The 144,179-nt window shown below is 39.3% G+C and overlaps 3 protein-coding genes, 1 long non-coding RNA gene, 3 other non-coding genes and 1 pseudogene across 14 annotated transcripts; 2 read left to right on the forward strand and 6 right to left on the reverse strand.

Moving 5' to 3' along the window:
* Positions 1 to 2,451: 2,451 nt before the first annotated feature.
* Positions 2,452 to 25,935, reverse strand: PABIR2 (PABIR family member 2). 8 transcript variants are annotated; one of them, XM_040266200.1, is made up of 11 exons: positions 25,566 to 25,935; positions 24,889 to 25,026; positions 22,666 to 22,744; positions 17,434 to 17,490; positions 17,089 to 17,132; positions 16,950 to 17,004; positions 16,598 to 16,699; positions 16,210 to 16,271; positions 15,609 to 15,670; positions 13,032 to 13,128; positions 2,452 to 4,193 (listed from the first exon to the last, which is right to left on the reverse strand). In XM_040266200.1, exons 1-11 carry the CDS (start codon positions 25,676 to 25,678, stop codon positions 4,127 to 4,129), a joined length of 876 nt encoding a protein of 291 aa, XP_040122134.1. In that variant the 5' UTR covers positions 25,679 to 25,935; the 3' UTR covers positions 2,452 to 4,126. The 8 variants fall into 8 exon arrangements, with proteins under 8 accessions (XP_040122134.1, XP_040122130.1, XP_040122133.1 ...); XM_040266196.1 differs by having other exon boundaries at positions 2,452 to 5,146; XM_040266199.1 differs by having other exon boundaries at positions 15,609 to 15,673.
* LOC120882713 lies at positions 9,407 to 9,546 on the reverse strand. Its single transcript, XR_005725572.1, has one exon. It is a non-coding gene; the product is annotated as a small nucleolar RNA U109 (small nucleolar RNA).
* Positions 13,265 to 13,354, reverse strand: LOC120882715. Its single transcript, XR_005725574.1, has one exon. It is a non-coding gene; the product is annotated as a small nucleolar RNA U109 (small nucleolar RNA).
* A 7,243-nt stretch (positions 25,936 to 33,178) lies between the features above and the next one.
* On the reverse strand, positions 33,179 to 33,288 carry LOC120882756. Its single transcript, XR_005725606.1, has one exon. It is a non-coding gene; the product is annotated as a U6 spliceosomal RNA (small nuclear RNA).
* A 2,815-nt stretch (positions 33,289 to 36,103) lies between these two features.
* LOC120881547 (P2R1A-PPP2R2A-interacting phosphatase regulator 1-like) lies at positions 36,104 to 68,774 on the forward strand. The gene is made up of 5 exons (XM_040265277.1): positions 36,104 to 36,156; positions 36,463 to 36,637; positions 43,537 to 43,615; positions 67,495 to 67,587; positions 68,745 to 68,774. Exons 1-5 carry the CDS (start codon positions 36,141 to 36,143, stop codon positions 68,772 to 68,774), a joined length of 393 nt encoding a protein of 130 aa, XP_040121211.1. The 5' UTR covers positions 36,104 to 36,140.
* On the reverse strand, positions 53,985 to 55,039 carry LOC120882475 (annotated as a pseudogene).
* Positions 68,775 to 70,521: 1,747 nt separating the features above from the next.
* On the forward strand, positions 70,522 to 95,708 carry LOC120882274. The gene is made up of 3 exons (XR_005725464.1): positions 70,522 to 70,612; positions 85,220 to 85,340; positions 95,603 to 95,708. It is a non-coding gene; the product is annotated as an uncharacterized LOC120882274 (long non-coding RNA).
* Positions 95,709 to 105,730: 10,022 nt separating this feature from the next.
* On the reverse strand, positions 105,731 to 129,676 carry MOSPD1 (motile sperm domain containing 1). The gene is made up of 6 exons (XM_040266201.1): positions 129,517 to 129,676; positions 116,563 to 116,818; positions 116,377 to 116,452; positions 114,711 to 114,928; positions 109,951 to 110,112; positions 105,731 to 107,514 (listed from the first exon to the last, which is right to left on the reverse strand). Exons 2-6 carry the CDS (start codon positions 116,714 to 116,716, stop codon positions 107,483 to 107,485), a joined length of 642 nt encoding a protein of 213 aa, XP_040122135.1. The 5' UTR covers positions 116,717 to 116,818; positions 129,517 to 129,676; the 3' UTR covers positions 105,731 to 107,482.
* Between the last annotated feature and the right edge of the window lie 14,503 nt (positions 129,677 to 144,179).

Here is a 144,179-nt window from a genome sequence, read left to right on the forward strand (position 1 = left end):
TGTGAACAGGTAAACGCAGAGGAAGGGGAGCTAGGGAACAATGCTTGGCGTGGGTGTGAGAAAGGGATATTTAAAACTTGAGTATTTAGAATTCTCTTCCCTTTCTCCCATAGAGGCAGCCAGGGCTGGCAGGGCTGAGGGGGCATTAGGGTGGCAGGATCAGAAATTGGTTACATACAAAGAAGTGAGCAATTAAATTGAGGATAAGAGGAAACAGGCTTGTCACTATTTGAGAACAGTTACAAATATGGATAGGACAGACACTGGAATGAACCCGGTAGTGCTGAACTGGAATCCGAGATGCTAGTTTGAACTTGTGACCTTTAGTAGATGATCAATTACCCATATGTGTGTATATATAAATACACATGCATTATTTTCTCTGTATCGCATGTGTGAGTGCTCAGTGCTCTCAGACCCCATGGACTTTAGTCTGCTGGGCTCCTCTGTCCATGGGATTCTCAAGGAAAAAACACTGGAGTGGGTTGCTCTTTTGTCCTCCAGGGGATCTTCCCGACCCAGGGATTGAACCTGTGTCTCCTGTATCTCCCGCATTGGCAGAAATATTCTTTACCACTAGCACCACCTGGGATTCCCTCTGTATTAAGAGGACCTTTATTTATTTATATTACTTTTTGGCCATGTTGCACAGCTTGCAGATTTCAGTTCCCCCGTTAAGAATTGAATCCAGGCCATGGCAGTGAAAGCATGGAATCCTAACCACTAAGCCACAGGGAACTCCAGAGAGGGTCTTTAAACCATAACATCCAAGAAGTAGTGATTATACCTAGTGCCTATACTTTGGTAATTGTACCAAATACCATCCTCTATTAAAAGGAATCAAGGCTCCTTAGAGAAATGGCTAATCTCAAGGCAGGGACAAGGAAAGTATAAATTTGGGACATCTTATGCTGGAAAGTGAAACGCTGCCCCTCAAATGATAGGGATTGCCAAAAGGACATAGTAGCCAGCTTAGGACTCTCACTGTCCAAATCTGATATGTGAATATCAAAATAATCATGGTTATGAATAAAAACCCACTGACTAAAATGTAAGTCCACAAAGATCAAATAAATGGTGGAGAAGGGAAAGTTCTCCTTTACACTAGAAATGCCAACTAAGTGTAGAAGGAATAATGGAATTAGAGTCACCATTGGGTAGTGATCATAACACTAGCACACAAGAAAGATCAATGGATACTGAAACTAGTGGGGGGAAAGTCTGATGAAAAAATTGCATATGGATATAGTCTCAAAGTACCTCCACACAAAATAGTTTACAAATTTCAAAAGGAAAATGCTAACTGTACAGTGGAGAAATACAGCAGATATCTCCTTCGCCAAAGGATTGACGGTCACCAGTAACAGGACAAAGAGACACCATGGGCCTCCTGCAATGATCTATTGAGAACACACCACCACTTCTGTGGTTATTTCTGCCCCAAATGCATAAACCTGAATTTAATAATGAGGGAATATCAAACCTAAATTGAAGGACATTTTTCAAAATAACTGGCCAGTACTTCTCAAAACTGTAAGGATCACAAAAGACAAGGAAAGACTGGGGGACTTACAGATTGAGGGATACTAAAGACACATAATGACTAAGTGTATCACATAACCCTCGGTTGAATCCTAGGCCAGAACAAAACTTTTTTCCTCACTAAAAGAGCCTTACTGGGCCCAAAGGCAAAATATGAACAGGGTCTGTACACTAAGTGGGATAGTTTTGTATCAAGGTTAATGTCATGATTTTGAAAGTACAATGTGATTACATAGAATGTCCTCATCTTCAGGAAATTTACACTGAAGCACTTAAGAGTAATGGGGTATCACGTCTATAACATTCTCAAATGGTTCAGAAAAAAATGTATGACACACACACACATACATAAAGTGTGAGGAATAAAAACTAATGTGGTTAAATATCAACAACCAAGCAATCTGGATGAAAAATATATGGGAGTTCTTTGGGATACTCTTGCAGCTTTTCTCTAAATGTGAAATAAAATACTTTATATATTAATATTTTTTAAATACTGAAAAGAAAATTGAGTGTTTAAAACCCGAGTCATGCATGAAAGGCTTTTATTTTTTTCCTGTCTTCCCACCCCCCATCTTGTTCCAAAAACAATGCAGAGTCTTATGAATATGTAAAAAAAACATAAGATAAAATAAATCCAAAACAAGTAACAAGTATGTGTGGCCTTGGCAAGAGCCTTCTAAATTGTCAAATTCTACAAAATGCTCTTGAAAATTTGACAGATTATGTGGAGAGGTTTCTCTTTGTTTTGGGAAACAGCCCCAATTTCAAAACAGCTATTAGTTCTTTTGTATTCTTGATATCCTTTTATTAAAAATTTCTATGCAATCACACACAGAGAACGCAATATTGGGATATGGAGGCAGAGAATAGCAAGAATAAAAGAAATAAGCTAAAAATTTTACAGAATTTTATGCATGTGTACACAATTTATTAATTTTGCATTCTAAGATATACACAAGGTCAGCATTTCACAAAACTTATTATTATTCCAAAAGCAGTTATCATGAAACACAGTGATTATATAAGTCAATCAAGCAAAAAGAGCATCTATTAAATTTTCTTATCATGTCATCTCTTATACTTGTTTTCAAATAGAAGCTTGAAACATGATATAGTATTAGAATAGGAAGAGAGAATTTTACTTTATAACAATGACCACTTTCCAAATATTAGACTATATATAAAAATAAAGTACTGTCACCAAAGCTCATCTGAAGGCTAGCATCTCTATCTTTTATTTATTCCAAAACAACCCCTGCAGAAACTTAACTTTCTAGTCACTTTAAATGATAAAAATGAACCTTGGCTTAAATAGTAAAGTGAATCATCTTGCTTCCTAGTTCTCAAACCAGTGGAACAATTAATTTCATTTTCCTATCCCAAGTCTACCCCACCACAGAATTTCAGAAACAAATTTAAATATCATTTCATTCTAAAGGTTATGTCTCAAGAGTCCTAAATTAGAGCCAAAAAATGATGGCTAAAAGTGTCCCTTAAGGCAAAGAAAACAGTAGAGAGAAGGTGGATAAATATCCTATAGGAGAAAACCATCTCTCAGTATTATATAGGCAGAAACTCTTAACATGGTTCTTTCATAAACAGAATAAACAAACTATTGAAGTAATTTTTCTTTAAAATGGCATCCTAGAGAACAATCTTCATAATATATATATTCATGTTAAGTTTGAAGGATTATGGATTTTGCACAGGTGAAAGCCAATATGAGATAAAGCCATTCATGGCCATGATGGTGGTTATCACAATTTAAAATAAACAACACAGCTGATGCTGTAACAGAATTACTGCAAGCTAAGTGATGGTTTCTTATAATTCAGAGAGAACAGGCTTCCCTTAGAGCCCTACGGTATTATTAGTCTGTGAGCACCCTCAAAGTACATCATCTTTAAAATTCAAGGATCTTTGCCTTCAAAAGACACAAATGCAGTAGTTTTCATTTCTTACATTCATTTAAAAATGGAATATTATGGTCCTAGCAGGCAAATTTGCATGTCAAATACTGACAACCCAACCACGATGTCTGAACACTGTAAGAAATCTACAGACATTTTGCACAGTTTTAAATAATAAATAACACAGCAGTAGATTACACTCAGGTTTTTAAAACGGCTCTATCCCGATTTTCCTCTTTTAAATGTTAAATAACTTATGGTACTGCACATTTACTACCATGTACGCTGTTGACAGCTCAAACATCTTCTTAAAAGCAGAATGCACAATGACACTGACTTTGGTAGCTCCTAAAAGCTTCCCTGACCTTTTATTAAACTGGATTCGGATTCTGGTGGCAACACAACAATCAAAATATAGTCAACAGGACCACTCACCACACAACAAAAACAAACAACTCTAATGACAAAAAAGTAGTCAGAAAGAAGCAGCAATAGAAACAATATGTAGCAATCAGACACATAAAGCCCCTTTTCTAGCCTACCTTATGATAAATAGCTTATAACAGCACAACATTGAAGGCCAAGGCCCTTCAGGCCTCCTTACACCACCAGAGACAAGCTGTCAAGCTCCATGTATGCTTTTCTACATAGTGGTTTGTATGTAAATAACATTATTCATTCATTTGTAGGTGCTCCACACATCTGGTCAAGGCAGGAATTTCTTCTTGAAAACACCACCTAGAAACATTAACAATATTTTATATATTCCTTAGGGCAACAGGTTTGAGGAGAACAATATCAACTGGGATAGATAAGTCATAAGAAGCTGTGGTGACTAAATCCAGCATCCTGTAAGTCTGTTTACATTCTCAGCACTATAATCAATCCTCACATCCTATACTCCAATAGCAAAGAAGCGATATGGATAGTAATGAAAGCAACGACATGTTTTTTCCCTTCTGTGAGAAATGGTAAGGAAGCAGGTCAAACAGGAAAGGGAAACAAAATAATGTACTTTAAGCTGATGCAGAAAAATAAAAATTTAATATCATCAAAAGCAATTCATCTAATATTGTGAGGTAAAGAGATTTGAGACTTATGTAGTCAAAGAGAACAACAACAACAAAAATCTCTCAAGCAAGAGAATTTCTGATCAACTCCAGCTGTCATGTCACTGCTGGGGAAAAGAACCATTATCGAAAATACATATTATGCTTTCCTTAAACTATAGACTCTAAAATAGGTGCTCTTTGAAGCACTGAGAAATTTTATATATATATATATGTATATATTCTAAGCAATCAAAAATGAGTATTTGAGATTTCATTACTAGCTCAAAATGAGATCAGCGTAAAGAAACATAAGTAAGGTTACTACAGTTGTAAAATCAAACTTTAGAGAAAAGTGGTGCCAAAACATAACGGCATCAAAATGGTTTAGATCAGTAACACTTTAATCCTCATTATGGATCAAAGTTCTCTGCGTTCCTCCCTGAATATATTATGCAGGAAACAGCAGTTAGAACACTGAATCAGAAATGGGTAAGTCACTTGGGTGAGAGATCATCCATCAAGATGAACGGAGAGCATGAATTGGAGCATGCTACTGGAGCGTCTGCGGTTGTGCTGCCTTTAGCCAGCGATTCTGAGGACAAGCCACTGCCGCTATTACTGCCATCCAAAATATCTGAACTGAGGACAAAGCAAAAAGAATTATAAGCAGATGCATCTATCAGGGTCAAGGCAAACATAACATGCAACGACATGGTTTCAAGAACTCATGGATCAGTACAGCATTGGTAAATCATAAAAAGCATAAAAGCAACAGCAAAACTACAGAATGTCCTATGTTCAGATGCCTGAGAGAGGACAATGTCACAGCCCGAGTCAGACACTCAAGGCTCTTTATTGTTTGGGTGCTCTCCTGGAGGCACTGGAAGGTCCAACGTACCAGTAAGTGTTCCTCTGGATGTGTCATGGTTTCTGTGAGGGAGTTCCCCTACCTTGTATTTCTATCCTTGTGTTTCTTTTTAAAATTATTTTTATCTTTATATTAATATTCTTACCTTCCTATCAGCCTTCGAGTAAGAGGAATGGTTACTCTTGGAGGTACCCTGGACTGTTGAAGTATTCTAGCAAGTATACTGCTTCACTGTCCCTCCATTCCCGAACCATCTTTCAACTGCTCTGGATTTTGTCACTTCCCCACTCCCAAGAGGTCCTAGATTCAAAGACACATTTTTTTTTCCTACTCTCCTCCATCATTTGCCTTTTATGTTCATCTGATTTTATGAATTTCTTAGACTATTTCCTTTCCTCTCGCTTTCAAAATGCAAATGTCTCCCTCCTATTCCTAAAAGGCTCCTTCCTTTAATTCCTTCAGTTACCATCCAGTCAAGCATTTACATGGAATGCTCTAGATTCGTGGTCTCAGTACCCTCACAGACTATTTGCCCCTTTAATCCTGATAACTGGCTTCTGCTCCTCTCCTTCCACTAAGACTCCTGATCTGGGCATCAAGAGCCTCCAGAACCCAGTCTGGGGATACCTGACCCATCCGGTCCAGGTGACCATGTGTCCCAACAATCAAGCTCACCTGCGTCATGAATCCAGCTTCAGACTTTAGCAGCCACAATTCACAGCCCTCACAATCTGACCTCAGGGGGCCCTCCTAGCTGTGACTCCTATCAATCCAACATGTAATCTCTGTGCTCCACATTTGGCCTGAATTCACTCATTTCACTTCTTCTAATATTTACTGAGTACCTGCCAAGTGCAGAATGTATGCTAGATATCAGAAATACAAAGGGATATAAGACACACATGATCCCTGCCTGCACTAATTTACAGTATAGTACAGGAGACACACACTTAAATAACCATACTAATAAATATACAATTTGAATTTGTGATCAAAGCAGGAAAAGATGCAAGGGGTTCTTAGAGTATATAACATGGGTGACCAGATCTAATTTGGAGGAATACGGAGAAATGGGGCTCCCTCAAAGTGATATTTGAGCAGTCATCTGAAAGATGAATAGGCATTAACTGGGTAAAGTTGGGGAAGAAGCATGGGTATGCCTAGGAGCCAAAAGCAGGATACTGTTGCTACAGCACAAAGAGCAAGAACATGATGAGAGAAAGCTGGCAAGGGAGTCAGGCAGTTTTAGGATCTACAAAGACACACTTTTTATTTGTTTAACTTTTGTCCCTGCCACGAGGCTTGTGGGATCTTAGTTCCCTGACCAGGAATTGAACCCAGGCCCTTGGCAGTGAGAGCACAGTCCTAACCACTTGACCACCAGAGAATTCCCATACTTTTTTATTTTTGAAAAGGAAACAAAGCAAAGGATTGGAGAAGGAATTGTGAATCAGCAAGTATGGGTTCTAGTTTTAAGTTTGATCACTAGCTCCTTTGCAAAAGCCCATCCTGATCTATTACTCTGAGACTAAGCATTATGACTTTAATAGTAATGTTTCTATAAATTTCCAAATTAATATATTTCCACTGTTAAATAACCTATGGTTCATTTGGAAGTTTCTGGGCTCTGTACCACTCTTAATAAAATGTAACTTTTCCTAACCCAGTTTCTCTACTCTTCTAGTTTCCTTCAAAATGTCCTTTTTTTCTATTGCTTGTGGATTGTTTTCAGGTGGAAACAGAATACAAATAGCCTTTGGAAAAGTAAAAATAAAAATGGAAACAGTATATTCCACAGTCCTCCTACTCTATGCTTACTGCTGTCAAATGCATCATTAATAATACCACTTTTAAGTAAGAAGTTTGGAAAATTTAGCTGGCTCTAGTATTTTTTTCAACCAAACGGCAAAACGGGTCTAAAATATGAAATTATTCAAAGTACTGAAAAAAGTTCAACAGATAATCTAAGACATTGGAAAATCAAAAGACCTTTATATTTGCCTTTGGAACATATGTGATTTTTCCTCCTGCAGCATTTTGCCTAGACTAATATTAAAATAAATTTACTTTCCTAAAGCACATATTGGCTGGGAAGCCGAAGGACACGCTCTCTGCTAGTTGGCAGGAAGAAACAGGCTTGGATTAACATTTGGCCACCAAGCAGATAATCTGAATATAAATACTTTCTTATTCTAACCAGACTGATGGTGTGCCCTGGGTTAAAAGATTCCATTTGCAATAAAACCTGCTTGCTTGGTGAATCTGTATTCATTCAAAAACACAGAACATGACTCATGCTGTGAAATCTGGTCTTCTGACACTGTTGATTACCTTAAGAAATAAGGTAACGGGGAAGTTTACAAAAAAAAAAAAAGAGTCTGAACATTTCACTTCATATATATTTTTTAGGAATTTTTTCTCTGGTATTAAGTATAAACATATATAATTTTGTTTCATTGACAAAGAATAGCATACTTGCATTTTGTCTACAGTGCAACTTAGATTCAGAGCCTGGTAAACCTTTAACCAGATATTTTCACTAAACTAAAATCCAGTTTCTCTTCTAAGTAACCTGGCACTACTATACATGGTCCTAGAAGCAGTGACTACAAGTCACAGATTACACATTATTAATATATTCACAAGCAAGGCTTATGTGATTTTGCAATCCACAGAGAGATCACTGTACAAAAGTGATTTTCAGTGTCTGCTGTTAAACCTTCTACTAGGGCTTCAGAAGCAAAATGTATGGTCCAATTTAAATTTCTCTTTTTATTCCCCAGTTTAAGCTCTGGTGGAGGTGCTAATGAGCCTTAGACTAATGGCCCAAAGCCAAACAACGGCAGGAAAGCAAAGGACCTAAATAATTCAAATTGGATATAAGAATACATGAAACAAAAGTAAACTAATTCATTCCAGCCACTGACTATACAAATTGAGGCATTATTTGAACCATACCACCAAGAATATTTATGACTGTTAAAGTAGTGCTGTCTAAAAAAGCTAAGGGAGAAAGGGGAAAAGCTAAGGAAGAAAGTGAAAAAGCTAAGGGAATCATTAAAGCATTCAATGATAAAGTAACAACAAAACTGGGTTGTCCAGTGTGACTCATGCTACTATCCATCTGGCTGAACCACTCTGAACCTTGACCAGTCAGTAAACTGGGTTCTATGAGACCAATGGCAGGTAGGTAAATGTGTTAGAAATCAGCCATAGCCCATCAAGCCCAGCACAGATTTTAGCATAAGGTAAGACTACATCCCCTGACCCCTTGGTGGGGGTTAACCTGGTCCATAGTATATGTTCTCTGGTCTCTACTAGTTTACCTTATGAAGACCCAGCATTATCTTGCTATATAACCTCTATATTTTTAAGATCATTTAAATATGATCATTTCCACTGTCACTTTGGGGACAGGAGTTTGAAAGTATCAGCACATAGGGATGTAATGTACAACATGATAAAGATGACTAACACTGCTGTATGTTACAAATAAAAGTTGTTATGAGTCAAATCCTAAGAGCTCTCGTCAAAAGGAAAAACTTCTTTTTCTATTTCTTTAATTTTGTATCTATAGGAGATGATGGATGTTCACTAAACCTACCGTGGTCATGATTTCAGGATGTATGTAAGCCACATCATTATACTCTATACCTTAAACATATGTATACAGTGCTGTATATGAATAATACTCAGTAAAACGGGAAGAAAACATTTTTAATTAAAAATACTCTTTAAACACCCCAAACAAAAAGTATCAGCACAGAAGTCTAAGCTACTCACATAAACAATCTTCAAGTATAATGTAAACATTTCTATCATCAAATTACAATTAAAACTTATTCTTTGCACGTGTCATATTTTCACGATAAAATTTTCTTGCCATGACACATGGAACATTAAAAATACTGTCAAAAATTACTAAGATAAATCTAATGAAAAATATTTTTTTAAAAAATCATAGAGGTAAGTCAGCAGTCATGTTAACACTAAAGCACTGGGCAAGAAATTTCATGGGAGAAGTTTTCCTCTTTGGTAGGAGAAACAGAGTATCACATAATCTTCACTACATGGTTAGCAGCTCTGAAAATGCCTTTATTTTACACAGCATGCCACAGACAGTTTTATTCTCAAAAGAATGAGGAGCAGAACAAGAGTCCCCAGCATGCAAAAAGAATCAAAGCACCATGCAAAGGTGTACTTCTGAGGTACAGTCAAACTCTGATGTTCATAAGGACTAAATGCAGAATGACATAATCCTTGCCTTGTGGTGGGCAAAGTTCCCCAGATTTGGTCGGCAAAGACTGCAGAATCTTTAGTAAAAAGTACATATGGGGAGGGTGGTGGGAGAGGGGTTCAGGATTGGGAACTCATGTACACCCGTGGCAGATTCATGTCAATGTATGGCAAAACCCATACAGTGTTGTAAAGTAAAAAAAAAAAAAAAAAAAATTAAAAATAAATAAATAAATATACCATATAGGTCCATACTCAAACTTCTCATTTAATTTATACTTCAAAAATGTAAAATTTTACAGATCATTACTAGTATATAAACTTAAAAATTTTTAAACCTATCTTTTCTTTGTGGAATGGGGCAGGGAACAAACTATAATGACTGAAATGTTGAGATAATACCTACTAATAATCTGATACCATTTCTTCCCTAAAATGTATAAGAATGGTTTCCTTTAGTTATCAAGTAGATTGTTATCCTTGGCAGCAGAAACAAGAACAGTTAGTTCCTGTCTCTGTCCTCATTTGTAAGAATATGTCTGATCAATGAAACTCCTTTTAAGAGACAGGAATAAAAAATTTTCTGCAAAAGCAGAATCTGATTTTTACATATCATGAATAACTCATTTTTAAATTCTCTTAACTATAGACATAAATGTCAGCAATCTCAGTATACAAGGTGTTCCAGAAGTCTTAGTGCAATTGTCAGCTTTAATATCCTCAGAAGTCCAGATGCTACAAACTTACTAAAAACACCATTTGAAAAGTTTTATCACCTAAATATCTTTGACACTGAGTTTTGTGAATTTTGAGTATTAAATTTCTTTTAAAAAATTACGTGAGCTGTATGTTGGCTTATTAGCACTTTATGAGTAGCCATGAATAAAGCAAACCTCTCCAATGTGAGGCAACACTTTTTTTTTTACTGTTTTAGATGATTTGATTATTCCAAATTTATCAGTCTATTAACTAGAAATTTTCTACTACTATTCCCTGTAGCAAAATTGTATTGGGTCTGTTTTCATTAATATTCTTATTAGTCCCAAATATGCTCATTTACTTTGCAGTTAAATTTTTTTACTATCATTATCACTTATTTATGTTTGTGTTATAAAGGTACGCATTAATAAAATATAGCATTGTGCATTGTTCTTTAAAAATCTTAGTTCTATAGGAGATGGATATTCTAGGAACAGTCAATTCTTGGCTGTTCCACTCCTTGTTCTTTAGCTGTGAATGATCTGCTATGTTATCTCTTTTTTATCTTCTCCCTTTTGCCTGTACATTATTCTTTGACATTCTAACAAAATCAGTTAATAATGGAAAAGAGGCATCCAGAGGCAGTACTTTTTGTGTTTACAGAGCAAGAGTGCTGATGTTCCCAAGACTCCCACAGCCAGTCACACGTCCAGAGGACAGAGGTGGTAGCAATAGAAACAGAAGCCTCACAGGAGTTCCATGGTGGGCTAGTGGTTAGAATTCTGGGCCTTCACTGATGCAGCCTGGGTTCAATCCCGGGTCAGGGAACTAAGATCATTCAAGCTATGTGGTACAGCCAAACAAACACAGAAGCCTCACAACAGTCACCATCACAGACAGCTTAGATTGTGCTACTCAGAGGAATAAACATCTGAACAAAAGGAGAAGACCCTGGGTAAATAACATACATTCTCTTTTCCTTCCTTCCTTGTGTGAACCTATTTCATGGCATTGAGCACAGTCACTCTATGACAATATTGAAAAAAAAAATCACCTCACCCTGTATGTTTTTAACTTGGTGAATGCTTTCTTATCTTTTAACATGAACTTGGTTACTTGGTTAGTAACTGGGTAAGCAAATCTATTTATAATGTCATGTGCCTATATTAAAACCTACTTTACCATAAAAGTGATATGCAGTTTCCACTCAGTATAGAATTTCACCTGCTAGTCCTCTCAACAAGCTTTTGAAGTTTTCTCTTTGCAATCATCTACATACCTGGAAAGGCACTCTATACCAAAATTAGCACACTAAGCTACCAAGGACAGACAGGGATGAGAGAGAAGAGAGAGTGTGGGGCTGAAAATAGATAGAACAATCTAAAAGGCACGTGTTCCAAGGTTAGAACAGTACTGATCAATGAGTCGAATCAGCCAGAATAATCTGACTTCTTGGTGAACAAGAAGCAGGGGTTATCTTAGACAAAACAATGAATAAGTGATTGAAAAGCAATAATTGTCAGTCTGTATAACTTATAAGTGGCTTACATACATCTTCCATCTAGAGGACATCATTCTTTTTAAAGTGAATGCCCTCTGGGGCTCTTTTAAAAAAATCCTTAGCCATAAAACTCAAATCAAAAAGTTCTGAAAGGCTCTACACAATTGCATCTACAACATAGGTACTCAGCAAGTTGATGGAAAGGAGCTTCCCTGATGGCTCAGACAGTAAAGAATCTGCCTGCAATGCAAGAGACCTGGGTTTGATCCCTGGGTTGGGAAGATCCCCTGGAGGAGTGCACAGCAACCCACTCCAGTATTCTTACCTAGAGAATTCCATGGACAGAGGAGCCTGGTGGGCTACCGTAGTCCGTGGGGTCACAAAGAATCAGACATGACTGAGCAACTAACACACATACACACAAGTTGATGGAAATGTACTGAAAGATTTCCAAATATCACCTGGCCACTGCTATAATACCTTCCCCTTCCTCCCAATACAGGTTGGAATCCAAGTACTCAACTTTGGGTATAGGAAAAGAAGTTAACTTTGCACAAAAACACTAAAGAGCCTTAAGCTAAACTTCTAAACTCAGATGAGTCAAACTAAAAAAGAAGTTATGTGAACAGACCATAGGGATCTGGAAATGTTACTATTTAAGTGAAACCTTAGGATTGTGACAGAATACCCCAAAATATTCAAAAAAGATTTTATATCAACAGATAATGCTATTTAGAAAATGACCTGCTTAAGAAATGTTGGTGTTCTCTGCTAAGTTAAAAGGATAGAATATTGGCTTGGCCAAAAACTTTGTTTCAATTTGTGGGAAAACCCAAATGAACTTTTTGGCCAATCCAATACAAAATGCAGGCAGAGCAGTTATAATCAAGGCACACTACCCAGGACAACCCAGAAACTCTTTCTCATGCCATCTAGCTACCGACACATTCCCATACCAACAGCAACTATTGAGAGGCTGACCTAACAGGAGCTAGGCAGGAAAGTGAAGATGTCAAAAAGGTACACACACTTCCAAAGGTAGTACTGACTTTCAAACAATCTAGTTTCTTACCCTGCCTATACCTCCATGGAGATTTCACCTCTAGGGAGCATGGATAAAAAGTTGAATATATTTTACATCACTCCAATATACTTTTGCTGTGGTTCTTTTCAAATACATCATCCCTTCATATCTTTGGGGTTTTATTTCATTTTTTTACCATGAACTGAGATCAGACAATTGTGCAGCCTCCGGAGACAGCATATTGGTGGTGCCTTGGAAGAGTCTCTTGGGCTGGCTTTCGGTCTCCATTTCACCTAAAACAGAAAGAGGTGATGCTACCATAATGTGATTTTACAGATACAGGCTTGCTGCTAAAATGGGGTGATCTTTGTGTGACCACAGATCAGAATACTTCAGGCTGTTATTTGAAAGCTATTTTTCTATGTGCTTTAATGTAGAAAAAATACACTGCCACATAAGCTCAACTAAAAAGTCAGCAGCCCTAAAAATACCTTCTCATTTATTGTACATAGCATGCTGTCCACACAGTCAATTTCTTTAATAGGAGAGTGAAACACTGACTTCATTAGGCAAAATGAATCAAGACTAACCACAACAGAAAAAAAGTATCCCCTAATAGCTGAAGCTCCCAGTGAATAACAATTTATGCTAGATGATTAGTAAAGACTCTTGATTTTATGTATTTTAATATCAAAACATTTCCTGAGATGAAGTCAAATGGACTCTAAAGTATGCAGGCTGATAAAGAACATACAAAGCAAAGATTGCTTTAGGCTACTTAGTGAAAATGAAGATTAGAAAATATACAAGTTTAAAAGCACATCTGTAATTAAAAGCAATTATTAATTAGTTCACAAAATTAATGCTGTACTGGCTACTTCAATCCTGTAGATTGTCTCAGAACTGCGAATAGAAACACTTTACACTGGAAGAAAAAACACTAAACATTTTGCCGTGGGAGACCAAAGACTAACAACTCTAAATTAGACAGAAAAAGCTCCTTTCCAAATAAGCTATGATTTAAAACACATACACACCTTGGTTTCAAAGCTCTTTATCTGAGCTTTAAAATCAAACATTAAAGACAATTTAATTCATGGGCTTATCTATACTCCATTAGGAAATTAGCAACCATGAACTTAAACCTCTACAAGAGTCTTATGATGGAAAAAGATCAAGGAAGAACAAACACAACATTCATTTTCCCCCCATATTATTAATTAATTCATATTATCTTTCCTTTGGAGCTATCCTGAAAATTACTGAAATTCAAGAAAGGTTATATTTTCATTTGCTTTTTTCCATGCTTTAATATGCAGCTTTTCAAAGCTGCTGCCAGGCTTTTAACACTTCATTAGCAAAAGACTTTAGCCCTTTTGAGCAAAGAATCCCTCCATCTGCTGGTATATTTTGGAATAGCTTTGAAATGGAACAACCATATTAAGCTCCACCAACTTCCTATAATATATTTAAAATTAATACTAATAACAATACTAGCTTTAATTTCTAAGCTTTACTTTCACATCATACCTCCTGAGAAGGTTCTTAGGACTGTAAATAATTCCTTGCAGCATTAAGGAAAAAGACTATTTATTTATAAAGTAAAATCTATTTACTAAATACAAATCCTGTCACTGTATCAGCATCTGTTCCCCAGAGCACACCATCTTTAACTTTAAGTTGTCTGAAATATAGCACTTTTGAATCTGTGTATGATACTACTACTGGAAGGGTTTCACCAAAGCCGCAAGTATCAGTTTACCTAACATTAGAAAAGTTGATTTGTTTACTAGCCCTGGAGGTGATCTGCACATACACACAAAAACTTACTAAATTGCTTTTCTAGAATTATCATTAAAACTCTCATTTAAAATGACATCCAACACTTGCAATCATGTTGTTATATCCCCAGGAATAATGACTAAACTCGTGTTAAGTTTCTTTGCCTTTCTTTAAATAGACTCCATTGGGTGCCCTCTATAAGCATCTAAAACTAGCACTGAGTGAGATCATTTTCATTTAGTGCTTTGTGGTTTAAAATAATGTAATTAAAAGAGCACCCCTTGGGAGTTTGGGGTTGGTAGATGCAAACCATTACATATAGAATGGATAAACAACAAGGTCTACTGTATAGCACAGAGAACTACATTCAATATCCTGGAATAAACCATAATGGAAAAGAATATAAAAAAGAATATATATATGTGTATAACTGAATCACTTTGCTGTATAGCAGAAATTAACACATTGTAAACCAACTAGACTTCAATTAAAGCATAAATTAAAAGAAGAAAAAAAGAAAGTGTATTTCTTATAAACCACACACACACACACACACAGAGCACTCTATTATCAAAAACCCTACAGAGACTTGAATGGGAGGCTGTTCTGTTTGGCAAGCTATCATTTGGTGGTGGCTTATATTTGAGCATACAGCATGTGTATGGATTTATTTGCTATGACATTAACACATACTTCTGCAACATATCAACATATCTCTTTTATATTCAGATTACTGAGAGGCGAAATTTCTCAAACATATATTGATTATATGAATACACGAATAAGACTCAGTTATGAAGTGTAAAAAAAAATACAGACGGTATCAAACAACTAATTCCCAGAATTTAGAATCAGTAAAGCATATATTGGAAAAGAACATTGCACTATTTCTTTAGAAAAAAGGAGTTAAGCTTTGAACTAATTTCAGACAGAAATTGTTAATTTGTAATTCAAGCTGGACTATGTTTAACAGCAGAAGGGTGATGCATACCTTTTCTTTTAAGAGGAGCAAGAACACTGGGCCTAATGCACTTGATTGGACTCTGGCTTCTCCTGCTTTAAAGAACAAACAGGATAACAGTAAGTACTTTGGGCAAATCAATACAATTTATAGCCATATAGGGAGAAATGGACAATATCTGTGTTGTAGGTTGAGTAATTGAAATGCCAATACATGATCTGACCTGGCATATGACAATCTGGAATAACATGGCATTTTAAGCCATTTTTAAAAACTCATTTCCTAAGACAAAATATCCACAACAGTTGTTGTTTTTTAAAGATAAATCTTATAAATAAGTTATTTGGGATTTTGACTGGCCTAACTTTTTTTTCCTTACTTTTATAAAGAATACACTTCCATATGCGTGAAATGTAAACTAAACATAAACTGGCACTATGTCTCAAAAATTAAATATGGTAAAATGTTAACAGTTGAATATATAGGTGGTAGGTATATAGACGCTCACTGTGAAATTCTTTCAGCTTTGCTGTTTGAAATTTCCATAATAAAATGCTGAAGAAAAAGTTCACCAGAGAGACAAATTTAATGAACAGCCTCTCATCCACATTGAAAAAGCAGGTTTACTTACGTGGAAAAGCGTCTTGGGCTAGGAACAGGACTTGGTGGTAGCCCACTGCTGCTCACAAACATCTGCAAGGATGGTGAAAAACATTGCTAGGAAAAAACATATATTAAAATAGTTCTAGTATTCCAGTTTTCAAAAGATTCTTCTCAAAATGACAAAAACATTTTTAGAACTACTTACCTGTCTCTCATATATATTTATGAGAGAACAGATGGATGGATAGATAGAGTGACAGATTTTTTCTCAAATTACTATGATAGACTTCAATTAATTTTCCTTCCAGTCATTGAATTCATCAAAAATTAGGTGATTTGTGTTTGTGTACTGTGCATTTTAGAAAGTAATCAGCTCAGTGTGTGAAAGAGAGTTAATATCTCATCAGTGAACCTACCTTTCCAAATCCTCTGGTGGGTGATGGTGCTGGAGAAACAGGAGTGAAGTCAATCCTTTTAGGAGAATATAATTTCTCCTGCTTGTCAAAATCACTATCACTCTGTAAAAAGAAAGTGTTATTTCCTCATAATTCACAAGTCAACACATCACTGTTCTTTACTACACAAACACACCTATGCTTTTACAGATGTACACTCCTAAAAGTTGTAATTTCATATTCTGGTGGGAAAGCAGAGAACAAATGCTGAATTCAAATTTGGAAACAGGAGGGCCAAAAGTGAATGAAGCCAATAAATAATACAGTGGGCTCCAGAAAATTAAAAAACCAAGCAGATATGTGAAAACTTTACCAGGCTCAAGCTCTCATCCCATGACTGGCTTATCTGCATTGCAGTTTGCACTTCTCTAAAACAGACAAAAATGAACAGCCATCAGAGTTTGTAAACAAGACATACCTTAGGCCACACCCTGTTCTTGTAAAGCACTAACCTTTCGTGCGCAGTTTCTCTGTTCATTATGTCCATGCCTTCCTCCTACAAAGACAAACATGTGCTGAAAACAGAATATTTATCCACACAGTTCTCTATTTCCAAGGAAACGAAAAGGACCTTTCTACTTCATTTGACATCATCAGAGTACAGCAGGACTGACATTCTAAGATTGTCACCCATGCCACATCTGTATTTTATCTGCCCACTCAGAATTTTAACCTGTCTATAAACTAACCAGAGTGGCAGCCTGACTCACTTTTAATACCTAATTCTGCAAGGTGAAGATAAAATCAAAATGCAAAATGCAGAAAATTACAGATCTGAGCCAGTAAGTAAAATTTACCCTTTTGATTTGATGCAGTCTGCTGCTAGGAATCCGATTAGGTGAGGTTGACAGCAACTGGAAAGAAAAAGTCAACATTTACTATTTTTTGAACCACAAAGCTGTGGTCTGCTGTCAGTGCCAGTGTACAACCTCTTCCTAGATAATTTCTCATATTCTTCTGAGAAATCGAGCTCTTTAAATCACTGAACATTAATGCACTAGAGAAGCAGTACATTCAGTCTTTAGAAAGTACACCAGGTGTCCAACCTCAAAGCACCATCTGTCGCTAGACAGGCACTGACTTTAACATTTTTCCCAAATGAATGCAGAGCTGTGTACATTTATGTAAAAAAAGACTCCAGGTCTTAGAAATAGCCATTACCCCACTTAACTAAAATAAGGAACTCTGTATGAGGGGAAAGCAAAAACCCTGATTCTATTCATTTTTATTACCAATGCACCAATGGAGGAAGACGAGCAAACAAGCCCAATAAAATATTTTGTCTAATTTGAACAAACTCTGAGAGATAGTGGAGGACAGAGGAGCCTGGTGTGCTACTGTCCATGGGGTTGCAAAGAGTGGAACAGAGCAACTGAACAACAACAATAATATTTTATTTACAGTTAATGTTTACTGAAACACTTTAAAAATTGCAATAAGGAGATTTTACTTGCATGATTTAAATCAATTCTAAAATTTGATCATTAATGCTATCACCACAAAGCTTACTAGTTCAGAAAAAAAAATCAATGTAGAGGCAAGGTGCATTTTAAAGATAACTGTTGCTTTCCATTAGATCATTTTCTAATAACACAAAGACAAAATGATTTGGGTACCAAAATATGTTCCTTCAAAAATCATCATGATCTGATCATGAAATGTAAGGTAAAATTCATACTAACATCTTAACAGCAGGGGGATGATGAAAGGTGAATGAATCTGTAATACTATAAAGCGAAATACGACAATTATTCTGCTACAAGAGCCCCTATCCTATCCAAACTTTAAACAATACTAGTGAACTCCAGGAGTTGGTGATGGACAGGGAGGCCTGGCATGCTGCGATTCATGGGGTTGCAAAGAGTCGGACATGACTGAGTGATTGAACTGAACTGAACTGAACTGTGGCAAGTATTATAAAGGAGTGATAAACTAAAAAACTAAGTGTTTTAGGCAGAAGCTAATTCAGGTAAAATTTTTTAGTTATCCACTGAAATAAGATTTTACCTCAAAAGAGATCCCTTCATTTCCCACCCCTTTCTTTTATTTCTTCCTCTCCTAGGCTTTGAAAAGAGAAAAATTTTACCAGTAAAATTCTTTTCAAAAGTATTTCTTTTCCATTACGAAAGTAATACATGTTTGTTGGTGAACTCTTGATAAGGCCATTTGAAAAAAATGCTAAGCTACTGGGCCAGTAAATAAGGCAGGCAAGACTCTATCAGGACAGCAGGGCAGAGAGCATGAACGGGTCCATCAGGGAACAAAACAAACCCCAAAGGCAGCAAAATAATAAGGAAAGCCAAAGGACTGCCAGAAGCTGACTGCAGAGAAAGTCACCAGTTTAGAGGGTAGGTCTACATCCTACACAACTGGTCAATTTGAGACAGGACTAGAAAGTCAACCCAGAAGAGGGACAGAGAACAGCAGAGCTGTGTCTGGTACCAGCAATGAGAGCAATGGATGGGCTGAGGAAAAAGCCAAGAACCTCAAGGAAGTGGCAGTTAATGGTGTGAAATAGAGCAAAGAACTCAAGTGGGACCAGAAAAGAGGTCCCTGACACTGGTGGTCAAGTGGGACGGTTTTTGAATGGAGTTGTGATAAGTGTCTTGAGATTATAAACTGGATGAATTGTTGGCAAGGAATTAGAGGTAGTTGAGTGTCTTACTCCTTGGAAGGAAAGTTGTGACCAACCTAGACAGCATGTTAAAAGGCAGAGACATTACTTTGCCAACAAAGGTCCATCTAGTCAAGGCTATGGTTTTTCCAGTGGTCATGCATGGATGTGAGAGTTGGACTGTGAAGAAAGCTGAGCACTGAAGAATTGATGCTTTTGAACTGTGGTGTTGGAAAAGACTCTTCAGAGTCCCTTGGACTGCAAGGAGATCCAACCAGTCCATTCCAAAGGAGATCAGTCCTGAGTGTCCATTGGAAGGACTGATGCTAAAGCTGAAACTCCAATACTTTGGCCACATCATGAGAAGAGTTGACTCATTGGAAAAGACTGATGCTGGGAGGGATTGGGGGCAGGAGGAGAAGGGACGACAGAGGATGAGATGGCTGGATGGCATCACTGACTCGGTGGTCATGAGTTTGAGTGAACTCCGGGAGTTGGTGATGGACAGGGAGGCCTGGCGTGCTGCGATTCATAGGGTCGCAAAGAGTCGGACATGACTGAGTGACTGAACTGAACTGAACTGAGTGTGGATTAAGCTTTGAAAAAACTCGGAGAGAGGAAGGGAAAAAGGCAAAGACAGACCTATGAAGAAGAGGCTTTTTTCCAGATATGGGATGTGTGAGTTGGGAGAAGGCAGGAGGGAAAGAGCCAGCAAGGAAGGGACAGAGGACACAAGATAGAGCAGAGACAACAGACTGAGCAAAGGTCCAGGGGAGTCCAACAACTTCCCAACCATTAGCAGAAAGTTCCCCATGTAAAGGGAAAGACTTCCAGGAGAAGAAGGTCACTGGTTATCTAAGAGAAGTGTCTGCCATCTCTGCAAAGTGAAAAGGCTCAGGTCGTCTGCTGAAAGTGCAAGGAGGTGAGACAGGAGGACTGCCATTTTTTAGAAGATTTTGAATATTGCTTTGGACCCAACACTCCTTGAACCCAACACTCCAGGAAAGAATGTACTGCATGCCCTTCAAATGTCTAATTCCTCTCAATTCCTATCTGGAATAAAGGCAACACTTTTCCCCTGGTCACCAAGAAATAAAATATCAGTCACTCTGAGTACACCTTCCCTCTGCCTTTCTATCTAATCAGCAAATCAGATCCTACTTCTGCATGTCTTTTTCATCAGCCCCCCAACCACACCTCTTTCCATTTCAGTCTGCAACACCTCACTTTGTGCAGGTTAAGATGGGACATGAAAAGTGAAAGTGAAGTCACTCAGTGGTGTCCGACTCTTTGTGACCCCATAGGCTGTAGCCTACGAGGCTCCTCTGTCCATGGGATTTTCCAGGCAAATAGTACTGGAGTGGATGGCCATTTCCTTCGCCAGGGGATCTTCCCAACCCAGGGCTCAAATCCAGGTCTCCCACATTGTAGACAGATGCTTTACCGTCTGAGCCAAGATGGGACATAGGTAAGTATATTAAGATCTGTAGAGCTTGTGGTGACATAATAGATACGGTGTAATCAATATTATGAAAAAAGTAGCCAAAGGGTGCTGGGGAAGGTGTCCTAAACCAGAAAACCAGAGAGGAGAAGGGGAAAGAGTGAAGAGAGCATAGGGATCAATAAAGAAGAGTGCGTCCACACATCCCTTCAGCAAACTCACGCATTTTAGTGCAGCCAGAAGGAAGGCTATTAGTGAGATGAGCCCCGAATCATCTAAGAATCTTAGATGCTAAGAATCTTCACATCTTAGAAAATAGCCAAGTGAAGTGCAGAGGGGCAAAATCATTTTCCCTTCTTTGCTCTGCTATTGATATCAGGAACACAGCTGTAGAACATGTAGAAAGATTTTTCACATACACAGCAAAAACGAGTAGTTCTATTTTCTAGTATCCTCAGGGAAGAAGGTGCAGGAAACCAAACCTCCAGGGAGCTATCATTTCCCCCTTGAAGTATCTGTAGCCACTTTAGCTGGAAATCTTAAAAGTGTTCTATCCCCCTGTCCCTTTCTTAAACAGATTTTACCAAACAGAATAGCACTGGAAGATGTCTAGTCTAACCCCAGCTCTGCCACTTATTTGGAGCAAGTCACTTTGATCGGCTGAGTCTTAGCTGCCGCCTCTTTTAATTGGGAAAAACATCTTTTGCCCTGCCTACTTCATAGGGGTTGCTATGAGAATTAAATGTGTGAAAGTACTCTGTAACATGTAAAATACTATATAAGTGTAAGTATTACTACAATTTAAGAAAAGGTTAATGACCCAGATATTGTAGGAACATCAATTATTTTACAGTTCAATGCCAGTGACACCCTCAGGGTCTATTAACAGGCTCTCAGCTCTAATACTAAGCCACAGACTAATTTTGTAAAAACCTCTGCTTTTCAGTCTTCCCCTCTCCTCCCTTGCTAGCAGCTGCTAATACACCTTTAACCCAAATGTACTTCTTCTGATTTGCTGTTTCTCACACACTACTGAGTTCGAAGCTTATTATAATTGTGCATAAATTTTAGATGATTCAGAGGTCAGAGAGCCTCTCCTATAAATAAAATGATGAACCTTTGTGCACAGACTATGGAAATCTGGTTCAGCCATTTAGAGGCCTATTTGCTTACACTTCATACCTTCTGGGGCACTGCAATTACTGGATAAGTGGACTCCACACGTGAAAGGCTACTATATAAAAACCTCTTCATAATTTCTCCCACCACGACCAACTAAAAAGGTGATCCGTGATGGCTCTGGCTATATAGACCAGTCACCATCAGCACCTCTACTGGGAATGCAAATACAAGCATTTTCAAGAAGACTTTACTTTAAATAGATAGCTCTGTCCAACAAAAATAAATACTCTGCTACCATATACATGATTTTTGCATCCTAGGACAAATAAAGACCTATTCTCAGATATAATTAGAAGTTAATCCTGACTTACCTCTGAGCTTCCCTGGTGGCTCAGATGGTAAAGAATCCGCCTGCAATGCAGGGGACCAGGGTTTGATCCCTGGGTTGGGAAGACTGCCTAGAGAAAGAAATGGCAACCCACTCCAGTATTCTTCCTGGAAAATTCCATGGACAGAGGAGCCTGGTGGGCTACGGTCCGTGGGGTCGCAAAGAGTTGGACACGACTGAGCGACTAACACTTTCTTACCTCACAACCATGATGCAAGTAGTGACAAAAAACAATGAACAGTGTTTAAAAATACCAAGTCCCACAGTCAAGAAAAATTTTTAACCAGATTTCCTTTTTGCACCCAAAATTGAAAATGGCCACAGCATAAGCGGTAAACAAGACAGGTAAAATAATCTGTTTCTTTCATAAGCAGTGGCGCCTAGCACATCACCTCAAAAAAGAACAACATTTGAAAGTGTCGCCTCCAATCCCAACCACTAAGGATACTTACTCCTATACTTACCAAGTTGTGACGGCTCATGACAGTTGTACTATTCCTCCGAGCTCTAAACGTGTAAGGTTGAAAAACCTGTGAAAGGTCACTGGAAAGTAAAAAATAAAATGATTTATGTCTTCTCATACAAGATATCCTTCGGCTGTATGAATGAATACCAGTTCTCTGGTTAACACTGAAGTCTTCGATGGCCCCTCAACTCCTCACTGTCCTCTGCAGAACGTCCCCAGGGGTGTGCTGTGGAAGAGAGGCTGGCTGAGATACTGGTCTCCTCTGGGCTGGGGGACAGCTAGAAGAGGTATGGGGCGGGGCTCCAGGCTGGTTGCCTCCAGTTCCTTCTGGTCAGAATTCACACCCCCAAACCAGTTACCACCAGACACCAGTAGCCTCATCTGTTTACCCCAGAGGACCTACCTGTAAACGTTACTGCCTACGTGTGCTGTCACGTGAGTAGAGCTGGGGAGCCCTCATGCCCAGTAGGAACCCTATCAGCACATCTCCCCCTGTTGCCCTAAACACCTGTGCTACTCTGGAACCCTGCTGTTCAACTACATCAACAGACCTAGAGATTTGCTCACATTGCCTCTTCTGCCTCAAATGCCCTCCCTCCCACCACTCTCTGTCAAAACCCTTCCTATCCTTCAATAGCCATCTCAGATGCCAGACCCTCCACAAGCCTCTCTTCATTCCACAAACCTAATGCTATCATTCCCTTCTTTGCACCCAAAGAGTACAATGGGAAACCAGATGCTTCTTGAGACACCAACTTCACCTTTTATTAAAGGCAAGTGTGCATGTGTTTTAAACCCCTTGGGAGAGGTGTTTTGGTCACCCTTGCAGTCCTGAGCAGAGTGCCATGCCCAGGACAAGAGGTGAAGAAGGATTTTCAAGGCCGAACTGGATTGGGCTTGGTGGATGGTGGAGATAACCTGGATGGTGGAGATCACCTAATCCAGCTCTCTGAAATTTTAAATTAGAAAACAGAGACTCAGAAAGGCTAAGTGACTCATTCCTAATCATAGCCAGTTAGGGAGAAAATTGGGACTAGGCCTGGTCACCTCACTCTTTCTCCTGTCACATCATGCTACTTTCAAATAATTACTTAAATCATGAAGCAAAAAAGCAGCAACAGTCTAAATGCAGGTCAACAGGATCACCCCAGTCCCCAACAACTGCCGGCTTACAAGATTCAAAAAAATACCAATTTATTTCTATAGTATCAAAAATTAATGTAGAGCTGAGGACACAATTAGGAAAGCGAAGAGTCACTTCACCATTCCCTCAATGTTGAAATATAATAAAAGACAAAAGATAAGTCTGCTTTTTCCCCAAAATAAGGATATCATAATCAGTTTTAGACAAGGATTACCTTTCTCTTTGCCTTCACTGTGCTTGATTAGTGTTTTGGCTAATTCTACTCCCTTCCCCCCTTTTTTGGAGTCATTCCATTTCTACAGGGACTCACAAATTGGCTTTAAAATGAATTGTCTAATTACAAAAGTGAAATGTAATAGGCTCAAGAGGTCTGCCAACCTAACCTTCACTATCACAAGAGTCTGCCTTAAAATAGACCCTCTGGTGACTTACTGGCAAGAAAACACAAGACCCTACCACTAAAATTCAAGAGTCGATTCTTTCTATTGTTTTTGAAAACCTGCACTTTCACTTACCTAAGCTACATGCCACCCTTCATTTTATTGACTGGAATGTGTTTCAGGCATTTTTAGGATTTGAAAACATTATGACAAATCTGAATCACTTAATAGGACATGAATGTGGCATTTAATTACAAGTTATTAGATAAACTGTGATTTATCGAAGTAAACCTCTGTTAACGCCAGGGTTCCTAAACTAAGCTTAGAAATAGCAGCTCTTAGAGACAGGTGTCAAGTTGCAATCCTAGTTCCAGGGGCTTCAGTCTGACATTCAGTGGTGTAAATTAGGCAGGGCAAGCAACCTGTTAGAAGAGCCAGAAGCCTGTTGTAGCTCCTTTGAGAGGGGCCAACAGAGCCAAAGGTAGAGAGAGCCCCTTTTTCCCCACATTGCCCAGAGTTTAGGGTCAAACTTTCACTCCACCTTGGGACCCAAGTCATGGTCAAGCAGACAAGTCCCCACCCTCTCAGTGTGGTGAACTCATATGAGCTCCAACTCTCACTGGAGGAAAGGAAGACTGCTTGCAGCGGGTCGAGGAGCTCCTGAACCCTGCACTCCATCCTCCCCAACGGTCCTCACCTGAGCCCATGGATCAAGGGAGCGCTGTTGGATCTCCTGAGGGTGCCCCCATCAGATGTGTCAGGCTCAAAGTCCAGCTCCATTTTTTCCTGAGCCATGTCGGAGACTTGCATGCAGCACGCGGACAGTGCTCTGCTCCTGGTGCTTAGCTATGGACTCCCAAGACTCTCACTGCAGGACTGAGCTGCTGGGGACTGGCAGCTGGGGGCGGGGGCTAAGGGGCGGAGGCTTGGGGGCGGGGGCGGGGGCGGAGAAAAGCTGGAAAGAAGGAGGAGGGAAAGAGGATGAGGAAGATGAAGGGAGGCTGAGAGTGAGGGAGGGGAGGAGGATGGAGAGGTGGTGGTGGTAGGTGACAGAATAAAGGAAGAGAGAGGAGGAAAGAGGGATGGAAGGAAGAGGGAAAAGAGCAAGAGGGAGGGGAAAAGGATAGAAGGAAAAGCAGGAAGACAAAGAGGGTAAAGGAGGGGGACAGAAAGGGGAGAGGAGGTAGAGGGAAAGGAGGAGGGCAGGGCGGAGGGAAAAGAGGAGCACGGGAGCGAGGGAGAGAAGGACGGGGTTTGGGAAAGAGGAGACAGGACGGAGGGAGAAGACAAGGGAGGGGTGTGGAAACTAGGCAGCAGCGGAACTCATGCTGCTCTTTCGGCCAACGACCTCAAGCGGGGCCGCGCTACAGATACCCGAGCTGCCCGGGCAGCACTAGCACCGAGGAGCTGACAGTCGGGCAGGGCCCGGCCGGGCGGCCTCGGCGGCTCCAGCTCCCCATGCTTGGGGAGCCGGTCCAGCCCTTCATGGTCCGTGACCCGGTTCCGGAGGCTCCTCAGCCCTGCTATCCGAGCTGCTCCCCCTCCTCGCCACCCCCTCCCTGCCTGGAAGACAGGTCGGGGGTTTGGCCAGCCGCCGCCGCTGTGCCTGCTTTTCCTTTCTTGGGTTCTAATGGCCTGGGGGAAGCCCTCGGGGCCAAGACCAATATCTACAACCTGCAGCCTTTCACTCCTCCCACGCTGCCGAAGCGGGAACCTCAGCAAAGCCAGGTCTTCCGCGTCCGGGCACCCACTGGGTCCTGCGCACGCGCCCACAAGCGGCGCCAATGGGCCTGCGGGCACGGAGCATGCGTGGGAGCCCCGCCCCGCAAACTTCCTTCAAAGGGGAGGAGCGTTTCCAGGGAGCTGGGCGCTTTCTTCCTCTGCATTGGTCCCGGGAACCTGGCGCCGGATTTTGAAAAGAACCAATCCTTTGGAGACACTGGAGCATCATCTTTCTGGAGGAGTTTGGGCCGGTATTCAAGAGAAAAAAGAAACACGTGATTTCCACGTTTTTTCGTTCCCAATTTGTATGCCCAAATCCCTCAACCTTGTTGTTATTTGTCTGGAGCACATTTGTTAGATAATCCATTTGGGTGCACTAGACCAAAGAAAGTGAATGGACAAAAGCAATGGGATAAAAATAAAGAGAATCCAATGAGAGTTCCTATCGTTAATGAGAAGCACTCGCCGCCATTATGCAAGCACCATTAGTTTCAGTGATATCAGGGAAAGTCCTGAAGAACCGTAAGAGAACCAGAATTTCTTTTTTTCTTTCCAGGCTTTATAGAGACTTAACAGTCAAGTCATGATTCAGCTTATGTGAGACCTGGAATTAAACTTATTTTATTAAACACCTACATAGCAGTTACTGTGTACTAGGCAATATTCTAAGAGCTTTAGAAATATTAACTCATTTAATCCTCACCTTGAAGGACCCTGAGAGAGAGATGGCCACTGTACTGTGTTAATCATACATACCTAGAAAGTACAGGAAATTTAAAAAAGGAAATTATCTTTTGCAGAAATAATTTTACCAACTTCTTCAACTTAGTTGTACCATATTAAACTTGCCAAGCCAAATTGTCATTTTATTCCTCAATGTTTATATGTTCTGTTTATAAAATGGGAGTTTTTAAACCACTTTTAGATAGTTTCCTTTATTTCTAAAATTTTATTAGTACAATTGCTTTACAATGTGTTAGTTTCTGCTGTACAACAAAGTGAATCAGCTATAGTTATACATATATTTCCTCCCTCTTAGGACTTCCCTGGTGGCACAGTGCATAGGAATCTGCCTGCCAATGCAAGGGACACGGGTTTGATCCTTGGTCCGGGAAGATCCCACATGCCACAGGGCAAGTAAATCCATGCACCACAACTACTGAGCCCATGCTCCACCACAAGAGAAGCCACTGCAATGAGAATTCCCTGCACCACAACCAGAGAGCAGCTCCTGCTCACCACAACTATAGAAAGCCCTCGTGAAGCAACAAAGTCCCAGCACAACCAAAAATAAATAAATAAATAAATAAATAAAAATAAGTAATAAGAAAAAGATTGCCTCCCTCTTGAGTCCCCCTCTAGGTCATCATAGAGCACCAACCTGAGCTCCCTGTGCTATACAGCAGCTTCCCACTAGCTATTTTACACATGGTAGTGTCCAATATGCTACCGGGGAAGAGTGGAGGAGCGCTACTAATAGCTCCAGAAAGAATGAAGCGGCTGAGCCAAAGAGGAAACGACACTCAGTTGTGGATGTGTCTGGTGATAAAAGTAAAATCCAATGCTGCAAAGAACAGTATTGCATAGGAACCTGGAGTGTTAGGTCCATGAATTAAGGTAAATTGGATGTGGTCAAGCAGGAGATGGTAAGAATAAACATCGACTTTTTAGTAGGAATTAGTGAGCTAAAATGGATGGGAGTGGGCAAATTTAATTCAGATGATCATTATATCTAGTACTCTGGGCAAGAATCCCATGGAAGAAATGGAGTAGCCCTCATAATCAACAAGAGTCCAAAATGCAGTTCAGTTCAGTTCATTTGCTCAGTCATGTCTGACTCTTTGTGACTCCATGAATCGCAGCACGCCAGGCCTCCCTGTCCATCACCAACTCCCGGAGTTCACTCAGACTCACGTCCATCGAGTCAGTGATGCCATCCAGCCATCTCATCCTCTGTTGTCCCCTTCTCCTCCTGTCCCCAATCCCTCTCAGCATCAGAGTCTTTTCTAATGAGTCAACTCTTTGCATGATGTGGCCAAAGTACTGGAGTTTCAGCTTTAGCATCATTCCTTCCAAAGAAATCCCAGGGCTGATCTCCTTCAGAACGGATTGGTTGGATCTCCTTGCAGTCTAAGGGACTCTCAAGAGTCTTCTCCAATGCCACAGTTCAAAAGCATCAATTCTTTGGTGCTCAGCTTTCTTCACAGTCCAACTCTCACATCCATACATGACCACAGGAAAAACCATAGCCTTGACTAGACGGACCTTAGTCAGCAAAGTAATGTCTCTGCTTTTGAATATGCTGTCTAGGTTGGTCATAACTTTTCTTCCAAGGAGTAAGAGTCTTTTAATTTCATGCAGTACTTGGGTGCAACCTCAAAAATGACAGAATGATTTCAATTTGTTTCCAAGGCAAGCCATTCAACATCACAGTAATTCAAGTCTATGCCCCTACCACCAGAAGCTGAAATTAATCAGTTCTATGAAGACCTAGAAGACTGCCTAGAACTAACACCAATCAGCATTGGGGATTGTAATGCAAAAGTAGGAAGTCAAGAGATACCTGTAGTAACAGGCAAGTTTGGCCTTGAAGAACCAAATGAATCAGGGCAATAGCAAATATTGCTACTGGTCATAGCAAATATTCTTTTTCAACAACACAAGAGATGACTTTACACATAGACATCACCAAATGGTCAATACTAAAATCAAATTGATTACATTCTTTGTAGCTGAAGATGGAGAAGCTGTATACAGTCAGCAAAAACTGACTGTGGCTCAGATAATCAGCTTTTCATAGCAAAATTCAGGCTTAAACTAAAGCAGGGAAAACCATGAGGCCGGCCACGTATGACTTAAATCATATCCCCTATGAATATGCAGTGGAGGTAATGAATAGATTCAAGGGATTAAATCTGGTTAACAGTGTGCCTGAAGAACTATGAACAGAGGTCCATAATATTGTACAGGAGACAGCGAACAAAACCATCCCAAAGAAAAAGAAAAGCAGGAGGGCAAAGTGGTCATATGAAGAGGCTTTACAAATACGTGAAGAAAGAAGAGAAGTGAAATGCAAGGGAGAAAGGGAAAGGTACATCCAACTAAAGACAGAGTTCCAAAGAACAGCATGGAGAACGCTTTCTTCCATGAACAGTGCATAAAAGTAGAATAAAACAACAGAAGGGGAAAGACTAGAGATCTCTTCAGGAAAACTGGAAATATCAAGGGAACATTTCACCCAAAGATGGGCACAATAAAGGACAGAAATGGTAGAGACCTAATAGACGCCGAAGAGATCAAGAAGAGATGGAAAGAATATACAGGGCTGTCCAAAAAAGATTTTAATGTACTAGATTACTACAATGGTGTAGTCAGTTACCCAGAGCCAGACATTCTGGAGTCAAGTGGGCCTTAGGAAATAAAGCTAGTGGATGCGATGGAATTCCTGTAGAGCTATTCAAAACCCTAAAGGATGATGCTATCAAGGTGTTGCATTCAATATGTGAGCAAATCTGGAAGACCTAGCAGTGGCCACAGGATTGGAAAAGGTCAGTCCTCATCCCAGTTCCCAAGAAGGGTAATACTAAAGAATGTGCTAACCATTGAACAATTGCACTCATCTCCAATGCTAGTAAGGTCATGCTTAAATCTTGCATGCTGAGCTTCAGCATTATATGAACCAAGAACTTCCAGATGTCCAAGGTGGGCTTAGGAAAGGCAGAGGAACCAGAGATCAGATTGCCAACATTCACTGAGTCGCAGAGAAAGCCAGGTAATTCCAGAAAAACATATACCTTTGTTTCATTGACTACGCTAAAGCCTTTAACTGTGTGGATCATAACAAACTGTGGAAATCTCTTAAAGAGATGGGAATACCAGGCTATCTTACCTATCTCCTGAGAAACCTGTATGTGGGTCAAGAAGCAACAGTTAGAACCCTGTATGGAACAACTGATTGGTTCAAGATTGAAAAAGGAGGATGACAGGACTGTCTGCTGTCACACTGTCTGTTTAACCTATACACTGAGCACATCATGAGAAATGCTGGAGTGGATGAGTTACAAGCTGGAATCAAGATAGGTGGGAGAAACATCAACAACCTCAGATATGTGTGTGTGTGTGTGTGTGTGTGTGTGTGCGTGTGTTAGTCGTTCAGTCATGTCTGATTCTCTGCAACCCGATAGACTGTAGCCTGCCAGGCTCCTCTGTCCATGGAATTCTCCAGAATATTGGTTTGGGTTGTCATTCCCTCTCTAGGGGATCTTCTCAACCCAGGAATAGAACCCTGGTTTCCTAACTTGCAGGCAGGTATGCAGATGATACCACTCTAATGGCAGAAAGCAGAGAGGAACTAAAGAGCCTCTTGATGAGAGTGAAGGAGGAGAGTGAAAGAACTGGCTTAAAACTAAATATTAAAAAAACTAAGAAAAAAAAAACTAAGATCATGGCATCCACCCCCATTACTTCATGGCAAATAGAAGGGGGAAAGGTGGAAGTAGTGACAGACTTCCTCTTCTTGGGCTCCAAAATCACTGCGGACAGTGACTACAGCCATGAAATCAGAAGACAATTGCTTCATGGAAGGAAAGCTATGACAAACCTAGACAGTGTGTTTAAAAGCAGAGACGTTACTCAGCTGACAAAGGTCAAGGCGAATATTCGTTGGAAGGACTGATGCTCAAGCTAAAGCTCCAAAACTTTGGCTACCTGATGCGAAGACCTGACTCATTGGAAAACACCCTGATGCTGGGAAAGATTGAAGGCAGGAGGAGAAGGGGATGACAAAGGATGAGATGGTTGGATGGCATCACTGAGGCAATGGACATGAGTTTGAGCAAACTCCAGGAGATGGTGAAGTACAGGGAAGCCAGGCATTCTATAGTCCATGGGGTCGCAAATAGTTGGAACACCACTGAGTAACTGAACAATAGTGGTCTTCCCAGTGGTCATGTACAGTTGTGAGAGCTGGACAGTAAAGAAGACAGAATGCCAAAGAATAGACGCTTTCAAACTTTGGTGCTGGAGAAGACTCCTGAAAGTCCCTTGGACAGCAAGGAGATCAAACCAGTCAATCTTAAGGGAAATCAACCCTGAATACTCATTGGAAAGACTGATACTGAAGCTGAAGCTCCAGTGTTTTGGTCATCTGATGCAAACAGCTAACTCATTTCCCAGATGCTGGGAAAGATTGAGGGCACAAGGAGAAGAGGGCGTCAGAGGATGCGATGGCTGGATGTATCACCAATCAATGGACATGAACTTGGTCAAACTTTAGGAGATAGTGAGGGACTCGGAGACCTGGTATGCCGCAGTCCATGGGGTCTCAAAGAGTCAGACAGGACTGGGTGACTGAACAACAACAGGGTACATATATCAGTGCTACTCTTCCAGTTCATCTCACCCTCCCCTTCCCCATTCCACCACATCCACATGTCTGGTACATCTGCATCTCTATTACTGCCCCACAAATAGGTTAATCTGTACTATTTTTCTAGATTCCGTGTGTATGTTAAGTCACTTCAGTCATGTCTGACTCTGAGACTCTATGGACTGTAGCCTGCCAGGCTCCTCCATCCATGGGATTTTCCAGGCAAGAATACTAAAGTGGGTTGTCATGCCCTCCTCCAGGGGATCTTCCCATCCCAGGGATAGAACCGGGTCTCTTATGTCTCCTGCATTGGCAGGTAGCTTCTTTACCACTAGCACCACCTGGGAAGCCCCTTAGATTCCATATATATGCATTAATATATGATATTTGTTTTTCTCTTTCTGACTTCACCTGTATGACAGACTCTAGGTCTATCCACATCACTACAAATGACCTAATTTCATTCCTTTTTATGGCTGAGTAATATTCCATTGTACATATGTACCACATCTTTATCCATTCATCTGTTGATGGACATTTAGGTTGCTTCAATGTCCTGGCTATTGTAAATAGTGCTGTGGTGAACATTGGGATGCATGTATCTTTTTGAATTATGGTTTTCTCAGGGTATATGCCCAGTAGTGGGATTGTTGGAACATAGGGTAGTTCTATTTTTAGTTTTTTAAGGAAGCTCCACACTGTTCTCCATAGTGGCTATATCAATTTACATTCCCACCAACAGAGTAGGAGGGTTCCCTTTTCTCCACACTCTCTTAAGCATTTATTGTTTGTAGATTGTTTTTTGATGATGGACATTTGACTGTGTGGATCACAATAAACTGTGGAAAATTCTGAAAGAAATGGGAATACCAGACCACCTGACCTGCCTCTTGAGAAACCTATATGCAGGTCAGGAAGCAACAGTTAGAACTGGACATGGAACAACAGACTAGTTCCAAATAGGATAAGGAGTACGTCAAGGCTGTATATTGTCACCCCGCTTATTTAACTTCTATGCAGAAACGCTGGGCTGGAAGAAGCACAAGCTGGAATCAAGATTGCCAGGAGAAATCTCAATGACCTCAGATATGCAGATGACATCACCCTTATGGCAGAAAGTGAAGAGGAACTAAAAAGCCTCTTGATGAAAGTGAAAGAGGAGAGTGAAAAGTTGGCTTAAAGCTCAACATTCAGAAAACGAAGATCATGGCATCTGGTCCCATCACTTCATGGGAAATAGATGCGGAAACAGTGGAAACAGTGTCAGACTTTATTTTTGGGAGCTCCAAAATCACTGCAGATGGTGATTGCAGCCATGAAATTAAAAGACGCTTACTCCTTGGAAGGAAAGTTATGACCAACCTAGATAGCATATTCAAAAGCAGAGACATTGCTTTGCCAACAAAAGTCCGTCTAGTCAAGACTATGGTTTTTCCAGTGGTCATGTAAGGATGTGAGAGTTGGACTGTGAAGAAAGCTGAGCGCCGAAGAATTGATGCTTTTGAACTGTGGTGTTGGAGAAGACTCTTGAGAGTCCCTTGGACTGCAAGGAGATCCAACCAATCCATTCTGAAGGAGATCAGTCCTGGGTGTTCATTGGAAGGACTGATGCTGAAGCTGAAACTCCAATAGTTTGGCTACCTCATGCAAAGAGTTGACTCATTGGAAAAGACCCTGATGCTGGGAGGGATTGGGGGCAGGAGGAGAAGGGGACAACAGAGGACGAGATGGCTGGATGGCATCACCGACTCGATGGACGTCACTCTGAGTGAACTCCCGGAGTTGGTGATGGACAGGGAGGCCTGGCGTGCTGTAATTCATGGGGTCACAAAGAGTCGGAATCGACTGAGTTACTGAATTGAACTGAACTGAATTGATTCTGACCAGTGTGAGATGAAAAAATATCAGACACTTCACAAAGTTTTGCATGTCTTCCTTGTCCAGAGGCCATGCTAATCTTCTCTTTATCATTCCAATTTGCGATATTTGTGCTGCTGAAGCAAGCACAAGATAGTTTCCTTTAAACTCCCTATATTTTCCTGCCAGCTGGATTAGAAAAGCAAGCTCTGTTTTTTTTAATCAATTTATGTTTCTCTTTTTATCTCAATGTTCAGCCATACCCCGACTCCCCATCAATCTGCTCAAAAAAAATTATAGTACATTTTATTGTTCACAATAGCTACCAAATAATCATTTGTTGACCAAGTGCACAGTCCCTAACTCTGAAGAACCAAACAATTTAAAAGAATCCTTAACTTTCTGGGGCTGAACAATTAGGAGAAATTCAAGGATATGTGAGAAGACAGATGCTGTCTGGACCATCATTTTCAGGTTTTATTCATTATTCATATCATTCTTTCTAGTTCCTTTTACTCTTTATGTAAATCTTTTGAAAGGTTTGGGGTGTTTGTGGTTTGTGGGCTTGGGATCAACTTGTATCTGTATTGGCCTTGTGATAACTAAAGGCTAACATGTTGCTTTAAAGTTGCTGTGACAACGGACAAAATAAAGAACTGATTATGACATGTTTGTGGGAAACCTTTCACAGGAAAGAGGCGAGGGGCAGATGGCAGCAGACTGAGACACAGAGAAGAGCACCATAAGGGTCAAGGTATACATCTAAGCAAAACAACAACCCAAGATCATGGCACATGACTACAGAACAGCAAATATTGATCAGGGAACACAGCCAGGTTGGTATAATAATGTGTGGGTAAAAATGGGAAGTAAAAATAATTTCTTTAAATATTGTGTTTGCCACTCTAGTATGTAGAAATGTTTGTTTTTGTAGTACTTGTTCCTTTTGACTTTCCAACTTGAGCATGTCCTGTTTCTATTTTTACAGGTTTTAGGTTCCTGTCATATAGCTGAACTTAAGTTAAAGAGAATCCCTCCTTTTTGGTAGTAGCTGGAAACTTATTGTTATCTCATGTATTTAATCATTTCATATTCTTAATCCCTTTTCTCAAAACTCTCTTAGTTGCTCTTTCCTTGTTTTATTATACCTATTTTCTTAGTGTTATGTACTTTGTTGTAGCTTGGTCACTAAGTCGTGTCCAACTCTTTTGCGACCATTTAAAAAAACTAGATATCAGTAATGTTTAGACATGATGAGATTTGATTTGTCTATTCATTCACAGTATATCCATTAAACCTTATTGCCTGCCAAGAATATTAACAAACTCTTTGAAAAGTAAAATAAGCAGTAGATTGAAAGTAAGAGCTCTTTGTTCTCTGATGTACTCCATATTTTTATCTTATTCAGATGGTTTCGTTTTGACCCTCTGTTCTGTATTTAACCACTGCCTCTGCAGTCACCCTGAGTAAAGACTCAGTCTTAGCTGCCATCTTTCATAAACTCTCCAGCTTACCCTGGGAAATTCCACAGTGGCTTTCAGGAATTTTGGTACCAGCCCAGATTCTATTGCTACCTAGTTATGTGCCATTAATCTCTCCAGAATTTTATCAACTGTAAAATAGAAAATATTTACCTAATTTACAAGATAGCTGTAAAGGGTAAGTTACTTAAACCTGTTTTATTTATAAAATAATTTAATAACTATTTATTGAGTGCTTGCTTGTTCAGAAATAGTGTCCAGAGAAATATCCAGAGGCCCCTGGTCTGTCTTTCCACTTAAATAGAACAGCAGAGGAATCTTGGCTTTGCCACTTAGTAGTTGTAATTTGAGTAATCCCTCTGAGCTTCAGTTTCCTCCTTTGAAAAATGGGCATTGTGATGGTGCCTATCTCACAGAGTTACTGTAAGCATTAAATGTGATCCCATATTTCAAGTGCTTAGGACAGTACCTGGCACATAATAAATGTCCCCCAAATGGTAGCTATCGTTAACCTGTCTTATATCAGGAATGGAGACTCCAAATCGTCCTCATGTCAGGGATTTAAGTAACCTAATTCTGTCTAATATAATTACACTTTTCTTATTCTATTCTCAGAATGAGGAATGATTATGATTTCATGTTTATGACATAAACTTGTCATGAACTGTTTCAAGATAATCCTATTTATTTTAAATTCACCACTGATTAGCTGAACAGGGTTAATGATAGAACCAATTGAGATAAATATGTGAAAACATCTTTTTAAACTGTAAAGTGCTATACCGTGTTATGATTCTTTTAATTAATAACTCCCATTTCAATTGTTTCACTTGCCTTCTCTGCCGTTTCTCTATATGGTTCCTAAGATGGGTGGTTTTTCAAAATTAGAATAGAGTTAAGAGGTGGTAAAAAAAAATTCTAAAAGAGCAGTTCTTACAATGTTTCAATCCATGACAACATTGTTAAATGGCAACAGTGATTTGAATGGATACTAAATTCAACACACACACACACACAATTAGTGCAATTGGTTTCAATTGTGTTAGGACTTTAACATGACCCTTTGAGAGCGGGTGGTCCTCTCCCCCACCGCCACCCCCAGGCTTTAGTGTTTTTTACATTGCAAAGGTTTAGGTTGTCTTTTGTAACAGGATGGAAAAATTCACGAGAGGTAACAAGCTTGTTAGCCTCAGTCATGAGACAATGAGCCAACCCAAACTGAGTATTAGATTTAGGGCAGAAAGGATGGCGCTCCCATACACCTTATTTCCATCCTTTCTTTCCTAAATAATGCTTAAGGAAACCATGCTAGGGTTAACACGGGAGGAGAAGAGGAACAACCGAGGTGAATCCGCACTAGGCAGAGAAGAGAGTGCCCGGCTTGCGGAAAAAGACTCCTTCACTGCGCGTGCGCCCGCTTCACGGCGGACACAGGCGCCTGTAATAATGCTCATCGCTTACGTAGTAAACGTGCGTCAGCGGGCCGGACCCAGGACGCATGCGCAGAAGCGCAGTGCCCAAATGATTCTGCAAGGCAGTGGGTTGTGGTTTTTGTTTTGACGGGAAAGGCTTACCCGGGTTTCCTTGGCTGAGGGAAATAAAGGAGGATTCACGGATTACGATAAATTCCTCATGTTCATTACAGGCTTGGAGGTGGAAGATCTCAGTGTTAGGTGCCCCGAGCTTGGAGTTAGGAGGGTCGGAGCCAGTCCTGTCCCATTTTGTGCCCACTGGTGTTAGGGATGGTAGGGCTGCAAAAGTGAGCACGCACTTATCTAAGAACTTCCTTCTCTCTTTTCTTTTTCCTCTTTTTCCTCTCTCCCTACATCATCTCCTCACTTAGCTGACTTCTTATGTGAACGGGAGCCAGAAAAACCAGAGAGCTCCAAACTAAGCTTCTGCACGGACAGAGCACGGGAGAAAATGGAACTACATTTGGAGGTGCTGCCGAGTTCAACCACTACAGAAGATAACACTTTGAGGCGATCCAGCAGCGCCCCTTTGATCAGTGGCCTTGGGTGAGCAGGATTGAGATATTGGAGGAGGCCTGAGGGGGCGGGAAAGGGTGGCAAGAGTTGCAAGAAAGTGACTTACAACAGCATTCCCACTTCTTGACTCATCGAGGTTCTGCAGGTTATCTCCCTTGCTCCTGGTGACCGGAAGAACCCACTCTCAGCCTGGGGGCGGGGGGACGGGGAGGAAGGGGGACAGGCTGGCTGGAGGGCAAGGGCACTAATGAAACGTGATGTCCTCTTCTGACAGTTCATCAGGATCCAGGACCCGAAAGCAGCAACTATTTGGTGTGGAGCACGACTTTCTCTAACTTCACCCCATCTCTTACCCACACCACTGAAGAAATTGTGTACTCCCCGCCCTCGCCTCCAGATCTGTAATGACTGTAATTTTTGTCATTCTCTCATCTACTTTGTCACCTCTGACCTTCACCTTAGCACACTCAGAGTGGGAATGGTTGGCAAGTAAATAAGCTTGGGCCTTTTTTACATCTAGTTTTTATTTGAACAAAAAGTTTAGCTATCACAGAAAATTGATCTCCTAATTTTGTATTCTCAGTGACCTACGTTGGCCCTACTTAGTTCTTGGCGGGTGAAAGGTTTTTTTTTCTCATATGCATAAAACAGATATGTATATATGGCACATAGACAGATATGCAGTATATTTGTGCTATTAAAATTGTGTGGGAATTCTCAAAGAGGAGCTAATGAGGGAGGAAATGTCTAAAAAGATTCTAGAGATCTGATGATGAAAAAAGGTTTAAAAGATTAACTGATGGTTAACTGTATTTCTTGCATATATCCAAAGATCTGGCCTGACTCAACCTTATTTCTTGAAATAGAATTTTAAAGTGAGATCTTGAATTTCACATCCCAGTATCATAAGTTTTTCTCAATATTGTAAAAATGTCTGAAAAATCCCTTCACTGCATACATTTTATTAAGTTTGCACCTCACCTTTTGCTGGCATCATCCTACTTGATAGCTGTAATTCACAACTGTTAGATGAGAACTCAGGAGACCAAATCTACCTTCCTTGTTTAATGTATGGGCTAATAGGTCCATCAGTCTCCAAGATGTCATAGTAATCGATCAGTACTAGGAAGCTGTGGCTCTAGACTCCTAAGCTAGTGCTTTGTCCACTAGCTCAGGGTAAATCATCTGCCTGCAGTGTGGGAGACCCGGGTTCGATCCCTGGGTTGGGAAGATCCCCTGGAGAAGGAAATGGTAGCCCACTCCAGTATTCTTGCCTGGAGAATCCCATGGATAGAGCAACCTGATAGGCTACAGTCCACGGGGTCGCAAAGAGTCGGACACGACTGAGTGACTTCACTTCAGTCAATATCTAAGCTGATTAATTAAATAAATGCAGCTTTCTGGTCTTTTGAGTTAAGGGAGAGTATGTTCTAACAAAATGAAACACAAACTAAGAGTGACCTGAAAATAATACATTACCTTTTAAAATAGGCAGATAGAAAAATAAGGGGTGGAGACAGCTCTGCATGTTGTACCAAGAAAAAGAACATGCTATAAATTCAGGATTCTACTCTAGATCCTGTTGTGTGAATAAATGAATTGTTATGGGTGCACTCTGCTAGTAGAAGAAAATACTTGAGAATGTTCATTTTATTGAAAAGCTCTATGAAATGAAGAAACAAGTCACAAATATGTAGATGATGGAGGATATATATTTGCAGGAACATGTGGATTCTATTTAATATATTAAGTGCTGGGGTGGGGGGTGAGGGGCAGCTGACCAGGTAAAGTCCTGGAAATAAAGAGAGTGATCACAGTTATCCCTTCATACTTTACTTTGTTCTGCAAAAGATTGGAAATGTTTATTATATTAGAGCATGGTTACAGTGTAGAACTCCATAGCTTAAGATCCTGATGCTGGACATGAATTTTTGTACAGAAAGGTGAAGGGCAGTTGCATATTTCTCTAGTAGGGATTAAACTAAAAGATAGACCAAGTCCAGGGACTCTTGTCTATCAAGAAGAAGTAGCATAGGAATGATAGATGACATGCCTGAGGTCAAGGAACTGGTCCAAGTGATCTGAGGGCATATTTTGTGCTGTTGTGACAAGCTTAGCATGTAACCAACAAGAAAAATTTAGAGCAGAATTACAGGGAGCCTTAGTTGCATTCCCTGGTGGCTCAGACGGTAAAGCGTCTACCTGCAGTGCAGGAGACCCAGGTTCGATCCCTGGGTTGGGAAGATCCCCTGGAGAAGGAAATGGCAACCCACTCCAGTACTCTTGCCTGGAAAATTCCATGGACTGAGGAGCCTGGTGGGTTACAGTCCATGGGGTCGCACAGAGTCGGACTCGACTGAGCGACTTCACTTCACTGTAGTTGCATTCATTTTCTTGCAGATTCTTTTCAGTGGAGTATGTCCACTGCTCACTGCACTTTCTTTTACTTGGCCTCTCATACTCATTGCCTTGCCTCTTTCACAGCTCACTAAATATTGTTGCACTTCTTTGAAGCAGTTTTCCAATTTTGCGTGATGTTTCCTATGTATAAAGACTCTCAGTCTCCCTTGCACCAGCATTTGCAGAATTTGTTGTGTAAATGTCAACTCTTTAATACAAACATCACTGTTTCTTAATTTCCTGTACAGTTTTGTATGCATCTTGTATTAATAAAAATATCAATGTCAAAAGTTTTGAAGCTCTTGATTCTATCTTTAGCCCCTCGAGGTGGCTGACTTCACTACTGGTTGTCAGTTATTTTATTTAAAGGTATTTTTTTCTTCTACTTCTCTGGCCCTTATTAGAGACTAAGTTCTTGGATTTCTGCCAGTGCCTTCCCTCTTTAAATACCACTAGTCTGACCCTGCATTTAAACTGTTAGTGCCTCAATTCTGTTTGAAAGACAAGCTATTGCCTGGGGGCCAAACTGATTGGTTTTGCAAATAAAATTGTACTGTAACATAGCCACACCCCCTTGTTTACTTACTATCTTTGGGCCACTTTCATACTACAGTGGCAGAGTTGAGTAATTGCTGCAAAGATTGTATGGATCACAAAGCCCAAAATATTTACTGTCTGGCCCTTTACAAACTTTATCAACCATCTAGATCCCCTGGAGGAGGGCATGGCAACCCACTCCAGTGTTCTTGCCTGGAGAATCCCATGGACAGAGAAGCCTGGTGGGCTATAGTCCACGGAGTCGAAAAGAGATGGACATGGCTAAAGCGACTGAGTGCAAGCACACTGGTTTAATAAGCTTGTATTAATACAAACCTGGAAGAAGAATAATGGTCATGAGTTATAGCTTTAGGGATGTAACTGGCATAAATATAGTGCAGTTTAGACAGAGCTGCTTGCTGATCCTTCTCAGCATCGGGGTCTTTTCAAATGAGTTGTCTCTTTGCATCAGGTGGCCAAAGTATTGGAGTTCAGCTTCAGCATCAGTCCTTCCAATGAGTATTCAGGGTTGATTTCTCTTAGGATTGACTGGTTTGATCTTTCTGTCCAAGGAATTCTCAAGAGTCTTCTCCAACACCACAGTTAGAAAGCATCAATTCTTCAACACTTGGCCTTCTTTATGGTCCAGGTCTCACATCCATACATGACTATTGGAAAGAGCATAGCTTTGACTAGATGGACCTTTGTTGGTAAAGTGATGTCTTTGCTTTTTATTGTACTGTCTAGGTTTGTCATGGCCTTCCTTTCAAGAAGCAAGCATCTTCTAATTTCATGGCTGTAGTCACCATCCATAGTGATTTTGGAGCCCAAGAAGAGAAAATCTGTCAGTGCTTCCACTTTTTCTCCTTCTCTTTGCCATGAAGTAATGGGACCAGATGCCATCATCTTACTTTTTTGAATGTTGAGTTTTAAGTCAGCGTTTTCACTTTTCAGTTATTGTCTTATTAAATAAAATTGGCAGACAAAAATTTAGGAGAGAATGTAATTGTTAGCCTTAAAAATTATCCCAGCAGAGGGAAGAGATGAGTTGGAAGTTTGGGGTTGACATACACACTGCTGCTGCTGTTGCTGCTAAGTCACTTCAGTCGTGTCCAACTCTGTGCAACCCCACAGACGGCAGCCCACCAGGCTCCCCCGTCCCTGGGATTCTCCAGGCAAGAACACTGGAGTGGGTTGCCATTTCCTTCTCTAGTGCATGAAAGTGAAAAGTGAAAGTGAAGTCCCTCAGTCGTGTCTGACTCTTAGCGACCCCATGGACTGCAGCCCACCAAGCTCCTCCGCCCATGGGATTTTCCAGGCAAGAGTACTGGAGTGGGTTGCCATTGCCTTCTCCATTGTACACACTACTATATATAAAATAGATAACCAATAATGACAATGTATAGCACAGAGAACTCTACTCAATACCTGTAATGTTTGTATGGGAAAAGAATCTACAATAGAGTGTATACATGTATATGCATAACTGATTCACCTTGCTGTACACCTTGAAACTAACACATTATAAATCAACTATATTCCAATAAAAATTTTTTTTAAAAGAATTACCTCCCACATGCAAAAGACAGTGGAAATATGCAACCCATTAGTGACCCTCCTAGTAGTAACTGCTAAAATATATTCCTGTTCTCGTAGGGGAAAATGACTGGGAAAGGAAGTGAAAATACACATATACACATATCCTCTCATAAACATTGTTACTGCCTATTATATGCAAATTACTGCACTGCAAAGATGCATCTCAAGGCTCAATAAGCTTTTAATAGGGAAAATGAATACTGAGAAGACTTCAATGTATGGTCGAATAAGATCTGTGCTTAGAAGGGAAAGAAAGTCCTAGGGTAATTAAAAGAAGGGAGTTAGAAATGACAGGATTGGTGAGGAATACAGGAAAGTTTCTTGGATTAGATGGCACTTAAGATGGGTCCTAACAAATAAGTTGATTGGAAGCAGACTGGAAGAAAAGAGGCCAGGTAACTGAACAGCATTTCAAGAACATGGAATAGGCTTGGAAGTAGGAAAGTATAGGTGTATTCCAGAATGCTGGTCAACTCTGCCCAGATCACTGGCTCCCAAATGTTTACCTACTGACCAGTGTTGATCCCAGGTGACATTCTACCTAATCCATGGCTTTAAAAAGTTAAATACAGCATACTTTCCTGGGCATTACTGTATTTTACTCAGTCCTGTATTGTCAGTCCTGCTTTTTTTAAAAAAGAAAATAACAAATGCCCTTTTATAAATGAAATGATGGTAGTTGATGAGATCTTTTTTTTAATGACCTTACTGGGCAAGAGAAAATGCAACTGCATGTTTGTGCCAAGATTTTGTTTTGAAATTTTCCTGGTCTGTGAAATCCAAAAGTCTGTGGAGCTAAATTGTGGAGGGCTTTGAAAATTATAGTGTACGTGCCTAGTTGCTCAGTTGTGTCTGACTCTTTGCAACCTTATAGGCTGCAGCCCGCCAGGCTCCATCTATCAATGGGGATTCTCCAGGCAAGAATACTGGAGTGGGTTGCCATGCCCTCCTCCAGGGGATCTTCCCAACCCAGGGATTGAACCCAGGTCTCCCACATTGCAGGCAGATTCTTAACCATCTGAGCCACCAGGGAAGCCCAAAAGTTATAGTAAAGAATGTAACTGAATTCAGAAGCCAATGAAGAGAATCACTGAAAGTTGTGAGCAGGAGAGCAAGTTGATTGCAGTAGGAAAAGAACAGAGGTGAGCTGACCAATTAGACTATTACAGAGTTGGTGGAAAAGTAAGAATGCTTTGAATTGGTTTTTAGCAAGGAACCTGGAAAGCATGATGGACATGAAAAATCATGGGTAAAACCTAAAAGAACTGGCACTTAATTGGATATAGGGAGTGGAAAAGAACATGTTAAAGATAGTTTATTACCGTTAGGGAAACCTGGATGAAAGGTACACAAAGACACTCTATATTCTTTTTGCAATTTCTTGTGAGTCAGTTTCAAAACAAGAAAAGTTATAACAACATACTTTACTATATTTACTAGGCAACCAACAAGGACTTACTGTATAGCACAAGGAACTCTCATCAATATTCTGTAATAACCTAAATGAGAAAAGAATTTGAAAAAAAGATATATATGTATGTATAACTGAATCACTTTGCTGTATATCTGAAACGAACACATTGTAAATCAACTAGAGTCCAATATAAAATAAAAATGCTTCTAAAGTTCTAACAAAATGAAAACATAAATAGGGAAAGATTTCTTCAGGGTCCCAAGCTCAAATCAGGTCAAGGCTGGCTAAGCAGGCACTTTCAAAGCTGAGGAAACTAGGAACATCTTCAGCAGGCAGTGGTTGCTCAGCTCAGTTCATTGTTGCCGTGGGGGAATGTGATTCAGTGTGGCAAAATCTTGCAAAATTTCAATAGAAGCCAGAAACTTGGAATCCGAATTCTTTATGTGAAATCTCCATAGTTGTTCCAAGTGTGCACAGCTAATTAAAAAACATTTTTAACACTGGGTAGGCCAAATGAGACATATCTGAAAAGCTCAGTTCTATTGACCCTGCTAGTGGCTATCCCTCTCATCCATGTGAATGTTTGGGAGTCCAGAGGAAATTGCTGCTAGCACATAATAGCTTCAATCACAAATTTAAATTGGTTACAGCTTTACACAGAAAATGATGTGTCTCTAAGGCCACAATAATTTATACTTATTCTTGGTAGCATGATTAGAGGTAAAAGGGCATGCTTGAGAATTCCTTACCTTACATGGACACTTGTTTAGGTTCAGTCAACTAAGGATTTGTGTGTGTGTGTGTGTGTGTGTGTGTGTGTGTGTGCATGCATGTTTTATTTTCTACAGCTGCACAGCTGTCTCCACAAAGAAGATACTTACATCAATGGCAATGTTGTTTAAGGATTTGAAATCTTATTTCTTTAAAAAAAATTTTTGTAATGAATTTTAAATGACAAATGTTTTCCTTTTCTTCTTAGTGATAGTTCACAAGTGTTACGATCTGATTCCATAACAACTCGAAGAAACAGTGCAACATGTATGACACAACACAATCTGGTAAGAAAATGCTTATAGATGTGTGCTATTGTTGTTGACCAGTGGTTCTCAAACTTGAGTGTGAATCTGGAAGGCTTGTTAGAACAGATGACTGGCCCTCAACCCCAGAGTTTATGATTCAGGAGTTTTGGGGTGGGGCCTGAGAACTTGCATTTCTAAACAAGTTTCCACTTTGAGAAACATTGTTCTAAACATTAGTGAAGGAAAAATAATCACACTGACTGCAGTTATGATTGGTGCAGCTGCTGCAGCTGCAGGAGAATGAACTTTTAAATCCCACGTGGATTTAACATTGAGGTTTGTTTTTATGTATAAAACCATCTGGCTTCCAGTTTTTAAAAGAACAATCTGATTTTGAGGGGGAAATTTGCAAGTTCTCCTAAGGGTAATTTTCAGGCTTATAGCTTGACTTTATCTCATATTTATCTTGAATTGAAAATATAGTTTGTTTTTCATGGTGTTATAATGCCATCTCTAAATGATAACTCATCTACTAATTAACCTGTAAACAGGAAATATGCTTGTACGTCAGTAAGCCAAAGTGAATAAATGGAATCATTTTGTTGAGGTGAAATTCATATAGCACATAGTTATTTTAAAGTTACAATTCAGGGGCATTTGGTGAATTCACAATGTTATTCAACCACCACCTCTCTCTTGTCTCAAAAAGCACACATCCTTGCCTTATTCCTGATCATAAATGGAAAGCTTTCAGTCTTTCATCATTGAGTATGATATTAGCTAAAGGTTTGGGTAAATGCCCTTTTTCATGTTAGGGAAATTCCTTTCTACTCCTGCTTACTGAGTCTTTTTTTTTTTTTTATCATCAAAGGATGTTGAATTGTTTCAGAGGCTTTTTCTGCATCTATTCAGATGATTATGTTTTTTCCTCTCCATTCTGTTAATATGATTTACTACTTTGGTTTTCTTTTATTGAACCACCTTTGAATTCCTAGGATAGATCCCACTTAGTCTTGGTGTATAATCCTTTTAATGTACTATGGGATTTGGTTTGCTACTATTTTGTTGAGAATTTTTCCACTTAGTCATAAGGGATATTGGTCCATAGTTTTCTTGTAGTATCTTTGCTGACTTTGGTGTTGGGGTGATGCTGATATTATAGAATGTGTTAGGGAATGTTCCTTCTCTTATATTTTTGGCAGAGTTTTATTAAGATTGGTGTTGATTCTTTAAATGTTTGATAGAAATCACCAGTGAAGCCATCTGGCTGTAGACTTTTTTTGTTGGGAGGTTTTGGAAACAGAGTCTGTCTCTTTACTTGTTAACAGGTCTGTTGAGATTTTATATTTCCTCTTGAGTTAGTTTGGTAATTTGTGTGTTTTTAGAAATTTGTCCATTTCATTTAGATTATCTGCTTTGTTGATATACAATTATTCATGTATTTCTCTTATATGATTTAATATGATGAAAGCTATAGAACATTTTAATGAAATGCTATAGCTTGGATTCTATTTTAAAATATTGCTTTCTAATCTTAAAACTGAGCACTTTCCTCTTTATAAAATGATATTCAACATTATTACCACAAATGCAATAATAGTATATTGGGGGAAAATTAGAACTGTTCATTAAACAAATCTTTCTTTCTCTATCCATTCTAGCTAGAGTGAAAGTAAAGATGAAATGGTGAGAAATGACGTTGGAGATGTAAACTTGTGAAAAATCTGGTAGGGCTTTAAAAGTCATTTTAAAGATTTTGCACTTTGGGAATTGCCTAGCAGTCCAGTGGTTAGGATTTCACTGCCAGGGCCTGAAATCAAACTCTGGTTAGGGAAACTAAGGTCCCATAAGCCATGCAGTACAGCCAAAAAAAGGAAAGACTTTCCACTTTATCCTATTTTCAATGGAAACTCATTGAAGAATTCTAAGTCTGCGATTGACCAAATCACAGACCAATCTAAGTCTGTGATCAAATTTGCACTTCTAAAAAGTTTAGCCTGGCTTCAGAGTAGCAAGTAGATTGGAAGAGGACAAAAGTAGATGTAAGAAGATCAGATGGGCAACTGTAGTAACTCTGGCAAACAGCTGATAGTAACTTGGACAAATGCGGTGGTAGTGGGAAGATCCGTGAGATATTTGAAAAGTAAGGATCAGTTGGTGATAGATTCGATGGAGAGCAGGACACAATGAAGGCAAAGATGATTACTAGCTCTCTGACTTGGGCAATTGATGGGATAGTGGTACCACTAGAAAGGGAACATTGGCAGAAGAGTAGATTTAGAAGGGAAGATGAGTTTAGTTTTGGACTTGTTAAGTTTGAGGTTCTCTGATATCTTCAAGTGGAGATGTTATATATACAAGTTTGAAGCTTGGGATAGAGATCTGGGCTGGAGATACATTTAGGATCATTAATAGATCATTATTTGAAGCTATGGGAATGAATGAAATGACTTACAGAGAGAGTATAAGAGAAGAAGAGAAATAGGAAAAAGCTTTAAAAATCAATCGCAGAAAGTTCAGTTCAGTTCAGTTCAGTCGCTCAGTCTGACTCTTTGCGACCCCATGGACTGCAGCATGCCAGGCCTCCCTGTCCATCACCAACTCCCGGAGTTCTCTCAAACTAATGTCCATTGAGTTGGTGATACCATCCAACTACTTCATCTTCTGTCATCCCCTTCTCCTCCCACCTTCAATCTTTCCCAGCATCAGGGGCTTTTCAAATGAGTCAGTTCTTTGCATCAGAAGGCCAAAGTATTGGAGTTTCAGCTTTAGTCCTTCCAATGAATATTCAGGACTGATTTCCTTTAGGATGGACTGGTTAGATCTCTTTGCAGTCCAAGGGACTCTCAAGAGTCTTCTCCTCCACCACAGTTCAAAAGCATCAATTCTTCGGCGCTCAGCTTTCTTCACAGTCCAACTCTCACATCCATACATGACTACTGGAAAAACCATAGCCTTGACTAGACAGACCTTTGTTGGTAAATGAATGTCTCTACTTTTTAATATGGTCATAACTTTCCTTCCAAGGAGTAAGCATCTTTTAATTTCATGGCTGCAATCACCATCTGCAGTGATTTTGGAACACCCCCCCCAAATAAAGTCTGTCCCTGTTTCCATTGTTTCCCCATCTATTTGCCATGCAGTGATAGCTCCAGATGTCATGATCTTAGTTTCTGAATGTTGAGCTTTAAGCCAACTGTTTCACTCTCTTCTTTCACTTTCATCAAGAGGCTCTTTAGTTCTTTGCTTTCTGCCATAAGGGTGGTGTCATCTGCATATCTGAATTTATTGATATTTCTCCTGGCAATCTTGATTCCAGCTTGTTTTTCTTTCAGTCCAGCTTTTCTCATGATGTACTCTGCATATAAGTTAAATAAGCAGGGTGACAATATACAGCCTTGACGTACTCCTTTTGCTATTTGGAACCAGTCTGTTGTTCCATGTCCAGTTCTAACTGTTGCTTCCTGACCTGCATATAGGTTTCTTAAGAGGCAGGTCAGGTGGTCTGGGATTCCCATCTCTTCAAGAATTTTCCAGTTTGTTTTCATCCACAGTCAAAGGTTTTGGCATAGTCAATAAAGCAGAAATAGATGTTTTTTTTTTTTTCTGGAACTCTCTTGCTTTTTTGACAATCTCAGAAGAGGCTCCACCAAGTAAGACTATGATGGAATGGTCAGAGAGACGGGAGGAGACTCAGAGGAGAGTAGTACCATGAAAAACCACAGAAAACAAAAGTGGTTAAACATGATAAAGACTGAAACGTGTCCTTTGAGTTACCAAAATGGAGCTTATTATGAACTTTAATTTGAAAGGAAGTTCAGTGGAGAAAAGGGTAGAAGAAGCCAGAATGGATTGGGTTAAAATATGACTGAGAGGCAAGGACCCATAAATGACACTCTACATATGAACTTGATTATCTGGGGACAGATTATCCTTTCTGCACCTTAATTTCCTCATCTGTAAAATGGGAATGTAATAGCTTCTGCCTCATAAGTTTGTTGTGATTATATCAATCAGTGTAAAACACTTGGCACAGCAATGATACCTACTAAAAGTGAAAGTTGTCCAACTCTTTGCCACCCCATGGACTATAGCCCACCAGGCTCCTCTATCCATGGAATTCTAAAGGCAAGAATACTGCTAAATGCTCATTAAATATGTCTTTTACTAGTAATAGAACCTATGTAGAGAAACTAGGTACCTGGCATTTTTTAAATGCATAATTTTCCTTAGGATTTCTAGGCTCTAAGTTCCCATAAGGTTCAGCTTAATATCATGTATATTTAAAATAAACCATCTTGTACAATGGATTGGGTTTGGCAGAACTGAAGTCATTTTACCTTATTTGATGATGAGAATTTCAAGGCTTATTTGTTTAGCTTGCTGTAACAGCATTATGCATATGCTTTTATTTTGTTCCAAGTATTACCTCATTATAAAATTCATGGAGATATATATGTGCCTTCATTATAGACAGGCTGAATTATCTAGGAGAATGAAATGATAATTAGAATGTTCTGGGCAAAAGCAACAAAATTCAACTAGAAGTGACTTAAACAATAAGGGACCTTTATTATACCAAATAACAATAAGTTTGTGAAAGGAGGTTCCAGGGTTGGTTACTTCAGTGGCTCAGTGATGTCATCAGAGGCCCAGGTTTCTTCCATCTATCCACTCTACCATCCTGAGCAGCCTCACTAACCTTTGTATCTAGTAATTAAACCCAGGGTTCAGAATCACATGTATCAGTTCAGTTCAGTTCAGTTGCTCAGTCGTGTCCGACTCTCTGCGACCCATGAATCACAGCACGCCAGGCCTCCCTGTCCATCACCAACTCCCAGAGTTCACTCAGAGTGACGTCCATGGAGTCAGTGATGCCATCCAGCCATCTCATCCTCTGTCGTCCCCTTCTCCTCCTGCCCCCTATCCCTCCCAGCATCAGGGTCTTTTCCAATGTTCCCTTGGTATCTCTAATTTTCTGGAGGTGACCTCTAGTCTTTCCCATTCTGTTGTTTTCCTCTATTTCTTTGCATTGATCACTGAAGAAGGCTTTCTTATCTTTCCTTGCTATTCTTTGGAACTCTGCATTCAGATGCTTATATCTTTCCTTTTCTCCTTTGCTTTTCACTCCTCTTCTTTTCACAGCTATTTGTAAGGCCTCCTCAGACAGCCATTTTGCTTTTTTTGCATTTCTTTTCCATGGGGATGGTCTTGATCCCTGTCTCCTGTACAATGTCACGAAAAGGACTGGATGTGACTTCTGATAGAAGCAAGGTCCGATGCTGTAAAGAGCAATATTGCATAGGAACCTGGAATGTCAGGTCCATGAATCAAGGCAAATTGGAAGTGGTCAAACAGGAGATGGCAAGAGTGAACGTTGACATTCTAGGAACCAGTGAAGTAAAATGGACTGGAATGGGTGAATTTAACTCAGATGACCATTATATCTACTACTGTGGGCAGGAATCCCTTAGAAGAAATGGAGTAGCCATCATGGTCAACAAAAGAGTCTGAAATGCAGTATTTGGATGCAATCTCAAAAACGACAGAATGATTTCTGTTCATTTCCAAGGCAAACCATTCAATATCATGGTAATCCAAGCCTATGCCCCAACCAGTAATGCTGAAGAAGCTGAAGTTGAACGGTTCTATGAAGACCTACAAGACCTTTTAGAACTAACACGCAATTTTATGTATATTTTACCACAATTAAAAAATTTAACTGGCACTGATTTTAATGTATTAAAATGTAGGCAGAACAGTGTTTTAGAAAAAAATGTGGTGATTGAGGACATTTATAATCATCTCTCTCTCTCTCTCTAGTCGTTAAGTCGTGTCCGACTCTTGTGACCCCATGTACTGTAGCCTGCCAGTCTCCTCTGTCCATGGGATTCTCCAGGCAAGAATATTGGACTGGGTTGCCATTTCCTTCTCCAGGGGATCTTCCCAACCCAGGAATCAAACCCAGGTCTCCTGCATTGCAGGCAGATTCTTTTCTGACTGAGCTATAAGGGAAGCCCTGAGCTATAAAGAATTATGGGTGCCATTTAACACACAAATAGAGATGTGTATGTACAAACCTTGTAAAAATCTGCTAGCTCACAATTATTTTCTTAATTAACCTCAAATTTTTCTTCACTGCTGTCAGGAAATCACTCCACCCCACCCCACTTTTTCTTTTCTTGGCCACACTGCATAGCATGCCAGATCTTAGTTGCCTGATCAGGGATCAGACCTGTGCCCCCTGCGTTGGGAGCATGGAGTCTTAAACGTTGGACCACCAGGTAAGCCCCACTCCACCCCACTTCTGATGAGCAGTAGTGGAGATCCTCTTCTGCTTATGGAGGCTATGTCTTCCCCCGAATTACCCCTTTGCTGTATCCCGTGAAACCTCTGAGGTTGGCATGCCTGTTTCCAACTCTTCCACTAGGAATTCTCTTCCTGGAAACTCTGTTAAACTTGATGCAGCTCTGTCTTCTCCATCTCCACCTCCCCCTACTCCAGCAGAAGCAGGAAAAGTTTTTCATCTTCCTGTCGGGAACAGTTGGACTTTACTTGAGCAATTTGTCTGTTTTAATTTTATGGCTAGCAATGTTTGTTTACCTGATTTGATTTTGCTTTACACATTGGCAACTACGAACTCTAAATCTAATTTATGGGCCACATGGTAGTGAGTGTGTAATACATTCCTTATCCTGCTTTATGCTCTGTCCTTCTAGCATACATTCAGTTCATGTTCAATATCTCCATAACCCATTTTAAATTGTTTGGGGAACTAGGAAGAGGCATTCATAAACATAGCATATAACCCTTGTTCAGAATTTTCTAAGTGCTTTATCTCTAGTAACTACAGTAAGAAATAGGTTAACATTAGCAAACCTAGGAATGTTAAGCATTTTTAAAATTTAGTGTCTTTACAATATTAGTTTTCTGTGGTTTCTCTTAAATGAAACTAAGCATGATGTTTCCTCCTATCTTAATTCCTTCACTAGAGATAACACTTGGGAATCAGCTTCACCCAGCACCCTCCCAGGCCCCTGCTCCCACTCCTACCCTCCCTGGCCTGTGACACCATTCCTGGTGCTGGTACTCTTGCTTCCTCCCAAGGACTTTTTCCCCCTAAAGTGTGAGAGAATGACACAATGGGAAATTTATTAATACATGAAAGATACCAGTGACATTTATTGACATCTCAGGAAACTATTTTAAAACTTAGTTTCATATAGAAAAATTACCTGAAGCAACTCCCTTGCATATACCACCTATAGTACTTAACCTTTGGGAGAACTCTCTTCTAAATGCCTTTTCTACAATTAATTTTCCAAGTTATTACTAAAAGACCAACCGAGTCCAATATTTGATCCATATTTTGTTCAATTTAAAAGTTTTATTGTGGCTTATAATTATCTAGCTCAGCTCAGTTTCAAACCCTACCTTCCACAGACATTTCACACTGTATCCTTATTGATGGCATCAATTTCAGTCAGGCAGTCTTCTCAGGATTTCCTGGATAAAATTTTTCCCATTAGGAAATTCTGAGCCTTTGTCTGAAGCTAAACCAATTCCTTCCTGTCTTTTCAGTTCAGTTCAGTCACTCAGTCATGTCCATCTCTTTGCAACCCCATGGACTGCAGTATGCCAGGCTTTCCTGTCCATCACCAACCCCCAGAGCTTGCTCAAACTTATGTCCATCGAGTCAGTGATGCCATCCAGCCATCTCATCCTCTGTCGTCCCCTTCTCCTCCTGCCTTCAATCTTTCCCAGCATCAGGGTCTTTTCCAACGAGTCAGTTCTTCACACCAGGGGGCCAAAGTGTTGGAGCTTCAGCTTCAGCATCAGTCCTTCCAATGCATATTTAGGACTGATTTCCTTTAGGATTGACTGGTTGGATCTCCTTGCACTCCAAGGAACTCTCAAGAATCTTCTCCAACACCACAGTTCAAAAGCATCAATTCTTCAGCACTCAGCTTTCTTTATAGTCCAGCTCTCACATCCATACATGACTACTGGAAAAACCATAGCTTTAACTAGGTGGACCTTTGTCAGCAAAGTAATGTCTCTGCTTTTTAATATTCTGTCTAGGTTTGTCATGGGCTTCCCTGATAGCTCAGTTGGTAAAGAATTCACCTGCAATGTGGGAAACCTGGGTTCAGTCCCTGGGTTGGGAAGATCCCCTGGAGAAGGGAAAGGCTACCCACTTCAGTATTTTGCCTAGAGAATTCCATGTACTGTATACCTCATGGGGTCACAAAGAGTTGGACACAACTGACTGACTTTCACTTCACAGGTTTGTCATAACTTTTCTTCCAAGGAGCAAGCATCTTTTAATTTTATGGCTGCAGTCACCATCTGCAGTGATTTTGGAGCCCAAGAAAGTAGTCTGTCACAGTTTCTTTTGCTTCCTCATCTATTTGTCATGAAGTGATGGGACCAGATGCCATGATCTTAGTTTTCTGAATGTTGAGTTTTAAGCCAGCTTTTTTACTCTCCTCTTTCACTTTCATCAGGAGGCTCTTTAGTTCCTCTTTGCTTTTTGCCATAAGGATGGTGTCATCTGCATATCTGAGGTTATTGATATTTCTCCCGGCAATCTTGATTCTAGCTTGTGTTTCATCCAGCCTGGCATTTCACATGATATACCCTGCATGTAAGTTAAATAAACAGGGTGACAATATATAGCTTTGATGTGTACTCCTTTAGATATCAGTTAAAAATAATCACTTCCAGGAAGTCTTTCATAATTAGAAGAGTTTGCCACACCATGCAATTCTCTTCTTTTGTTTTATTTTCAATAGCAATCATTTATCATTTAGATAAAGCCCCATCTTGTACATAGAATGTATTATATATTTAAGTTCAAGTAATCATGTCTTTTCAATTAGATTATAAATCTTATAAACCTAGTGTTGCACCTTCTATATTGTGAACTTTCTGGGCATCTGAATGATGATGATATGAGCATCAGTAGCATGAATTAAACTTGTTAAAATTCTGCTTGTTTAAAGATATGTATGTGTATGGAAATAAATATGAGAAGTTTTTAAAGGTAAAACTGATTTTTTAAGATTTGGTGCATGTTACTGCACAATTTCTCAGTGATTAATGCTAATATTGGGGCACATTGGGAGAGAATATCCAAAACTCTTTATTGGATAAATCACAGTGTTTTCTACTTGCTTTGGAAAATAGATTACTTTTATAATATCACTTAAGAGTTGGCATACAGTTAAAAAAAACCATTTATTTGGTTGCATCAGGTTGTGACACATGATCTCTCATCACAGTCCATGGAAATATGCACAGACTCTCTAATTGTGGCATGCAGGCTCCAAAGTGACATGTGGGATCTTAGTTCTCCAACCAGGGATTGAACCCATGTCCCCCTGCATTGCAAGGAAGATTCTCAACCACTGAACCACCAAGGAAATCCCGGGCATACAATTTTTAAAAAACTGTCAGTAATATCTAATGTTGGAGAAGTACAAAGAAATCAAGATTTTCATAACACTGCTGGAAAGTGAATTTGTATGAGCTTTCTGGAGGGTAGTTCAGCAATGGGTATCAACAGCCTTGTGATCCAGAAATTCCAACTCTATGAATTTATCCTAAAGAATTCATTAAGGATACATGTAAAGATTGTTATCATAGCATTATTTATATGTGGCAACAGTATGAATGTCCTGCAACAGGGAACAGATTAAATAAATGACCTTCCTTATCTGTGTTTGAGTCCCAGTTAGAGCAATTATTAGCTGTATTACTAGGCAAGTTGCTTAATTTCTCTGGCCTTCAGTTTTCTAAATTTAAAATGGTGACAATAGGGAATTCCCTGACAGTCCAGTGGATAGAACTCTGTACTTCCTCTGCAGGGGGCATAGGTTTAATCCCTAGTTAGGGAACTAAGATCCTACAAGCCACAGACTACGGCCAATAAAAAAAATCGGGACAGTGGAACAATAATAATATCTATATCATGGAGTTGTGAGAATTGAGTGGTCTACAACATGTCTGGCACATAAATAGGTGCTTCTTATTATGGTACTTCTATAATAATGGTGTTGCAGGTGAATTTTAACACAGAAAGCCTTTTAAAATGATGTTGCAGATAAATTTTAACATGGAAAGGTACTTGGAATATATTTGGGTTTTGTTTTGCTTCTGTGTACCATACAGTACAAAAGAGGCAAACAAAATGTTTTATATCATAGATTTTACTTCTGACTCCTTTGAATGTTCATTTCTTTGACTAAAACGAGAGACTTGCCTGGAAAACCAGGAGTGCTTAGGCAGGGTGGGGGAAAAGGCAGTGCTAACGTCATCATCACAGGGGGATTGTTAATAGCAAACTGGTTTTGTAGAACTGTCAGCTGGAAGCACAGACAGCCCACTTCTGGACACTTGTTCCATGTCAGGTGTCACCCCTACAACTCAGGCAAAGCAACACTTCCTGGTAGTCACTCTTACTATCCTCCTGAATGTTGTAGTACAGGGCCCAATCACACTTTCCCTTAAATTCAGACCCAATTTTTAATGTGTCCCCTTCCTTCACTGCAGGATACCATGATTCTAATTAGGACCTTATCGTGAGTTCCCTTGCCCTTCATGGAGTTGTACAGTCAGTCAGCAAAACACAAAGGCTTCTTGTTTATATATACTGGACCAGATTCAGGAAAGCATTTTCCTTTGACCTCCTTCTTGATCATAAGGGCTATAGCTCTTGTACCTTTCAAATACTTTCTGGAGGTGACACTTGATGCTGATCTACTTGGGGACATCAGTTCCTTTCCTGCTCATTCCTGCATTATAGAGATTTCAGTTATCTTTGGCCAGTCAGTTCATAGTCAATGACAGAGCCATCCTCTGCTCTTCTACCCTTTTCAAGGGCAACAGTCAGCTTGCAGAAGTTGCCAGATGTATCAGAAATAATGTCATTCTCCAGATCAGTCTTATACATTTCCTTGTAGACTGTTTATTTGCTGCAGCTCTTCTACATTTCCTTGTAGACTTTTGTTTTGCTCCAGCTCCTGGTTGGTCCTTGAGAAGGTGATTTCAATGAGAGTTTTCATCAGTCACCAGCCCCTTCACAGAGGAGCCATTGAGCTTGGAGTCCTTGTACTGAGCAGGTGTTTTCAGAAGGCCCCAAATCACCTTCTCCAGGTGGCTGGACAAGTCTGACTTCACTGCTGATGCAAGTCCCTTTTCAGTCCTTCTCTGACAGGCAAAAGTAATATGCCTCTGTTCCTTGCTGTAGATGGTCAAATTGTTGATGAGGTTGACTTCAACCACACCTTTAGTCCTAATGGCCATTTCAGTGTTCAAAACATCCCACTCAGCATCAAAGTTGGTATATGCCTTGACTAACATGTATGCATTTGAGGGTGTATAGTGGTCACCTTCTAAACTGCACTTGCACAGAATTTAATGAACAGTAGACATTTTGATAGAACCCGGACCAGGAGCTAAGAGCTCAGGTGCTCCAGATGCAGAGCTGGCATGTGTTATTAGAAAAAATAAAAAACTCAAACTGGAAAATAGTATCTGGAAAAATAATCACTGAAATATTTACTATGGCCATTTCTGGATAGTGGGTGATGCTTTTTTCCCTCATTAATTTTGTTTTATACTGAGCATGTATTGATTGTTTCATAATGAGAAAAAAGTGAGTTAATTAATTTCTGTTGAAAAAAATTAAAGATCAGGATTAATAGGCTGTGAATCTGCTTAGTATGATGTAATTATGGATTTGTGTCACTATACACTTACCTGAACTCACCATGTATAACACCAAGAGTGAACTCTAACATAAGTTATGACCTTTGGTTGATGATGTGTCAATGTCATTGAACCTTGGCTGTTTCCTCCACCTTCTAGAAAATAATAAGAAAAAAAAACTGATTTCAGAACTATCTTAAGCAAAATATAATTGGTGAGGTAGGGCAGGAGGAGAAGGGGGTAACAGAAGATGAGATGGGTGGATGGCATCCTTGAGTCAATGGATATGAGTTTGAGCAAGCTCTGGAAGTTGGCGATGGACAGGGAAGCCTGTCATGCTGTCCCATGAGGTCCCAAAGAGTCAGACACAACTGAGTGACTGAACAATATCTCCTTTAAAGTCATAAGATAAATTTTAAAACCTGATAAAAATTCAGACTATCTGCTTCATAAGAATACTTGTTTATCCAACACACATTTTCTGAGCACTCATTCTTTTCCCCCACCCCAGCAGCAACCTGATCCTCTTATTGCCTTTCTTGGCCACTATCTATCTATAGTTTCAGCTGGAACTCTCAGGCCAGTCTTTAGTTCCTTTTACTTTCTTATCATTTCTCCAATCTGCCTCCTTATCTTTATCCCTCTGTTTCGGTCAAACCCTTGTTATCTTCTGCCTGGTCCATGACCCTGCTTCTAGTCCCTTTTCCCTCCACCGTCAATTTGTTCTGCATTCACTGCTAGGGTTGACTTTCTAAAACAGATATGATCTTCTTGTCTAAAATACCCTTGAGGTTTAAGAACTCAGAGAGACCTATTCTTTAGGTTTCCTATTGGGCTCAAAGGCTAAAGTCCAAAAACAACAACCTGGATTCAACCAAATTTCTCCCTCAAGTTTGCTTCCTGTCATGCTCTACCATATGCCAAGTTTCAGCTACCCTGAGCCTCTGTTTCCCAAACATGCCTCTCTGCCTGAGCATTTCTTTCCACTCCCAGAAATAGCCTCCTTTCTCTTCTCTATCTAATGAATTCCTGCGCTCTTCTGTGAAGCCAGCCCCAACACCCTAGGCAGAATTATTTTCTTTGTCCTTTGAACTCCTACGAATCCTAACTTGTCCTGGCACTTACCTGTGGCCTAGTTCTCCCAACATGGACTTTGAATTTTTCAAAGACAGGAAAATGTCTTATTAATCTTTGGATCCTCAGGGCCTAGTACAGGGCTTTCGCATATGGTAGATGCTCATTAAACATGTTTAAATGCACAATTCAATGTGATCTTAAGATATAATGTGAATGTATGATATGTTATATTCATTATCTAGCATCATCTAGCATTTCAAGAGCCAATCAGGCTACAGATGGAATGGATAAGTGAATTCTAAACATAGTTCTCAAGCCTTATTTTCACAGTTTACATCTCTATTCTTTCATCTCCTTCTTGTATGGTTCTTCATAAGCTTTGAGAAAAGACCAAAAGGGAGAAAATAGGCCTGCAAAAGACAAAGGGCCAAGACCAGCAGTCTCCAAACTTTTTGGCACCAAGGACAGATTTCGTGGAAGACAATTTTTCTATAGACATGGGTGGGGGTGATGGAGTGGGGTGTGACTGGTTCAGGCTGTAATGCAAGAGATGGGGAGTAGAAGATGAAGCTTCACTCACACACCTCCTGCTGTGCAGCCCACTTCCTAAAAGGCTACTGACCACTATAGGTTGGGGACCCCTGGCCTAGACAAGTATCCGAACAAGCAAGAGTAAAATGTGCTGAATTCCTTGAACGTGATTGCCCTTCAGTTCAGTTCAGTTCAGTCGCTCAGTCATGCCCGACTGTTTGCGACCCCATGAATCACAGTACACCAGGCCTCCCTGTCCATCACCAACTCCCGGAGTTCACTCAGACTCATGTCCATCGAGTTGGTGATGCCATCCAGCCATCTCATCCTCGGTCGTCCCCTTTTCCTCCTGCCCCCAATCCCTCCCAGCATCAGAGTCTTTTCCAATGAGTCAACTCTTCGCATGAGGTGGCCAAAGTATTGGAGTTTCAGCTTCAACATCAGTCCTTCCAATGAACACCCAGGACTGATCTCCTTTAGGATGGACTGGTTGGATTTCCTTGAAGTCCAAGGGACACTCAAGAGTCTTCTCCAACACCACAGTTCAAAAGCATCAATTCTTTGGCACTCAGCTTTCTTCACAGTCCAACTCTCACATCCATACATGACCACTGGAAAAACCGTTGCCTTGACTAGACGGACCTTTGTTGGCAAAATAATGTCTCTGCTTTTGAATATGCTATCTAGGTTGGTCATAACTTTCCTTCCAAGGAGTAAGCATCTTTTAATTTCATGGCGGCAATCACCATCTGCAGTGATTTTGGAGCCTAAAAAAATAAAGTCTGACACTGTTTCCACTGTTTCCCCATCTATTTCCCATGAAGTAATGGGACCAGATGCCATGATCTTCGTTTTCTGAATGTTGAGCTTTAAGCCAACTTTTTCACTCTCCTCTTTCATTTTCATCAAGAGGCTTTTTAGTTCCTCTTCACTTTCTGCCATAAGGGTGGTGTCATCTGCATATCTGAGGTTATTGATATTTCTCCTGGCAATCTTGATTCCAGCTTGTGCTTCTTCCAGTCCAGCGTTTCTCATGATGTACTCTGCATATAAGTTAAATAAGCAGGGTGACAATATACAGCCTTGACGTACTCCTTTTCCTATTTGGAACCAATCTGTTGTTCCATGTCCAGTTCTAACTGTTACTTTCTGACCTGCATATAGGGTTCTCAGGAGGCAGGTCAGGTGGTCTGGTATTCCCATCTCTCAGAATTTTCCACAGTTTATTGTGGTCCACACAGTCAAAGGCTTTGGCATAGTCAATAAAGCAGAAATAGATGTTTTTCTGGAACTCTCTTGCTTTTTCCATGATCCAGTGGATGTTGGCAATTTGATCTCTGGTTCCTCTGCCTTTTCTAAAACCAGCTTGAACATCTGGAAGTTCATGGTTCACGTATTGCTGAAGCCTGGCTTGGAGAATTTTGAGCATTACTTTCCTAGCATGTGAGATGAGTGCAATTGTGCGGTAGTTTGAGCATTCTTTGGCATTGCCTTTCTTTGGGTTTGGAATGAAAACTGACCTTTTCCAGTCCTGTGGCTACTGCTGAGTTTTCCAAACTTGCTGGCATATTGAGTGCAGCACTTTTCACAGCATCATCTTTCAGGATTTGAAACAGCTCAACTGGAATTCCATCACCTCCACTAGCTTTGTTCATAGCGATGCTTTCTAAGGCCCACTTGACTTCACATTCCAGGATATCTGGCTCTAGGTGAGTGATTGCCCTTAATCATTCTTTATTATGAAAGTTCAGTTTGCCCAGCTAGATTCCAAGATGTTTGGAGTTATTTTGTTTGTTTCTTTATTATGCTTATTAAGTCATTGTTGTTGTTTAGTTGCTAAGTCATGTCTGACTCTTGGGCTTCCCTGGTGGCTCAGCAGGTAAAGAATGGTCTGCAAAGCAGGAAACACAGCAGATGTGGGTTCAATCCCTGGCTTAGGAAGATCCCCTGGAGGAGGGCATGGAAACTCATTCCAGTATTCTTGCCTGGAAAATCCCATGGACAGAGGAGCCTGGCAGGCTTTAAGAATACTGGAGTGGGTTGCCATTTCCTTCTCCAGGGGATCTTCCTTACTCAGGGATCAAACCTGTGTCTCCTGCATTGCAGGCGGATTCTTCACCACTGAGCCACCAGGGAAGCTCATGCTTATTAAATTAGCTACTGATTTAATGACCATTTCAATATTTTCTGGGTAATGCCTATCACTAAGTTTTGATAATGAGCTAAAACTGGCAAGGAAAAATGAAGTGATTTTAAGATCTTCGAGCCTTGAGAAGGGAAAGCTAGAGATAAATGTTCTATTGATGTTCTCCTGCCCTGTATTTATGTTAATTGTTATTTTGTTCTGTTATGATATATAGAGATTTTCAATTAGTATAATTTTCAGACAAGATTCAATTGGACTTTTCATTTTTTAAATCTTTAAATTTAATTAGTGCTATTGATAGCATGCATCAGGCACTCAAGAAATACTTCAGGCCATTCAACATTGACTTAATGTTTAGAAATAATCAGAAACATTAAAGAAAACTTGACTTTTATCTTTTAAATTTCAGTTTGTGCCATCTTCTCCCAGTCATGCTTCCATCAGTCACTTCCATCAAATCAAACAGGTAGGAAGTTTTGAAAAGCTGACAGCTGTTCATTAAAAAAAGTAAATTTTGTTTTTCTTTTAAAAATACCTATGGTCAAATAATTCTAAGTGAGGTCACAAGTGATTAAATTTTTAATTCCATGAATGGTTTCTTTAAAGCAAAAACATCAAAATCCAAAACAACTAAGGAGACCTCTATTTGTTTGGGTTATTAACTATTTTAACAAATTGATAGTTTCCTAAAATACTGCATACTCTTTTACCTTGAATCTAGCTTCTTCAAGGGATCTCAAAGATGATGAACGCTATATATGGAAATTAATTTTCAAGTTCATAATAGTCATAGTTTATCATAGTTTTCTTAATCCCAGATGCAGAAATTTTTTGACACATTTAATGATCTTTATGCTATCATTTTGTGTTCACTTCTCAGTGATCTGAGTTCAGGGACACATTCTATCTGTCTTATGTTATATGTGTGTGTGTCTAATAGTAAAAGTGTAATACAGAATTAAATCTTTGATTTTTCCAAGGCTTAGCCACAGAATTAAAAAGATTAAATCACCATTCCTCCAGGAGTGGTGGGATTTTTTTTTTTCACCCAACTACAAGCAAACTTTTGTTCAAGTAGGGGAGCTTAACTGTTATTAAGCACTTATTATTCACTTAGCACTATAATAGGTCCCATCTGTGGGCTCATTTCATCCTACAAGAAACTTACAAGGTCAGAAACCAAAGATGTTCAGCATTAACAAATATCAAGCCAAGACTTAGCCCCAAATTACTGAATTCTTTTACAGCTACTCTCACCAAGTTCCAGTGGCACAAAACCCAGACTGTCCTGTAACCCTAGGTCTTATTTCTCCAGCTCCTGCTTCCTCTCCCTCTCTCCTGCACCATGGCTTCCCTAGGCCCCACTTATCATCCAGTAGCAAGAAAGTATGGTTTAAAGGATTCTTTTACTTTTTAATGAGTAAGATATTCGTTTGCTGTTTGTCTTTATGAGTATGTAGCCATTTAAGACATTCTTAATGAAAGAACCTAAAGCTAGTAGTTAAAGTGACCTCTGGTTTGTTTGTGCAGTTTTCTTTTCTTCCCCTAAATTAGACCAGATATTTTAAAATTGATTATATATTTCTATCTGATTATGAAGTTTGAAAATCAAGACTAATTTAACTGGTTATTAATATAAACTATAAAGCAACTTACTTCTATAGTGGCAGAATACATATGATAAACATTTAAAATGAAACACCAGTGGTGATCATTTTTGTAATATACAGAAATATTGAATTGCTCTGTTGTACACCTGGAACTAACATAGCATTGTAGGTCAATTATACTTCAGTAAAAAATAAATTAAAATTTCTAAAATTTAAATCAAATTATAAAACAAAAATTAAAACTAAAATAAAATGGAGCACAAGTAGAAAATGAATGAAATGGGAAAATAGAAACAACATTAACTTTCAATCTGGGTGCTGACTGAGTGGAAAATTAAGGCTTATTTTCAGCAGTTTAATGGTCTGATAAATATCTTAAGTTGCATATTTCTTTACATGTATTCTTTAACCATGACTTCTTTTTAGCTATTAAACTTAACCTTTTAGGTACAAAACAGAAATGTGTGTTTCTCGCCTCATTACATTTTGAACTTTCACTCTGACATTAACAAAGGCAATTATTTAATTTAATTTCATTTTTTAGTAAAATGGGGGAACTAATAGTAGCTACGTTATAGGATTATTGTGAGGATGAAAAGATTTAATATATGTGTGGTGCTTGGCACACTACATTAAAAGTTGTTTAATGGAAATTTAAAAACACACAAAAAAGAACCTCCATGTATTCAGTATCCAGCTTTAACTATTAATTATATTTTGTACATTATTTTTCAACTATCCCCTTTTATTTTGGGGGTAGGAGGGTGCTTTATGCTGTAAAGTAATTAACCTCCAATTAAAATAAATAAATTTTTATTTTAAAAAATAAATAAAAAATAAAGTATATCTCTGATATCTTTTTAACCTTAAATACTCTGTATGAATCTGAGGATGTTTTATTTCACATAAACACAATGCCATCATCACATCTAACAGAGTTATTCTTTAATTTTATCGAATAACAAGTCCATGTTAAATTTTCCTGATTTTCAAAAAAATGCCTTTTTCAGTGATTCAAACATGTTCCAGCATGATCTTTTAGGTCACTTTTATTTAAAACAGCCTTCCTCTCCTGATTTTGTTCCATGCCACTTACTTACTGAAGAAAACAGGCCATTTGTCTTGTGAAAAGCCCCACATTTTGATTCTGCTTCCAGGTGACAGTGTTTCATATACTCTTTTATTCCTTGTATTTCCTACAAACTGATTTGATTATACTTGCATTTCTTTTAAAATAAGCACACAGCCCCAAGTTAATATTAGGTTCTGGGTCAACATTTAAATAAGGGTATGGTTTAAGTTACCGTTTTCCTACTGGGCAGTTAATGGACAATTTCTCCTTGACTCTAGTTGTTAGTTGTTTTTTAGGCATTAGAGAGCTTGAGAACATCAAGTGAGAAATTAATTTTCTTTTTTTTTTCAGCTCTGAGATATAATTGGCATATAACATTGTGTAAGCATAAGGTCTATAATAATTTGATATATATTTTATATATATATTGCAAGCCTGTCAGTCCTAAAGGAAATCAACCCTGAATATTCATTGGAAGGATGATGCTGAAGCTGAAGCTCTGGTACTTTGGCCACCTGATGTGAAGAGCTGACTCATTGGAAAGACCCTGATGATGGGAAAGATGGAAGGCAAAAGGAGAAGGGGGTGGCAGAGGGAGGAGATGGTTAGATAGCATCACTGACTCAATGGACATGAATTTAAGCGAATTCCAGGAGATAGCAGAGGACAGACAAGCCTGGTATGCTGTAGCCCATGGGGTCACAAAGAGTTGGATGTGACTTAGAGACTGAATAACAACAAAGCAATGACATTAGATTTCTGTGATTTGGTTTTGAGTTTTCCTTGGAACCTGCAAAGTATCTACTGTCTCTTACTTCTCTAAGGGAATAGCTTAACTTGTTTTAAAGAAACTTAATTTGATCTTAGTTTGCAAATTGTTTTATTCTTTCAACAAGAATTCATTGAGGAACGTGCCACTGGGCAACTAAAATCTCTCAGGCATACTCTCCTTCAGAGAGCAAAAGTGGATGACTGTTTTCTTTTTAGATACTAAGGGACTGAAAACCAATTTCAGTGCTCAAGTGCAGCAAATCTCCTTAACCTAGGTTTCTACCATACAGTACTCTTTGCCCTTGACAGTTACATAGCTTTTGACCTTTTATCCTTATTTTAACAATCTTATTAAAAACTATCTCATATCCATTTTAGAAATTGGCAAGATATAAATATTAGAAGTGTCAACCCACTTTTACTAACGATCCTAAAATAGTTGATGTTGGGGAATGCTCCAACTTTCAATGGGAAAAACAATAAGCAAAATTCTGTCCTACTTCTGGGAAAACTTGCTCTTTACTTGTGAATTGAGTGAATTAGAAAATACTTTGAGCTTCTCACTATACAAAAGCATCTAAATAAATGTTAAATGGAAGAACTATACTAACAATTACATTTTGTTGAAAATGTGATTCCATTGTTTAAAAGACTGATTAACTTCTTAAACTTCCTTTCCCAATTTCCCTCATTTTCCATAATGGCATCAAAACAGTCTCCCAATTTTAAGACTCAGAGTTATAGGTTCATCTTCAGTTCTTCCTTATTTTTCTACTATATCCTATTAAGCATCTAATCCTATTAATTCTTCCTTGACAATATCTTCTCTGTTCCCATTACTACTTTCTTCTGTCCCTTGGGTCTAGATTACAGTAATAATATTCTAATTATATTCTAATAGATTTCCTACCTCTGCTAGTTTAATCTGACTTCCACAATCAACACCAAAGTAGCTTTTTAAAAAATCAACATTATTTCACCTTTTTCTCTCCTCTGTAAAAAGTTAGAATGGCTTCCCATTACCTTTTGAGTGCTAATAAGAAATAGGCTGTATTGAGCACTTACTATGTGTCAGACCTTTTAACAGGAACTGTACAACCACCTCATTATCCTTATTATTATTGTTATCATCTTCATAGGATCAAGAAACTGAGGCTCAGGTGAAGCGTTTGCCTAAGGTCACACAGGTAGTAAGTTACAGAGCTGGGATTTGACTCAGTTCTGTTTGGCTCCAGAATCTGTGGTCCTATTCTGCCCAAACTCGTTAAATTCAAAATCTTCGATTATTTAAGATTCTATAAATCTGATGCTCTCTTACCACTCCAGGTTTCTTTCTTGTTTATAGTGCAAATTCTTTTCCAGCCAAGCTAGTCTCACTATTCTCCAGCCTGCATATTCTTTCTCTCCTCTAAACTTTTGTTCATATAATTCCTTTTGCGTTTTGGTATCATATCCAAAAAATCATTGCCAAATGGCACAAAGATTTTGCCCTATTTTTTCTCATTTGTTACTTCTGCTTTTGGCGTCATATCCAAAAAATCATTGCCAAATCCAACGACACGAAGCTTTTGCCCTGTTTTCTTCAAAGAGTTTTATAGTTTTACGTTTAGGTCTTTGGTCCATTTTGAGTTAATTTTTGTATATAGTGTAAGAAAGAGTTCAACTTCATTCTTTTGTATGTGGATGTTCAGTTTTCCAAGCATTATTTACTGAAAAGATCATTCTTTCCCCTTTTGAATGGTGTTGGCATCCTTGTTGAAAATCAATTGACCATATACACAAGGGATTATTTTTAGGCTCTGTCTCTTCTATTCCATTGGTCTGTATGCCTCTCCTTATGCCAGAACCACACTGTTTTAATTACTGTAGCTTTGTGTAGTGAGTTTTGAAATCAGGTAATGTGAGTCCTCCAAAGTTTAGTCTTTTTTCTCAAGATCATTTTTATATTTCTGCAAAAAATGCCATTGAGGTTTTGATAGGCATTACCTAGCATCTGTAGATCACTTTGGGTAGTATTGCCTTTTTAACAGTATTGTCTTTTAATCCACAAACACAGGATGTCTTTCCATATGTGGGTTATTTTTAAAGTAAATATTTATGTGAAAACACACACTATAAAAAGGTCAAACAATATGGTAAAGTACAGAGAAAGACATTAAAAGACTCTTGCTCCTTGGAGGAAAAGCTATGACCAGCCTAGACAGTGTATTAAAAAGTAGAGACATTACTTTACCAACAAAGGTCCATTTAGTCAAAGCTATGGTTTTTCTGGTAGTCATGTATGGATGTGAGACTTGAACCATAAAAAAGACTGAATGCCAAAGAATTGATGCTTTTGAGCTGTGGTGTTGGAGAAGACTCTTCAAAGTCCCTTGGACTGCAAGGAGATCAAACCAGTCCATCCTAAAGGAAATCAGTCCTGAATATTCATTAGAAGGACTGATGCTGAAGCTGAAGCTCCAGTACTTTGGCCACCTGATGCAAAGAGCTGACTCACTAGAAAAGACCCTGATGCTGGGGAAGATTGAAGGCAGGAGGAGAAGGGGACGACAGAGGATGAGATGGTTGGATGGCATCACTGATTCAATGGATATGGGTTTGAGCAAGCTCTGGGATATGGTGAAGGACAGGGAAGCCTGGCGTGCTTCAGTCCATGGGGTCGCAAAGAGTCAGACGTGACTTAGTGACTGAACAACAACAACAGAGAAAGAACGAACAAATTGCTACGAACCTCACTACACATTGATAAGGACTGCGAACTTTTGGGAGAAGGCGATGGCACCCCACTCCAGTACTTTTGCCTGGAAACTTCCATGGATGGAGGAGCCTGCTGGGCTGCAGTCCATGGGGTCGCTAGGAGTCGGACACGACTGAGCGACTTCACTTTCACTTTTCACTTTCATGCATTGGAGAAGAAATGGCAACCCACTCCAATGTTCTTGCCTGGAGAATCCCAGGGACTGGGGAGCCTGGTGGGCTGCCGTCTATGGGGTGGCACAGAGTCAGATACGACTGAAGCGACTTAGCAGTAGCAGCAGCAGCAGCTAACTTTTGAGGGAACATCCTTCTGAACACCTCTCATTTAAAATTTTACATAAAAATAATTTGTGGCTTTTTCCTACTTAATATGTAATACATGTTTTTCAATGTCAGTGACTAGATTTAAATCATGCTTGTACCATCATTTGCTTAAGTAAACCCATGCTGAAAGACATTTAGTTTGTTGGGCTCTGAGTAATATTTATTAATATCATAGTATTAATGTTTGGAAAAATAGTTTGATGTTTGATGTTTTCTCTTTTGAATGAAAAGAGGTTAGAAGAGAGATTAGAATTAGAATCAATTCTAATGAATTGATTAGATGAAAAGATGAATTCCAAGGACGGGGGAGCCTGGTGGGCTGCCGTCTCTGGGGTCACACAGAGTCAGACACGACTGAAGTGACTTAGCAGCAGCAGCATAAAGTAACTAATTGTTTGAGAGTGGGGTTCAAAATCAGTGGTTGTCTTATACAAAACCATTGTTTCTGTGGACCAATTTCCTCTCTGTCCAAGTGAGTCTAAAAAAAGTTCAGTTGTGCTGATTGAATGCTTAGATGAAAAAGTTATAAATGATTTTGCCCTTCTATGTAATTTATTAACAATATGTTTGCATTTTAAACCATAGTCAATGGATTTACTGGGAAAATACTGCATTTTTATGCCTGTAACACATATACTCCTACTAACATTTTAATGTACAGCCTTTCATTTAAACATGTTGCATGTTTTAAATGTAGTTACAATCCTTGCTAACATTTTTAAATGTCCCTGTACATATAATTACTCAGTTGTGGTAGTTGAGTGAGTTCTTTTCCATGAACATCTTTAGTGTTCTTTTTCATGGGTATCTCAGATAATGGCAGAGTAAGAATTTAGCTGAAATTTGAGTAGAAGAGATTCTGCTTAGATGTCAGTTTCTAGATTTGGAGATTATTAGGTAGGGAAATGAATTATCAGCAGAAGCAGTGACATCTTATTTTGAGCCCGGACTGCCTTAGATGGGCATCTGTCTCTGATTTAGGAATAAGTCCTGAAGAAAGAGGGCTTCCCAGGTGGCGCTAGTGGTAAAGAACCCACCTGCCAATGCAGGAGATGTAAGAGACGCAGGTTTGATCCCTGGGTCAGGAATATCCCCTGCAGGAGGCCATGGCAACCCAAGTCCAGTATTCTTGCCTGGAGGATCCTATGGACAAAAGAGCCTGGTGGGCTCCATAGGGTCACAGAGACACGACTGAAGCAACTTATCACAGCATAGCACCTGAAGAATGAATAGATAACCTCTGGAGGCTGTCATTTTTCATGTTTTGGTGCTAAAACAATTTTTAGAGGCTGTTAGAGTCCTTTAACTAACTCAATTCTAATTACTTTAGGTGTTGGTATGAGTGAGTGAGTAAATCTCCAAGTGTGTTAGAAGGAAGAAAGAAACACGTAATATAACTCTACTTGTGTCTTGGAGAAGAAAAGGGCATATTTTAAAGTCCTGAATTGTGTAGTCCTGATTTTGTCCATGTAAAAAAAAAATCTACATTTTTATAGCTGTTTATTTTTGCTGTCCCATTTGTATCTTAGTTTTAACCAAATCTTCTTTGATCCTTTCCTGGACAAGTACTGTAGTTTTTGATAATAAAGCACAGGTCAAATCCAAAGAGAAAGACTGAAATTTAGGATTTGTGTATATATTAAGTATTGCTCAATGATGAGTACCCACATTCTAGGTCTTTTTGGAGGTGTGAGGGAAACCCCTCATTAGGTATGTAGCTCTCTTTCCCAAAAGGCAAAAGTTTCCTTTGCTTATTGAAGTGAATCTTGGCTTCCCTGCTTGCTTTAAGATGATGAGAGCTCCATGGTACAACCACTAATGCAGTAAGGATTCCCTTCCCCATGCCATATCTGTCACCTCAATATTTGATAAGTAAGCAATAGGTGCTACAGTTGTTCACTGCTTTCTGCTTATACAGAAGAACAACGAGGTACAGAGACCATCTTCTGCAAACTGCACTGATTTAATTCCAGCATCTGCAGCAGCTTCTCTCACCGAGGTGACTGGCAAGGTAAGAAAGGAGTGTCTAAAAGTCTGTGTCCCTTTAAATATTTGTTAGACTTAAATGTCTCACTTTTGAGGGATATATTTTGCTATAGTATGTCTGATTCTAAATGATAGTTTTCCTTTCCTTTTCATTTCTTAAACTATTATCTATGTATTACCAAAGTCACCAACTTTTAGGTACACGATTTGATTAATTTTGGGAATTGTGTACAATCCTGTAACTGTAACCATAATCAAGATATAGAACAATTTTCACACTCTAAACAGTTTCCTCATGATCTTTTGCACTTGATCTCCTTCCCCACCACCTCCACCTCTGGGAAACCACTGATGTGCTTTCTGAGAAAAGTGGTGGTTTTAAAACCTCTGCTCCAATTCGGTGTTAGCGATGTTTTTCTCCATCACTACAAACTTGTGTGAGATGCACCGGCTTGCCTCCAAGTCCTATTCTTAGTCCTATGCAATGATTTACAATGTAAGTTTCTATTGTATGAAAATACCAAATGGCTTATAAAACAAGAGTCTGAGAAAACTTAAAAGATATTACACTGAGTTCAATCCCTGGCTGGGAAAGTAAGATCCTGCAAGCCACAAGGTACAGCCAAAAATATATATATATAGATCCAGGTTCCATGACAACCGAAAAAATAATGTCTTCTTAGCTAAATTAAAATGCCATTGTTTTGGTTTATAATTTTGTGTTATTGAAAAGAATCAAGTGACTAAGAACATGTGAGAACATGTGAACATCTGAAGAATCAGTAATTCATCAACACTGTCTGACATAGTTTTCCTTTGACTCAGCTTGTTCATAAGGATCAGAGTTAACTCTTAAATGAACTTTTAGCAACCATACCCTCTCATTCATCCATGATTTTCACCTGGACTCAAGGCAGGTCAGAGCCAGGACTATGGGTCCTTCCAGCTTTTCCCCCCACAACTTGGGAAAATCCTGAATCCTTATAAATTACAAGTCAGTTTGCTGTCCCTGAGGCTTTCCTGTTTTCACCTACATTTACAGACAAACAATGAAATCATGTATTGTGGGATACTACATAGAGTTCTCTTTTAATGTATATCTTTAGATCTGTTATAATGAAATAGTCACAGCTGATCTTATTAAAATGTTTTCTTATAATGATTATGATCATTTTATTTTAGAAGAAGTCAAAGTGCCACCAGTACTATTAGATCAAGTGTCCTTGGCCCATTAAAAGGAAAAGGTACTTTTACCTACCAACAGAAATAAGTATAACTTATTATTTTTGTAAGATATCATATAAAATCAAGTATTATACATAAATTCATTTAAAAGGATTTATTTATTTAAAATATATTTGATAAATTACTAGAGGCCATTTGTCTTACTTAAATGAAACTATATATAAAGACATTTTGAGAGCTATCAAGTGCCATATAAATGTGAATTGAAAAATTCAATTTCAGTTTAGTCAACTAGTTGCCTTAAATACCTTCTGAAACAAGGTGGGGAATGAATAAACAGAGTGAGTCAGTCATCAAGTATTCTGCTGAATCTCAACCCCTGCGCTGCCCTGCCACCACACGTACACATTAATATCATATGAATAAGTTGACACAAATTAGATCCACTTACAACACTAAAAAATATATACTAATGTGTATGTCCTTTGATGGTTAATTTGTTTATGTGGGCTATTTTTGGTTAAATATATGGAAAATTACACACCTACTCAGTAATGAGAGGATAGGGAAAGAACAGCAGTTTTGTGTTTTTTTTTAAACTCCTACAGTCCTGGATCCCATTTCTCATCGCTGCCTCACTAAGCTATTTATTTCCTTTTTTTTCTTGATATAACTACTGAATTATAGGCTTAGTACAAAGTTTAACTATAATAGGGAGGGGGAAATGGATAAATGGGAAAGGACAGTAAACTTAAAAATGTATATCTGTGAAAAATCCGTTAAGATGGGAAAGAAGGAGAAAGAAGAAGAAATGGAGGGGAAAGGTAAAGGAAGGAGAAGGAGGAACGTAAAACTAGAGAGAAGGAAACTGAAATGGACTTCAGTGTTCCATGCATTTGGCATAAATTAGTGGCAGTCTTCCTAACAACATAACAAACTCAGCATGTTCTCATTATGTTCTAAGACTTAGAAGAGAATGGCTTCCCCGGTGGCTCAGCGGTAAAGAATCCACTGGCCAATACAGGAGACATGTGTTCAATCTCTGGGTCAGGAATTTCCCCTGGGGAAGGACGTGGCGACCCACTCCAATATTCTTGCCTGGGAAATCCCATGGACAGAGGAGCCTGGCGGCCTACAGTCCATGGGGTCACGAAAAGGTCAGATACAACTTAGTGACTAAACACACACAGTAAGTTATAAACTTGATCATCAGTTTTACTCACATTCAGACCTGGTTATCATGTTAATGTGTAACATTTCCTTCAAAGTCAAGGTTTTAACAATGCAGTTTTCTGTGATTAAATGTTTTCCATAGTATTGAAAAAATATATTTGTTCATTGTATTCTACAAAAAAAATCCATCTACTTAGTTCATTGTGTATGTTTAGCAAAATAAGGATAGCAATAACTTGAAGTTTTAAAATAAGTAATGAGGTTAAATTATGGTATATCCTTAATACATAGCTTTATAAACACATGTAGAATTTAGTTAATAATATGAGAAAAATTATAATCATAAAAAAGTAGATTACATATCACATTATTTACAGTGCAAATCCAATTTTGTTTTAAAAAACAATCACGTATACACACATACTCAGGAACTACTGAAAATAGTGATCTCTGGATAATTGCAATGTAAACATTTTTCCTTTTGTTTTTCTTTTATAAATTAATTGCAATGAACAAGTTTTACTTTTGCAGTTGAAAGCATAATAAACACATTAGATAAAATATATCTACCTTGATATGCTTTCTTTGTCATAGGTGAAATGACATCTGAACACCATCCAAAGAGAATTTTCCAAGACACAACCACCATGCTTTCTTCTGATACTAATCCCAGTGTTTGATAGGAACGTGTGGTAAGTATTAACATGAGACTTTGAGCATTCATTGGCCACTTTGGGTTTTTCAGTCTACTTTGGCTATTGTACATATTCAAAAGAGTGGTATATTATGAAATATTTTTAGTAAGGTTTATAAAATGACTATCCCAAATGGATATTATTAACTAGTTCTTCTACCCAACACTTAGTATATGGTAGACACATTTTTAGAAGTGGGCTTTTGGCATTAGATTAAGAGGTATTAGAGAAATATTAATACATAAAAATGCAAGCTTAGGAGAGTCATCTGCCCATCTTTTCTACCTTGGATTTTTGGACTTTTTTAGGCTGAGCATATGATTTAAAATTGTGCCAAGAAAGCAAATAATCAAAATGGGAAACACAGTGAATGGATTTTTATTATCATTACTGTTGGTTTTGTTTTACTCCTCTTATGAAACTGCTCCTGTAACCAGTGCCAATTCCTTGTTCATTTTGCATTCATTTGTACACAAAGTGCAGAGATCTCTTGAATTCTGTTATCAATGAGTGGCATTTTCTTTTCCTAATCTATACTCAGATATTCTTGATAGAGACAACAGTAGTGCAGGATCATCTCACAATTCACCAGCAAAAATCAGCACTGTCACAAACTCTCCTGTGTTGCCTTCTGATTCTAGTTCTCCATTTATTGTAATTAATGAACTTTCAACTAAATGATTCACTCATCCCAAGACTTTCTCCCCAATGGAGAAACACACATGCACTCACTTGCTTGATCTCTCTCTCTCACACACACACATGTTGGATCAGTAACAGAATTGTCTGTGATATAATTGACTATTTCTTATTTATCTTTTTTTCTCAATTTCCTAAAATTCTGTTTATCTACAGAACTTGCATGTCTAATTCCTGTGTATGCTCTTAAAAGCAACATAGTAATACTTTCAAAGATATTTTCCAAACAAGATGTATCTTGAAGATACAATCATACATCTTCAGGTTGCTAATATATAGAAACATGCTGTGCCTTGACTTAAAAAAAAAATTGAGAGCTCTATTTATGTGAATAAAAAATAAATAAAATTTACATTCTAATGAAATATAATCATTCCATTAATCAACAGGTAAAATGATTTTGAAGATTATGTGCTGAATATTTATGCTAGTTTTTTTAATATTTTCAGTAATTGCTAGTTTCCATTCTGTAAAGAAAAATCATCTATCAAAAGCAGTTTTAAAAACTAAGCTAGTTATACCATACTGATCCAAGAATTGCCAATTTTTCACATGAATCCTTGGATGTTTAATTTGTTGGGAAGAAATATGTAGGGGAGGCAAGATGAATGGAAGCTAATTGAATAGCAAGAAAATAATATGTAATTGGGGCTTCACTCAATTTGTACTTAACCTGATTATCCCTGATCAATTTTGTATTCTAATTAAGTGTGAAAAAAGACAATGTGGATAAATTGTGGTCTTTTACATTCTATGAATTACCTTGTATTCATCATCATGACTACTGATTTGATTAAATACAGGCTTAATATGTTAGGGCTTTTCTGCAAGAATCATGTGCTTCCAGTTGTTTCCAAAGGGTTATAAAGATTTGTTTAAAACCCAATTTTCTCTTCAAAAGTCTTAAGGATCTTTTAAATAAGAAAAATCATCTGTTAAAAATTTTAAATCTAAAGTAAGTGCTGTAAGTAATTGGGGCTAGTATTAGCATTTCGAAAAATAGAAATGTGTTATATCTTCATGAAATGAAGTAGAGAATTGGTTTAAATTTCCTCAGCTAATGAAGGTAGAAATGTCTATCTAAAATATTTATTAAATGTTTTTCTTTGTCATTAGAAATAATCAGAATGATTGAAATCTGATGTATGTGTATCCCACGTGGGAAAAAGATAGGCATCAAGAATCTTTTGTCAATGGCCGTGATGGAATTGATTAGAATGGATATATATTCTGTGTGGGGGTAGGGGACGGCAGATTTTATTCACCTATGGATAAGTGAAACTGAATACTTCTGAGATGACTGGGATCATCCTGAAACTGGGATAGAATTCTACAAATCAACCTAGGACACGTGAACTATGAATATTGCCTTTGTTATTTAGCTTCTTGCTAGACATTAGTTGATGAGTTGTGAACATATAAGGGGGCTCTCACAGAATGAGGTATGATTGCAGTGATGTTACTTGCTGAAATTATATATTATTGACCAAAAAAAGGTCCCCATGCTAACACTTCAGCAAAAAAAAAAGTTTTTCAGAATGATCAAAGACTAAGGATGGAGAAAGTAAGCAATGAGGGTGAGACTGTAACTCAGTGTGTGAGGAACTTTCATCTAGAAATCTTGGTAATCTTGACAATCTCATCCTAATACACTTTTTTTCAACTCTGACAATTTCTTTCACTCTATTTTCTTAGTTTTTATTGTTTTAGTTGAATCCTAGGGTGCCACAACTCACTATAATATGCTCAGAATTGAGGACCTTGTGGTTGGTTTTCCATTCTATTACCTTTTGAACTTGTATATCGGGAGGCTCCATTTCTTAAATGATTTTCCATTTATTAATTTTCAGATCAAAGCAATTCTAAGTTTTACATGAGATATTTTGTAGTTACGTTTTAAAAATTATAATAAGACCATGTTTTGTAATTCTAAACATGCTGAGGAACTGCCATACCAATTTTTCACAGTGAGGGACATGTACTAGTTCCTTAGGGCTACAATAACACAGTACCACAAACAGGGTAGCCCAAAATAATAGAAATGGATTATATCTGTAGAGACCCTCTTTTCAAATAAGGTCACATTAAGAGGTGCAGGGAGTTAGAACTTCACCATTATCTTTCTGTGGACATAATTCAACCCACAACCAGGATGGTTAGGGAATTTTTGATTGTTCCAATTTTTTAAATTAGTTTTTTAAATCACCTATCTTATAACTCATCTTTAAAAGTGTGAGAACAAGAGGTGATCATATTGTACATGTGTTTGTATGTCTTCTTATATATTTATATATAAATATAAATATTTATAGATTTTAATTTTAATATAAATTATAAATAATATTTATTTTTAATATTTAAATAATTTATAAATTATAAATAATTTATAAAATTATAAATATATAATATAAACATTATATGTATAAATATATTATATATGATATATAAATTTATTATAAATATATATTATAAATGTAAATATGCTAGTTTTCACATTTTCAGTAAGAGGATAAATGAAAGTGGAAATATGTTTTTCAAATATTTTAAAAGCATCCTTAAATATGTATTCATGTTCAATCACGTATTCCTATTTTACTTATAATCTTCTAAAAGAGCAACACTCAAATTTATCCTAACATGAAAACTCACTGCAGTAATAAGTTAGATTCTCAGCTCAGGAAAAAGATATGGTTCTTCAAATTTATAATGACTAAATCAACTAATTGAGTTTGCAATATCAAGTATATTCAATAAGTACTTAATATTTTCTGTGTACACAAACTATAATTAAAACTGTATATGAAAATGAGTGAGATACCTTTCCTATTGTCAAGCAGGATAAGTGTGAAAATAATGATACAAGGTAGTCTAAGATAGTATGACCATAAATATACATACGAAAAGATCTCTGTACTATAAAAGTAGGAGAGAAAGACAACAGTGAAATCACAGAATCTTAGAACTTAAAGCAGTTTCAATTCAGTCACTCAGTCGTGTCCAACTCTTTGTGACCCCATGAACTGCAGCACGCAAGGCTTTCCTGTCCCTCACCAACTCCCAGAGCTCACTCAAACTCATGTCCATCGAGTCAGTAATGCCATTCAACCATCTCATCCTCTGTCATCCCCTTCTCCTCCTGCCTTCCATCCTTCCCAGCATCAGGGTCTTTTCCAATGAGTCAGCACTTCGCATCAGGTGGCCAAAGTATTGGAGTCACAGCTTCAGCATCTGCTGCTGCTGCTAAGTCGCCTCAGTCGTGTCCAACTCTGTGCGACTCCATAGCAGTCCTTCCAATGAACATTCAGGACGGATTTCCCTTCAGGATGGACTGGTTGGATCTCCTTGCAGTCCAAGGGACTCTCAAGAATCTTCTCCAACACCACAGTTCAAAAGCATCAGTTCTTTGGCACTCAGCTTTCTTTATTGTCCAGCTCTCACATCCATGCATGTCTACAGGAAAAACCATAGCTTTGACTAGATGGACCTTTGTCGGCAAAGTAATATCTCTGCTTTTTAATGTGCTACCTAGGTTGGTCATAGCTTTTCTTCCAAGGAGCAAGTATCTTTTAATTCCATGGTTGCAGTCACCATCTGCAGTGATTTTGGAGCCCAAGAAAATAACATCTGTCACTGTTTCCATTGTTTACCCATCTATTTGCCATGAAATGATGGGACCAGATGCCAGGATCTTCATTTTTTGAATGTTGAGCTTTAAGCCAACTTTTTCCACTCTCCTCTTTCACCTTCATCAAGAGGCTCTTTCTTTAGTTCATCTTTGCTTTCTACCATAAGGGTGGTGTCATCTGCATATCTGAGATTATTGATATTTCTCCTGGCAATCTTGATTCCAGCTTGTGCTTCATCCAGCCCAGCATTTCTCATGATGTACTCTGCATATAAGTTAAATAAGCAGGGTGACAATATACATCCTTGCTGTACTCCTTTCCCAATTTGGAACCAGTCTGTCGTTCCATGTCTGGTTCTAACTGTTGCTTCTTGACCTGCATACAGGTTTCTCAGGAGGCAGGTAAGGTAGTCTGGCAGTCCTATCTTTTGAAGTATTTTCCATAGTTTGTTGTGATCCACATAGTCAAAAGCTTTAGCATAGTCAATAAAGCAGAAGTAGATGTTTTTCTGGAATTCTTTTGTTTTTCTCTATTATCCAACAGATGTTAGCAGTTCGATCTCTGGTTCCTCTGCATTTTCTAAATCCAGCTTGAACATCTGGAATTTCTTGGTTCACATACTGTTGAAGCTTAGCTTGGAGAATTTTGAGCATTACTTTGCTAGCATGTTAGATGATTGCAACTGTGTGGTAGTTTAATTATTCTTTGGCATTGTCTTTCTTTGAGATTGGAATGAAAACTGACTTTTTCCAGTCCTGTGGCCACTGCTGAGTTCCAGTTTTCCAAATTTGCTGGCATATTGAGTGCAGCACTTTCACAAAATCATCTTTTAGGATTTGAAATAGCTCAACTGGAATTACATCACCTCCACTAACTTTGTCCATAGTAATGCTTCTTAAGGCCCACTTGACCTTGCACTACAGGATGTCTGGCTCTAGGTGAGTGATCACACCCTCGTGGTTGTCTGGGTCACTAAGATTTTTTTTGTACAGTTCTTCTGTGTATTCTTGCCACCTCTTCTTAATATCTTCTGCTTCTGTTAGGTCTATACCATTTCTGTCCTTTATTGAGCCCATCTTTGCATGAAATGTTTCCTTGGTATCTCTAATTTTCTTGAAGAGATCTCTAGTCTTTCCCATGCTGTTCTTTTCCTCTATTTCTTTGCATTGATCACTGAGGAAGGCTTTCTTTTCTCTCCTTGCTATTCTTTGGAAATCTGCATTCAAATGTGTATATCTTTCCTTTTCTCCTCTGCCGTTTGCTTCTCTTCTTTTAACAGCTATTTGTAAGGCCTCCTCAGACAACCATTTTGCCTTTTTGCATTTCTTTTTCTTGGGGATGGTTTTGATCACAGCCTCCTGTACAATGTTATGAACCTCTGTCCATAGTTCTTCAGGCACTCTGCCTATCAGAACTAATCCCTTGAATCTATTTGTCACTTCCACTGTATAATCGTAAGGGATTTGATTTAGGTCATACCTGAATGGTCTAGTGGTTTAAAGGAGTTTAGAAGTCTTTTAATCTCCCTCTCAATGCAGGAATCCTTTTAAGAATTCCAGACAGGTTATCTTTTAGCTTTAGTTTAAAACCTTGTGATTTCAAAGTGATTGACTGAATCCCTCACAGGCTAGCCAGTTCATTCTACTGATGGACAGTTCTCAGTATTAGAAAGTTCTTACATTAAAAAGGGGTATGGGGTTAGAATTTGTATCTCGGTGGCCTCTTTCACTGGCTCTTTAGAACTGAGGCAAATCAAATGAGCTATTAAAAGCACATGAGTTAAGATTCTAATTCTGCATTAATCTTTGTTCCTGCTCCCTGAATTATTAGTACTCCCACTACAGCATATTTAATCTCATCTTCTAAATGAATTTTTAAAATTCACCTGGAAGCAACTATATATAAATATCCATAATGAAAATGCATGTATGGTACTTTGGATATCTATGGAGAAAACTAATTACAGTTTGCCTGAAGTGTTTTTAAATATTTTAAATCTTAGAAAGTTGAGCTTGAAAAATCTATCATATACATAGACTTCACTCTCAGATAGTTGAAATTCTACATTTAAAAAAGGCAAGAGAATAATAAGTTATTCTGGTGAAAAGGTAGCTTTCTTTCCCTTAAGTTCCATGATATCTCACAGATTTCTTAAAATGTGCTTCTTAACCTGAGAGTAAATAAGATTAATTTTTACAAATGTTCATAAGGTATAGGTGAAAAGAGTCACACATCGTATAGAATGTTGGAAACTTGCTCAACTTTCTTAATAGTGGAAGACATAGTCTCTCAGAAGAAATGTATTAAATTGGTACAGTTATTAACTGAATCCTATAAACTGACCAATAGGTTATAGTATGAAATTGGAGATCTCTGTGGCATTACTGACAAAACAGTAAATTGCTAACACTGGTTCACATCAACCTTTCAGTTGACTGGCCAGTCTACATTATTAGTGAGCACGGGAGTTGGAAAGCCTGACTTGTAGCTCCAGCTCTACTGTATGACTTTGGGCAGGTCACGTCACCTGTCTGCGTTTCATATTTCCAATCTGTAAAACAGAGTTGGATTAGATATTTCTAAGATACCTTCTGCCTCTTAAAATTTTACTGATTCTGTAAAAACATCTACCTTCATCTTTGCTAGCATGACAGCAAAAGTCATGATGACATTAAACTTCAAAAGGCTTTAAGAAAATATTTAGGAAATTAGACAGCTTTCTACCTAATATTTTGATTCTTTCTGGCAATAAGAAATTCATTCTGTTTAGCCTCATCAATAGTTTCTTCTCTTCTATGAATTATGCATGCTTTATGATGAAATGTGGAAAGCTAATTCCCCCCTGATTTCTTGTTTTGTGTGGAAAACTGATCCTCTCAGGAGTTCCATATTAATAACAAGTTCCACTTACCGTTATTAATTACAGTGAGTGAAAAACACTCACTGTAAAGTTTTCTTTCTACTATAACTACAGCTTGAGACAAAAAAAGAGATATAGTTTGTATATTTGTTTCAGAGTAGCAAAGGAGACAGGGCCAAAAGCAATATCAACTATAAAAATTCTATCCCAATACACATTTGGAAGTGCTCAACAAGTACTAAAAAGCAGATAACCAGCAAAATAGCCTTTTCTTTTTCCTTGATAATTATTGTATGGCTATAAGAAAAATTTCTTCCTTTATTGCAGTTTAGTTGATTTCTTAGCATGATTCATGTTTGGTAACTCTCCACTGAACACAAATGAAAAAGGACATATTTGAACGTCACAAAAACCTGGTCTGTGACTTTGTGCTGAGGAAAGAAATAGTTTGAAATCACATTATCCAGCAGAGGAACCTCACTGTACTTTTCATTTCTAGTCCCACTTTTCTGAGAGGAAAGGTTTAGTTTGCTTTCTTTATTTTTTTTAAATTTAGTGGAGGAAAATTGATTTACCCTAGGTGTCCATCAATAGTTTGCTTTCTTAACTAGACATATTAAACTCTGCAGTGGTTTACATTGTCATATTCTTCTATAGTATTTTTATAAGTGTGAGGTCTTTGGAGAGAAAACTGCTAAGGCTAGCATGTTAGGGTTGTCAAGGGACATTCAGCTAAAATTCTCTTAAACTTGATTTAGAATACATCCTCATGCCACATTGATTATCCAAGGTTTTAAAAACTTGTGTAATAAACAAAGCTGTTGAGAGCATGGGGAAAGTGGTATATGAATTCACTGTGGTAGATTCCTAATGTCCTTTCTAGAGGAAGTTTAGTATGTATCAAAAACCTTCAAAATGTGTACATCTTTAAATTTTTTTAAAATTTATTTGGCTGCACTGGGTCTTTGTTGCTGCACAGGCTTTTCTCTATTTGTGGCGAATGGTGGCTGTTCTCTAGTTGAAGTGCACAGGCTTCTCATTGTGGTGACTTCTCTTGTTGCTGAGCACAGGCTCTAGGGCATTCAGGTTTCCGTAGGTGCAGCTCCTGGGCTCTATAGTACAGGCTCAATAGTTGTGGTGCACAGACTCAGTTGTCCTGTGGCATGTGGGATATTCCCGGACCAGGGATCGAACCTGTATTTCTTGCATTGGCAAGCAGATTCTTTACCACTGAGCCACCAGGGAAGCCCCAAAATGTGCACATCTTTTGATATAGCAACTCTTCTAGGAATTTTTCTTAGGAGAATATATAGGACAAGTTGAAATAGATGTTGACTGTAACATTATTTGTCACTTTGGAAAACCTAACATTTTGAACAAATTGGGCTGGGACAACTGAATATCCATGTGCAAAACACTGAAATTCGGCTCCTACCTTATACCATATACAAAAACTAACTCAAAATGGACCAATGACCTAAATATTAAGACCTAAAGATCTTTTCAAGAAAATTGGAGATACCAAGGGAACGTTTCATGCAAAGATGAGCACAATAAAGGACAGAAATGGTATGGACCTAACAGAAGCAGAAGATGTTAAGAAGAGGTGGCAAGAATACACAGAAGCACTATACAAAAAAGATCTTCATGACCTGGATAACCACGATGATGTGGTCACTGACCTAGAGCCGGACATCCTGAAGTGTGAAATCAGGTGGTCCTTAGGAAGCAATACTATGAACAAAGCTAGTGGAGGTGATGTAATTCCAGTTGAGAAATTTCAAATCCTAAAAGATGATACTGTTAAAGTGTTGCACTCAATATGCCAGCAAATTTGAGAAACTCACCAGCGGCCACAGGACTGGAAAAAGTCAGTTTTCATTCCAATTCCAAATAAGGGCAATGTCAAAGAATGTTTAAACTACTGTACAATTTCACATACTAGCAAGGTAATGTTCAGAATCCTTCAAGTTAGGCTTCAACAGTACATAAACTGAGAACTTCCAAATGTAGAAGCTGGATTTAGAAAAAGCAGAGGAACCAGAGATCAAATTGCCAACATCTGTTGTATCGTGGAGAAATCAAGGAAATTCCAGAAAAACATCTGTTTCTGCTTTATTGACTATGCTAAAGCCTTTGACTGTGGATGACAACAAACTGCAAAAGTATTAAAGAGATGGGAATACCAGACCACCTTACCTGCCTCCTGAGAAACCTGTATGCAGATCTAGAAGCAACAGTGAGAAATGGACACAGAACAACGAACTGGTTCCAAAATTGGGAAAGGCGTACAGCAAGGCTGTATATTGTCACCCTGCTTATTTAACTTACATGCAGAGTACACCATTTGAAATGCCAGGCTGGATGAAACATAAGCTGGAATCAAGATTGCCAGGAGAAATATCAACAACTTCAGATATGGAGATGATACCACTCTAATGGCAGAAAGTGAAGAGAAACTAAGAGCCTCTTAATGAGGGTGAAAGAGGAGAGTGAAAAAGCTGGCTTAAAACTCAGCATTCAAAAAATGAAGACCATAGCATCCAGTCCCATCACTCACTTCATGGCAAATAGAAGGGGAAAAAATTGAAACAGTGGCAAATTTTATTTTCTTGGGCTCCAAAGTTACTGTGGCTGGCAACTGCAAGCCATGAAATTAAAACATGCTTGTTCCTTGGAAGAAAAGCTATGACAAACCTAGACAACATGTTAGAAAGCAGAGACATCACTTTAGTGACAAAGATCCATATAGTCAAAGCTATGGTTTTTCTAGTAGTCAGGTACATATGTGAGAGTTGGACCATAAAGAAGGCTGAGCACTGAAGAATTGCTGCTTCTGAATTGTGGTGTTGGAGAAGACTCTTGAAAGTCCCTTGGACAGCAAGGAGATCAAACCAGTCAATCCTAAAGGAAATCAACCCTGAGTATTCATTGGAAGGACTGATGCTGAAGCTGAAGCTCCAACACTTTGGCCACGTGATGTGAAGAGCTAACTCATTGGAAAAGACCCTGGTGCTGGGAAAGATTGAGGGCAGGAGGAGAAGAGGGCAACAGAGAATGAAATGGTTGGATGGCATCACTGACTCAATGGACACGAGTTTGAGCTAACTCCTGGAGATGGTGAAGGAGAGGGAAGCCTGGTGTGCTGCAGTCCATGGGGTCATAAAGAGTCGAACACAACTTAGTGACTGAACAACAACAAAACCATTTATTTCTTAGAAAAAGAAGAGGGTAAATATTTATGACTCTGGATTTAGCAATGGGTTCTTAGATATAGCACCAAAAGGAAAAATAAATTGAACTTTATAAAAATTAAGAACTTTTGTGAAACAAAGAACATTATCAAGGCAGTGAAAAGGCAACCTGTAGTGTAACAAAATTTTGTAAATCATATCTGATATGGGTTTAATCCTGAATATGTAAGCAATTCTGATAGCTCAACAACAAAAAGCCCAATTAAAATATGGGCAAAGGACTTTATGAATAGACATTTCTCAAAAGAAGATATACAGATGGTCAATAAGCACATGAAAAGATGTTCAACATTATTAGTTATTAGGGAAGTACAAATCAAAACCACAAAGAGATGCCATTTCATACATGCTATTGCTACTGCTGCTAAGTCACATCAGTCATGTCTGACTCTGTGCGACCCCATAGACAGCAGCTCACCAGGCTCCCCCGTCCCTGGGATTCTCCAAGAACACTGGAGTGGGTTGCCATTTCCTTCTCCAATGCATGAAAGTGAAGTTTCTCAGTCATGTCCGACTCTTAGCGACCCCATGGACTGCAGCCCACCAGGCTCCTCCATCTATGGGAGTTTCCAGGCAAGAGTACTGGAGTGGGTCACCAGTGCCTTCTCCATTTCATACATGAGGATGCCTCTAATAAAAAAAGACAGGAAGTAGCAAGTATTGGTGGAGATGTGGAGAAATGGGACCCTTGCACATTTCTCACTGGAATGTAAAATGACACAGCAACTGTGGAAAAGTTTGTTATCATATGATCCAACAGTTCCACTCCTTGAAAACAAAGCCTTGAACAGGTACTTGTATGCCAGTGTTCCTTGCAGGATTATCCATTCATAATAGCCAAAAGGTTGAAACAACGTGCGTCCATCACCAGATGAACAGATAAAATGTGGTATATCCATACCATGAACTATTATTCAGCCACAAAAAGGACACATGCTACAACATGGGTGAACCTTGGAAACATTATAAGTGAAATAAGCCAGACACAAAAGGATAGATATTGCATGTCACCACTTACTTACACAAATTCGTAGAAATAGAAAGTAGTTTACAGGTTACCAGGGGCTGGTGGGAGGGGGAATGGAGATTCTTAATGGGTACAGAATATCTGTTTGAGATGATGAAAAACCTTTGGAAATATAGAGTGGGAATGTAATTGTGAATATAAGCTTCCCAGGTAGCACTGTTGGTAAAGAATCTGCCCGCCAGTGCAGGAAACACAAGAGATGTGGGTTCAATCCCTGGGTGGGGAACATCCCCTGGAGTAGGAAATGGTAACCCACTTCAGTATTCTTGCTGAAAAATCCCATGGACAGAGGAGCCTGGTAGGCTACAGTCCATGGGGTCACAAAGAGCTGGACATGACTGAGCGCACATGCATGCATGTGCTGAATTGTATACTTCAATATGGTTAAAATGGCAAGTTTTATGTAAAAAACTAGAAACCAAATGTCTAACACTAAAGTATCAGGTATGCCAGCACTTATCAGAGTGTTTTATAAAATATAAGTAAGTGTCCTGAAGAATTAAAGAAGGGGGAGGCCATGGAAAATCTCTGGTCAAGTAAGTTTGGGGAACTCAGTTAATTCATTTCTTTAACGTGTGAAAGCCCAAGAAAGGGAATATGGTATGGGGCATTTTTAACTATTTAACCTAAGCCCTATTTTTTTGAGGGTCATCTTGTAGAACTAATGTTATATAGAATGTCCTCTGGGAAACTTTGGGTAAACAAATTACAGTATAGTCATTCCATGGAAATCTCTGTATCTGTTAAGAATGATGTACCTGTTAAGAATGTTTATACTGTATTGTAAAGTAAAAAAGTAGTGTTATTAATGGTATGTTGATGTATGGCAAAACCAATACAATATTGTAAAGTAATTAGCCTCCAATTAAAATAAATAAATTAAAAAATTTTTAAAAAAGTATATGTGTATATTTTCTAGGGATCTATAACAGAAAAAAGTCTGTAAGGCTATATGCCAAAATGTTTACATTTCTAGGAGGTGGAAGATACATGATTTTGTTTTCATTTGTGTTTCTCTTTGCTTGTCTGTATTTTCATTTTTTTCACATAGCAAATCAGTTCCTTGTATAATCAAGAAATAATAGAAGATAAATATGTTTTAGAAATTCATATTCAGTTCTGACTAATGTGAGGGAAAAGATAAGAGCATCAGTGCTCCCGTATCACTGTTGGATTCTTCACTTGCATGTGTGCATGTTAAGTCACTTCAGTCATGTCCAGTCAACTCTGTGCGACCCTATGGACTGTAACCTGCCAGGCTCCTCTGTCCATGGGATTCTCCAGGTAAGAATACTGGAGTGGGTTGCTGTGCCCTCCTCCAGGGGATCTTCCCAACCCTGGGATCGAACCCACATCTCTTACACCTCCTAAATTGGCAGGTGTAAGAGATGTAAGGTGCTACCACCTGGGAAGCCCCCATGCATTGGCAGGAGGGTTCTTTACCACTAGCACTACCTGGGACTCTTCACTTACTTCTATTTTAATTTTTAATGAAGGAGAGTCAAAGAGCCTTTCAACTGTTTGAATGTTCTGCTCATTAAAAAAATTCCCCCAGATTTTGAACTGAAATCTATCTTCCATTCTTTAGTCTTAATTTGTCATAGGGAATGCCACAAAAATAGGCAAAGTCTATTTATCACCTCTACCCTAGTGGCTTAGATGGTAAAGAATCAGCCTGCAATGCAGGAGACTGGGGTTCAATCCCTGGATCGGGAAGCTCCGCTGGAGAAGGGCATGGCAACCCACTCCCGTATTCTTGCCTGGAGAATCCCATGGACATAAGAGCTTGGTGGGCTCTCACAGAGTCACACATGACTGCGCAACAGCAGCAGCATCACCTCTCCTGTAGGTGTAGACTTTCAGATTTTTGGCAACAGCTACCATGTCCAGACAGATCTTTTCTACTCTAGGTTTCCATTCTAGTCTTTTTTCTCTGAGATGGTTTCCAGGCCTTGTTACCATCCTGGCCATTAACCTCCAATTTGTCAATATCCTTCAAGTGTGGCACCCAGAAATGACTACAACAATCCACTCTTGTTTTTCACATTTCATTATAAGTTCCTAAAAACTTGTGATATTATTAGATCCCTGATTAAACAAATAATTTCAGATTATTTCCCAGTGCAATAGGACTGTACTCTGAATCCTATCCTAAGACTGTATATGAGAGATACTCAATTATCTATTTTTCCCATCTTTTAATTTCTAAAGCTATATAGATGAATAAAATATTCTAGGTCAATTCCTCATCAGATCTCTTGTATTTATTGTAACCTTAATAGAATGTTTGCCAAACACCAAAAGGATAATGAGCTTCCACACTGATGGTGAGGGCAAGAGGTGCCCTGTAGTCTGGCCAAGGAATCTGAAGACCCTCTTGTCCTATACCATTTTCTACTCTGTGTCTCAGTCATTTGATATCAGTTTTTAGATTAGTCAAGCTTCATCCAGATTAATTGGCCTCTCTATTGAGATGCATTTCATAAGATGACAGTGACAAGCCAGGGTTCACAGTGATGTAGAACATCATATCTTGTCCTTAATCTGATCCCAGATCTCCCAACCACGGCAACCCACTCCAGTATTCTTGCCTGGAGAATCCAATGGACAGAGGAGCCTAGTGGCTACAGTCTATAGGGTCACAAAGAGTCCGACACGACTGAGGGACTGAGCACTGAATGCATGAGCACTCCCAACCAACCTAGTGTATATTGATCTCCTTTCCAGCCTAGTGAATCCTTTGCCTTTTATTCCTTTTGCCATTCTCCCATATGGTAGGCATTATTTAGAAGAACCTGTTAAACTGTATATTCCAGCTCTAAATAGCATTGGCTCAATGCCTTCTACCATGCATATGTTCCTGTGTGCTTAGTTTTTTCAAGAGAGTGGTTTCCTAATTGTAGGGACTGCATCTTGGTCTGCAGTTTACACAGGATACTTATTACTTACACTTGCTAAGCAGATATATCTTTAAATTTTCAACTTTTGGAGATTTTTTATTTAAACTAGTGGATGGTACAGTGAACTCTAGTCAATATTCTGTAATAACCTAAATGGGAAAAGAATTTGAAAAAGAAAAAAAATCAACTCAGTTGAGATATAATTTACATACTTACTGTAAATTTTACCTATTTTAAGCTTTCAGTCAAGATATAGACCACTTTCATGGAAATGTCCACTGACCTTTCACCATTAATCTTCCTCTGCTCCTACCACTGGCTCCAGGTTACCACTGATCTCCTTTTTTCCATCACTACAGGTTAGAGTTCTCTTTTATAGAATTTCATATATATGTATAAAATCATACAGTATATATTCTTTTGTGTCTAGTTGCTTTTGTTTAGAATGTCCTTGAAATGCATTCATGTTGTTTCCTGGATCAGTACTTCATCTCTTTTATTGCTGAGTTGTATTTCGTTGTACGTATATGGCACAATTTGCTTATCCATGCACATTTTGATGGATATCTGGGTTGTTTCCAGTTATGGGTTATTGCAAATAAAGCTGCTATGAATATGTGTGTTTAAGCTTTTGTGTAGATGTGTATTTTAATTTCTCTTGAGTAAATACCTAGTAGGATTGCTATGTTATGTGAGTGCATGTTTAACTTTGTAAGAAATTGCTGATCTGTTTTCCAAAGTAATTTTACCATTTTATATTCCCACCAACAATGCATGTTCATTTATGTGGCCCATGTATGTAGTTTGTTTACATGATAGTTTGATTTTGAAATCCTAATTTTCAAAAGGATTTATTGTGTTAAATGTTGCTTGAGATAGGAAAGCCATCAATGAGAGTGAGGAAATATGTTTAACTATGTTTATTTTATCAAAAATGCTCATCAGATTATATTTGCTTTCAAAGAATTTACCTTGTTTATCTTGGGTTTGGGTATTTAGCCAAATACAATTATTCATTACTGTTTAAGATGATCAGCTGAAGGGAATACTTCCTTCAAAAGATAATCCTATTTGACTTAGAAAATAAACTGACAACTTTCTCCAGAGGCTTCTAAGTTTCTTTAGGAATAGCTTCATGTGACTTCTCGCTTTTAGTTAACTTCAAGATAAATTCATAGATAAATCATAGTCAGTTAAAGAGAAGCTATGGCTTGCTAAAGTGCCAGTGACATACTAATGTGTATGTAGCCTCCCAAACTCACTCACTCACTGACAGAAGAGTCTGAGTTTCATAGGTGTTTGCCAGTGTCCTGTTGTTCAGGGGGCTGTGGGTACCGGGAAAGCTATGAAGCACGGTATCAGCCTTTGGATCTTGGTGAAAGAAAGAAAGAAAGAAAAAAGCAAACCAAATAGATGTACTTGGTCTATTTCATCATACCTAAGATCCAAGGGTTTAATAGAGCCCATGTTACCAAGCAACACACTTTGCTAATTTCACTTTACCAAATAGGAACTCCAGCAGAAGTGCCAGGATTGTCTGAGTCTTGTCTGGGACTCCTCAAATGTTGAGCCGGAGAAGGAAACTATTTGTGTACTAGAAATGTAGTACCACATTTGGCCATCAGCTCAAGGGTTTTGCTCTCTCTTTTACGACATGGTGAAAGCAGAGGTAGTGTGCTTACTTACCTTTAGGGATATCTATCCGTTTGTAGATGTAGTGATCGGCAGCAAGCAGATCCAACATTGTTTTCCTCTGTGACTCAGGACTCAGTACCACATTTGAGGGCTAATATCACATCTGGGGGTCATTAGGCAATGCTTCTCAATGTCAGAGATAAAACCATTCTGCTCCTAGGTTTTTTTTTGTTTGTTTTCATGACAAGCTTTTCTTCAGTCTCTAATTTTCTCTAAACTATTTAAAAATACTGTTCACGCCATTCAAAAGCTTACCTTCCCTTTCTAAATCAATACTGAAAGACGACATTACTGCATTATCTTGAACTTTTCTTGCTTGTAAGCCTTTCAGAGAACCTGGGTTCATCTGTGTGATTTTATGGGAATCTCACTGTTAAAAGATAACTGAAACTAGGGAAAGAGCTCTCAGGTTCAGATTTTTAGGCTGAGTTGTTCAAAGTCCCATATTATTTTTCATGAATGAAAAGGGCCTCTTTTTTTTTTTTTTTTTTTTGGTTGCACTGGGTCTTACTTAGTTGTAGTATATGGGATCTGTTTCCCTGATCAGGGATCAAACCCCAGCCCCCCTGCACTGGGACTGTGGAGCCTTAGCCACTGGACTACCAAGAGAAGTCCTGAAAATGGCCTTTTTTAAGAAACAAAGCTCATTTCTCAGGAAGTTGAATGGCAGTACTATGCTTTCAGAGACTAATCATGTTAATGGAAACTAGGCACCATCTCTCTGCTGATGTATTATTTATCATATTTATATTCTGTTTCTTCCCCCAAAGGAGTTGAATTAGAGACGACTGAAGTTGAGAGTTTGTCTTTAGTTTTCTCCTACTCTGCTTTCTGTTGCCTCTTTTCCTCCAGCGGCCCAAGTGCCAGCCTTCCCTCCCAGTGCTCCCAGAGGTTCATTTTCTTACCATCTTCTAATCAAAACTCCCATCCTAGCAAATCTATAATCAATTTGGAAATTCTGATTAAAGTTCTTCACAAGAAAATTAAAGTGACCAATAAATTTAACTCTGAGGGAAGGTGTTTGTATTTTATTTTATTTTTTGGATTTTTTTATTTTTAGTATTTTAAAGCAGTAATTTAGCTATAACCTCAGTCATTGGATTTTAGGGGTTAGTGGTCAGGGGATGATGTAGCTGGGAGCTTCTATTCCCTTCTATTCCTGTCCCCTCTCCCCATCTCTCCCAAGCATGACATGGAGTAAGCAGAGCCATGGGCCCTTTTGTCCTATATTGCCTTTTTTATTTTAAAAAATTTCCTTTTAATGATAAATACTCATAAAAAACTTGGGAAATCCAAAGAACTACAAGATTAAAAATTTACTAATAGTCTTAACTCTCAAAGGTGATCAATAGCCTTTTCTATTTATATTTTTGAAATATTTTTTGTGATCATGCAATATATAAAATTTCATATTTTTTGTTTTACTTATTTAAAAATTTAAGTTTTTTATATCAATATAAATTCTGACCAGAGGCTGTAAGTACATAGTACATGTGTATGTTTGCTTACTATCTTACCCTGACTATGATTTCTTCAATTAGATCCTTATTTGGGGGCATTTAAGTTATTTTCCCTTTTAAAAAAATGAAGTATTATTGACCTAGAACACTATGTTAGTTCCCTGTGACTCATTTATTTGTAACTGGAAGTCTGTACCTCTTAGTCTCCTTTACCTATTTTATTCATCCTCCCAACCCACCTTCCCCTCTTATTTCACTTAGTACAATACCCTCTAGGTCCATCCATGTTTTCGTAAATGGCAAGATTTCATTCTTTTTTTATATAGCTGAGTAATATTCCATTGTGTATATATGTCACATCTTCTTTATCAACTCATCTACCGATGAACACTTAGGTTGCCTCCATGTCTTGGCTGTGTGAATAACGTTGCATTGAACATGGAGATGCACATATTTTTGAATTAGTGTTTTTGTTTCCTTTGGGGAAAACACCCAGAAGTGGAATTGCTGAATTGTAGGGTAGTTCTATTTTTAATTTTTTGAGGAACCTCCATAGTGTTTTCCACAGTGGCTGCACCAATTTAGATTCCCACAACAGTGCGTCAGGGTTCCATTTTCTCCACATCCTCAGCAATGCTTATTATTTGTTGTCTCTTTTGATAATAGCCATTCTGACAGGTGTGAGGTGATATCCCATTGTGGTTTTGATTTGCATTTCCCTGGTAATTAGTTCTGTTGAGCAAATATTCATGTACTTGTTGGCCTTCTGTATGTCTTCTTTGGAAAAATGTCTATTCAGATCCTCTGCTCATTTTAAAATTAGGTTGTTTTTTTGATGTTGAATTGTATGAGTTCTGTGTATATATCCTCATTATTGTCTCCATTTATTTAGGAGGAAGCTGAGGCTTGGGAGAGTTAATCACTTGCCCAAATTTCCTCCTAAAGAAATGCATACCATAATGGTACCTATGGCATAGAGTTACTATGAAGATAAAATTAATTATCTGCAGCATGTAAAAATACCAAGTTACCTGTCAAATAATAAGCACGCAGTTTTAAAAGTGCTGGTTGTTATTGTTCTTATATACTAACTAGTTTCTGTAATGAAGGGAAGAGCCCAGCTGGAGATATCATCCAGTATCCCCTTCTAGACTTTTGTGGCATGTAATACTGAGTTTCTGTTTACGTTGGTGTTATAGAGCTTCATTTAAAATAAATTTAGGTAGGGAAAGGTGAGTCAATTTAAAGAAACCATTAGGTATCAGGTAGTCTGTGGATATGGCACAGATGATGATAAATATATATGAATGCCTACCGCAGTGATTCCTCATTCCTAGAATAAATTTAACCTCTGTAGTGCAGCAGTCACTCTATTTAATATTGCATTGTGCAATATTAATTATTGATATTTAGAACAACATATTATTATATTACTATAATATCATAATTTCACTCCCAGCACTCCTCATCCCCTTTAGCCTACTCTATCTTTCCTTTTTCCTTATTACCTTCTAACAGTCTCGGTAGTTTGTTTATTACTTTTATTGTTTGTTTACATTCAACTCCCCCAGGGCAGGAGTCTTTTTCTGTTTTTGTTCACTAAGTGAATAAACTGCCTAAAACAGTGCATGGCCTGTAACAGATAGTCACTAAATATTTAGTGACTAATTAGATGAATAAATGTGAAATTCACAGTCTTTTACAATCTGGTCCCAATCTATTTACAGGCTTACCTCTGAGTATCACTGATACTAGCAGTTTTCAGTGCACACCGTTTGCTCCCACATCTCTATGCATTTACTTATGCTCTCTCCTTTGGCCTGAATAAATAATCATGAATTCAAGCAGATATTTAGTTATAAGAATGTTCTTCACCATCTATCAATGAAAAATTTGAAAACAGCCTCAATATTCATCCATAAGGGATAACTTAGAGAAATCATGGTAACTCCCACTTGAGGAAGGGCAATTTGGCAATATCTATCAAAATTACAAATGTGCAGAGCCTCTGAACCAGCAGTTGTGCTTTAGGCAGTTTATCCCACAGATATACTTGCTTGTGTGCCAAGTGAATATGTGTTGGTGAGTCACTCCCGTGCTTCAGTCACTCCTGTTAGACATAGCACTGACAGAACTCATTACATTCTTATGTAGAGCTATATTTATTGATGTGGGAAGATTATAATAGCTAACATTAATTCAACTTGCTATGTGTCAGGCACTGTGATAAGTGTTTTTATATATTTTTGTCTCACTGAATCCCCACAACAGCCCTGTGAGGTAGTTACTATAATAGTCCTCATTTTACACAGGAGGAAATGGACTCAGAGACGTTAATTTACTTAATGAGGATCAGACGACTAAGAAATAGCAAAAGATGTCTGTGCATGTGTTCTCAGTCATGTGCGACTCTGACACCCCATGGACTGTATCTAGCCAGGCTCCTCTGTCCATGGGGTTTCTCAGGCAAGAATACTGGAGTGGGTTGCCATGCCCTTCCCTAGGGGATCTTCCCAACTCAGGGACTGAACCTGTGTCTCTTGTGTCTCCTGCGTTGGCAGGCAGATTCTTTACCACTAGCACCATCTGGGAAGCCCATGATGTCTGAAATACAGTATGACAGTACTTTGTATACGATGATCCACTTTTGTAAGAAGAAATACATATAGATATCTAAACTTATATATGTGCATATAAAATGATTGGAAAGAAACACACCAAAATATTAACAGTTATATGGTGAATTATGGGTGGTTTTAATTTTCTTCTCTTTGCTTATCATTATTTTCTGAGTTTTCTGTTAAATTTTGGGGCTGACTTGGAAGAAGTAAAGCCAGGAGGCATGAATTACTTGTATAATTTTAAAGATGGCTAAAGTTTGTTGGTAGTGTGGAATAGTGACACTGATATGAGGGAAGTGTTTTTAGGCTGAGAGAGGAAAACTAGCCAGGAGGGAGAGCTTGCCTAAAGGGAAAGAGGATGGCCGAGTGTAGGAGAAGGCAAGAGAACCTAGTGTCAAGGACACAGGTGGAAGAGGAAACTTTGAGGAGGGAGTCCCTTGTTCTCTGGAGGCTGAGGAGTAGGGGATGAGCAGGCAGATGTGAAAATGCAGTGACTCAAGGACACACAAGGTCAAGTACCAAGAGAATCGAAGGAATCAAGGGAGTTCCTGCTTGATGACCTATGTCCTATCATTGAAACTCAAAGCTTGGCCCTCAACTGAGGGGTTGGGGTCGGGGTGAGGGTTGGGTAAGGAAACAGAGGGAGAGGATTTGAAACAATTGCTGAGAGAAATTTGATACAGATATTTAAAAGGCTTACCTTGTAGCCCTTGGGGCCCTGCTGAGGCTGGCTGGCTTGGCTTTGTAACAGAGCCAGTCTCATGACCTTCTCCAGCAATAGTTAGCAGGCTGGGAGTGGGAGGTGGAGAGAATGGACCATGGGGTTTTCACAGGGCTGAGGATTGGCAGAGCAGGTGCTACAGAAGGTCATGGGGAGAGTGAGTCCAGAGATCAATGCTAGCATGGCTAAGATGGCTGATCACAGCACCAGCTTGGAAGGAGGAAAGGAAGCCAGCAAGCTTGCCTCTGGGCAAGGCGTGGGAAGGAAGGACAGGCTGGTGGTCCTGGCAGCAGAGTGGTAGAAGGAGACCCATACGAGGCTGAGGTCTTCACCAACAGCATTAAAATAACTACAACCCGATGAAGGGCAATTTGGCAATATCTATCAAAATTATGTGTGCCTTCCTTTTTATCCAGCAATTCAGCTTTGAGGCATTTATCTTACAGATAGATACACTTACTTACGTTGGCGCAAGGTGAATGCATAAGGTTGAGTCATTCCAACACTGTTTGTAACCTCAATGGATTAGAAACAGCCTAAAAGTCCACCAAGAATGATTTGATTCCTTAAATAAACTGTAGTTCTTCAGTGGAATGCTAGGTAGCTGGGAAAGGGAGGAAGCTCTTTGTGTGCTAATATAGAATGATCTCAAATATTTTGTTAGCTGAAAGAAGTAAGGTACAAGTCAGTGGGAATAGTTCTCAATCTCTTTGCTGCTACTAAGTCGCTTCAGTCGTGTCCGACTCTGTGCGACCCCACAGACGGCAGCCCACCAGGCTCTGCAGTCCCTGGGATTCTCCAGGCAAGAACACTGGAGTGGGTTGCCATTTCTTTCTCCAATGCGTGAAATTGAAGTCGCTCAGTCGTATCCAACTCTTCGCAACCCCGTGGACTGCAGCCTACCAGGCTCCTCTGTCCGTGGGATTTTCCAGGCAAGAGTACTGGAGTGGGGTGCCATTGCCTTCTCCACAATCTCTTTGCTAACATGAATAAAACATCCCAGGAAGGATACATAAAAAACTCTTAATGTTGGTTGCCTCTGAGGAGGGGGAGCTGTTGGCTAGGTGACAAGGTTTGGAAAGTGACTTTTCACTTGTCCTTTTGTTTTGTACTCTTTGGGTTTTTGTTTTTTTTTTTTTTTTTGCTTTTATGGAAGTATAATTACAAAATAAAAATTGTGTATATTAAAATTATATGACAGTATGTACCTTTTGAATTTTGAACCACAAGGATACATTACTGAGAAAATTAACTAAAAACATTATATATATATAATTTGAATCTCTTTTATAGATACTAAATCATTTTTTTTAAAGCACAAAAAAATCCCACTAGAGATTTGCTTCAAATTAGTCACTTTGCCAGGGTCATGGGTGGGAATTTGAATGAAATTAAATTATGTGTTGATAATCGCTAAAGCTGGGTGTGGGGAATATGGGAGTTCATTTTCTTTTGAAACATGAACTTGTCATTTTTGTAGGTCAAAAATTGTCACATTTTGACAGTTTTATGTGCTGTTAAAGCCATAAAATGTCCTCATTATTAAGCTAATGCTGTTCTCATTATTTTTATAAATTTTCCATAATATAAAAGTTTTCAGCGAAAGGAAAAATAAAAGAGCTCCCACCAGGCCGTTGGTAGGAACATTCAGGTACTTTCTTATCCTGGCTCCTGTATCTAATAATTGAGTGGAAATTCCCATTCCCCCATTGACATCTGAAACAGCAGTACTGCCTTGTTGATTTCCCTTAATTATGGAACCTGGTACTGTTCTTGGGATTTTTCCTATTAACAACAATCTCTCCCCATCCTGTTGTGTGTTAATTGGGTACTACCTTATCCTTATTGCTGGTAAAGTTCATCCTGTTCTTCAAAAATCACTTCTTTAGTTTCTTATGATCGTCTAACATCCTCTTCCTGCCTCAAAGTCTATTATTAGCAGTCCTAACTAATTTGGGGCCATGCCTGTATGTATCCAGGCTACTTATATTAATCAATCTAGGGGCTGATGTCTCTAGGACATTCAGTATACCGCACCATAAAGTTCATCCTAAGCTATCAGTAAGCACACTTGTGTTCAACCTTTCAGCTTCTAGTGTTTTTGCTTATGCCTGCACTTCTTATGTTACCTCAGAGGCTATGGTGATTTGGGCCTGGCCCCTGACACCTGCTAATCCAGGCCTTTTTGTCTGTCCTTAGAAGGCAGGTGGCTTTCTCTTGCTGTCTACAGGCACCTCTTCTCTATAACTCACAGTCTGTTGGTCAACTCTGCTTACATGCCCCATTGCCATCCCCAAACCTAATTAGTTGCCCCAACATTAAGCTTCTCCTTTACCTCCTCTGTAAAGAGCCTCCTCTGACCACCTCATCCTAGGAAGTCTGGTTTTAGCATACTTCCTCTGTGCCACCCTTTACCACACTGAATTGTCCTGGCCTTTTTTTTGGTCCTGCCAGCCCCAGACTGAATTTCTGGGTTAAAGATGGAGACCATGTCTTGTTCTCCCTTGAATATCATACCTATCACAGCATCAGACACAATGCTTAAATGCTCAAAATAACATTTGTTTAATTTTGATGTGAAATATTTTCAACTTAAGGAAAATTGTCTGCAAAGAGAGTAAAAAGAAATTTCACATACTCTTGAAGATTTATCTATTGTTAGCATCTTGTTACATTTATCATTCTCTCTCTCTCTTTCCACACACACATACTTTTTTCTGAAACACTTCAAAGTTGCAGACATGTCCCATCACCCCCTAATACTTCAATGTATTTCCTAAGAACATTCTCTTATATATAAACACAGTTAAGTTAGCAAATTCAAGAAATATAACATTGATACAGTATACTATTACAGATAATTGTCCCAAGAATGCTCTTTTTGCTATATTTGATAACCTTTTGAATTCTGTGGTAATAAGCCTGTAAGTCTGCAATTGATATTTTTCATGCTTCACACCTGATAAACTGATCAAAAAGCACTTTGTCAAGATACTTAGTCACTGACTTTAATTTTACTTGAGCTACATAATATTTGTCTAAAATTGTATTTGCACTAAATGTGGGCCTGTTTTACTAGTACAATGTATCAGGGAAGTAAAGAATCCAGCATGTTACTTTCATATTGAAATGGAATGTTGATACACCTGGAAGCTATAAAAATGTAAATCAACTATACCTCAATTAAAAATATTTTTTAAGTGAAAAACAACAACAACAACAAAGCAGCAGTGGAATGTTGATGTGCCCTTGTGCCCAGTTCTGGGTCTCCATCAGTAGTATTACTGAGGCAGCCAGGAAGGCACCATTTTACTCATTAACAGTGTGCTCAACCCTATGCTAGATACAGGGGAGAGAGAACATAAAGAAGCTCTCCCAAGGACCTTCCAGTCTAGGAAGTAATGTGGCAGCCATACAGGGAACAATGAACAGAGCAAAGAGAAGGCTAGCATTTGCTAGGCACCTATTAGGTGCCAGACACTTCAGAAACCCTGTAATGCAGGTATTATCCCCATTTACCCAAGATCACAAAACTAGTAAACAGTAGAATTAGGATATGAATCCAGGCCCCTATGACTCAAAATAAGAGAATATGAGGCAGCTTATAGTCATGTGCTCTGGGCCAGATGAGATGAATTAAATAAGTCTCAGTGAGATGCATGGAACCTACAAAGGCTACTCTGGGGACTCTCTGGGAGATAGAGTGTGTTGGGATGCTGACAACCAGCAGCAGGTGCTCCCATCCCAAACCCCTTTAAAACCTGCCTGTTACGACTACCTGTTCTCACTGAACGGCTCAGGCTCTGTCCACCCCCGCTTCTGGTGGACCTGGGGAGATGGGGAGGGGAAGCCGGTTCACATTTCTACATTCAACTCCAATGGCCCCCTCTCCAAGGCTAGTTGAACTGTTTATCTTCCAAGTGCCTTGACCTCCTGGGGGCAATTTCTCTAACTTCTCAACATCAGAAGCACAGCTCCCTCTGAGCTGAGAGGAGCCTCTTGCTTTACCACAGGACCCCACACCCTCCTGACCTGTCCTCTCCCACCCACCTACCTTTGTGCTTCTTTTTGCATGGAAGGCATGACAGGAATTTAACATGTCTGTGCTTTTTTTTCCATGACAGGGAGAAGAACTGGCTTAGACAGATGTAGAACCGCCCAGTCTGCTCAAGGCATTACCAAGTGAATAGCTTAGTCCTAAACATCAGTTCCATAGATTAAAAACTTGAAAAAGGCCACATGCATTCTGACATTTTTTTCCCCAATGAAGAAACTAAGATGGAAAAGGAAAAGTTTGTTCCTAAGTCTGTAGTTCTAATCCTCAACAACCAAGGAATTATGTTGTGTGGGGGTGGGGTTCTCTTAAAAGAAAAATTGGATAAACGAAGGGTTTTGTAGGGTACTTAAAAGAAATGCAGGATTGTGCTTGATGTTTGTTAACTTTTTTATTTTGAAATAATTATAGGAAGTTGCCCTTCACCCAGCCTCCCCCAATGATTACATCGCACATAATTATAGTTTCATATAAAGGCCAGAAAATTGACATAGGTACAATGTCTATGTATAATTCTATGCTCTTTTATTACATGTATAGATTCATGGAGCCACCACCACAATCAAGACACAGAACTATTCTGTCACGACAAAGATCTTTATAGTCACACCAACCCTGTCACCCTCCACCATCCCTAATTGCTGCTGCTGCTGCTGCTGCTGAGTCGCTTCAGTTGTGTCCGACTCTGTGCGACCCCATAGATGGCAGCCCACCAGGCTCCCCAGTCCCTGGGATTCTCCAGGCAAGAACACTGGAGTGGGTTCCCTAATGTCTGGTAACCATTAATTTGTTCTCCATCTCTATAATTGTGTACTTCTAAAAGTACAGTTTCCTTTAGGAAATGGATTTGCACTCTAGTTTTCACAGAATCTCAGGTTTGAAGGAATAACTTTTCCAGGCCAGCCTCCTTCCCATGCCCAAATTGTGTCTACTACCTCTCTTCTAAGTGTCCAGCCAGCCCCTATGACATGCAAACCAGAATCTTCTCCAGGACTTTAGAATGTTGAGGTATTTCAGATAAATAGTTAGAGCAAAGATATTGTTTCTTTCCATAAATTTATTCAGTAGTTAGCGAAACTCTTACCTTTAGGTTAAATATTACAGAATGCCCTCTCACCTGCTGATTTTCCCATCACACACTGAGAGGAATGAACCATTGGAAGCCTGAAAGGCTCACAGAAAATTCCACGAATCCTTTAACTACAGGTTAGCCTGGCTCCCAGCAATTGGGGACTTTCAAATGTATGTGGTTCATGTGTGGAATTTATTTCTTGGGCTGATTGTGTGTTATCTACATGGTATCTACAAGTGTCATTCTGTGAGATAATCTTACTGTAGCCCAACTCCCCAGGACTCCCTTGTGGGGAACAGAGTTTTACAGGGCACCATATAGCCTGTTTTAAGAACATTAGAAAATAATGACTCAAAGTAATGGTAAAACTGGAAGGGGCTGGCAGAAGTGGAGCCACGGGGGTTCCACATTTAGGATTAATTTGGATCCCCCACTTCCTCTTCCCTGGATAGTTTTGAAATCTTTTCATAAGTTTAATTTATTTCTTATAAAGAGCACTGTGCTCTTCTTAACGTCTGGACAGTAGCATGTGTATAGGTCTAGACTCAGCCCCTTTAGGATGTGCCCTTTGGAATAAATGACTTCAAACTAATGGTTCCCTCCATAGCAGCCCCAGAGGCAGGGGTGGGAGGGCACCTGACTTTGGCCCAGGAGACACCACATTCTAGTGAATGCCCTCTTCTTGAAGTTGGAACAACAGTGGCCCAGTTCCTTACTTTCTTAATAAGGGCCCCTGCCTCCCACAACATTCCTGACTTCCTCTTGGGTGGGGAGAGTACAAACAGTACGAAAAGAAAGGAGAGAATGCAGCTAGCTATGTGCTCTACCTCAAGTGCCATTCCTCTGGGTCCACATCATAACTTACAACCCAAAGACCTTCAATACTCATGTCTTGGTGTTCTCCCCTCATCAAATAACCCATGGGGGTAACTTGTATTTCCAAAGTGAAAAGATATTTCCAACTAACTTAATAATCCTGGCATGTTCTCTGCTGCCTTAGTTTCTTTGGGGGGTAATTTTGTGGCTACTCTTCTGCTATCTTTTTCTTCAACCTGTGTTAAGAGAAGACAAGGCTAGGTCATGGTCAGGATGCTGACTTTGGCAGTGCCCCTTCCTCCCTGGTGGCTCAGACGGTAAAGTGTCTGCCTACAATGCGGGAGACCTGGGTTCAATCCCTGGGTCAGGAAGATCCCCTGGAGAAGGAAATGGCAACCCACTCCAGTACTCTTGCCTGGAGAATCCCATGGACAGAGGAGCCTGGTGGGCTATAGTCTGTGGGGTCGCAAAGAGGGCCAAAGTCAGGTGCCTTCCCACCCCTGCCTCTGGGGCTGCTATGGAGGGAACCATTAGTTTGAAGTCATTTATTCCAAAGGGCACATCCTAATGGAGTTGAGTCTAGATCTATACACATGCTACTGTCCAGTTAAGGAGGGACTTCACTTCCTCCCTGGGAGGGCTTCTTGTGGAAGGCAATTATCTTCAACTGCCAGAGCCTCAGTTTCCTCCTCCACAAAGTGGGATAAATAAGTGCCCCCCTAACCTTACAAAGGTGGTCATTTAGATAGACAGATCTTAGAAACATCTTTGTAAAATTTTCAGAGGGGAAAATATAGTGATCAAAATCTTCAAATACACAGCTTCCCTGGTGGTCCAGTAGGTTAAGAATCTGCCTTGCAATGCAAGGGACACCAGTTCAACCCCTGATCTGGGAAGATCCCACATGCGCAGGGCAATTAATCCCATGAATCATAACTACTAAGCCCACTGTAACTATTGAAGCCCAGGCACCCTAGAGCCCATGCTCCACAACAAGAGAAGCCACCACAATGAGAAGCCCACACACTGCAATGAAGAGTAGCCCCTGCTTGCCACAAGTAGAGAGAGCCCATGTGCAGCAACAACCCACCAGAGCCAAAAAAGAAAAGAAAGAAATAGATCTTTTAGAAACTCTTCAAATACAGTGTAAAAAATACGATTTACAATCTTCTTCAATGTCTAGAAAAACATTCTTAAAATAACTTTTATAAGTCATCTATTTTACCTTACATGGCTTTGGGGGGCCCTATTTTGACTCAATTCTTAGTATTGTTGAATATATTTTTTAGCATGAGGGCAAGGTTGGTCATAAAATGTGATGAAATCTATTGGAATGTGGGATTTAAAAAAAAAAGAATGTGGGATAAAGTGATTCAAATAGGTGTTTATAAGACAGAGAAGACACATTAGGAATTTGATTTCGTGCACGTAGACAATGACCTTTGTTGAGCCAGTAGATTTGCTATTTTTCAGTTGGAACACTGTTTCACAATAGCAGGATGCATCCTGGTCAGTTGGGTGTAAGGTGGAATGTCAAGCAAAACCCCTGCGGCCCCCCTCTCACCAGGCCAGTTTGCATGCCTCTTCACCTAGTCTTACTTTGTGAGGACAGATTGCCCTGAACTAGATCCCTGGGGCTTTGAACTGAGAACTTCATCAGGTTTCTGCTGCTGTTGCTGCTGCTAAGTCACTTCAGTCATGTCCGACTCTGTGCGACCCCATAGACGGCAGCCCACCAGGCTCCCCCATCCCTGGGATTCTCCAGGCAAGAACACTGGAGTGGGTTGCCATTTCCTCCTCCACAGGTTTCTGCTAGAGGCTAATTAATCATCAGATCAACTCATTGCAAAAGCAAGTGGTCATGCTGATCCCTTGAGTCATTAGGGCAACAGAAAGAGAAGGAAATGGCCTTAATCTCCTTCCAGGATTAGAGGAGAGAAGTTCCTGGGATCTAATGAATTTCTGCTAAATTTGGGGTGTGCTCCCCAATTGTGCTTTTTCTCTACTTTTTCCTGTAATATTCCTTTCAAAAAGCTACCCAGAAAACAAAGAGGCCTATTGCATTGCCCAGCGGTTCTCAGCCATTTAAGGCTCCCTCCTTGATGTAAGCAGAGCTATAGGCTAAAACTGCTCATCTGGTTGGAAAGTGAAACCTGCCTTTCCTGCCTATGTGATGTCAAACTGGCCTGATGGATTTTTAAAATGCATGTACCAGTTATATGAGTCTATAGCACATCTTCTATCTGTTCTGGGAGAGTTTGTGGTTTGCGGTTTGGTTCATATTTCAGCCAACAGGTACTGTCAAGGGGGACTAACTTTGAAAAATGGTCCAAATTTTTTTTCTGACCTCTGACCACTTGGAAATATTTACCTGTCTATATGATACCGTAATAAATGGTCTAAAAGTGAAAAAGGCTTTCAGGGGAGCAAGTGATTGTATGATAGCAAACAGTTTGGTTTTCTGTTGTTGTTGTCACTGTCATCTGCCAAGATGAATGGTTGTTCCTGTTGTGTAAACACATACTATCACCTCCTTTTCCTTTTTCACTGAGTTGACCCCAAAGTGAGCCCCCTAGCTGGGAGACAGCATGCTTTGAGCGGTAAAATTATAAACTCTGAAGCCAAGCAGATCTAAGTTTAGCTGTGGAGGCCTTTAAAAGTCCAAATAATATCTCTGAGCTTTAGTTATCTCGTCTGTAAATTGGGCATGATAGCATTTGCCTTGAGGAGTTGTTGCAGGATTCTTAGGATGCTATTGTAAATGTCTACCCTGGACCAAGGAGTCAGTGTTTCTTAACTTTTTGGTTCCTACAGATCACCTGGGGGATCTTACTAAACTGCTGACCCTGATTCAGAAGGTCTGAGGTGAGGCCAGAGAATCTTCATTGCCAATAGGCCTCAGAAGATGCCCATGAGGCTGGTTCATGGACCACACTTGGAGTGGCAAGGGTCTAGATAACATTTGCAAAGTACCTAGCACAGTTAATGCTTAATACATGGTCACTCCAAAATAATTCAATCACTTGCTTAAAAATCACTGAGAAGAAACTATTTTCCCACAAAGATAATACCAGTCTGCCTATAGCTCCATTCTCATAGCCTTTGCAAAAGTGCCTTGTTGGGATTGTCCATGGTTGGTAATTTCTGAAAGCAGATAATGGGTAAATGGGAGAGGTTCATTATACTATTATCTCTGCTTCTGAACATGTTTAACATTTTCAATAATAAGACTTTTTAAATTAAAAGAGATTTTTAGGGTAGTGTTATCATTCTATATGATACTAAATATATATGATATTATAATGGTGGGTACCTGGCATGAATTTGTCCAAGCCCATAGGATGGACAACAAGAATGAATCCTATTGTAGACTATGGACTTTGTTTGATAATGATTTATCAGTGTAGATTGATCCATTATAACAAATGCACCTCTGTGGGATGTGGATTGTTGGGGAGGCTATGCATGTGTTGGGGGTTACGACAGGGATATACGAGAAGTCTGTACTTTTTGTTCCATTTTGCTGTGAACCCCAAATTGCTCTAAATAGCAAAGTCTATTAAGAAAACCCCACAAACAAGAACACCTGTTTTCTAACAGCCTGTGAACAGTAGAAGATACAGGTGTAGAAGTACAGTCATTAGTTAAAAAATCACGTTCACTAGGGGAGAGAGGGAGCTTTTGTTTCAATTCCCCCAAATAAACCCATTCCTAACCTGGCCTGCTATGACTTAGGATTTTGCAAAAGTTATTTACCCATCCATCTCAGGGTTTAACACGTTTTTTCCCCTTAATATTATCACAGTTTACACTTTATTTTGTCAAGATGGGTTTTGAATTGTTTTTCTCTGCTTTGGACTAAAATCTATCTATGCATGCATGGCATCACCGACTCAATGAACATGAGTTTGAGTAAACTCTGGGAGTTGGTAATGGACAGGGAGGCCTGGCGTGCTGCAGTCCATGGGGTTGCAAAGAGTTGGACATGACTGAGAGACTGAACTAAACTGAACTGACTGATGCATGCATGGTCAGTCGCTAAGTTGTGTCCTACTCTTTGCAACCCCATGGACTGTAGCCCACCAGGCTCTCTGTCCATGGGATTTTCCAGGCAAGAGTCCTGGAGTGGGGTGCCATTTCCTCCTCCAGGGGATCTTCCCAACCCAGGGAGCAAACCCGTGTCTTCTGAGCCTCCTGTGTTTCCTGCATTGACAGGCAGGTTCTTCACCACTAAGCCACCTAGGAAGCCCCCCAATCTGACTATATCCTCAGGAAATAATTTTATTTATTCTTTTCACTTTATTGAATCAGGGCTTTTCCCCACCTGCCCAGCTTGTGTGTTCATTAAATCGGTGATTCACAAAGCAACCTCCCAGCTAATTGTAAGATGCATTTAGTGAGCTGGACATTCCCCATCATCATCTTCCTTGACCTGGGCCCAATTTTTATTAGGTACTGAGCTGACTTAGCTCAGGGCAGGTACCACTTTAGATTTTTAGACATGTTTTGATAACCAGGTGACAGGGGCAAATTAGAAACTAAAGGAACAAAATAAAGGAACCAGCCAGCTTGAGTTTAGTCTATTTGCATTTCTTTGTCTTCTTAGTCACATGAAGCCTCTCCAAACCAGTGTCCTAACTGAATCTTCTTTGTTCTAACTATGGCTTACTTAAAGGGTCTTTGATGTGGTAACTGGACAAGGTGTCATCCCAATGGTCTGAAGCTGAGTCAGCTCTTTGTTATTTTGTTTGGTATTTAATCCTGGAGAGAAATGTTCTGCTCTGCTGTTTATCACTTCAAGATTATAGGTGTAGCAAATATTTTCCTAATGAAATAATCACTAACTTGACATTCTGGTGCTGGGACAATACGGTGAGTTTCCCTGCATTTGAATCTTCTGCATGCATGCAAGTATAGCTACGAGCTTCCCAGGTGGTGCTAGTAGTAAAGAACCCACCTGCCAATGCAGGAGACATAAGTGATGCCGGTTCTATCCCTGGGTCATGAAGATCCCCTGGAGAAGGAAATGGCAACCCACTCCAGTATTCTTGCCTGGAGAATTCATGTGCATGGTCTCAAGCCTGCCCTCAACTCCAATTTCCTTTAGGTCTATTTTAAATTGTTCCTTTTAGGCCTGTTCTCTCAAATGTCAGGGTTTTAGGTGCTACTTGAAATTCTCTATATCCTTCATAATAGCAAAACTTTGAAACCTCAGAGTTGTTTCCATGTTCTTGTCAAAACCCTGTAGGTGTCTCCTTGGCAGCTGTTATGTAGTCTTTTTAACTTAACTGTTCGTTGAATGAAAATATCAAGGAGATGCTCGTTTCCAGAATCCCTTCTTGAAACCTGAAGCTTTTCATGCTGACTTTGTATAGCTCCTTCTGAAGAGAATTCAGGTGGCAGAATTGTGAAGGCCTAACCATTTCAAGGTGGCAAAACACCTATGGTGACAGATAATTACAACTATTGCTGCGCTTCTTGCTGTGCATTTCCTGTTTGCTAACTGCCTTCATGATGAATCATACTCATTTTCACGATGACAACTTCTTTACCTTGTTCCTGATTAAAATTTGTAATGCCAGTGGCCCCTTGGCAAGCTTGGGTCTTTCCTCTCTAGTCTGTGATCAAGCCTCTTTAATCACAGCAGAGAAAAAAGTTTTCTTCATAATAGACAGGAAGCAATGACACACACATCACAGTCTCAAATATCTCCACGGAAATTGTTTCAAAACAACTCGCCCCACCTCATGGCACACTCATCATTACCTTTTCTTGTGAACCCAAGCCCTTCTGTGTATCAATCAAGCCCATCATTTAAGGTTAGTTCAGGCCTCTTCAGCTCCGGCAGCATTTGTCGGGTATGCCATGCATTTCAGCACCCAATTGGATCAAAGGCTATTTGAGGTGCATTTTCTTTTCTACCCTTCCTCCCATGCCACCACACACTCAAATATGGACTGTAAATCCAGACAGTGCAGACACGCAGTGTATGATCACTTGCCAGTCACCCAGTTTTTGTTAATTACAGCCTGTCAAAATGCAGCAGATTTGAATTAAAAGGGAGAACTTAAGTGAGTTGAATCAAGTAATCTCTAAAAGGGAAAAATCCAAGTATTTTTATGATTCTGAGGATCTAACATTGAAAACTAGTTTGGGGGGATGCTTGTACAAAACTGGGAAATTACACACTGAAGAGGGGAGGATAAATACTGTCAAGGGGTGACATTGATTACCAATTTAGTCTTTGATATGAAAAATTGTTACTGAATCATCAAGAATTAACCCATTCTGAGTCTAGGCGAGAATGGATATGTGTATGAGTCCCTCTGCTGTCCACCTGAAACTATCACATTATTAATTGGCTATACTCCAATATAAAATAAAAAGTTTAAAAAATAATAAAGAATTAACCCCTTCCAAGATTATAAAGAAATTAATTCTCCATACTGTTGCCTAGCACCTTGATGGTTTCATCTTTTTACATTTAAATTTTTTATTCATTTGGAGTTCATCCTGTTGGAATGCATCAATCCAATTTCATTTCTTTTTTCTAGATGGCTATCCAGTTTTCATGCCATTTATTGGCCAGTATATTTTTTTCTCCACTGTTTGGAGATGACACTTCTGCCTAAATTCCTGGGTATATTTGGGTGTATTTCTGTACTTCCAGGTATTTTCCTTTGGTCTGTTCAAGGACCAATGGCACATTATTGCAATTACTAGAGTTATATAAAAGCTTTAATTTCTGGAAAAATTTCTCCCTTTACTCTTCAAGATTTCCTAGTTATGAGCATTTCTTCATATGAACTCTAGAATCAACCCATCTAGGTGGAAAAAAAAAACACCAACACTTTGTGGTATTCTTTTTGGGATCATGTTAGATTTATACAACTTAGAAAGATAGGAAATGTTTATGATGTTAATACTACAATTTCAATTTGTTCAGGTCTAGTTTTGTGTTTCCCTGGATTGTTTTATTTTCCCTTATAAAGGTTTTGGGACTTTAAGTTTAAACCTAGGTGTTTTTTTTCCTGATATACTTTTCTTAATTGAAGCATAATTACTATACAATATTGTGTTGGTTTCTGCCATATATCAACGTGAATCAGCCACAGGTATACATATGCCCCTTCCCTCTTGAACTTCCTGCCCACCCCTCTAAAACCTAGAGTTTTAAAATTTTTTGCTATTGTAAATGGACTCTTCATTATATATTCTAACTGGTGCTTGTATGCATGTGTATCTATGATTTGTTACCTTGGTGTGGGGTAGTGTTTCCTATGATTCAAAATCCAGAAGTCATAACAGATTCATAAATGCAACTAACCCAGAATAAGTTTTGCATGGTAATGACACCATAAGCAAAGTCAAAGAAAAATGATAAACTGAAAGGAAATATTTGCAACTCATATCACAAACAGCTCCTACAAGCCAATAAGGAAAAAAAACCACCCACTCACCAGAAAGCAGGTGATGGCAAACCAAAAAGGTAAATAAATAGCTCTATGAAAAGATGGTCAATCTCACTTTTAAGTTAATAAAAATTAATAAGAATGAGGATACTCTTTAACTACTGATATAGAAAGTTCTTCCGGGATATAGCATTAAGTGGAAAAATAGCTGGGTGCAGCATAGTATTGGGTTGGCCAAAAAGTTTATTTGGGTTTTTCTGTAATAGCTTATGGAAAACCTGAACGACCTTTTTGGCCAACCCAATATATAGCCCATGTTACCATTTATATATAAAGCACTAAAATAAGAATCTGTATTTGGAGAAACAAAGTATATTTAAACTAATAAAAGTGGTCACTTGTACAGGGCTGAGTGGATAGGCAATGGGGTGGGCAGGGATGGTGAGCAGAGAGTTTTCACTGTATACCTTTTTAGTTTTTTATTTTTGAAGCATGTAACTGTTACCTATTCCAAAATTTTAATAACAAATTAACTCCCTTGGTAAATTAAAAAACTTAAGACATTTTAGCCCACATATTTCACTTCTCATTTTTGCTTATTTAACTCAGAGAAACAGGAGACACCTTTAGGAAACAGGGCTTCCCCAATAGCTCAAGCAGTAAAGAATCTGCCTGCCAATGCAGGAGACACAAGAGACCTGGGTTTGATCCCTGGGTTGGGAAAATCCCCTGGAGAAGGAAATGGCTACCCACTCCAGTATTCTTGCCTGGAGAATCCCATGGATAGACAAGTCTGGTAGGCTATAGTCTATAGAGTTGCAAACAATTGAACACAGAGGCAAAAATTTTGAATTCCTCAGAGACATACCCAAACAAAATGTGTAAATCAATGTGAAACTTCAGGTCTCCATTTTCTTTTATTTTTTAAAGTAATTTCTGTTCTTTACAATGTGTGATCACACGCACACAGGCGTGCACGTGCGCCTGCACTCACACACATACACACGATTTGAGATGGACAAAGAAACAAGGATAACCTTCAAACACAGACTTCCCTGGTGGCTCAGATGGTAAAGCGTCTGCCTACAATGCGGGAGACCTGGGTTCAATCCCTGGGTTGGGAAGATCCCCTGGAGAAGGAAAATGGTAACCCACTCCAGTATTCTTGCCTGGGAGATCCCATGGACAGAGGAGCCTGGCAAGCTACAGTCCATGGGGAAGCAAAGAGTCAGACACAACTGAGCGACTTCACTTCAAACACAAGGGTAATTTTTTTTTTTACAAAGTTCAAAATAGATTACATTTATGTGCTTTTTAGTCATTACACAATGTACAGACATGATCCATTTAATCATTTATGCTCCCCAAATGGTTAAACAATGAAGATTTTCTATGAAAAAGTATACATAAAAGCTTTGACTTTAAAAGCAAAGTACTGTTTCTTGCAAAAACCAACATCAGGCATATATCTTGTGTTTATCCTTGAGAATACTACAGTAGCAGTGCATAAATTCATTCTGTAAAAAGATCTGGAACATGATTTTCAAGAGACTCAATGCATTGTGCTCTCAGGTAAAAATCCTAAGTCAAAAGATCAATTACTACAACACTAACAGTTAAAACTGCATATATATGTTAGAGATCAGAAGAGGCTATAAAGAAATGTAAATAGTTGTGCTTTAGGGGACTTTTTTGGTAAAGTTGTTTTAATAATAAATACAAACTTATAAATACAACTTAAAAAATGTCTCAGTGACTGGTATAAAATAGACAGATATCAAGGATTTTTTGTTGATACTTGGCTTAGAGTTTAAAGGTGAAAAATCATCTCCACATAAACCACCCGACATTGGTAGCCCCAATCTGGGCTAGTACCTTACAGTCAGGCAGAGGGCCATGGAGAAAAGACAAGTGATTTTCCTCCCATTACCATAATGCATTATCCAGAGGTAAAGCTAGGGTGTACCAAGTAACTAAACAAATGTCTACCTTCCTTTAGAATTCTTAGACCAAATAGAATGGTCACCCTACTTCTTGGTGGCTGGACCACAACCTATTCTGCAGTTCATCAAATGAATTAAATATGTCTTCTGTGAGAGACTAAGATAAGCATGATCCCTCAGTACTTTATGCTTTTTATTACTCTCTACATATTAACTGTAAAACTCGTATTTTAGAAACACCATGGCAACTTTTTATAATGATAGAGGACAAGGCATAGTTTACATAGGAACATTGATGTTCGTACCTAGGAAGTAAATGTACTTTTTAATTTTAGGCTGGTCAGTTTGCTCTTGTAGGCCTTTAACTTTGAAGGACACATGACTGCAACAATCAAAGTGAATTAGAAAAAGGATGAGAAAATAACAAATGTCTTAATTAAGTCTTTTGCATGGGTGGCTGAGATGTAAAAAGACTTTCTTCAATTTCCTAAGTGTCACTCAGAAGCCTCCTTGCTATCTGTAACATAATGTGCTGGAGTCCTTGGAATAAAATTAGAGAGTAATTTAAAATATATATTATACATTTGAAATGATTGCAAATCATTCAATAGTTTGTAGCATGTTAATGGGGTGAAATAGAGAGAAAAGGCAGTCCACATTCATATTTTCAAGATAAATGTACTTCAGAAGTCAACTGAACTCCTTGTTCATGTTCTAAATATAGCCATTGTGATAAGACCTGAAAGAAAAAATTGGAGCACAGTTAAAGACATGCATTTTACAAAATCTTTACAGCACAAAGCCAGGCACTCTACCAAGAACTCAAAATAAATTTGAATTTTGATACTATACAGATACTATAACGGAAGATATCCAATATATAGTATTGGCAGTCATTGGATAGATTTAAATAAATCACTAATGTCTGGCCATAGCTAATTTTTTAACCATTAAATATATCCATTTTCCAGTCACATCAGCTATAATAATAGCAGACATGGCAGTTTAAAGTGTCAGTAAATGCAGCCAACTTTATCAACAGAACAATGTTAAGCCTATTTGTATTCCAGTGTCCTAGAGCCACAAAGAGACAAAAGCATAGTATTTCTGCTTAGCTTGTTTCTTTGAAAGAGACTCCATACATAGGAATTTTAATAATATAAGAATATACTTGGTCCTAAATGGTTCTTAAAAGGTGAGTGATAAAGTACATAGAAGGAAAATAATCACATAGGACTTCGGGCAAAGATGCCCCAAAAGGTTAAGCTGAAGTAAGCCTAAAAGATGAACAGGAAAGACAGAAAACAGTAAGATGGGCAGGCATTTCAGGTGAATGAATGGCAAGAACAAGGGCATGGAAGTAGGACGGGTTCCAGATGAGCTTCAGGAGATCAATAGGGCTCTAACCAAGGATTTACATAGGGAAGCAGCTAGACAAGATTAACTCAGAGAGGACTCAGAGCATAGAGAGTCTTCAGTGTCAAACTATGGAGTTATACTTCATTCTATGGCTTATGGGCAATCATTGAAGGTTGTTGAGTAGAGAGTGGTGGTGGTGAAACCAACCCAGAATTGAAATCAACCTGACAGTAATGTGATGGATGATTTTGGTTGAGGGGGAAATAACGGGGATAAAAGGGGGAGGAGTAGGAAGAGAAGGGACACAGAAGTCAGGGAGACAACTCAGAAGACAATTTTGAAGTTTAAAAAAAGTGAGCACACCAAGGAACTGAAAAGATTGGCATCTCAGAAGAGGTGAGAGGAGACAATGAGGAAAGAGTCATGCATCACCAGAATCCTAATCTTTGACACATGGTAGGTATTGAATAAATGTTTGCTCAGTTGAACTAATTAGCTGTAAGATTTCAAGCCAGGATGACTGAAAGAAATGATTCAATAGCAGCCAAGGGAACTAGTTTAAAGAGAAAGGATCACAATATTAAACAAGGCTGCCTTGTTCATCTTTATCACTGTATGTGCTCTGTGTGTTTCCCTAAGGTCAATTCCTAGAAGTGGAAATGCTGTATAATGGAATGTATGCAGTTCACATTTTATACATGTTTTGCATGCATGCTAAGTCACTTCAGTTGTATCTGATTTTTTGCGACCCCATGGACTGTAGCCTGCCAGGCTCCGCTGTCCATGGGATTTCCCAGGCAAGAATACTGGAGTGGGTGACCATTTCCTTCTCCAGGGGATTTTCCAGACCCAGGGATGAACCTGTGTCTCTTGTGTCTCCTGCATGGGCAGGCAGGTTCTTTACCACTAGCACCACCTGGGAATCCCATACAGTTGTAAATCAGCAAAAGGACAATAATGGAATAAATTCAGTATTTGGTACTAGATAAATAAGTTCAAAAGAACCAAATGTAAGCCAACAATTAAATCTTAAAATACATTTTACGTCAACATGCTTCTGAAGCAATTTTTTTTGTTTTTCTTAAAAAAATAATCAAGCCACCATCATCACCCCATATACACATACACCACCACTACCATCTCCAGGCCATAAAAATTGCCTACATAAGGAAGGGCAATATAGGGGTAGAGGACTAGGAAGTACAAACTGTTGGGTATGAGGCTCAAGGATGTATTGTATAACACAAGGAATGTAGTCAATATTTGTAATAACTGTAAGTGGAAAGTAATCTTTAAAATTGTGTTAAAATTTTAAAAAATTAAAAAGAATCCATTATAATCAATAGACCTTAGGCGAGCCATTTAAAGATTCTGGGCCTTGATTCATGTTAGGAATGCTTGGTTTAGGTTTAATATTGAAGTGAAGTGAAGTCGCTCAGTCGTGTCCGACTCTTTGTGACCCCATAGACTGTAGCCTACCAGGCTCCTCTGTCCATGGGATTTTCCAGGCAATAGAACTGGAGTGGATTGCCATTTCTTGCTCCAGCAGATCTTCCCGACCCAGGGATCGAACCTGGGTCTCCCACATTGTAGACAGATGCTTTTACCGTCTGAGCCACCAGGGAAGGTTTAACATCAGTGTTTCTATAACTTGCATGTTTCTACAATGTATAGTTTAAGTGTTTAGGATACAATTTAGTCCAGAATAGATTTTTGTAAAGAAATAATGGGATAAATAAAGGAATAATGCATTATTCTTTTCAAGAAAAAAAAAAACTGCCTATGCTATGCCCCAATGCATCTTTAAAACACTTACCTAAGATATAAGCAGCCACTAATTTTTGATTCACACTTAAGTGGAGGTAGAGAGGCACCAGCGATTCCACATCCCCCAGCGTGGGAAGCATCAGAGCTGTAATACACACCACTGCCAGGAAGACAGTCAGTAAACTAGGTCCTGAGGAGACAGTTCTGTTTTCTGTAAAAAGACAAGAATCCCTGAGATTCTTTCTAAAAACAACTTAGATAAAAGTTCATTCATATAGACTGGCCACCACTCACCAGGATTCTGGTTTTGTCTAACTTCTCTGATACTTTCTCCATCATTCCCATCTCATGGGACCTTATCTGTTAGACTTATCTAGAAGCCCATTACAGGATGGAATGTTCTAGTGGCCATCATCCTTTCCCCACCACCCCACTGGAATTTGTAGAAAGTGTTTGAGCATGTATCATCTGTGTATGTTTACAAATTATAGGCATAAGTACTGTACTATTATATTTAATATAAAATATGCAAATAGAATTTTAATAGAATGGGCTAAAAACAGATAGAAATTGAAGTTCTAGCATTGTCTTCCTGTACCCCTCATGCACTACTTGTGTGTACTCCACCTTGGAGCCCACTGCAGTAGAGCTACACTACCTTCTGGGAGTATCTTTGGTAGACCTTGAGACAGGTTTGGTCCTAATAACTGCAGCATCCTGCTACCATTTTGGAAAATGTTAAGGCAGCAGACAAGGTTCAACTTTAATGTTATTAAAACTGCCTATGAAAATTCTTGCCCTCCACTCTACCTGCATTTATAATATAGAAGAAAACAGCAGAGACAATATCCAACAAACAGTCTGCTAAATGAAATAACTCAGTCACAAAAGGATAAATACTACACGATTCCATTTGTATGAGAAATCTAAAATAGACAAACTCATAGAATCAGAGAGTAGAATGTTGGCTGCCAGGGGCCAGGCTGCTAATCAATGAGCATAAAAATCTCAGTTATGCAAGATGAGTAAGTTCTAGAGATCTGCTGTACAGCATTGTACCTACAGTCCACAATACTATATTGTACACAAAAAGTAGTCAAAACAGTAAATATGTTGTGTTCTTACTATAATAATATAAAATTTAAAAACATTTATTATCAGGTCTGCCCTTCTACAGATCTGGCTGTACAGAACTATATAGTATTCATACCCATATTTTTAAGAAACCCACCAGCATTTTCTGTCTTACAGCTTTTCCCACTACCTTTCTTTTCATTAAAAGAAATAGCCAACAGCAACACAATCTTTGTGTTTTATTCATGAAAAACACTGTTTATTTTATTATTAGATGCAGCTTTTCTAAATTATTAATACCTTAGCTGTGTGTGAAGCTTAATTGAGCCTCACCAAAGCCAGATAGCTGAAAATAAAAAGTTTAGTGATTATTGCTGAGATGAAACAATAGCATAAATGCCTAAAAACAAGTCTGTCTTTTGCTAATGAATATAGTACTTTTTGTACTTGTTGCAAAGGTAAGCTTTCAAGGCAAATATTTCTGACAACTACACTGCTCAATGTAAACCCACAGTAAAGATAAATTCAAGGAATTTTTACTGTTTAGTGAAATTTCAAAAACATTCACATAGATGCTTGACATTTTTCAAAGTGGTGAGTTTTTCTGATACTACAGGGTTGTAAAAATTTTACAGATACAGAAAAAAATAAGAGTTCTTCTGTAATCCCATCCTCTTAAGAGATAACACTGTTAATAGCTTGGTATATAGATCCTTTCAGATTTTATAAGTGCCCATATAAACATGTAAAATGATTTTTTACTTAAATGAGACCATATTATACATACTGTTCTTAAATTTTTCCTCTCACTTGGAAAAATATTTGAATCTCTTTTTATGTCAATATAGGACCATCTACCATTCTATTGTGTTGTTGTTTAGTCACTAAGTTGTGTCCAATTCTTTGCAACCCGATGGACTGAAGTCCGCCAGGCTCCTCTGAAGATGGGATTTCCCAGGCAAGAATACTGGAATGGATTGCCATTTCCTTTTCCACAGGATCTTCCCCACACTGAGCCACCAGGGAAGCCCATTCTATTAAATCCTTGTAAATGTCTGCATGACATTCCATCTTTTGAATATTTGTAATTTAATCAATCCCCAATTTATAGACTTTTAGGTCATTTTCAGTTCTTTATTATTATAATCAGTAATGAAGTAGTTTTCTTAAGCCAAAGAGCACTAGCTCAAACCTGGCATCAGACATAGCAGTTTTTTAGTAATATAATTAAGATAAACCCACTAAGATTCAGATGAATCCTTTTAAAACACCTTTTTAATGGCCTGGGCTTTGGTATTTTGTGAAAGTATGCTTTGTGGGTTTCTCTTCAATTTCTGTTAAATGAAATATATATATATATACACACATATAATTATACATACATATATATACATATAATTATATTTATGCTCATAGACAAGGTCTAGAAAGTAACATGGAACACATAAAGGCAGATTTGTTAAGTGTGTGGGATTATAGGTATTGTTTCGTTCCTTTAATTTGTTACTAAGATGTCTTTTATACAATACATAAACTTGAGAAGAATTTCTCATTTTTACTGCCTTTCACTACATTTTAAGATCCAAATATCTTGAGATATAGCCTCTAACCATTTTTCCAGCAAAACTCAAAGAGAGAACCTCACAATATTGTTGTGCCTATAACATACCTAAAACAGCTAAAGACACGCAAAAATAATGACTCCCATAAAACAATCGCAATTTCTTTCAACATTTTGATTCAGAGAAACATAATGAAAAACCTAGAATTCCATATACTGGAAACCACACATAATTTACTATTAATTTAATAAACAATAGAAGCTAAAAATATCACTCTGTGAGCCTAGATTGAATAAGTTACTGTTACACTCTATTACTTTACTCAATTTCCTGCCATGTTATTAGAAGCATTGGGGTAACTACCCACAAATGGGGCTTGCTGGTCGAGACTGTGGGGAGTGAGGAGCTCTACTGTGGTATTGCCCTTGCTCTACAAAGTAGCAGGAGCCTTGGAAACTTTGTAAGATAAAAACAATCTAACAGACTACCAGGTGAGAAGTCCAGCCTTTCTACTGAGGCCCATGCACATATTTCCTGTATAACTACTCTGTGCCGGGCACTGTGCTAGGCGCCAAGGACATAATGATGAATCAGACAAATAAGGTGCCTGCCTTCTTGAGCTTCCTAACAAGGATGGCTTAGAGAGGTGTTTTTCCCTCCCAAAACAGAGACTACCATGTACTATGCCAATATCACCTATTCTATTCATCTACTTACTCCAATTTTACATTAGAACAATTCTGTAATGTACCTGAGATACAAAGTTTTGTTATAAACATAAAATAAGAATAAAATGTTCAATTAATACACATTTGTATTTTAGGATTATTTTCACTTGAATTCTAACAAATTTAAAAATAAAAGAAAAAAATATGTAATACACTAAACCCTCTTGGGCATCACACAGTCTGTTAAACACAAAAGTGATCTCCAATGACCACTTTATTTTAAACTACAAAATTAACACCCAAAACCAAACACTCAGATGGCCTTTCTTCTTCTATAGGAGGCATTTTTAAAAGAGGAATCTTGCATTTCACATCTATTTTAAGTCAACTTCACAGTACTGATTGGACATCAAAGTGTCCATTTGACGTCATCAAATGTCATCAAAGTGACATTTGACAGAGATTCTCTTTCAGCTTCAAAACATGAAAAACTAGTTCTGTCAGTTAATAACAGTTGCTGAGAAGAAAACAATCTACTAACTACTACCTAATTCCTTGTCTTGGTATCACCAGTGAACCTGGGCACTCCCTGCATGGAATGAGAAGACACTTGCCTCCAGCGAATGCCTGTCTTGTCAAAATAAACATTCTAAGATGAACAAACTGATAGGGATTTATGAAGTAATGTAATGACAAGTATATGGTTTTTATTTCCTTATATATAGTGTTGCGATTTCAAGAACAGGTGCTATCACATTCATATATCACGATCAAAAAGTCACTATGCTTTTCTATGGAAAGGTTTTTCTTCCTCCCTTTATAATAGGGTTGAAGGGAGATAATGAGATCAAAGGATGGGGGAACGATGTCCAAAGAGTTGAATATGAGGATAGTGTCGATGTTGAAAGAATATATCATAACACTCCTGAATATCTAAGCTGAAAGGAAATGAGGAATGGAGAGGGATTCAATTAACAGCCCACAGGGAAAGGGGATATTATAATCTACTTAGTTTAATTAACTTCAACTTTAATGAGTTTTTTTTCCCAAAATAATATGAAAAGTGCACTAAACTTGGCCTACTGCCAAGCACAATTTCTCTCCTTCGAATTAATTCAGTGAGAAAGGATATAGGAAAGTCACAGAAACAAAAGTACAGAATTGCCAAATTGTGCTAGCATTGTAAAGTACAGTGCCTACAGTCTCAAGTTTTATAGACTGAAAAGCTCTGGCAATGACTGCCCCTGCCTTACAGCCCTGTCTAATGGAGTTATTTTCTCCCCTAAAAGGCCAGCTCGAGGTCTCTTGTTCAATTCTAGGTACCTGATCTCTACATTCATTTTTGAAGTACTCAACTAGGTTTAGAGTGGCAGGTTATTGTTCTAGTAATTATTCTTTGCTCCCTGATTCATTTAAAGTAAGAAACATGTAAGACCTCAAAAGGACTTTAAAAACAACCCAAAGTAAAACAAAACAAAACAAAACACCAACACAACGCAAAGTACCTGGTTGAAACGACTGCTCAAAAAATAAACTTTCAGTTAAATGTTCTTTTATTCTTTTTTCCTCCTCTTCTTTTTGTTGTTCTTTTGCGGACGGGAGAAGAGTAGCCACAACCTCTTTCCTTCCTAAAGCCTTCCTCTGGCTTTGCTCGGAAACTTGGAGACGGAATTTGTCTATTACGCCATAGTGACAGGATCGGACATCTCTATGACGAATTACACTGAAACATTGACAACGAACAAATGCAGTTTAGGTTGCAAACAGAATTCAGCAAGAGATTTCATACATATTTACTGAGTGTAACTAAATACTCAAATACAGAAACTTTTTTTTTTTTAGAAACTTGTTAATGATGTTTTTTTTAAAAAAAAATCACAGTATAACCCCAAAAGAAACGGGTAATTCTTAAATATTTGATGAATAGGAGTCTAAAATAAAAGGACAGGTAAAGGAAATTCCTTTTCACAATGACATTTTTTCCTGGATATCTCTGTGTAGCAATATTCACTAAAGGGGATATATATGAAATTGTTTCTTCCCCACAAAAGTCTCAAAAATTCCTATTGCCACTTATTTATTGTTCAAATAACAAAATAACAAACCTCACCCTAGACTTCAATTAAAATTGAAGTCAATGCACAAAGGCAAAAATAAGCAATCGAATAAGTAGGTAATCTAGTAAGACCAATGCAACAGAAGGCTAACAATACATTTCTGTATTTCTCTGAAAAGAGTATAAAGCAGTGTACTTTTTTAGGAAAGTTATCTTCAGTGCCATTCATTTTTACTTTATTCTTAATAGAGAACACAAAACAATTAGGTCAAAGGTAACACATTTATGGGGCAAGATACTATATTTCTTTGGAATAGTCCTTATCATCTACACAATGAAAATCAAAGAAATATGCAAAAAAATATCATCAAAGATACATCATTTTATGGCTCTGAGATGATGAAAATATATGCCAGAGAAAGAACTGCTGCTGCTTATTCTCATGGAAGATTTAAAGCAATACAGTTTACTTGGTAGCTTAAATTAAGGGCTGGTCATTAGATCCATCTGGTCACCTCTAGTTTTAAAGTGAAAGTTAAATATGAACAGCTTGAACAAACAATCATTTATCTGACACTTTAAGACCAAATTATCTGGAAGAGCTCAGCTAACCTTTTCCAGATGAGTAGTTTTACACTTGCTTCCTGTTTGTATAGACTAACTTTCAGTTTTATTACTGAATCATTTCAGATGAACTTATATTACTATTTTTCTCAGAGTGTAGCATTATTAGTCCCTCAATTGTCACTATAATAGCAAGGTGTTCCAAAGAAGGCTAAATTCCCTATTACAGCTAGAGAAATGTACAGGATTAAGTTAGAACTTTAATTCCATAAATCTCTCTGCTATGACTAAGAGCACAACCATGAGGAAATGTTCATGGAAATATTAACAGACACCTTGGCTCCAACATAATGAATTATTATGTGGCCAACCTGTTTAGAAGAATTTCTTAGAAACTTCTTAGAAAGAATGTTGACAGACAAACTCTCACCAAAAATTCAAAATGTAATGAGTGCCAAGGTGGAGCAGCTTTAAGAAAAGATCTTTTGCAAGTTAAACACATAAATATCAACACACTGAAAACATGTTACCAGGAAGTGATTTTGACTTACATATCCATACAACACTGAGGCTTTACTGCACCTGCAGCGTCAACGACAACATACTTATTTGGAGTAGTACACAAAACTGAAAGAAAAAGTCACAATAACCATTAGTGATTTTTAAAAAATTAGTTTCTATAAGTCAAAAATTAGTAGGGAGTAGTTCAACCCATACAACAGACCTAGGAGACTCACCTTTGAACTTCAAGGCAAACTCATAGGGATTATAGAGTGTCAACACTTGCTTATGTGTTGACTGGTCATCTGCATAAAATATTAGCTCTGTGGGAAACACAAAGACAGGAAGATTTCCTTCCACTAACTCTGGCTGTCTTTTTTGTTGATGCATTGGCACTAAATCCCCCTCGCTGAGGCGTCGGTTTTTACAGTCTCAAATCTATTTGGGGTTTTTCTTAAAAATCAGTTAAAAACTCCAAAGCATTTTGGCAATCTGGAAAGAGAAGAGAGAAAGCAAGCTGAGTGATAACTGTTTTTCATGAGCTAGCTCTGACTAGCATGGTTAGCATACATTAAAACAGTCCCCAAATCATTTAAACATCCCTTTGACTTTTCCTCTTGGCTTACTTCTACAGGTTCTACTAAACTCTGCAAAGAAACTTACACATGCTCCTTTCACATTCGGGATATCAACCTATGATAAGTTACTTACAAACTTGAATACAGGAATAAAGAAGGCTTCCTATTTAATCACCCTCAAAGAGGTGCGACCACAGGGTTGTCAGTATTTTAAAACCTTAGATTAAAAAAAAAAAAGAATACATTTTGTTATAACATTTATGTGAGCCAATCAGAATTCTTAAAGAAGAAAAAAAAATAAAGTAAGTTTCCATGATTTACAGGGGAAAAACAAAAGACTCACTTTTTTAACACTCATTATTCAGTTGCTAAGTCATGTTTGACTCTTGGTGACCCCATGAACTATATAGCATGCGAGGCTTCCCTGTCACTGTCTCCTGGAGTTTGCTCAAATTCATGTCCATTGAGTCAGTGATGCCATCCAACCATCTCATTCTCTTGTCACCTACTTCTCCTGCCCTCAATCTTTCCCAGAATCAGGGTCTTTTCCAGTGAGTCGGCTCTTTGAATCAGGTAGCCAAAACATTGGAGCTTCATCATCAGTCCTTCCAATGAATATTCAAGGTTGATTTCCTTTAGGATCGACTGGTTTGATCTCCTTGCTGTCCAAGGGACTCTCAAAAGTCTTCTCCAGCACCACAATTTGAAAGCATCAATTCTTCGTTGCTCAGCCTTCTTTATGGGCCAACTCTCACATCCATACAAGACTACTGGAAAAACCATAGCTTTGACTATATGAACCTTTGTCAGCAAAGTGATTTCTCTGCCTTTTAATACATTGTCTAGGTTTTTCATAGTTTTTCTTCCAATGAGCAAGCTCTTTTAGTTTCGTGGCTGGAGTCACTGTCTGCAGTGATTTTAGAGCCCAAAAATATAAAATCTGCCACTGCTTCCACTTTTTCTCCATCTATTTGGCATGAAGTGATGGGACCGGATGCCATGATCTTAATTTTTTGAATGTTGAGCTTTAAGCCAGCTTTTCCCTCTCCTCTTTCACCTTCATCAAGGGGCTTTTTAGTTCCTCTTCCCTTTCTGCCATAAGGGTGGTGTCATCTGCATATCTGAGGCTGCTGATCTTTCTCCTGGCAATCTTGATTCCAGCTTGTGCTTCTTCCAGGCCAGCGTTTCTCATGATGTACTCTGCATATATATTAAATAAGCAGGGTGACAATATACAGCCTTGCCGTACTCCTTTCCCAATTTTGAACCAGTCTATTGTTCCATGTCTGGTTCTAACTGTTGCTTCTTGTTGTGCATACAGGTTTCTCAGGAGACAGGTAAAGTGGTCTGGTATTCCCATCTCTTTAAGAATTTTCCACAGTTTATTGTGATCCACACAAAGGCTTTAGCATAGTCAATGAAGCAGAAGTAGATGTATTTCTGGAATTCTCTTGTTTTTTTTCTATGATCCAACAGATGGCAATTTGATCTCTGGTTCCTCTACCTTTTCTAAATCCAGTTTGTACATCTGGAAGTTCTCAGTTCACAAACTGGAGAAAAGTTAATACCAAAGAAGTTCTAGCATTATTGCAGATGTTCTAGGCCCCATATTAGATTTCCCAACCTGGGGATCCAGCAAAGGGACTGGAACTCTCCAGGGAATCTGACTTTGGAGGTCAGTGGGATTTGATTACAGAGCTTCCACAGGACTTGGGGAAACAGACTCTTGGAGGGCACAAACAAACCTTGTGCACACAGGCTGCAGGGGAGGAGCAATGACCACACGAGAGACTGAGCCAGACATGTCCGTGAGTGTTTGAAAGTCTCCTGCCGAGGAGTGGGTTGGCAGTGGCCTATCGCAAGGACAGGGGCACTGGCAGCAGCAGTCCTGGGAGGCACATGTTGGCATAAGTCCTCTGGAGGTCGCCTCTAGCCCTACCACAGAGCCTGTAGACTCCAGAACTGGGCCTTCCCAGGTCAAACAACAGAGAGGGAGCACAGCCCCACCTATCAGCAGACAATTGGATTAAAGATTTTTTGAGCGTTGGCTCTGCCCACCAAAGCAAGACCCAGTTTTCCCCATAGCTAGTGGCTCAGAGGTTAAAGCGTCTGCCTGGAATGCGGGAGACCCGGGTTCAATCCCTGGGTTGGGAAGATTCCCCTGGAGAAGGAAATGGCAACCCACTCCAGTACTCTTGCCTGGAGGATCCCATGGAGGGAGGAGCCTGGTGGGCTACAGTCCATGGGGTCGCAAAGAGTCAGACACGACTGAGCGACAAACTACTACTACTAGTCCCTCCCATCAGGAAGCTTCCACAAGCCTCTCATCCTCATCCACCAGAGGGCAGACAAAGGAGTCAAGAACTACAATCCCACAGCCTCCAGAGCAAAAACCACAATCACAGAAAGTTAACCAAAATGATCACATGGATCACAGCCTTGTATAACTCAATGAAGCTATGAGGCATGCTGCGCAGGGCCACCCAAGAAGGACAGGTCATGGTGTAGAGTTCTGACAAAATGTGGTCCACTGGAGAAGAGAATGGTAAGCCACTCCAGTATTCTTGCCTCAAGAACCCCATGAACAGCATGAAAAGGCAAAAAAAAAAAAAATCATCATTACAACAATGCTTTAGTTAGTGCCTCTGGCAGCATGGTTGGGACAGTTCTCTTAATCATTTTTCTATTGAAACCCACAAACAAAAATGTCTTGAAAAGAAGGTGAATATCCAAACTTACTGAGTTTTCTATGAAAATTCAAGTCAGTAAGCAAGCCTTGGCATGCAAGTGGCACCATGCCTCCCCTCCTACATCAGTACACAAGCTTTGTGAGAGCTATTTTCTTCCAACTTCAGAGACCTTTTTGGATTCCTCTGGGCCTCTTGAATATGTTCCAGAAAGTTGTAGCTGGCAGAAGTCTGCCTGTCTGATAAGTAATGTTTCTGCATTTATTTCCTAATCTAATTTTGATCAACATTCTTATTTAGTTAGCACCCCAAATATGGCTTTGTAAAATAAAATGTGAAAGCAAAAACATACAATCACAGAAAATGTCTGAGTTTCACCCTGTAGATCACAGCTTTAGAATAGGACACAAACCATTTAATACTTTGCACTCAGGTTCTCATACACTCAAAGAGAAATATTAACAAATGATTACATTGTTTGGTTTCTACCAGCTATCAGGGCTGTGATTCTGACTGGGGCTTTGTCCACTTTTATCAAATAGGATACTGTATAATCATGTATGCACATTTTTATTCTTTTTTCCCAGCTGAACATTGTTGTTGTTCAGTCGCTAACTCATGTCTGACTCTCCGTGACCCCATGGGCTGTCCTTCACCATCTCCCAGACCTGGCTCAAACTCATGTCCATTGGGTTGGTGATCCCATGCAACCATCTCATCCTCTGTCGCCCCTGTCTCCTCCTGCCCTCAATCTTTTAGGTGAGGAACTATGTCAAGACCTGCACAGAGATACAAAAATGAATAATGCACTGGCCTTGCTCTCCGGAGACTCTAGTCTAACTGAAGAGACAAAACAAATATTTAAGCTACTTTTATTATAACGCATGCTGCTGTATATAAAGTGCTAGGGAATTAGAAGGCTGCCTGGATAATTCTACCTGCAAGAGAGGCCAGGAGATAATATTTGGGGTGGCCCTTAAAGCAAAGAAAGGCTTCTGTGTTGGGGGGAGTAAGCAGGGAAGGCATTCATTCCTGGGGATCAGCATAAGCAAAGACACAAGAATGTGAAAGTAAGGAAGAAGCTTGGTAAGGTCAGCATCCACAGGCTGCTCCAGACCCCACTTTCTATCTGTACACTTACAGCATGCCTATAGCTCATATGTGTTAGGTTGTTGTTACTGTTTTGACTAAGCTCAAAGCACTCGACATTTTTATTAATATTTTACATCTGTTTAATTTACAACAGATTACAAACTTATTAATTATATATACCGAATGAATTGATATATGTAAAGCCTTTAGCACTTGCTATAGGCAAGGTGCTACTCTAAGTATTCGTTGCTATTACTAAATTAGGAAAAGACCAGACAGATTAAAAAAATGCCAGAAGGCCTCTCTTTGTCCAGTATTCTTTCCACTATACCAAACTAACTGTCCATTTCAATAGAAGAAAACTAAAGTTTTCTGAAAAGCATCTAATAAAATTATTTTACTTCTGAGTTTTTATTTGCCATGAATTTCATTCCTTTGTTAAGAGCTATAGACATTTCTATTTGGATAATGTACTCCTGGAAGTTTGGGATACTTTTTTGAACAGAAAATGATAAGCTCTACAATTACTTTCTTAATAAGCTTAGCTATCAAGAATAAAACAACCAAATTTGGCATCACTAAATAATATTCAACATCTTACTCTAAAATTCAAGGTGAGAATTTAGCTTATGATAAAAGGTAGCATCTCTAATTTGTGGAACATAGTTCAGTCAAATGATAAAATCAGGTATCCACCTAGAAAAAAAAGTTGACTTTATGCCTCACTCCTTATAAAATTCCAAAATTTAACTGTAATAAATCCCAAATGGAACAAAGCTTTAAATGTATTTTTAAAAAACATAAAAGCACTAGAAACCATGGGAAATCTGTTTTTTATATAATCTTAGGCTCTCTAACAACCAGAAACCAAAAAATAATAAATTCAACTATACAAAAATTTTTTAAGTTCTGCATGGCAAATAAATTTTATAAGTAAAGCTGAAAGAACATTTTCAATTCATAGCACAGGCAGTGTGTAATTCCCCTACTATATATAGAGGACCCACAAATCATTAAAAAAAGATAATATAAAAATGAGCAAACACTGTAATATTTCATAGAAAAGGACATACAAATTAAAAGTATGTGTAACTTCACTCACAAGAGAAATACAAACTAAATCTATACCAAAATACATGTTTTTACCTGTTAAATTGGCAAAAATAAAAATGTTTGACAGTACATGGTGGGAACAATCAGGCATGTTCTTACATTGCTTGCAAGGATATAAATATAAATTGGCACATCCACTATACCTGCTAAAATTAAATGTACATAACCCTCAGATCTAGAGATTCTACTTCTAGGAATGTGTTGGGCATAAATATTCCGAAGTATTCCCCTTGTGTGAAATCCTGTATGAGAAAGGTATGAGGGATTTTTTTTTGGGGGGGGGTGGTTTTTCTTGCAGCACTGAGTATTAATAAAGTAATTTATGTGAGGCACATAGAATGAAGCTTGGCATGCAAGAAGGGCTAGTTGTTGCAACAGCAAAAGACTGGAACAGCCCAACTGGTCATTAATAAGAGAGTCATTAAATTAAGTATGATACAGTCATTTGTTGGGATACCAGCTATCTATCAAGAAGAAAGGGGAAGCTCTTTGGCAGGGTGCAATGGAGACTGTAGGGTATGCTACTATTGGTGTAGAAAGGGGAGATAAAAGACTATGTAAACCTATTTTCTTGGATATGGGTAAAATATCTTTGGAAGGACAGCCAGGGCTGCCCCTGGAAAGACAAACTGAATGGCTGAGGACAGGGGTGAGAGGGAGTTTTCTCTGAATACTGTTTTATATCTTTTGAATTCTGAACCACATGAAGACCTAATTTAAAAGTAAAAAAAAAAAAGCTGAATCAAACAATAACTCTACTAGAGGCTAATTTGAGAAAGGTGCCAGTTTTGAAACATAAGGAATTTAGAAACCATGTGTGAAAAATCTGTTAACTGCTCTTTCCAATTTATGATCTTTTAATAACATTGAAAACCTTAACCTATGGGTTAAATAGAATTATTTTAATTATTTAAGATATGTTAATATGCAACAGAAACTCAACACAATGAGAAAAAGTAAGATTTATTTAAGATGACTTGCAAACCTAGGAAAATGTAAAACTTTGTCCCAAAGGAATATGAGGCGGTTTATAAATCTGACTGAGAAGTCAAAATTAAACACATAGAACAAGTGCTAAACTCTTGTTTCTAACCTCAAGAAGTTAGTTGGCACAGGTCAGAGTAGATTATTAACTTTAAATGATGGCTTAGTAGAAATTCTTATTTTTGAATTTTGAAACTTTCTCTTTATGAGTTAAATATTTTCTCATGTATCATGAATAGGCTGTCTGACCCCTGGTCACCATTTTCAGCAGTTTACTATTTCTTTTCAGATTTCTGTTGCCATTTTTCACTTATCTTGGCTAAGATATAAATCTCCTCCCAAACTCCAACCAGTGGAGATTAGGGAGGAATTAGCACCAGGTCACCAGTGCAATATTATAGACTCTGCCAACAAACACGATGGAGTGTGACACCTGCCTTTAATTAATGGTTTTCCGGAGACTAACACTTTTTTTTTTTACTCTAGTCAACATTGCAAAATGATAAAATGTAAAAATTCTGGGGACAGATTATACATTAAGCTGGTGAAACCTCATGGCAAATCAGTTAATAAGGTTGCTTTCCGAAAGTCAAGTACACACAGAGTCAAAGAATGTCAGCTCCTAACCCTTCTCATTTTACCAATAAGAAAAGCAGGCCCAGAGTGGTTAAGGGTCTTACCCAAGGTTGCACAGCATATTGGTGGCAGAACTCTGGTTTTCAGACTCACACTTCCCTATACAATAATCACCTCCTCTGTGTCTCAGTTCAAAAATCTTGCTTCCCTGATGCTGATGGCCATTCATGCCCTCATCTCTAGAAAATTCCCCTGCTTTTCCATAAAAGAAGAATTCTCAAAGGATGACCCAAAATTCAAGTCTTGATGCATGTGTTTCCTTTTCAGTTTTATCAAGGAAAAAAACACAAACAGAGAGACAATTTCACTTACTAAGTTGCACATACTTTCTTTTCCTGATTGTGAAAGCAGAACTATGGCTGTCAGTAACCAAAGTTTGAGCTTCCTTTGTGGCTCAGATGGTAAAGAAACTGCTTGTAATGTGGGAGACCTGGGTTCAGTCTCTGGGTTGGGAAGATCCCCTGGAAGAGGCCATGGCAATCCACTCCACTATTCTTGCCTGGAGAATCCCCATGGACAGAGGAGCCTGGCGGGCTACAGTCATGGGGTCTAAGTTGGATATGATTGAGCAACTAAGCACAGCACAACCAAACTTTACCTTATTCTTCCTCTCTGGACACCAAAATTGTACACATTCTTCAAAGCCTACTTCAAATGTCCCCTCTTTGTTGACTTCATCTACTGCTCTAATCTACAAGGATCTCAGTAATTTTATTGCATTATTTTTTTAATGTACTTATTGCATAGAGTGAATAATTTGACATTTGTTTTATGTGGAGTAATTATGACTCTCCAGATTTCAGGCATAATGCTATATTGTTTTTCTCTGGGGTTGTGTTTGTTTTGTTTTGCTGTTTTGTTTTTTACATCTGAAGACTAGAGATCAGTGTTAGGCATTAGAAGATACTGAACTCAGCAGTTAACCTACAGGTGTCCACTAATAACTGGCTCCTCCATCAGCTCCCTTTCCCCACAGCTGAACACCTTTTATCCGCAAAAGACAGGCAACTGATCCCAATTAGAGGAACAGTAAATCTATGGTGGCTACTTGCCATGGACTGGGGTAAGAGAAGAACGGAGGCCATCAGCACTCCCAGCTGCCTCTCCCCTCCTCATCATCCCTGCCTCCTTCCTCCATGCCCAACTAGGCCAGCAGGGTTTAGAAATCTGAGGCTCTAATATACCCCCAACCTTACAGAAAGACAATACCACTCAGAGCTCCTGGTACCGGAAACTGCCTCATCCTTTTCCTCTGTATCCAAAGCACAGAAATGCAAACATGAATGAAATTTGAAAGAAAACCTTATGTGTGCACACCACCTTGTGACCAGTTTGCAAACTACTCTCCCTCTTAAAAAAAAAAGAGAGAGCGAGCCTCAACACACTGAAATTAGCACCTATACTTTCTACCCTCAGTTCTGGGAGGAGACCAATACTCCAAAGTGTGACCATTTTCTGTTCCTCTCACTTAGGATGGACCAGAGGAAGGGGAAGACAAGGCTCTGAGATACACAGGGACGTTTGCCCTCCCTACCACCTACCCTTTTTGCAAGGGATAGGAAGCTGCAAGAAAAATGAAAAAAGTAATTCTTGGGGATTCTTGTATCAAACTGGTTCAAAGCTTGAAACAGTTAAGCATGATTTGAAATACAGGCTGCCCCAGAAACTAGTGACCCATCTGCGTGGCTACAGTGCACCACTACTTACTACCTGTCCCTGGTTCTTGTGTTTACTGATTAGGGCACCCAGCTCCACCTTCAGGCCAGTTCCCTTTTATCTGGGCATAGGGGCTATCTCTTTCTTCCATACATGGTGCAGTCTCTGCCAATGGCCAACTAAATAGTATATAGTGAAGAGCAATACGTTCTTTTGCTTTACTCTCACTGGTATTAAAACCTCTCTTTCCTTCCCATTTCATAAAGTCAGCTTTCCTCATCTCTGAGCTTCTAGTATTATCTGTTAGGCTTTTTAATGGCTGGCCTGTTCCTAAAATTGACTCACAAGCAATGTTCTAATGTTCACGCTATATTAGATGGTTCACTGCTCAATATTAGACAATTTTGTTTTTATAAACTTTCTAGTTTTTTTGTATAATTTGATATCTTACAAGATTGACTGCTATAAATGATATGTATTGCTAGGCTATTATATATTTAAGATGTAAAAGTTAAGCAGTGTACGTTTTAAGGTTTAAAAGAAATAAGGATGGGGAATTCCCTGGTGGTCCAGTGATGAGGCCTCTGTGCAGGGGGCATGGGTTTGATCTCTTGTCAGGGAACTAAGATCCTGCATGCTGTGTGGCATGGCCAATAAATAAATAAATAAAAGAAATAAGGATGCCCTCCAATAATGTCTTTCTAAAAACATCTCTTTCTAACTAGTTATTTGCAACCTTTGTTTTACAAAATCCCAATATGTCTTCAGTTATTTCAAGATGTATGTACAATTCTCAAAGTCCATATTAATTAACTATGTGAAATACACATGTTGCTATGTAGAGCACTCTCAGAAGTTTGAGGATCACAAATTATTTCAACAAACATTTACTGAGCACTTATTATACACCAGGCACTGTGCTAAGGAATACGGAGAAAAGATGAAATCATGGTCTCAGCCCTCCAAAAACTCAGTCTAGTACGAAAAATGGATATACATAGTAATTAGGATATGATGTGAGAAGAATTAAAATGCTGATAGATACAAAATGCTCTGGGATCATAAAGAAAGTGACAGTCTGCCTTAAATAGGGGTTTGCAGTAGGAGTGGAGGGAGATGGGGGTGAACTCCAAGGAAGAGTATTTGTGGAGGCATGAAAGGGACTCTTAAAATGAGCTTTAGCATTGCCTATGGTTAAAAAATAGCATGTGTGGGGGAGCAGCAAAAGAGAAGGCTGGAAAGGTAAGCTGGAGGCAGATGGTGTAAATCTTCTAAGTCAAGTTTGAGAGGTTTAGACTTGATTCTAGACGCCAGCATTTCTCAAAATGTGGTACCAGACCAGCAGCAGCAGCTTCACCTAGGAACTTGCTAGAAATGCAAGTACTTGGGTCCCACCTTAGACCTATTGAATCAGAAATTCTGGGGTTGGGGCCCAGCTCTTTGGTTTTAATAAGCCCTCCAAATGATTCTGAAGCACACAATGCTTTGAGAACCACTGCTGCAGGCCAAGGGAACCTTGGAAGGATTTAGAACAGGGAACTGACTGGATATGATCAGAAGTAGGAGACTGGTTGCCACTCACCACTCAAGCACAGGGCTTGACTCCAAAGTAGCTACCATAAAAAAAAAATTAAATGAATGTGGCATGGAGAGGTGAGGGGCTACACTAAGGCAGGAGTAATGAAGAAACAGATTTTAGAGATGTTTTTCAGGCGGCTCAAGTTGAATCAGGTGACTAGGATATATCCATACAAGTGTGACCAAAATGGTTTTTATATAAAAAGCAAGCTATAATCTTGTCCACTGTATCAATTACTGAGTGTTTCAAGAAGTGAGCCACACAGACTCTAGAAAAAAGGGGAGGTCAAGAGCAATTCCTATGTGTTCCCACAGGGTCAAGAGCAAAGGGTGCCCTGGCATGTACATGAATCTTCTGATCTGCTTGGCCGTTCTACATCTCCCTTTAAGTTAATAAACTGGTATTCATATTAACATAGAAATCTTTTGTGAGTTTGGTTAGTATGAATCAATCCCTGAGACTGACTGATAGTTTCTGAATGTGCTGGCAAAATGGAATTTTGAAAACCTGATACTTGTTCTGATGATCTAATCAAGGTACTGCCAAGGTGAAAACCTGCTATAGCCTTTTTATTCTAATTTCATCACTGATCGCATAGCCCATTTAATTCAGGTAGAAGCTGGAATGAGTAAAAGAATCAGACTTTGTACTATGCCCTGAAGGTCAAGAAAGTCAGGTGGAACTGTTATTTCTAATTTTGGAGGCAGGATTTAGCTGAAGCAATCTTCAATTTCCTGACAGAGAGGAGGGAGAGAAAGGTACAAGTCAACCTACATGGTTAACTTACCTAATTACCTAATGAGAATTTTGCAGAATGCACTTCCTATTTCTATTAGGACTCCAGGTACTTCTTGTTATGTACTGTATGTTCCTTTTAGTTGATACCAACATCTTGGCTTATTTAACCAGCTTATTTTATCCAAGAATAGTGCCCAATCAAAAACTGCACTATTTTGTGGAATTTGGGCGCTATAAGGGGCTCTGGGAATTAAAACAAAACTTTCACATTACAGATGAAGAAATGGAGGGCCTCAAAGAATAAATCACTTAATCTATTTATTGTAGGGCAAGGTTCTCCAGAATGCTACAAAGTGGCAAAACAAGATTCAGAACACTAATAATCTGTTTCAGACAAGATTTAAAATTTCTCTTTCATTTTAAACTTTTTAAAATCAGAAAAAATAATGAATTACTTTACTGAGCTATTAGAGACATGGGAAGCTTTTCTTGCAGTTTCTTGTTTTCTGCTTTTCAGAAATTGGAGTTAAGTGTAAAAGATCCATGAGAAAAAAAAATTGAAAGCAAAAAATTTAGGAAGAAAATGTGCAAGAACAATTTAAGGGGAGAAACATGCATTATGTTATAAGCTATTTGTTCTATTTTCTATCTTTGCCTATAACATGGTAACTTTGTACTGAATACTGTCCATTACATTTAAATATATTTTATAAATAAAAAGAATTCAAGAATTTCAAAGATCCTGGTATGTGAGTAAACGTCTTATTCTGAGAGTTCTAGAAATGCTTCAGAAACTAGCTTAATCTTGAATCCTGTTTGGATAAGAAGACGTGAACAACTTGAAAGGAACATTTGGCCTTGTTTCCTGTTTTCCAAACTTCCCACTGCTTTATAAGCAAATATACGTGTAATCTAAAAGCTGGTGTCCATCCCCTATTCAATATCCTGTATGTGATATTTTCTCCGCAGAGATTTCCCAGCACTTAGAGGAAACAAGTGGACAAGAATTTCATCATCAAGAATATATTATTCCCGTGTGTGCCCTGCCTGAAGAAGTAGATTTTCCCCTTCTGTCTGGAATTCACATTAACACAATACATTCTGAAAGTACACTACTGTTTTTTAGGCAAGATCCAAAGGACCCAATTTTTCAGGTTTCTGTCCTCTTTAGCGCCCTCAAAGATTAAAAAAAAAAATCCGGACTTTTTTCCCCCAAGTTAGGTCTGCTCGATTCTACTGGGACAGAAATGCTACTTCAGTCCAGAGAGGAGAGATGTCAGCTACTTTATCCAGGGGGGACACCACAGAGCATTGACGAAGGGTTGGAAGGCTGAGCAGGGAGATCAAACGGTCCATCTTAGGACTTCAGCTCCACCAGGTTGGGGCCCTGCCTTTCCAGCCCTCGTCCGCACACCGGCCGGCTCCATGTGAAACCGGTCATGTGAGCCTGTTTACAGCCGAGCAGCTGGTGCAACCATCAGGATTCGTGCGGAGGTCCAGGAAAGGAAAAGATACAGGCCACGTACCCCTTACCACCCCCCCCATTATTGATATTTCAAGAAGGCGTTTCCTGTCACTCCCAGCCTCTCCGCCCCACTTTCATCGCCCTCCAGCGATCCCGGGACTCCTCGCTCCAGCCCAGCCGATTTCCTTCCAATTGCTCGCCGCGGGGACGGACTGGGCTGGGAGGAAGGGCGAGGACGATGACAGCCCGAAGAAGGTGTCGACCTCCCTCCCCTAGCCCTCCTCGAAACATCCGCTAAAGAGTTGTCCCTGGAGTCTCATCCCCGGGGCAACCGAACTCTGTCTGGCAGGCACCGGGAGGATCCCGAGCCAGCTGCCTCCGCCCGGGCAAAAGCGAAACACACACAAGCCGGCCTGACCCTGGGGCGGAGATCCGCGATCGGCGAGGCAATTGACAGTCAGAGATGGGGCAGCAAAGACTCCATCTGCCTTCCCCCCACCTCCCACCCGCGTCCCGGAGCCGCGGAGCCCGGCTGTCAGTCACAGAGCCAAGCTCCGGGTTTGGGTACGGCTCATTCTTTCCGCCGGGTCTCTCGGCAACGTAACTTCCACGTCTTCCCGAAGTCGGAGAAAGTGGGTGACGGGACGGTGGGGGACTCTCACCTCGGCAACATCGGCTCCTCGGAAAGCAGCTGCGATTGCTCCCTCCGGTCCTTTGTCAGCATCTCTAGGCTGCACTGCCTGCTGGGATACCGGAGGACTCAAATACCACCTCTCTCCGCCCTCGAGGATGAGCTGCAATTGCGGGGTGGGTGGGAAGAAGGAGAAGAGGTGGAGTCGGGGGCGGGGCCGGATCCAGGGGCGGGGCTTCCTTGCTTGCCACCTGGTCTCTGGGTTTCTCCCTGCTCTCTCTGACCTGCCCCACCTCTCTTTCCTGCTACCCCTTGAGGAGAATGTGAACTCTTACAGAAGACAGTCTCTCGTTGCACTTGTTAGGCAGTGATCCTTGACTTATTCCCCTACACACACACACACACACTGAGGACAGAAGCTAGTTAATTCTACCTCTGAGGCGTCTTATTAACCACCTCTTTCTCCAAGCCATCCTCAGTGCTATAGGCTCTGTTTCGGCCCCATGATTTTTTGCTTGAACCATTGCAGTAGCTTCCTGATTAGACTCTCTCCTTCCACTCTTGTCTTTGTCTAAACCACCTCCCAGACAGCAACCAGAGGGATTTAAGATATATATGCAACATATTACTCATCTGCTTAAAACCTTTCTTTTTTTAATATAAATTTATCTATTTTAATTGGAGGTTAATTACTTTACAATATTGTATTGGTTTTGCCATACATCAACATGAATCCGCCACAGGTATACATGTGTTCCCCATCCTGAACCCCCCTCCCTCCTCCCTCCCCATACCATCCCTCTGGGTCGTCTCTACAACCCCTTAGCATTTTATATGAGGTCCTCTGCAATCCTTTTCTGATAACTCAATATTTGAGCCCATCAACTGCCATTCATGGAAGATAGTAGGGCCTGGGACAACTCAACCAGCACCGGTTGCCCCAAATACTCCCCCTTGAGAGGCCACACTGTCAGTAATGCTCATAGGCCCCTTTTGTTATTGTTCAGTTGCTAAGTCGTGTCCGACCCTTTGCAATCCCATGGACTGCTGCACACCAGGCTTCCCTGTCCTTTACTATCTCCTGGAGTTTGCTCAACCTCATATCCACTGAGTCAGTGGATACCATCAAACCATCTCTCCTTGGAGTATCACTAAAGAGAGAATGTTCAAAATTAAATTTTAATGATGTCCATTAAGGAGAATAAGGTACAGCCACTCTGGGTCCCCTCCTTATAAGGCCCAAAGGATTTCTTCCAATTGTCCTATCCAAACAATGGGCTGCCAGTAGATTTCCCCTGGGCTCAGGCTTCGGATACCTTTGCTCCAAGATTCCCACAGTTATAATGCCCTTCTGTCTTTGCAGTACCTGTCTATCTTTCAACACCCAGTGAAAATGTCACTTCCTCCAGTAAACCCTCCAGGATTGGCCATGATCACAATTAACTCCTGCCCCACCACCATGTAATGTTACTTATTCTGCTTTGGAATTCTTCCTGACTTAGGTAATCACTGGTCATGTATATGTCTTCCTTTCTCTCCTGCCTAGACTAGGAATTTCTCAAAACCCACCCATAGCTGGCAGCAGAATGCCTGATCCAGAAGAGACATGATACAATTGGATGAAATCCTTCAACTTTACTGCATCTGAAGCCCTAGGTAGGCCTAGAAAGGATCCCAGGCAAAACCTCATATAACCACCACCCTCCCTTTACTAGGACATCTCCATCTTGACCAGATCACATGCCATTTTGCAAACACAAACTGGTTAGGCAGCAGAGCATTGCAAAAGGACCAAAGCTTATACTTCCCTTGCAGGTCAGACTGGTTTGTGGTACAATATGTAGTTGTGGGAAATGTAACTGGTATAGTTCACATGACAATGCAGTGTAGAAAAACTTCATGGTGCCCTAGAAAATAACCGAGTTCCCAAATACAGATATCTGTATCTCCTACTCTCGGGAAGCTTCAGACTCCTATCTGCTTCAGCCTACTGTTGGGTTCCATCCACATCCCTTCAGACCTTGTAAACCGTGTTACAAAGTATCCTTTTACAAAAGCAGGTATCTTACTTTGTGTTGTCCTTGCATCATTTAATGCATGTTTGTTTTCTCTCTAGTTACATTACAAGCTACACTCTGGTGTGGTTTCCTCATCCCTAAAATCGGGACAAGAATCCTTGGCCTACCCAGTTTACCAGGCTGCTAGAAGGTTCTCATGTGCTAATATTTATAGTATATGTGATAATGTAATTATGGGATGTTCTTCCAGAGTACTGTCTATTTTATTATTATGTTTTAAAACCTTTATACTCTATCACTCAGATATGTGTGTTTGATATTCCACATTAGGAATCAAAGTCTTTATTGTGAATTCCTGGAGACAATGCTTTAAATCATGGTTTCCCAAATTTGCCTAAAGAATTACCTGAAACTTTTTTTTAAAACCTGAAGCTCTTGACTTAAAGAAAAACATACAACATAAGAGTCATGAGTTTAAATTTTATTTGTTGTCTTGCTGAGGACTATAGTCAGGGAGACAACCATTCACTTGAGGAAAATGCTCCAAAGTGGTAGGGGTGAAACCAGTTTATCCACAACTTTCAGCTAGGAGACATGGGCAGTCAAGCATACATTCTTGGAAAAAGATTATTGTTATTCACAAAGAATGGATATCTCAAGTTAATGATTTTAAGTATGCTTTCTTATATATGGAGATTTACCCAGTGGCTCAGACAGTAAAGTGTCTGCCTACAATGCAGGAGACCTGGGTTCGATCCCTGGGTTGGGAAGATCTCCTGGAGAAGGTAAATGGCAACCCACTCCAGTACTCTTGCCTGGAAAATCCCATGGACGGAAGAACCTGGTAGGCTACAGTCCATGGGGTTGCAAAGAGTCGGACACGACTGAGTGACATTTACTTTACCTTTCTTATATATGAGAGATGGAAGAATCTGGAGTCATTGACATTCTTCCTGAGACATGCATCTAAATATCCACAGTGTCTGCTTGTCCGAAGCAAAGAGTGCCTCATTCTGTTCTAATCCTGATTTCATCTCAGGGTACACTGTCCATCAGCAAATGCAGTGGGTTATGACTTAACACTTGTAAAACTGAGTGGTGAGCAATGCTCTTTCTTCTACTTTGTTCACAGAGCCCTTGATAAAAAATGAGTTTGCAGAGTCATACAGAAATTTCCCATTGGCTATTTTACATATGGTAGTGTATATGTTTCCATGTTACTCTCTCCATTTGTCCCACCCTCTCCTTCCTTCCCCCCCTCACCTCCCATGTCCATAAGTCTGTTCTCTATGTCTGCATCTCCACTGATGCCCTGCAAATAGGTCCTTCAATTAAAAATAAATTTTAAAAAATCTCTAGGAAAATATGCACACACAAAACAAAACAAAAAAACAGACTTCCAGAATGTACCCAGACTTACTGAATAAGAATTTCCAGGTAAGATTCTGTTCCAAAAATTCTCAAGTGTGGGCTTTTCCATGCCACTGACCAATATCCTGACACCAGCTGGGTGTCCTATAATTCAGTCCCACTCTGACACTGTCTACTCACAATTCAACTCAACTCTGACACCACCCACCCAGAGATCGTGTCAGATCCCACAGGTTAAGAGATCAGTCCCATAAGACCACACTCCACTTCAGATATCAATCACAAGTCCAGGTTATCACCTGTACTTCTTACCAATTTGCTATAAAATAGAGGTTTCAATTACCTCCTCCTTTGGGTTCAATTAATTTGCTAAAGCAGCTCACAGAATTCAGAAAATCAGTTTAGTCACTAGATTACAGATTTATTACAAAGTATACTAGAGAATATGAACCAATGGCCAGATGAACAGATACATAGGGCGAGGTCCTGAACAAAAAAGAGCTCCTGTCCTCATGCAGTTTGGGACCCAGAATGGTGGTACATGGAAATGTTCTGGTTCACCAACCTGAGAGTCCTCTGAATCCTGTCCTTTCAGGTCTTTATAGAGGTTTCATTAAATAATCCTGATAGACTAAATTATTGGCCACTCGTGATTGACTCAACCTCCAGCCCCTCTTGCCTCTGGAGGTCCCCAACCTTATGAGTTTTCCAAAAGTCACCACATTAACATAAACTCAGATGGGTTGAAAGGGGTTTGTTATGAATATCCAGACACTTTTATTGCTCTCATCACTTAGGATATTTCAAGAGTTTTAGGAACTCTGAGATCAAATTGCCAACATCTGTTGAATATTCAAAAAGCAAGGGAATTCTAGAAAAGCATCTACTTGTGCTTCATTGACTACTCTAAAGCTTTTGACTATGCAGATCACAACAAACTGGAAAATTCTTAAAGAAATGGGAATACCAGACCACCTGACCTGTCTCCTGAGAAACCTGTATGTACAACAAGAAGCAACAGTTAGAACCAGACATGGAACAATGGACTGGTTCCAAATTGGGAAAGGCATACATTAAGGCTGTATATTGTCTCCCTGCTTATTTAACTTATATGCAGAGTACATCATTTGAAATGCCAGGCTGGATGAAGCACAAGCTGGAATCAAGATTTCCAGGAGAAATATCAATAACCTCAGATATGCAGATGATACCACTCTAATGGCAGAAAGCGAAGAGGAACTAAAGACCCTCTTAATGAAGGTGAAAGAGAAGAGTGGAAAGGCTGACTTAAAAGTCAACATTCAAAAAACTAGGATCACAGCATCTGGTCCCATCACTTCATGGCAAATAGAAGGAGGAAAACTGGAAACAGTGACAGACTTTATTCTCTTGAGCTCCAAAATTACTGCAGATAGTGACTGTAGCCACGAAATTAAAAGAATTTGCTCATTGGTAGAAAAGCTATGACAAGCCTAGACAATGTATTAAAAAGCAGAGAAATCACTTTGCTGATAAAGGCTCATATAGTCAAAGCTATGGTTTTTCCAGTAGTCATGTATGGATGTGAGAGTTGGACCATAAAGAAGGCTGAGCAACAAAGAATTAACGCTTTCAAACTGTGCTGGTGCTGGAGAAGCCTCTTGAGAGTCTCTTGGACAGAAAGGAGATCAAACCAGTCAATTCTAAAGGAAATCAACCCTAAATATTCACTGGAAGGGCTGGTGCTGAAGCTCCAATGCTTTGGCCACCTGATGCAAAGAGCTGACTCACTGGAAAGGACTCTGATGCTGGGAAAGATTGAGGGCAGGAGAAGAAGGGGGTGACAGAGAATGAGATGGCCAGATGGCTTCACTGACTCAGTGGACATGAGTTTAAGCAAACTCTGGGAGATAGTGCAGGACATGGAAGCCCGGCGTGCTGCAGTCCATGGGGTCACCAAAAGTCGGACACGACTTAGTGACTGAACAACAACAACCAGAAATGGGGAGGAAGACCAAATATATATTTCTTATAAGTCACAATATCACAGCACGAGAAAAGATCAAAAATACAATCTGGAATGACACCAGGTGATTCTTATTCTCAGACAATCTGGGAGGCACTGCTCTTACCAGTTGTTCACATAGAATGGATTTATCTAAGCTTCTTTCTGGAAAAGGCCTTTCAGATAAGGAGAAATTGCAGCTGAAACAGATCCTGGGAGGAGGCTCAGGAAGGGCAGATAAACTTTAGTTTGCATCACAATTGTGCCTGCAACTAAAAAAGCAAAAGCTTCTCCTGAGTTTCCTTGTCCTTGCTCCAAGCACCCAGAAACTGGCCTGAGGCTCTGTGGCTGGCAGCTAATCTGATTTCTCAGTGGAAGCACAGAACCTTTACTGCCTCCATCCAATTGGTGATTTTCCAGGACTTTCTCAGTGTGTTGTGACCAACACTTCCTTTAGACCCCTCTTTTCAGAGTTCCCCTAGCTCCCCAAGCAGATCTCTTTCCCAGTAGTTAAAGCCATTACTGTTACTGTTTTCCTGTGCGTCTGTGAGGTGGTGAGTGCTGGATGGGGTCTTATCCACCTTCTCACCCTTGTGCCTGATATATTGTTGGGGCCTCTGTTACACTGACCTATGGCATTGTTTAGTGTCTGCTTCACCTACTTGACTGGGAGCTCACTCACTGAGGGCAGCCACAGTTCAACCCCGTATCTTCATGTCCTAGCCTTATGACATGCACAGAGTCATGGGTCAGCAAATGTTTGTTGAAGAGCAAACGGTCTCTCTTTTGGTAGAGTCTACGTGAGCAACTTCAAGAGAGAGCCTGTCAGCAAGGTACTCACACTGGTAGTCTTGGGATTAGGATTTGGGCACATAGCCTTGATGCACACTTGCTCCTTCTGACCTGAGCTGTGCTTGAGAAGGGCCTTTTTCAAAATAATTTTTAAATATTTATTTGGCTGCCCTAGGTCTTAGTTGCGGCACATGGGATTTTTAGTTGAGGCATGCAGTGAACTCTTACTTGTGGCATTTGGGCTCTAGTTCCCTGACCAGGGATGGAACCTGTACCCCCTGCTCTGGGAGCATGGAGTCTTAGCCACTGGACCACCAGAGAAGTCTTTTGAAAGGAGTGGGGAATATGGCCTAGTTCTCCCAACACCTTGAGGCAAGCACTGAGACTGCAAGATGTGGCTAAAACAGGACTGAACATGAACAAGGTTTCAGCAGTATTCTCATTCACTGACAGTCCAGACACCTGTCAAATCCAGGCATGCTGTGCTGCTGCTAAGTCACTTCAGTCGTGTCCGACTCTGCGTGACCCCATTGACAGCAGCCCACCAGGCTCCCCTGTCCTTGGGATTCTCCAAGCAAGAACACTGGAGTGGGTTGCCATTTCATACAAAGGTATTAAAGGCCATGCCGTTCATCCCAGATTGTTCAGCCATGTTCAGCTATATTGTATTGCTAAATTTTGGAAGCCTTTGCCCAGAGCTCCCCTCCTATTCTTACCATAGCTCATTTTGGAAAAAAATTAAGCAATAGGAATCATAATTGCAGGCCTTTGGTCGCAGAGCAGAGACAGAGTTTTACTTGCCTAGAGCACTGTTTGCAAAAGAAGGAACTGTCCCACTAACTAGCTCTATGACCTCAGGCCAATCCTTTCTTCAGCCTGGGCCTCAAAACTCACCCATTTGTACAATGAGGTTGCTGGACTGGCCAGAAATCTTTGTTCAAAGCCCAGGAAATAGATCTTCTCCTGCCCTGATTCCCCACATAAACTTACAGAATCAACCACAGAAAAATTGTCCTATATTTCTCCTCCACTCCACCCCACAACACACATTATAAAAATAAAAATTACTAAATTACCTATTAGTCAAGACCACCCACTCCAGTATTCTTGCCTGGAGAATCCCATGAACAGAGGAGTCTGTGGCTGCCATCCTTGGGGTCACACAGAGTCGGACACAACTGAGCAACTAAGCACACACACGCACACAAGACCACTTAGTAAACCACCTGCTAGATGTCAATACTATGTATGAACAATTTTGTTTTATTCTTTAAATACTAGGAGCATTGTCCATGCTCCAGAAGCTTGAGATGGCCTCAGTGATACCAAGAGGAACCTATGACTTAGTGAGTCTGTGGGCAGAGGTAAGGGTAGTTCGTAGCTTCTGTCATGGCAACCAGGGTACCTGTATTTTTTGTACCTATTGGGTTACAACAGTTGACAAGGATCTCTATTCATGATGCTAGAAAAAAATTGACCAAGATAAGGAGATGATGTTAGGCAGAGTGTTAAGGGGAAAGAAGCAAAAGTCAGCAATTCCTTTTGAAAATAGAAGACAGCTGTGGAATGAGATATGTGAGGCAGTGTACTTTAATAGAAGAAGCATGGAGTCATGAGCTCTGGAAACTGGGGTAAGTTGCTTATTAATAACTTCTCTGAGCTCAGATCCTTCAGCTATAAAGCCTTTTTTCAGATGTTGGCCTGAACAGAGGAAATAATGCATGGTTGTAAAGAGCCTAGAACATAGAAGGAAGGCACTCAGTACACATTAGCTGTCATTGTAAAGAATCTGAGATCTGATAGAGAGAAAGGCCATTGCCTAGTCAACTTTGTTTCACAGATTCAAAGGGAGTCCATACTGTCTAATGAAGACATAGCCCAGATATGGGCTTGCTGTACCCACAATTCCAGCCCATGCCTCTGCACTCTGCAGAGGATTTCTGTGCTTTCACATCTGCAAACTTCAGTGCCTCCATGCTCTTGGATACTTGTGCCTGCCATTTTGGTTGTCCTGTGTCCAACCCAGAGAAGTTTCACCATTTCCCACAAGAAATCCAGATACTTACTCAGCATTTTCTAAATTTGGTGACTTAGACTGAAATTGTTCAAGGTTGTCAGGGAGGTACTACCTCATGTCCTGGGTAGCTCTCTGCTTTCTTGTCTCTACCCTTTCACTCTGTTCCATTCCAAAGCCTATACTCCCCACAACCCTACCCTTCATGCTTAGCTCTTTGGCTTGTCTCATAAATGGTAGAGCAAGCTGAGATTTTGTATCTAGTAATCTTGTAGGTGCTCAATAAAAATATATTTATATTTAAAGCTTAAAACTGCACTAAAACTTCCAGGACACCCCGTTGAGGGACTATGCCAATGTTGTTGTTAAGTTGCTAAGTTGTATCTGACTCTTTGCAACCCCATGGAGTGCAGCATACCAAGCTCTTCTGTCTTCCACTATCTCCTGGAGTTTGCTCAAACTCATGTTCGTTGAGTCAGTGATGTTATCTAACCATCTCATCCTCTCCCTCCCCCTTCTACTTTTGCCTTCAATCTTTCCCATGGGCAGCACTAAAATTTCATCAAGCATCCAAGATGTATAACTTGTCACACTCACCTACTTATCTACTCTTTTCATGGGCTAACTTGGAAAGCAGACTGAACTCATATACCTGAAAACAATGTTGAGGTAAGTATGCATGCCACAACACATCTGAGCATATTTCATCATGGAAGCATAGATGATTCCAGTGACTGGTATGAGTAAGCCATGGCAGGGAGATCCTGAAATAACACATACTTAAAATGTAGTTTGTATACAATCATACTTCACATCAGCCCATGTGATTTTATACTTCAAAAGTGACCAACCCTATAATCCAGTTTTAAGTATTTTCCAACTGTCCACACAGAAGACAGATATACTATACTAAAGTGCAGTGGTTTAAGAGTATGGATAAGTAGCATTTAGATCCGGGTTAAAACCTCATCTTTGACACTTACCAGCTGTGTGTGACCTTGGGCAAGTATGTCTCTTGTCGTTTCAGTTTTCTTATCTGTGAAATGAAGTGATTATATAAATGTTGAGGTTCTCAATATGACTATACAAAATGCATTTTTAATGTTGACATTTGGAGTAAAATCAGAGTCTAGATATATGTTCAGAATCAGTAACTTTACTAAAAAAGTGAAATTCAACATTTAAAACACCCAAGCTCCATGTTTAGGAAACCAATTCTAGTTTAATCTGGTTACAAACACCCAAACAAGTTCCTAGTGTTTGAAGAAACCTCCTCCCAAATAAAACCATACTTAACCAATAAAATCTGTTACAAATGATTGTGTCATCAAAATACACTTTGATTGGCCGGTGGTACTTTTAAGCTGGGCTATTGGAGCTTGCATAACTATATCCTTAGCAGTAATGGAGAGCCCATGATGGCAAAGAACCAAGGAGTTTGGGGTTCAGTGGTACTCCTCTTTGTCTATTTGTCTCTAACACTAGGCAAGCCTCTGACAATAGCCAAGAAAAAACTGCTATGGCCATTTTTTCTATCAGCAACTTAAACCACTTCCTTCCCGTTAGTCAGCTGCCAGTGCTGCAGGCTTTTAGGTAAAACTGACCCCAGTGGAAGTGACTAGCTGTAGTCATATTCCCTTAATACATGACAAACCAAAAGACATTAAAACTGTAGAGATAGGAGAGATAGATATATGTAACAAACCTCTTTATTTTGTTTGGAGCAGCATCTTTAAATATTTAAACCAAGAACAATCCTGGCTCTTTTTGGTCCCATTAGTAATAGTAATCCCATAGTCTCTCTTGGGGCTTCCCAGGTAGCTCAGCGGTAAAGAATCCACCTGTCAATGCAGGAGCCACAGGAGACATAGGTTCAATCCCTGGTCAGGAAGATGCCCTGGAAGAGGCATGGCAGCCCACTCCAGGATTCTTGCCTGGAACATCCCATGGGCAGAGGGGCCTGGTGGGCTAAAGTCCATAGCACCTCAAAGAGTCAGACACAATACACACAGTCTCTCTTTTTAAACTAAATTTATGTTCTGTTTATAACACTTGATAATGATTCTTTGTAAGTAAATAGATGCGCTGGTAGAAGCCCCTACAATTTTAAATAATTTGAACGGGATGGTTAGAAACAAAAAGTTTATTTCAAAGCTGCAAGCATTTTCCATCTCTTAAGAGGTATGGATTTGCAGATTTTGAGGCAAACATTCCTTTGTTCTGAAAAAAAAAAAAAAAAAAACAAAAAACTACCTGAGGTATCCTTCAGTCTAATAAAATACAAGACCATGAGGTCCTACCCACCCCATCCCATCCCATCCCTAGTATCCTCAGGACTTGATAAACTTGTGGAGTTGTTGCTGTTGTTTTCAAACTTTAGTTGAATTCTGGAAGTCTAAGTCTGGTGTTTCCAAAGGCCAGCAGAACAAAATCTAGGGTAGTTGACAGGCTTATGTTCAGAGGTGTTTCCCCAACTCTAAGCCCCTCTAATCAAATATTCCCCCATCTCCCAAGTATTGTTGTTGTTCCGTCACTAAATCATGTGTGACTCTTTGCAGTCCGATGGACTTCAGCACACCGGCCTCCCTGCCTCCTTCATGCTACCAGAACCCCCTTTTATCCACTATTCACCCCTCAGGGAATATGACTGTATTCACCAGTTTGTGGTAAATCCTGATTAAACTAAAAGGATGATTTTCAAATTGTGATCCCTGGAGGTCCCTTTCCAAGGTCTCACAAGGTCAAAACTGTTTGTATCATCGTCATTATCATTTGCCTTTTTTTCCTGTGTGAACATTTTCACTGATGGTGCAAAAGCAATGGTGGGTAAAACTGCTAGTGCACTGGCACAAATCACAGCAGTGAAAGTAGACTGTACTAATAGTCATTGTACTTTTCATCAGTACACACCTGAAGGAAGCAAAATGCTATTTTACCTAAGGAATCAGTAAGAGGTATTCATTTTATTCAATCTCAACCCTTGAGTACAGGACTTTTTAATAGCCTGTATGACAAATAGGAAGTATGCATAAAACACTTCTGCAGAAAAAAGTGTGATAGTCATCTCAAAAAAATGAATTTGCCCAGTTGAGTTATGAACTAAACTATCTACGTTTTCATGGAAATCCATTTTTATTTGAAAGAATGATGGGCAATTTATGGTTATTTAAACTTATTATTTGGCAGCTATTTTTTTTCCATAACTGAGTGAAGTGAGCCTGGGACTTCAAGAGAACAACCTTTGTTTTCAACTGCAGTCAACTGTAATAAATGCTCCTGAGACATCAGGGAAGATGAGAATCAAAAAATGCCCCTTAGGTTTAGGAACATGAATGTCCTGCCAACCTTCTCAAAAGATTTCAATGGATGGTAAGGATGGAACACAGATTGAGATAGACTGAGAAGTGCCTGCTTAGTCGCTCAGTCATGTCCAACTCTTTGTGATCCCCATGGACTGTAGCCCGTCAGTCTCCTCTGTCCATGGGACTCTCCAGGCAAGAATGCTGGAATGGGTAGCCATTCCCTTCTCCAGGGGATCTTCCCGACCCAGGGACTGAACCCAGGTCTCCTGCATTGGCAGGTGGATTCTTTAACATGTAAGCCACCAGGGCAGCCCAAATTGAGAAGTGAGTGGGAAGTAAAAAAAAAAAAATGGAGGCAGTGAGAACAGACAACTCTTGGGAGAAGTTTAACAATGAGGAGGGAAAAGATAAAATAGCTGAAAGGGGAATGGAGGGGTCAAGGAAAATTGTTCTAAAGATGGGAAAGGCTTGAGCATGTACAGGAGAGGATGGAATGGAGGAAATAAAGGAGGAGTGAATGAAGAAAGAGGAGGAGGAATAGTGGGCAGGATTCAGGAGAAGAGATTGGGATCCAGGTCTCAGTTGATGATGATGGTGGTGGTGGTGGTGGTGTATGTTTGTGTATTGGCTGAATAGGAATGAAAGAAGTTTTGAAGAGGGTGAAGAAAGTGTGAAATTGTCATTTCAGGGAGTGGGAGAGCAGACCAGAGAAACAACACAGTCTTGCAGGCATTGTTGATGTCATCTACACCCCTTGTTTCTACCACTTCTATGTTGCTGGTTCCCAGATCTATATCTCCAGTCCATGCATGTCCTCTAACCTCCTTGTGTCCTTGTGTTAGTCACTCAGTCTTGTCTGACTCTTTGTGACCCCATGGACTATAACCCTTGAGGTTCCTTGGCCCATAGGATTTTCTAGGCAAGAATATTGCAGTGGGTAGCCATTCCCTTCTCCAGGTGATCTTCCCCACCCAGGGATCAAACCCGGGTCTCCTGAACTGCAAGCAAATTCTTTATCATCTGAGCCACCAAGGAAGTCACTTCTAACCTCCAGTTCCACATATCTAATTGACCACTGGAAAACTTCCACGTATGTATCACACAGGCATGTTACTCACTGCATCCAAAATCACACTCATGATCTCTTCCAAACTGGGTTCTCTTTTAGGGTTCATTATCCATCATCCTTTTCATACTGTTCATGGGGTTCTCAAGGCAAGAATACTGAAGTTGTTTGCCATTCCCTCTCCAGTGGACCATGTTTTGTCAGAACCACCTGACCTGCCTCCTGAGAAATCTGTATGCAGGTCAAGAAGCAACAGTTAGAACTGGACATGGAGCAATGGACTGGTTCAAAATTGGGAAAGGAGTATGTGAAGGCTGTATATTGTCACCCTGCTTATTTAACATACATGCAGAGTATATCGTGCGAAATGCCAGGCTGGATGAAGCACAAGCTGGAATCAAGATTGCCGGGAGAAATATCAATAACCTCAGATATGCAGATGACAACCACCCTTATGGCAGAAAGCGAAGAGGAACTGAAGAGCCTCTTGATGAAAGTGAAAGAGGAGAGTGAAAAAGCTGGCTTAAAACTCAACATTCAAAAAACTAAGATCATGGCATCTGGTCCCATCACTTCATGGGAAACAGATGGGGAAACAGTGGAAACAATGACAGACTTTATTTTCTTGAGCTCCAAAATCACTGCAGATGGTGACTGCAGCCATAAAATTAAAACATGCTTGCTCCTTGGAAGAAAAGCTATGACCAACCTAGGCAGTATATTAAAAAGCAGAGACATTATTTTGCTGACAAAGGTCTGTCTAGTCAAGGCTATGGTTTTTCCAGTAGTCATATATGGATGTGAGAGTTGGACCATAAAGAAAGCTGAGTGCCGAAGAATTGATGCTTTTGAACTGTGGTGTTGGAGAAGACTCTTGAGAATCCCTTGGACTGCAAAGAGAGCCAACCAGTCAATCCTCAAGGAAATCAGCCCTAAATATTCATTGGAAGGACTGATGCTGAAGCTCCAATACTTTGGCCACCTGATGCGAAGAACTGACTCATTGGAAGAGAGCCTGATGCTGGGAAAGAAGGCAGGAGGAGAGGGGGACAACAGAGGATAAGATGGTTGGATAGCATTACCGACTTAATGGACATGAGTTTAAGCAAGCTCTGGGAGTTGGTGATGGACAGGGAGGCAGTCCATGGGGTTGCAAAGAGTCAGGCACAACTGAGGGAATGAACTGAACTGACTGATCCATCATCCATCTTGTCATGCAAGACAGAATCCTAGGAGTCATCTGTGTTTTGCTCATTCAGTCATCAAATGCTATTGATCCAGTTTCCTTAGTGTTAGTTACTCAGTCGTGTGTTACTCTTTAAAACTCCATGGACTGTGTAGCCTGCCAGGTTCCTCTGTCCATGGATTCTCCAGGCAAGAATACTGGAATGGATTACCATTCTCTTCTCCAGGGGATCTTCCCAACCCAGGGACTGAACCTGGGTCTCCTGCATTGCAGGCAGACTCTTTACTGTCGGAGCTACAGGGAAGCCCCTATTGATCCAGTTTCCTTAGCCTACCTTCAGGCTAGCCACATCATCCCAACCCCCTATTTACCACTCTAGTTCAGGCCAGTATGACCTTGTATCAGACTGTTGCCAAACCCTCCTTCCTCCCTTCCCCCGCCTTTTATTTTATCTTCAGTAAACAGAGTGATCCTTTTCAAAAGCATGTATCCTGTCACACTTCTGTTTAAAACCCTTCAAGAGCATTCCATCGACCCAGGCTAAAGATCAGAACTTGTAACTCCCTCTTTCCTTCCATCCTGACCTCTGCCTTCTATCACACCATTTGTATTCTCAGTCCCCTCATCCTTCTCCTTTTTTAAAATAGCACTTATCACCTTTTTACTTATTGTGACTGTTTATTCTGTCTCCTCCCTCATGGAGACACCCTCCATGAGAACTTGCATCTCTTTTTTTGTGCACAGCTATTATCTGTTACGGGCTGAACTGTGTCCTCCCTAAACTCCAAACACTGAACTCTAACCCCCAGTGCCACAGATAATGGCTGTTTGGAGGGAGGACTTTTAAATAGGTCATTAAGGAAAACTAAAGTCAGGTGGGTGGACCTTAATCCAGTATGACTAGTTTCCTCAAAGAAGAGGAAATTAGGACACAGACACATATAGAGGGAAGATGATGTGA

Source organism: Oryx dammah, unplaced genomic scaffold (assembly GCF_014754425.2).
Source record: "Oryx dammah isolate SB20612 unplaced genomic scaffold, SCBI_Odam_1.1 HiC_scaffold_23, whole genome shotgun sequence".
Classification (NCBI taxonomy): Eukaryota; Metazoa; Chordata; class Mammalia; order Artiodactyla; family Bovidae; genus Oryx; species Oryx dammah.

Bases quoted from the DNA above. Each gene is read 5' to 3' on its own strand.
- LOC120881547 (XM_040265277.1), top strand. The intron at 36,638-43,536 runs GTGAGCAGGATT...TTTTCTTCTTAG, and splicing joins CCTTTGATCAGTGGCCTTGG to TGATAGTTCACAAGTGTTAC. The intron at 43,616-67,494 runs GTAAGAAAATGC...CTGCTTATACAG, and splicing joins GTATGACACAACACAATCTG to AAGAACAACGAGGTACAGAG.
- PABIR2 (XM_040266193.1), bottom strand. From the start codon at position 25,678: ATGAAGGGCTGGACCGGCTCCCCAAGCATGGGGAGCTGGAGCCGCCGA. The intron at 17,491-22,665 runs GTAAGTATAGGA...TTTTCTTTCCAG, and splicing joins TCATGAGCCGTCACAACTTG to TTGCTGTCAACCTCACCTAA. The intron at 16,296-16,597 runs GTAGGTTCACTG...GTTTTTTCCTAG, and splicing joins CCACCAGAGGATTTGGAAAG to CAATGTTTTTCACCATCCTT.
- MOSPD1 (XM_040266201.1), bottom strand. From the start codon at position 116,716: ATGCATCAACAAAAAAGACAGCCAGAGTTAGTGGAAGGAAATCTTCCT. The intron at 114,929-116,376 runs GTAAGTCAAAAT...TCAATGTTTCAG, and splicing joins CCTCAGTGTTGTATGGATAT to TGTAATTCGTCATAGAGATG. The intron at 107,515-109,950 runs GTAAGTGTTTTA...TTTTTCTTTCAG, and splicing joins AGTGGCTGCTTATATCTTAG to GTCTTATCACAATGGCTATA.